This window comes from Osmerus eperlanus, chromosome 7, assembly GCF_963692335.1.
Source record: "Osmerus eperlanus chromosome 7, fOsmEpe2.1, whole genome shotgun sequence".
In the NCBI taxonomy this organism is placed as follows: domain Eukaryota; kingdom Metazoa; phylum Chordata; class Actinopteri; order Osmeriformes; family Osmeridae; genus Osmerus; species Osmerus eperlanus.
Window position 1 is genome coordinate 7,813,085 of NC_085024.1, and position 121,896 is coordinate 7,934,980.

At 41.2% G+C, this 121,896-nt stretch overlaps 1 protein-coding gene across 3 annotated transcripts; it reads left to right on the plus strand.

The window, feature by feature from the left end:
- Nucleotides 1-37,560: 37,560 nt before the first annotated feature.
- Nucleotides 37,561-116,322, plus strand: LOC134022947 (ankyrin repeat and IBR domain-containing protein 1-like). Of its 3 annotated transcripts, none has more exons than XM_062464698.1 (21): nt 37,561-37,874; nt 39,368-39,499; nt 39,860-40,146; nt 40,926-41,226; nt 43,019-43,201; nt 43,610-43,727; nt 53,514-53,722; nt 61,681-61,769; nt 61,863-62,007; nt 74,204-74,370; nt 74,973-75,061; nt 75,286-75,416; nt 86,145-86,279; nt 89,988-90,074; nt 90,180-90,246; nt 90,436-90,581; nt 90,659-90,837; nt 90,956-91,007; nt 111,788-111,899; nt 112,673-112,716; nt 112,948-116,322. In XM_062464698.1, exons 3-21 carry the CDS (start codon nt 39,959-39,961, stop codon nt 113,758-113,760), a joined length of 3,255 nt encoding a protein of 1,084 aa, XP_062320682.1. In that variant the 5' UTR covers nt 37,561-37,874; nt 39,368-39,499; nt 39,860-39,958; the 3' UTR covers nt 113,761-116,322. The 3 variants fall into 3 exon arrangements, with proteins under 3 accessions (XP_062320682.1, XP_062320681.1, XP_062320683.1); XM_062464697.1 differs by having other exon boundaries at nt 39,368-39,452; XM_062464699.1 differs by lacking the exon at nt 39,368-39,499.
- The last annotated feature ends 5,574 nt before the right edge of the window (nt 116,323-121,896 follow it).

Genomic DNA, 121,896 nt, shown 5'->3' on the forward strand with positions numbered 1-121,896 from the left:
TACTGAGTGTACTTCGTGACTGCCATCTGACTGTAAGTAACCAGAGTTTGTTTCATTCATTTGTGTTTAGCTAAAACTTTGTCTCAAGGACAGAGGGTAAGGGTATAGCAGCAAAATTGGTCAATAGGTAGCTAGCTCCGCTCCGTATCCCCCTCCCATTTCTCCTCTATTGTAACATCCTCCCTCCCCCCATTGACGAGTTCTCGTCCCACCCCACTAACACTGCCACCGACACCTTGTTAACCACTTTAACTGCATCACTTGACTCCATCTGTTCCCTGTCAACCAGGCCTGCACGATCTTCTCCCTCCTGCCTGTGGCTTACGGATGTTATTCGTGAAGAACGGTCCACCCTTCGGGCAGCTGAGAGGAGATGGCCCAAGTCCAAAGGCGGTCTGGACCTTGAAAGTATCACTCCCTCCTCAAATCCTTCTCTTCTCACATAACTGGTGCTAAAACCCTCTACTTTCTGGACAAAATTAACTCAGCTTCAAACCCCCACAAAAAATTTTCTACCTCCCCCACCCTTCTTAACCCACCTCCCCCTCCCCCTCCCTCCACCCTGACAGCAGACGACTTCTCCTCCTTCTTTGAGAAAAAAGTCGCAGACATTAGCAGTCGGTTCCCTAAACCCACCTTTCCTACCCTCTCACCCTCCATGACTGACCCAACTAAATGTCTAAACTCCCCTGTCTGAGGCAGAGATCTCTGACCTCATTCTCTCTCATCGCCCCACCTCCCGTCCCTTTGATCCTATCCCCTCCCCTCTCTTTCAAACCATCTCCCCCTCCATCATAACTTTTCTTCTCCATGTCCTAAACTCCTCTCTTACCTCCGGCACCTTCCCCTCTGCCTTCAAACAGGCTAGAGTTACCCCTCTACTCAAAAAACCCTCCCTTAACCCTGCCGTCCTCCAGAACTACAGACCGGTATCACTGTTACCCTTCTTTTCAAAAACAATTGAACGTGTTGTATCTAACCAACTGTCAAACTTTCTCTCTCAGAACAACCTGCTTGACCCCAACCAATCGGGCTTCAAGACTGGCCACTCCACAGAGACTGCCCTCCTTTCAGTCACCACTGCCCTCCAGTCTGCCAGAGCGGCTTCGAGGTCATCCGTCATCATTCTGCTGGACCTTTCTGCAGTGTTTGATACGGTTAACCACCAGATCCTGCTCTCCAGACTTTCTGAGATGGGCATCACTGGCACTGCACTCCAGTGGATCTCATCCTACCTGTCGGGAAGATCCTACCAGGTCTCCTGGGGAGGCAAACTGTCAGGCCCTCGCCACCTCTCCACTGGTGTCCCACAGGGCTCCGTCCTTGGACCCCTCCTCTTCTCTCTGTACACCACCTCACTTGGACCAATCATCACCTCCCATGGCTTCTTCTACCACTGCTACGCTGACGACACGCAGCTGTACCTGTCGTTCCCCCCGACCGATCCGGGATCTCTCTAGGATTGAGGCCTGCCTCACAGACATCTCCGCCTGGATGACCGAGCACCACCTCCAGCTGAACCTCGCCAAAATAGAACTTCTCATCATCCCAGCTAAACCCTCCATCTCCCACGATCTCTTAATCACCCTGGGATCTGCGACGGTGACCCCTTCATCCTCTGCCAGGAACCTTGGGGTTACCATGGACGACGAGCTCTCCCTCACGGCCCACATTGCTGCAGTCTCCCGGTCGTGTAGATTCACCCTCTACAACATCCGGAAGATCAGGAGATACCTGTCTGAGCACTCCACCCAGCTGCTAGTCCAAGCACTTGTCCTCTCCAAGTTGGACTATTGCAACTCGCTGCTCGCTGGTCTCCCAGCATGTGCAACCCGCCCTCTTCAGAGGATTCAGAACGCAGCGGCCCGCCTGGTCTACAATCTACCCAGACGCTCCCATGTTACCCCGCTCCTCATCTCTCTCCACTGGCTACCTATCATGGCCCGTATCAGATTCAAGACCCTGACACTGACTGTCTCTCCACCTTCAAGAAAAGGCTCAAGACGCACTTGTTCCGGGAGTACTTAGGAATGGTTCGCTTGACCCAATGTTAGTTTCCTCAAGGATCACAATGACTCTTGCTTAGAGACTTGTTGCTCTTGTGGTTAGTGGTAACTAATTAGAAATGTTTGTACTCGCTGTGATATATTGTTATTCTGCATACTTATTGGGTGTGCTTTGCCTTCGGCAAGGGCACAACCTTTGTTCTCTCACATATATATTATTATTATTATGCTTTTTGCCCCCCTAAAACTCAGTCAATATTTGGCCTACATAGACAACGTAGGTGTCCAAAGTTTCGTCTTGGTAGCGATTGAGTTGCTTCTATTGGGATTTACGTTCCGTTGCATGGTTTAGGCTCAAGTTAAGTTTTTGTGGCGAAAAGTGAAGCTAACGGTGGCTAATTTGCTAGCCACAGTCACTGACGTCACTACGTCACTAACGTAACGAAAACACGCGTGACTACCTGTAGCAGAACATTCGTTTCACATCTGTTAACTTGGGGGATAGCTAGGCTAACTATAGCTTTACTGCAAGGCAGCTGCAGAAACGCCACAAGCAAAGAGGCCAGGGTGATAACTATTTACTCATTTTACTTTGTGATGTGAAACACAATTGTGAAATGTTATGTACAATATTATCTGATTAAGTATTAGCATCATGACATTAGCCTCTGTTGCCCGGGCAACACATACTACAGTGGTCTATGATGCATCTGTTTTCAATCGTTAAAATAAACATTCCTCACAAATACATTTTCGTTGTAGGATTTATTATGACATTACATTACAAGTAAACGATTCGTGGGTGAAATTATCATTACCTGTGGTTTCAAACCAGTGTTGCTCACTGCAACGCTGTAGCCTATGCGAGACACTACAAAAACATCTACACAGCTGTAGGAAGTCAAACGGCGACAGAACATGTTCGGCACTCCCCTTACTTAAATCAAAAGTCTATCTAACTACTAACCTTAACTTCATTGCCACACAAATCCAATTCAACCAACGCAATCGCTACCAAGACGAACACAGCAGTAGTCTAGTACAGTACTGTACCGTAGTAGTACAATTTACCGGAGCAGCATCTCCACACAGGGCTATATCGCACTTGGCGTTGTTACTGACAATGATCGCTACCAGTGAGCTTTTTATGAAAGCGATTTTCCACTAAATAAATGTCAAGCTTATTTACGTTTTTGGGGGCATATTTTCAGTTAGCAGATGGTACTGTTTGAATCGCGATTCCATCTTCTACTGCCGGTAACGTCGTAGAATAATCTTCAAAGGGGGTTCTTTATTCATGAATGAATGCAATATGAGTAGGCTAAATGCCTTAAAATATCACGAGAAGGGAAAAACTTAAAAGGACGTTTAAGTCATAGAGATTAGGTCAATTTTTACACCGGTCTGCCAAATTTATTCGTTTTGATTCAACGATGAGGCTGCCTCTTGCAGGGGAAATGAGAAGACATTTCATTCTACACTTCACTCGTATTTTCAGTTGTAAATGAGCAGCAAAAAAAAAATGCTTTTAAATCTATGTAATCTTTATAAATAATAAGTATGCATTTTTATATAAAATATACAGAAATATCAGTTGTAAAAATGTCATTCAAAAACGGACCCCTGTGCAACCGACGCAAGCAAGCACACCCTACCCTCTCTAGTTGGGTGTGCTCAAGCCTTCTGCGAGAGCACAACCTTTGTTCTCTCAAATATATATTATTATTATTATTTTTATTTCTTTTTGCCCCCCTAAAACTCAGTCAATATGGCTAAACTCAGTCAATACGGCCAACTGACGTTGTGTCCTTGGGCAAGGCACTTCACCCTACTTGCCTCGGGGGAATGTCCCTGTACTTACTGTAAGTCGCTCTGGATAAGAGCGTCTGCTAAATGACTAAATGTAAATATTTGGCCTACCTAGACAACCTAGGTGTCAAAAGTTTCGTCTTGGTAGCAATTGAGTTGCTTCTATTGGGATTTACGTTCCGTTGCATGGTTTAGGCTGAAGTTAAGTTTTTGTGGCGAAAAGTGAAGCTAACGGTGGCTAATTTCCTAGCCACAGTCACTGACGTTACTAACGTCACTACGTCACGAAAACACGCGTGACTACCTTTGGCAGAACATTCGTTTCGTATCTGTTAACTTGGGGGATAGCTAGGCTAACTATAGCTTTACTGCAAGGCAGCTAATTTGCTAGCCACAGTCACTGACATTACTAACGTCACTACGTCACTAACGTCGCGAAAACACGCGTGACTACCTTTGGCAGAACATTCGTTTCGCATCTGTTAAGGGATAGCTAGGCTAACTATAGCTTTACTGCAAGGCAGCTGCAGAAACGCCACAAGCAAAGAGGCCAGGGTGATAACTATTTACTCATTTTACTTTGTGATATGACACACAATTGTGATGAGTAATGTAAGTACAATATAAGCTGATATTATTAAGGAAGTACATCTACTTTCGGAAACAGTAGTCTACTATTTCACTGAAGTATTAGCATCATGACATTATAGCCTGTGTTGCCCGGGCAACACATACTACAGTGGTCTATGATGTATCTGTTTTCAATCGTTAAAATACACATTCCTCACATATACATTTTCGTTGTAGGATTTATTCTGACATTAGTAAACGATTTGTTGGTGAAATTACCATTACCTGTGGTTTCAAACCAGTGTAGCTCACTGCAACGCTGTAGCTTACGCGAGACACACTACAAAAACATCTACACTACACAGCTGTTTAGGAAGACAAACGGCGACAGAACATGTTCGGCACTCCCCTTACTTAACCTTTGTGCTGCCTTCGGGTCACATGACCCAAAGGTTCATAACGAACCATCGTTGTGTTTACCCAATTTTACCCAAAACAAAAACAAATAATTTTCTTTTAACCTTCGCAATGTGGGGGGTCTGAGACAGCCCGACGGTTAAAAGAAAATGCTCACTTTGTTTTTGTATGCGGTAAAGTTGTCGCAATACGACGGTGGGTCACAACGACTGATGGGTCAGAATGACCCGAAGATAACACAAGGGTTAAATCAAAAGTCTATCTAACTACTAACCTGAACTTCATTGCCACAGCCTAAACATTGTCAATCTGTTCATGAAAATAATTAATTTCATCTTAAACCGTACAACGGAACGTTAAATCCAATTCAACCAACGCAATCGCTACCAAGACGAACACAGCAGTAGTCTAGTACTGTACCGTAGTAGTACAATTTACCGGGGCAGCTTCTCCACACAGGGCTATATCGCATTTTGCGTTGTTACTGACAATGATTGCTACCAGTGAGCTTTTTATGAATGAGCGATTTTCCACTAAATAAATGTCAAGCTTATTTACGTTTTGGGGGGCATATTTTCAGTTAGCAGATGGTACTGTTTGAATCGCGATTCCATCTTCTACTGCCGGGTAACGTCGTAGAATAATCTTCAAAGGGGTTTCTTTATTAATGAATGAATGCAATGAGTAGGCTAAATGCCTGAAAATATCATGAGAAGGGAAAAACTTAAAATTACGTTTAAGTCATAGAGATTAGGTCAATTTTTACACCGGTCTGCCAAATTTATTCGTTTTGATTCAACGATGAGGCTGCCTCTTGCAGGGGAAATGAGAAGACATATATTTCATTCTACACTTCACTCGTATTTTCAGTTGTAAATCAGCAGCAAAAAAAAATGCTTTTAAATCTATGTAATCTTTATAAATAATAATTATGCATTTTTATATAAAATATACAGAAATATCAGTTGTAAAAATGTCATTCAAAAACGGACACCTGTGCAACCGACGCAAGCAAGCACACCCTACAATTTCCCCAGAAATTGTACCCTCTCTAGTTGGGTGTGCTTTGCCTTCGGCAAGGGCACAACTTTTGTTCTCTCACATATATATTATTTATTGTTTATTTTCGCCCCCCTAAGGATCAGTCAATATTTGGACTACATACACAACGGCGGTGTCAAAAGGTTCGTCTTGTTAGCGATTGCGTTGGTTGTATTTTTATTTACGTTCCGTTGCATGGTTTAAGTAGAAATTGCGTTTTTGTGGTGAAAAGTGAAGCTAACGGTGGCTAATTTGCTAGCCACAGTCACTGACGTTACTACGTCACGAAAACACGCGTGACTACCTGTAGCAGAACATTCGTTTCGCATCTGTTAACTTGGGAGATAGCTAGGCTAACTATAGCTTTACTGCAAGGCAGCTGCAGAAACGCCTGTCGGAGAAATTTAGAATGGAACATTATATTCTGAAAATACTGGTGCTAGCATTCCTTGCCAGCAGAGAACCCTCTCCCCACATGACCTATAGATGACACTAGGCATACGTAAACAAACTGACCTAGGTTGACCATTATCATACTAGAGGTGCAATAAACCTTATCTGTGTTGAATGAATTATATGTTCAAGCCTAGGGTCAGAGAACTCTGTAAGTTCCCACGTGCACGCGCACTCTTTGGGAACGATCATATTGACAGCTGATATGCTGAGGAGGGGACTTCTCACCAATAAAAGGTCTTACCTGAAGACTGGGGAGCTAGACAAACTTTGTATTGCGATCAGACTTTGTCTCCTTGCTGGCAAGCATTAAACTATTGTACTTTCTTTGAATCCAACGACTCTGTGCATTACTTTATAAATAAATTATCCTAACATATTGGTCCTTCGAGCCGGATCTCAACAGCTTTTTCCGCCGTCCAGTGTCGGGACCGAATCCGTGCACGGCAGGGGTTTCTAAATTCCTGATATAAAGACCTTGCAGCTAATTGCTGTTTCATAAAAGGCCGGTCCCACTGGAAGTTGGAAAGAGTGACGAGATTAAAAGAATAGTCTGAGGCACAGCCTCGTTGGAATTCAAGGTAAGAAGATTTGTGTTTTATTTTTACTATGTTCTAAACCGAGAATAACTCGCGCAGTGAGGTCGTTAAAGACTAATCACTGGTTAATATATAGTCGGATGAAAAACTCCGCTGTGAAGTTGTGCACTAAAACTCACAATGGATCCTGACCTGTAAATGTATATTGGTTGAAATTGACACAATAACTGATTGTTATTGTTGATGAATTGGGAATTATAACTTACACATGTTAAAAGGGTTTGAATGCCATTAGAGGGTAGAGTTCTGCATGCATGCATCTGGGTCTGGTGGTAGACACGTGCCTTACAAACGTGTTATTAAATCCTAGCCAAACGAACAGGTTGACAAGGCCTGGGCGACCAGGACTCAGATGTGTGAACAGAAGATAGGACTTTTCAGTGTACAATGCAGAATTTGAACTCTCGATTTTTAAATTAAATTACACGTGCAGTTCTATCACCTACATTTGCTTAATTCAGATCCAGTTGTGAGATAGTGAAGACTAATCACAGAGTCATACCTGCTAAGATGTGGTGCCGGGAGACCGGGAAACAGCGTTAGTAACCTATTTTACTAAGTTCTGTAGAATACCAATGAAGCGGGTAGGCTGCCACAGCCTGTGAGTAGGCTACAGGTAATAAATTACTCCGTGCGCACGTAAAAGATAGTACTAAATTAGTCGATGAGGACTAATTATTAGTCGATGAGGACTAAGTGTATAATTGTGTAAACCGCGGTCTTGTTGTGAATTTAACCATGGGTAATTGTTGTACACGTTGTAAGTATGTTGAGAGCACTGAAGATGCTGAATTTATGCAATTTCGAGGACAGGAAAATGTGAAATATTTGAAAGTATGGAGAACCAAATTCGGATTTAATGGAAACTGAGTGTGGATAGCTGTTCCGCATTAGTTAGAGATATCCGAGCGAAAGGAAGAGGAAATCAGAAAATTGATAAAAAAAACATGGCTTAGAACAGGCGAGAAAATGGTTACAGGACGCACAAAACAGAAAGCCAAAGAAAGAAAGAAATACATTGGCTTTAGAGGATTCTGAGGATATAAATGCGGTACCGTCTAGACGAGATAGGGATCTCGGAGCAGAACTTGACATGCCTCCACAGCAACCCCTACTTCAACCCCCAGCTTATAACCATTGGGTTGATAACGTCACGACTGCCCCAGCACCCAACGAGTTATACCCAGAATTGCAACATACTAGTCCTTTCGGTCGTATGTTAATGCAAGCCTTGCCACTACGTCTCGTGACAGGTACCATTACTACTAGAAGTGGTCCAAAACATAGGTATGGGGTACCGCCAAAAATGTTGCCATTAGAAAAAGAAGCTGGGGAGAATTTAGACACCTTCCCTATGATCCAAGTCCCAAATCCAAATCCTGGGGATGACGGCGATGCAACTATGTATGTTTTTAGACCATGGACAGCCGACGATGTACGGAGAGCTACAGAAGGAATTCCCCATCCAAAAGTTAAAGTACTAGAATTTGTAGCCGGGGTGAACGGCTTAATTGAAAGCTATCGACTTAATGGACTGGAAGTAGAGAGAGCAGCTAGACAGATACTCGGCACAGATTGGTGTATGATATGTGGAGATTTTAAGGGGACTGGCAATGATGGACATGCTCTTGCCCCAGGGGATCCAGCTTTAGCCGTCCAAACGCAAGCGCTTTTAGATCGTATACAAGGACGTTTTCGGGCTAGGCCCGATTGGACGGAAGTTAATAGGTGTGTACAGAGAGACGACGAGGATGTAGATCAATACTATCATCGATTAAAAGAGGTATTTGATAATCATAGTGGCGTACCACCCCCTCAAAATATGCAAAATGACTCGCCTTATGAACAGCAGTTAAAGAATGTGTTCCTAAAGGGATGTCTGCCTCAAATCTCTGAGTTCGTTACTAAGCATATGGTAGATCATCGCACTTCTCGTTTAAATGCTACCCAGGAATATGCCCGTCATGCTGAAAAACATATTAAACAAAGGAAAAAAGCAAAACAGCAGTGTTTTCATTAGATGAAGACGGGACATGCATGTTTGTATTTGACAGTAATGTAGGTAGAGAAGGAGTCAGGGGCCGAGGAAGAGGCAGAGGCAGAGGGGGAAGAAGTATGGAAAATAGACCAGGCTGTTGCTTTGTATGTGGACAAATGGATCATTGGGCAAAAGATTGTAGACATAGAAAGCGGAACTCCTCGCCAGGAGAAAAAGAACAAGCATGACTAGAGAGTGAAGAAGATGAATTAATGGAGAGATTGGGGAAGTTAAAAAAATTTAAAAGCAAACGAACAATTGACTTGGGAAGACAGTGTTGAGGACGGAGAAGAGATGGTTTTAAATATTGAACATGTAAATATGATGTTACAAAAGGAAGAGAGACCAGAAATTGTGCTGATTGTAAAAGGGACAGAGGTGAAGTTTTTGTGTGATTCTGGAGCGGCTAGAAGTTTAATTCACCCAAGTGACGTCCCTGGAGTTTTGAAAACGAATTCCTGTGTTTATGTGCGATCGGCTAGCGGGCTGATACACAAAGAGGGCTTATCTGCATTAACATGGCTAGAGGACCCGGAGACAGGAAAAAGTGTGCAATGCCAATTTGTGCTGTCTAATGCCTGCCCATGTAATTTGTTAGGGAGAGATATGATGCAAGCATTGAACATTGCAGTGGTGCCGACCCAAAGAGGTGTCAAAGCATTAAGAATACATGACAGTAATGTGATCGAGGGAGAAGATGTTCCTCATTCTTGGTATAGCTTGGATTTAGTGAATACGGGTCCCGGGAGTGTGACGTCATCCCTCCTCAAAACAGTCAGAGAGAGAGTGCTGCCAGGAACTAAGATGATGAACTCAGACAAGCTACATTGTACATTATATTACAAAATGTCCAAAGGATCTGAATCACGTTATGAGGAACAACTATCTAAATTGTCACAGTCTCAGGTACACATTACAATGCTTTATTGGGACAATAAGGGAAACTCCGCAGCCCACTGTGTGTTGCCTTCTGATGCACGAAAATTGTTTCGTACAGGGGGAACACCGCATGTTTCGACTTCAAGAAACAGATTAACTAATTGGCAGGATTTAGGCAAATTAGTTGAACGGGGGATTGCGGCAACTGATTGGCAGTCTCAAGGAAATGGGGACAGTTATAGTCCCGATAAAGACATTTTCTCGAGAACTCTGAACTGGACAACCCATGCAATAGTGGCAACACATTTAGATGGGAAAGACAAACCTAGACGTGATTGACCTATGTTTACTTTAACAGAGGAACAAGAAGAGACGTTAAAGGAGGTTCCAGAATGTCTCTGGTCTAAAGGGAAAGCAGACGTGGGGCTAATAAAGGGTATTCAACCAATCGAGATAACAGCAAAATCCACCTTTAGACCACATCAGAGACAATACCCATTGAAACCAGAAGCAGAGGAAGGCATAGATCCAATCATTAATGATCTTATAAAAGCGGGTGTTATAATTCCTTGTTTAGATTCACCATGCAATACCCCGCTCTTTCCTGTTAAGAAGTCACCTCCCTCTTCTGGGTGGAAGATGGTACAAGATTTACAGGCTGTTAACAAAGCAGTGATACCGAGGGCCCCAACAGTACCAGACCCACACACTCTGTTAAACGATTTAAGACCGACAACTAAAATATTTTCTGTGGTTGACATTAGTAATGCATTCTTTTCAATACCAGTACATCCTAATAGTCAATTTTGGTTTGCGTTTACTTATAAACAGAAACGCTATACCTATACAAGAATTTCGCAGGGTTATTGTGAATCTCCTACTATTTTCTCTCAAGCTATGTCTGCTAACTTGGCCAAATTTACACCACCAAAGGATAGTCAGATCCTTCTTTATGTAGATGATATTTTAGTAGCATCGGATTCAGAAGAGAATTGTAAAATTGACACACTTGCATTGTTGAAGTTCTTAGCAGAACAAGGACACCGTGCAAGCAAGGACAAATTACAATTGTGGCAGAAAACCGTTAAGTACCTTGGTAATCTTACACAGGAGGGAAAATGTTTGGATGAAAACCGAAAAACAGCTATCTTACAAGCACCAAAACCACGAACAAAAAAGCAAATGATGTCGTTTTTAGGGGTAACTAATTTCTGTAGAAGTTGGATTTCGAATTACGCGGCTATTACTGCCCCCCTAACGGCGTTGATTTATGAGTCACCGATGGCAGCGTCGGACCTTTTAAAATGGACACCAGAAGCGGATAACGCTTTTGTGGAGATAAGACGGGTTTTAGTGGGCTCAGCTGTATTGGGGTTGCCAGACTATACAAAACCGTTTACCCAAACTGTTGATTGTAAAGACGGACACATGACTTCTGTCTTGACTCAGACACATGGGACAAAGGAGAGACCATTGGCCTACTATTCTACGAAATTAGATTCTGTAGCAAGAGCACTGCCCCCGTGTGTACAAGCAGTTGTGGCGGCCTCTATGGCGGTTCAAAGTAGTGCAACCATAGTACTATTTCATCCACTCACTCTGAGAGTGCCTCATGCTGTGTCAGTGATCCTGTTACAGAATAAGATTTCCTATCTATCGCCATCTAGACATTTATCTTGTATGACGGTATTATTGTCTCAACCACATTTGACAATTGAGAGATGTAACACACTTAATCCCTCCACTCTAGTGCCTGTGGCCACAGATGGAGATTCGCATGATTGCCTCGCAGATATTTCTGAGAAGGTGCTGCCAAGAGCTGACTTAAGAGACACGCCCTATGATGATAGTGAAATCACAATGTATGTTGATGGGTCAAGTAGGAAAAATCCTGATGGAACAAATGCTACTGGGTATGCTGTAGTCACTCAAACCAAAGTTTTGCAAGCTAAACCACTTCCGAGGAACTATTCAGCACAAGCTGCGGAATTGATCGCCCTCACAGAGGCATGCAAACTTGCAAAAGGAAAAGTTGTGACTATTTATACCGATAGCCAGTACGCCTTCTCAACTGTGCATGTATTTGCACAACAGTGGAAAAATAGAGGTATGGTTACATCAACAGGAAAAGACATAAACCACAAAGATCTAATACTTGAATTACTTAACGCTATCCAGTTACCTCTGAAAGTGGCCATATGCAAATGTGCGGCGCACACTGGAAAAACAGACCTAATTTCAATAGGCAATGCTAAAGCTGATGTTGCAGCAAAGGAAGCAGCAATGCAGGACATGCTAACACTATCAGATACGCCGAGTTATGTAGATGAGACAGTGTTGAAAGATATGCAAGATGTGTCCCCTAAATCTGAAAAGACTAAATGGTTAACAAACGGGGCAACCATTACAAACGGGTTATACAAATGACAAGACGGCAAGTTTATATTACCAAAGAATCTGTTTCGTTATGCGGCTGTATTGAGCCATGGATTGAATCATGTCTCAACAGGGGGGATGGTAGGTTTGATAACGAAAGTATTTACAGCCTATGGGTTCATAAACTACTCTAAAAAAAATTGTTTAGCCTGCCCTATTTGTGCAAGGCACAACACTCAAGGGAATGAGAGACCAAAGCGAGGACAATTTCCAAAACCTCAATATCCATTTCAATACATATGCATGGACTTTATTGAACTAAATAAGTGCGAAGGAAGGAAATATTGTTTAGTTATTATTGACTTGACATGTTTACTAAATGGATTGAAGTATTCCCGAGTTCAACACCAGATTCTTTAACAGTGACTAAAGCATTAGTAAAGGACATTATTCCAAGGTTTGGGATACCGGAAAGAATATATAGTGACAATGGAAGTCATTTTGTTAACAATACCATCACAATGATAGCACAACATCTAAGCATTAACCTAAAAAATCACTGTGCTTATCACCCACAATCAGCAGGTCTAGTGGAAAGACATAATGGTATTTTGAAGAGTAAATTAAGGAAGACCATGGAAGAGACAGGAAATAATTGGATTTACTGTTTACCATTGGTTGTGTTGAATATGCACATTACTAAAACATCAGCAGGACTGACACCATTTGAAATGATTTATGGGAGACCGTATATAATACCACAACTTAAATCATTTACAAGGAATGATGAGGAGGCAGATCAAACGGTGGCAGAATACATGAAGAAAATGCTAATAGGCAAAGAAGTTGCTTGTGCTAATTCTATTCCAGGTGATGCAGTGGATCAAACTTCTGGAGGAGTGGAACTAGGAGACTGGGTGCTGATTAAGGTCATTAAGAGAAAAAGTTGGTCAAGCCCCAGGTGGGAGGGACCGTATCAGGTACTACTCACCACACCCACTGCAGTCAAAATAGCAGAGAGGACGTCTTGGATACATTTGTCACATTGCAAGAAAGTAAGGGACATTGATATAGGGTCAGATTAGTTACTCACCACCGTCTCTTGAGGCACAAGTCTGACTACAAAGGGGAGTCTTCCTTCTATCGGAAGGCCCGTCTCAAACTCAGTGAAGTAAACAACGGCCAACAGAGACTTAGGGTGTGAACTAAAATAGGCTAAAAGGACAGGAGACAGTGAACAGGGAAATTTAGAATCAAAATGTGGTATCCAGGTCCTTGTCCACAAAACTGTGGTGTACTATATGTAGCCTATTGCTGCTGCTAACATTCATAATAGTTGTCCCTATATTATGGTTGGACAACGGGGATTGCTGCCAGAAAGACACCCCTAGTGAGAAAAATAGGAAAGAAAGAGCTAATCATACTGAAAACGGAATAAAGCAAAGAAGACACAGTCGCAATACAGGGCAGCGAACCTCAGGAATAAGAAAGCCAACAGGAATTACTGTATACTGTAACGAATCAAGTGACTGTTCTTTTACCATCGATCTCTGTAATATTATAGATTGTGGAGGAGGAGGTGAGCAACAGTGGCAAGATTATGAGAAATATATGTGTAGGCCAACGTGTTCTAGAGCAATTCCATATGAATGCAAATGTTTCCACTGGATTGACACAATATGTAACACTGGAACAACGGATTGGGGGTATGCTGCGAGTCCCCTTAATAATCCTACACTGGCACAAAGAACCACTATTATAAAAGGCAATCCAACTACCTCATGTAAAGCCAAAGACTGCAATCCTCTGATAATAACTATAAAACAGGCCAGGCAAGTTGATAAAGGTACTTATGTTGTGTTACCATATGTAAGTGGCATACAAGGTAGGAATCCAGCTGGATTCATACATGTTGAAGTACTTCCTGTGCAAGTGCTATATGCACGTGGTCAAGGAGCATCCAACCCTCCATTAGGAAATCCCTTCCATGTATGTATGACTTATGAAGACAAATTGGCACTAGAAACGGGGTTTACTGATAGACACGAATGGTTGGAGTGGATGATGTATACAGCCCATCAGAATGGTCAGTCTAATTGTCTTGCCTGTGCAAAAGCAAGACCACAACTTGGCACAGTGCCTTTTAAGATGACTGATGAGACGGATCCAGTAGGTTTACAATGTGTTTTGCAACTTTTTGGAGTACTTTATATACCACTACGATTACAATGTACAACTATATCCTTATTGTTTCCTCAAGTTAAGAAAATGGATGTCCCACCATCAGTGACAGTATATCAAGGAAATTACACCTGCTTCTTACGAACAGGAGAGGGTTATGGTGTTGGGACACTCCCACGTACTTATTGTAGCCACACCATGGATATTACTAAGAATAACGGTGACTACTTGGCAGTCTGGTTCACTGATCACACCACGATGAGAGCAGATTTGTGGTGGCTGTGCGGAGACATGAAATTGCGCCCTCAACTTCCAGCGAAGTGGCAGGGCAGCTGTGCACTGACTCAACTACTCATGCCGTTTCACCTCTTCCCCACATCTGATTTTAGGTCCTTATCTCACCAGTTCTCAGAGCAGGGTCTCACCAGGAGGAGGCGCTCTCAGGTGCCAGGAGGAGCATTTGATCCTCATATTTATATAGATGGTATAGGGGTACCACGTGGAGTTCCTGATGAATATAAGGCAAGAAATCAGGTGGCAGCAGGTTTTGAATCCCTACTGTTCTGGTGGTCAACCGTTAATAAGAATGTTGATTGGATTAACTATATTTATTACAACCAACAGAGATTTGTCAACTATACTAGAGATGCTGTTAAAGGTATTGCAGAGCAACTGGGCCCCACTTCTCTGATGGCATGGCAGAACCGAATGGCCCTGGACATGTTGTTAGCAGAGAAAGGAGGTGTCTGTAAGATGTTTGGTACACATTGTTGTACTTTAATCCCTAATAACACTGCTCCTGATGGGAGCATAACAAAAGCTTTGGAGGGTCTTACATCTCTTTCAGAGGAACTGGCAGAGAATTCTGGAATTGATGATCCATTTACTCGTATGATGGAGAGCTGGTTCGGCCGGTGGAGCACACTCATCTCTTCACTGCTGATTTCTTTGGCCGTAGCGGTGGCAATACTCATTACTTGTGGTTGTTGTTGTATACCGTGTATTAGAGGCTTAATAACACGTTTTATTGACACATCCCTTACCAAGACTATGTATCAGCAATTGCAGGACCGTGCTGATGATGATTATGACAAAATGAATGAACCTGCTCATGATATCTATGATGATGCCTATGTATGAAGATCAAAAATGTTGAGTGAATTCACCATGATTCGTTTAATGAAAATCTGACGAAGTGTTAAACGATGATATTGCCGACAGGCTTGAAGAAGTACAAACATTTTTTTTTTTATGATGGTGTGAGTTTATAGTTTCATACTCTTATTTTACATTCTTATATTCTGTTTTTTTTTTTATAGTCATTTCTTTGATTAAAGCTTGACTTCAGGCATAGTTGTGTTATTAAAGACATCTGAAATATGGCTGCTATAAGGTGCATAGACGTCGAATGACCACTGGATTAAGTGATATAGGGTTTTCCGGTTATGTCTGAATGTATTCTTGCCGTATAACTGGATGACTTTATTTCTTTTACTTATATTAACCATGGTTTGATGTTATCACCTGTATGTTTCAGTATATTCAGGGGGGAGCTGTCGGAGAAATTTAGAATGGAACATTATATTCTGAAAATACTGGTGCTAGCATTCCTTGCCAGCAGAGAACCCTCTCCCCACATGACCTATAGATGACACTAGGCATACGTAAACAAACTGACCTAGGTTGACCATTATCATACTAGAGGTGCAATAAACCTTATCTGTGTTGAATGAATTATATGGTCAAGCCTAGGGTCAGAGAACTCTGTAAGTTCCCACGTGCACGCGCACTCTCTGGGAACGATCATATTGACAGCTGATATGCTGAGGAGGGGACTTCTCACCAATAAAAGGTCTTACCTGAAGACTGGGGAGCTAGACAAACTTTGTATTGCGATCAGACTTTGTCTCCTTGCTGGCAAGCATTAAACTATTGTACTTTCTTTGAATCCAACGACTCTGTGCATTACTTGATAAAGAAATGATCCTAACACGCCACAAGCAAAGAGGCCAGGGTGATAACTATTTACTCATTTTACTTTGTGATGTGAAACACAATTATGAAATGTAATGTACAATATTAGCTGATATTATTAAGGAAGTAGGCCCACATCTACTTTCGGAAACGGTAGTCTACTATTTCACTGAAGCATTAGCATGACATTAGCCTCTGTTGCCCGGGCAACACATACCACAGTGGTCTATGATGCATCTGTTTTCAATCGTTAAAATAAACATTCCTCACAAATACATTTTCTTTGTAGGATTTATTATGACATTACATTACAAGTAAACGATTTGTTGGTGAAATTATCATTACCTGTGGTTTCAAACCAGTGTTGCTCATTGCAACGCTGTAGCCTACGCGAGACACACGACAAAAACATCTAACTTACACAGCTGTTTAGGAAGTCAAACGGCGACAGAACATGTTCGGCACTCCCCTTACTTAAATCAAAAGTCTTTCAATAGGTGAAACTATCTGACTACTAACCTGAACTTCATTGCCACAGCCTAAACTTTGTCAATCTGTTCATGAAAATAATTAATTTCAGCCTAAACCGTACAACGGAACGTTTAATCGAATTCAACCAACGCAATTGCTACCAAGACGAACACAGCAGTAGTCTGTACTGTAGTAGTAGAATTTACCGGGGCAGCTTCTCCACACAGGGCTATATCGCATTTTGCGTTGTTACTGACAATGATCGCTACCAGTGAGCTTTTTATGAATGAGCGATTTTCCACTAAATAAATGTCAAGCTTATTTACGTTTTTGGGGGCATTTTTTCAGTTAGCAGATGGTAATGTTTGAATCGCGATTCCATCTTCTACTGCTGGTAACGTCGTAGAATAATCTTCAAAGGGGGTTCTTTATTAATGAATGAATGCAATATGAGTAGGCTAAATGCCTGAAAATATCACGAGAAGGGAAAACTTAACCCTTGTGTTATCTTCGGGTCATTCTGACCCATCAGTCATTGTGACCCACCGTCGTATTGCGACAGATTTACCTCCTACAAAAACAAAGTGAAGCATTTTCTTTTAACTGTCGGGCTGTCTCAGACCCCCCACATTGCAATGGTTAAAAGAAAATAAATTTTATTTGTTTTTGTATTGGGTAAAATTGGGTAAACACAACGGTGGTTCGTTATGAACCTTTGGGTCATGTGACCCGAAGGCAGCACAAGGGTTAAAAGGACGTTTAAATCATAGAGATTAGGTGGATTTTTACACCGGTCTGCCAAATTTATTCGTTTTGATTCAGCTATGAGGCTGCCTCTTGCAGGGGAAATGAGAAGACATCATATTTCATTCTACACTTAACTCGTATTTTGAGTTGTAAATGAGCAGCAAAAAAAGATGCTTTTAAATCTATGTAATCTTTATAAATAATAAGTATGCATAGTATGAAATATCAGTTGTAAAAATGTCATTAAAAAACGGACCCCTGTGCAACCGACGCAAGCAAGCACACCCTACAATTTCCCCAGAAATTGTACCCTCTCTAGTTAGTTATGCGATTACTCAATAAACGCGTCTACATGATTCTTTTTTATTAATCGTTGTATGCTCCACGGACAAAACTTGCACCATCATCCTTCTGCAACAAAGTGTCGCCGTGTCTTCCTGTATCGGCCCTACTGCTGTATGTTTCATTCCATCAACACATTGAATCCTACTAAGAAAGCCGAGTAAACACACTCAATGATAGGCTACAGCTATTACTACCCCAACTATAATTTCAGCTGTTAAAACTATAATATTCTTGTTCCGACTAGCTAGCCTACTTCTTCTGTTTAACAGTTCAGCTTTCAGCTTCTCCCGCATTGTAGGCTATTTTAGCTCTTAGCTTTGTTAAGATGATGCAGATGATGCAGTTCAGCTTCCACACTGCCTCTTTTGTGTCACTCACACATTTTTGAAATTCATTTCAGCTTGCGGGTATTTTCTCATTTCTCAGTTTTATACTTTTTAAAATATAAAGGTTTTTGTGCAAATTATTCTCCCTTTAAAAGTAATGGTAAATCCTTTCAAATCATTGTTGGAATGCTGTTCCAGCCCCTTTCAAAAATACCTTTCGGTTGCTTTGAAGCTTCAGCTTATAACTTTCTACTAAATTTTCACTATTTTCAGCTTTTAGCATGGTCAGCTATCCCCATTCAGGTTTTCAGCATTCTCACTGCTGTTTCGCAGGAACAGCCTTTTCTAGTTTTTTATTTATTTTTTTCCCACTTTTTTCCGTCGCCTACTCCTTTCACACCGTTTAAGCTAGAAACACTGTTCAAACTTCATTTGATAAAGTCTGAACTGCTCTAGTGTGCTATTACTTTTCTCATTGATAACTTTTAAAGTTTTTAAGGTATTAAAGTTTAAAGTGCTAAAAAAAATGAATGGGTTTCAATGGTTCAGAATGTTCAAGTCAAATTCAATTGTGACGTCATGCACTGACAGAACTGTTTCTCAACGCGTCAATTTTTGACACTGTTTTAACACTTTCCTGCCTGAATATGCAGACTTTTTCAAATAATATACCTGAACTGTTTATACCATTTTGAAGACAAGATTTAGGGCTTTCTAATGATGTAAATATTTATATGATCATGTTAGGCAAATCATTCTTTATCAAGACGATTTCACGGAGCCATTCTGACAAGTCTTCTCCGTCTGCATTACTTTTTTAGAAAACCTCATTTTTAACCACTTTCACTACAAGATAGAGGATAAGTTAGACCGTATGAAATGTGCGTACTTTTGTCGTGAATTCAGAACAGCAGACAGATTTAAGATAGACTTTTGTTTAAAAGTTATGACCACTGAAGTGATGAGTGGGATAACGCAATTCCAAGCTAGCGCGATGGCTCTCCATAACTAAAAACGGTTCTACTTTTTTCCACAATCGACCAAATTGGCCAAACAAGGTATGTACATTGAATTTAAAGTGTACATAATCTAGCTAGATTATTTTTCTTTAATAAAGTTTCACAGAAATCTGCAAAAATCGAGGCTCAACACTGTCATATCCGACTGTCACGAACAGCCAAACCGGGGTCACGAAAGGTTTACTGCAGCTGGCGTTACTACGAACAAAAGTTTCGTAACTAGTTGACGATATTGAACACAGACATTAAGAAACTTGTCTTTACTCTAAATATATTCTCCGTTTTCAATTTGAAGCAGTAAATCTAACACAGTAGGAATTCTCCCACGACATCCGCTCGCTCCGCTTTGACAAATGTTTTCTCAGTCCACCATACATTAGACAAGCTACTTTTCGAGCACTTTCAATACAAGATACAGGCCATGTTAGAGTTGATATATATACATAATTGTGTGGGCAATGTAGAACAGCAGACAGATTTGAAATATGATCTTTTGTTTTAAAGTTATGGCCATTCTAGTGACGAGTGCTTACAACGCTAGCTATGACTGTCATCATACAGTACTGTAGCTGTCATAGAACGGCGAAACTAGCTACGTCTATCGTTCGTTACCTACAAACAAATGCTTCTTAACAGTATTTACTTTTTATTGGCGATATTGACAACAGAAGTTAAGGAACTTGTCTTTAATCAAAAGATCGTCGCCGTTTTCAATTTGAAGCAGTATCTAGCTTACTGTAGGAAATCTCCCATTGCATCCTCTCTCTAGCTTCTTCGGCTAAAGATGGACAACAATGACGATGCATGCATTATTCACGCCTACGGTGTTAATACAGTCTGTAAAAATACCACTTTGACACACTTGCAAGAAATGATCCGCTGGCTAGATGTAGCATGATCTTATTTACCACCCACAATAGTTCTGCTTTTTTTGCAGCAGCATTCTGAGTTAGAGTAGCTAGCTTTTCCAGTTGCACAACAAAGTCACATAATGTGACGAGATTGAATTTAAAAAACTCACCAGGGACAACGACAACATCGGCAACCCTGCACTATGGATTATTATTTTTATGTCATCTTTAAATTAAGTGTCTGAACAGGACTGGTTGTGCAGGCACACATGATTAGTTTCTCCTTCATCTTGAACCTAAAACCTAGATTCTAGGTTAGAAATGTTGACAATGACCAACAGTTGCTACGTTACAAGAAACAAGGAACCAATCCGATTGGCCAACGCTCTTCACTGTTCTACTGTTCAAACTTTTTTCTGTTTCTACATCTTTCAATTATTAATACTTTTCAGAATGGGTTTTATTCGCCAAGAAACATCACACAGACAAGGAATTTACTGTGGCAGGAAGGTGCACACATTAAACATATAAGAATCTTAAATAAGAAGTGTACAAGTCTAACTAATACTAAGGGTTTAAAAATGTAAAAGGCTTAGAATGAAATAAAATATAAAATGGCTCTAACATAACGCTTTAACATTTATGAAATAAAATAAGATACCCTTTTCATCACTCTAACTTTTTTCTGTTTCTCAATCTTTCATTCTTTAATACTTTTAACGCTTAAAAATGTATGAAAGTCAATAAGATACTCTTTTCATCACAGTTTTTTCTCCATTTTCAACAGTAAGAAAATATCGCAATGCATAACAATGACAGATATACTTTTAACACTTTCTCACCATTTTGTTTTTAAAGCACATACCTCTTTAAAAAAAATTGTAAAACCTTCTTCACTATTCAAGCCATCAAAACAATCGTTTCAACTGCTTTCAGCAAACACACATTTTCTTCAGGAAATGTACCTTTCTAGTTTTTTATTATTGTTGCTTGTTTTTTTTTCACAGGTACACTTGCACTTATAGCGGTTCATGTTGTTTAATTGTAACTTGTTTAACTACATGCTCTTATGGTTCTTCCCTTTGGCACTTACTTTGGTTGTTCACAATGTGTGCTTCATGTTTTGGCTACTCGCAATGTTTTTGTGGCTATCTTGTTGTTATGATCACTGACCTATGCACTTTGTAAAGCTCTCTCTTGGAAGTCGCTTTGGATAAAAGCGTCTGCTAAATGAATAAATGTAAATGTACCCTTAGAATGTGGCTGTAACATTAGCTCTGCAGCTAACAGCTGAGTTACTGTCGCTAATGGAAAGTTAGATAGCATCAAGTATGTGTGTGAATACATGCTGTAACGTGAGTGTTGTACACTTCTTTGTTATTTGGATAACCGTTCTGCTGTTGTTGTTATGGCGCGCGCGATATCCGCCTTTCCCCTCATTGAAATGACTGAGTGTGTACCTTTGCAAACCAGGGTTATCAGCTGAGAATGGGCAAATTCGAGGCATCTTACAGCAACGGGGCTACAGCCAGTGCGATACATCCATTGTAAACATTAGCGCATGGTGCCGCCCCTCAGCTCCTCATTAGCATTTAAAGCTACAGACACCAAAACAGCGCGTTCTGAAGAAAGCTCCTTGTGGGACTGTTAGTAGTGGCTGTAATTCTGCACCAAGGCTGAATTTCGGGAAAGAGACTTCTGATACAGTATTGGGGGACCAGTAAGACCTATATAAAAGCATCCAAAAACAGCATGTCATGTCACCTTTAAGGAACAGTGTGAAATACCCAAAAAACCCAGTCAATCACCCCTTTAAAAATCATGGTTTTAGAGGAGGGAGGGACAAGCGAGGGTTTTTTCAAGATGCCTGTCTGAGTTGAGTGAATAGCTCCGTCATGTGACTCCACTAATCAGCTAATACCAATCACCTGTGTGAGAGACTGAGTGGTGCGTGTCTGTGTGGTTGCCACGGTGATGGTGCAGCTGCGATCCTTAACGAGCTGATCAAAGGGCAGTGAGATTAACAGAAATGTACCTAGAATCCACACCTCAAACAAGTTAAGGGCGTAGGTTTGGTCTCAGCTTTGGTAGGGTCACTGCCCGGCGCCCTGCCTGGTTTTATGGAACAGCCTTGTTTTTTTATTCAACATCACATAATTCACAATCAAAAAGTGCTGACATAAGGTCAGATTCCCCCAACGTCCTTCAATTTCATTGCTAATGCATGGAAATTCTTAACGAAATGCCATGAGTAAGACCTCACCTGAAGCCCTGATGGTCCAGCTGCTGCTTCCTCAGCCTGCACTATATCTGCACTGGAGTTCTGAGTTTCCTGAATGCATTTTAAAATAATGCCTTAATTAACAAAATGACTTAATGAGCAGTACATGCAATGCATTTGTTTGTTCAGAATGTTTTTTTTTTTACATGTAGGTAATTGGTTCATGTTTTATGGAGCTGTACTAGGCCTACATCATCTGTACTGGACTTCTGAGCAATGAAATAATGTATTAATGAATTATATTATGCATACATTTGGGCATCCCAATTTATAGCACCTTTTTACTAACTACAAGTATAAGTATGAATGATAACATTCATGGGTAACATTATCTAAACATCCCTTAAAAACAGCAATTTAATGCAATCTTTACCAAAATGGACAATTCAACTTCTCACCTGAACCCCTGATGCTGATTCATCACCAACCTGTTCTACATCTGTTGCTTCAGGGTTCTGTTTTTCCTGCACAGTAATTCATAAATTTAATACACTAACCATGCTTAGTTGACTGCTGACATTGGTTGAGATTACAGGGATAGCCATATTACTATCCAAGGGACCATATAGGCCTACTTATTACCAGTTAATATCACTTTTGAGTTGCTAGCCTGCTGGTACTAGGCTAGCACCGTCCCATTATGTTGGTAGGTTAGCTTTATCCTTCTGGCTTTAACAAGACCAGCTGCTGCTAACACACTGGTCGAAAGATTGCAGACGCTAGGGATAGATTTAATACAAGCAAAAGTTACATGCTCTACTACACTAACAACTTTCAAAACATGTTTCCATTGTAGAATGGGTGGCGATGTAAGGCTTGCAGGTTTGCACTGTGTGGGTAGTTTTCCTACTAGCTTATGGGGGGTGTTAAGTGCCATGCAATGTTAACAAAGCTAGCAACCGTCGCTACGCCTGACAATCATGGCCGCCGCTACGCCAAGCGTCTGCAATCACGGCCGCCGCTACGCCAAGCGTCTGCAATGTCGGCCTCCGCTACGCCAAGCGTCTGCCATTATGTGGATAGTGTAAGGCTGGGTGTCAAACCTGCCCCCACCTCTCATATGCTAAAGTGTGGAGTTTCTGGACGGTCTCAACTTGATGGCTCTCACACCCCATTCAAGATTTGGTCTGATTGGTTGGTCTTGTGTATAATGCATTGTTCTTTGGATTCTCCAAAGAGAAGGTCTCAGCCTCAGTTCTGGCTTGTCCTACTGTCTTACTCCTTGCTCACCTCTTTCTCTCTCTGATTTACAATGATCACGGTAGAGTAGGTAAGATTTAAAACCTTCATTTTGTAACATGTTTGCCTTGTAATAGGGAGTCAGGTGGCTAAGCGGTTGGGCTAGTAATCTGAAGGTTGTCAGTTCGATTCCCGGCCGTGCCAAATGAAGTTGTGTCCTTGGGCAAGGCACTTCACCCTACTTGCCTCAGAGGAGAATGTCCCTGTACTTACTGTAAGTCGCAATGGATAAGAGCGTCTGCTAAATGACTAAATGTAAATGTAATGTTGTAATTGATTTCATTCATTTGCAATGTTATTAAATGCTTATTTCATTTAACCGTACTTTGACCATTCTTGCTCTGATTTAACCCATAGAGTCAAATAACTGTAATTCTATTTGTATTGGCATTATTTGCTTCATGCTAATGCACTGTTCAGTTTCCCATCTTCCTTTAAACCATAGGGGAATTCGTTTTGGTTGTTTGGCCAATATTTAACCCCCTACAATAGCTAGGTAGTTAAGCAGCTAGCTCACCATTATGCCATGCCGGTATTATCATCTAGTGAGACCGGAAGTGACCATGTGAGGCGATCCTTCGATTAAATAGGTTTTTTTAACATCTGTTGTCAATTTTGTCAATTAAAAGTTGTAACTAACCAACCAAGTAGTTTCACCCATTCGTTTTTACTTTGTAACTATAGTTTTAAAAACCTTCAGCAAACTGTGCCACTGGCTGGATAGGCAGGCTAGCTGTCATTGGTTTTTGCCTTTCCTCACAGCCCAATCGAAGTTGTCAGTTTGCCTGTGTTATCGATATGTTGAGTAAGAATATGATAGTTTGGAGAAAAGTACAAATGTGTATCGATATCCTTCTCAATTACACTAAATTGTTAGTTTACTTGCTGTGCCAACTAGCACTAAATCCCATATTTGTATGTCACTTTGTATAAAAGTGTCTGCTAATCTCAATGAATACAATGTGTAAGAGTCTTATTACTCATGAATTTTCCATTAAAATATGACCATTCTATGAATGTACATCTATACCTCCTGGGGACCCAGACCAGATCAAGACCCATCTAACACGGCACACAATACCCAAACCCAAATATTCTAATTCATGTAATTCTTCAATATTGAATCAAACCACTATAACCACTCCTGACTTGTTTCAGTTTTTTGTATTCAAATATGATGCCTACACATTTAAGTAATTGTAGGCCTATAAATGCTATTATTGTGTGTTCTAAAAGTAACAACAAATAAATCAACAATAACAATAATAGTCTGATTTTAACCTTTTTATATTTAGTTGAGACATCTGTAACCTCTCCCTCAGCCTGTCTGTACTCCCCACTTGCTTCAAGAGGACCACCATCGTCCCTGTGCCCAAAAACACCAAGGTCACCTGCATGAAGGACTATCGCCCGATAGCACTGACCTCTGTCATCATGAAGTGCTTCGAGCGGCTAGTCAAAACATTAATTTGCTCATCGCTGCTTCCCACCCTGGACCCTATGCAGTTTGCATACCGGTCCAACAGGTCTACAGACGATGCCTTCATCCTGACTATGCACACCGCTCTCTCCCACCTGGACAAAGGAATACGTATGTGAGGATGCCGTTCATTGACTACAGCTCAGCATTCAATACCATCATCCCCTCCAGACTCGTCTCCAAGTTTGTGGACCTGGGACTAAGCACCTCCCTATGCAAGTGGTTGATACCCTGACATCATGGTGCCAGGACAATAACCTCTCAATGTCAGCAAGACTAACGCCTGGGACACACTGGCTGCAAAGCGCCTGGACGCGCCACGCAGCGCCACGATCGGCTACGACTGAGCAAAAGCTGTTCACACCAGACGCGCAGTTCTCCGCGCCGGTCACCAAGCCTTTCTGCTACTCTGAGCTTTCCTTTACGCTGACATGGTACATATACATGGCATTGGCTATATCCCAGCATTAATCCTTATCTACGTTGTCCTTGTAAAAGTGTTGCTGACATACAACAACTCCCTGTGCTTTTCAACTTCGAGAATTCATTTGATGCTGATTTTAGAAATCGACTTGGGGGTTCTCTCTCGGTAGGCTATGTCTGCGTGTGTGTTGTGTGCAACGCGTGACAACTCGTTTCTCTCAAACAAACAAAACAACTACGGGCATGCTAGCTCAACGGATCAATCCGTTAATTTTCATTAGTTTTCATCAGGGTAACCACAAAGGACGTTCGTTACCAACATTGTGTAATTATAAAGTTTACAACTTTACAAATGTAAACCGTAGTCTACAATTAATGGAGTAAAATCTTAATAACATGTTTTTTTATTCAAATATATCAACTAATATGGTGTATTTCATCATCCTGCAGCCGATTTCGCAAGCGTCTCGCGAAAAAATTCGACCAGCTGCCGAAACGATCGCTGCAGATCGCAGGCGATCGCAGCGCTTCGCAGCCAGTGTGGTTGGTGCCATTTGATAACACCGGCGCCGAAAGAAAAAAGGAGGCGCTTCCAGGCGCGTCGCAGCAGATCGCAGCCGATCGCAAGCAGTGTGTCCCAGGCGTAAGGAGATTATTGTGGACTATAGGAGGCGGCAGGAGGAGGAGCATGGTGCTTCAGGTCAGCTGCAAGCAGGTCAGCTGCGTCAGGTTCCTTGGAGTGAACATCAGCAATGATCTCACCTGGTCTGCTCACACGGTAGTTAAAGCTGCCCGGAAATGCCTGTTCTTCCTGGGGAGACTGAAGAAGTTTGGCATGGACTCAGTCATCCTCACTAACTTTTACAGATGCACAATAGAGAGCATACTGACTGGTTGCATTACAGTATGGTATGAGAGCTGTACAGACGGGGACCGCAAGGCCCTACATAGTGTGGTCAGGTCTGCTGAGTTAATCATCGGCAGGAAGCTCCCAGCCCTACAGGACACCTACCACACATGATGCCTCAGGAAAGCTTACAGGATTCTATGAGACTGTTACCACCACCCATCCTTCAGTCTTTTTACCCCGTTGCCTTCTGGCTGGCAATACCGAAGCATTCGGTCTCGCACACGTAGACTGGAGAATACTTTCCAAGGGCCATCAGGCTTCTGAATGGACACTGATACACTCTCACCACTTTCTCACTTGGCACTTTACACACTGTCACTTTCAGCTACTGGTTGCATTACATCAGCAATATTGCACTAATTGTTCCCCACTTGTCTTTAGGTTAGTATAGGTTTATACGGTTAGTATAGGTTAATGTGTATTATTACAGTATACTGTATTGTATATTATTTTGTATATTTAGGAGTTGTTATTTAATTTTCTTATCATAGATGTAATCTATGTTCAGATGTTATGTTATGCCAGGTTGCTTTGCGTTGTCGTGTCCTAAGAATTTCAGCGCCCAGTCTGACCTTGTGTTGTTCTGTGCATCTGACAATAAAATAATTGAACTGGAACTCAGCTAACAATCAGACTAAATGGTAGAACAGTGGTGAAAACCAATCGTCCTGTGGACACAAAACAACTTAAAATACATGAAATGGTATTGCATTTTAAAACCAGCACATCCAACTCATATTCACCTCTTGTTGTCAGGGACACATAAAAAGGCTCTTTCTTGATAGTGACTTAGGACTCCAGCAAATTCTAACAAAGACAAGTAACTTTAAATGCAAAAACATTGTTTATTCTCAAAATAGTAAGATAATCAATACATTATGACAATGTAACAAAATCAACACAGAAACAAACGCTACCTTCAGAGCAAACAATAACAAAGGTATTTAATAAACCTAGTGCACCTAACCTGAGCAAGTATAGGAGGCTAATCAAACTCAGTGATCGGTTTAGCTTCTCCTTTTGTTAAACCATCCTGCATACTAAAATAGTGCCGCCGGCTATATGAAAGAACAATTGCCTGACTAATTAATATCAAACATAATATCAAACATGACATGAAAACTTGCTTAAAACTATATTTACACATAACACAATTTTCTATGGTTATTTTTTAGTCTAATTCAGGTCTGCCAATACAGCCCAACACTAGCTAGCTGAGACAGCCACACTGAAGATGTACTTTCATTATGTTCCCCATTGATAGCTAGCCAGCCACTTAGCCTACAGTTGCCAACTTGAGCGGCGGCAGACATTGCAGACGCTTGGCGTAGCGGCGGCCGTGATTTCAGACGCTTGGCGTAGCGGCGGCCGTGATTGCAGACGCTTGGCGTAGCGGTGGCAGACATTGCAGACGCTTGGCGTAGCGGCGGCAGTGATTGCAGACGCTTGGCGTAGCGGCGGCTGTGATTGCAGACGCTTGGCGTAGCGGCGGCAGTGATTGCAGACGCTTGGCATAGCGGCGGCAGTGATTGCAGACGCTTGGCGTAGCGGCGGCAGTGATTGCAGACGCTTGGCGTAGCGGCGGCCGTGATTGCAGACGGGCTACACGTCACACGCACTAATGCAATGTTTACAAAGGTAACGTCGCCGCTACGTCGCCGCTATCACCCCGATTGGGAACCAATGATAAAAAGGCTAAGACGACGCGCACATTGTGGGCAAAGCTAGTATACATTGTATGCTGTTCGGGTGTGCGAGGACACTTGTCACCAGTGGCGGGCCGTGCATTTCACGCCTAGGCCTTCAGTGACGTCATACTTAGTCCTACCAAAATTAATACACCGCATAAGAATCAGAATGGGTTTTTATTCGCCATGAAAGTTTGCACAGACAAGGAATTTACTTTGGCAGGAGAGCCTACCTAGGCAGCCATTTTCGGCGCCAACTAGAAAGTTACAGCATAACATGAGGAGAGAGGAGGAGAGAAAAAGGCAACACCCAGACAATGCTCCTAGAGGAGTACAGTGTGGGAACAGACAAAAACCTCAGCACATAAGCACAACAACATTTACAAAAACACGTGACTTGCAACGGGGAGTGGGGGGGGGGGTAGACAAGCAGCATCTGGACCTGCAGCCATGGTAGGCGCTGGACACAGACCCGCCAGCCACCCTGGGGAAACAAGCAGGCAAAGGCGTTGGATGGGGGTGAGGGGGTGGTGATATCTGTAGTAGGTGAAAGTTAATGTGTGAGTAGGTCTGGGTTGGCGCCCTCGACCTAGGCCACAATCAGTCCGATTCTCCCTATGCAGATTGTGTTGGCCAGGAGACATCCTTGGTCATGACCCGGGCAGAGACCAAACCACAGATGTCGGTGGGGGGGGGGGGGGGGGGGGAAGGGAGGAGCAAGATAGTCTCGCTTCAGCGCTCTCCAGGGGAGTTGTTTTCCAGCGACGGCCTTGGCCAAGGCCTGTGCTGGTTACGGGGCCGAAAGTGGATAAGATTGGGGTAGTTGTTTTGACGAGTAGCCGCAACTCAATTTTCACGTCCACCCTTCAGGAAGGTCTCCATGTCCTCCATCTTCCTTTGCAGAGCCGCAAACTTATCCCTGTTGTAATCAATGCTGCGTTGTAAGTTCACAGTCTAAGCTCCAACAACTCTGCCCACCGCATCAATCATATCGGGCAGCCTAACGGGGCTTTTGATGGCTGCAGCCGTTTCCTTCATTTTCCGATATACAAAGCCAGCGCCTATTCCAAACAGCAGAAAGCCTGTAATCATGGTTCCGAATATGAAGAAGATCGTGTAGCCAGCTGCGAACGTCCCGTCCGGACAGTTGGGTTCCCCCGAACCCGAGCTTCTCTTCGAGAAGATGGTGTCAATAGCATTGAGAGACCAGCTAATTAATTCCATGTTTCTAGTTTCGGAGAGTGATGATGAGAGAGTATCTTGAGACAAGACAAGACACAAGACACAGCCAAGCAGGGAAGGTCAGGGAGGGGAGGAGAGAAAAATGCGACCGCCTTCGTCGAGAGCCAAAGAAGATAATAACAGCATCAATATGACACCACGGCTCGAGAATCCATACAGAATCACACTTACATATTACATCACCTTAATATTGGCTAGTCGAGTAACACTTAATTTCCGGAGCATTGAAAATCAATAAGCTCGCATTCACAATTAAGAGTAGGAAACTAAGATCACGGATACTGTCAAAACTCAAAAATAAAAGGTGATTTCAAGAGATGAGTCAACAAAGTTTGTCATCAACAAAGTCCACCAAAAGTACGCTATGTGAGCTTAAACAAGTTTGTCCAATAAACTGCGCATTGTCGCCGTTTCATATAAGTCACCAACGAAACGATTTGCATTTGTTTTGGAGAATATGTCAAACAATTGAACATGTTGGCACAGCTGTGAGTGAAGTGCACTTACCAACACGGATCTCCTCCACAGCACCTATTTGAAAATAAAATCCATCCTTCTTTCTTTTTTTAAGAAGACTTCAATGGCTCTGCTGTACAGTTTATCTGTGCGTTTCAGTTCCATCAATAGGTCCTTTTCTATGGACATGGAGGCTAATGCTGAAAGTCATGTCTGTCCGGTCGTGATTCTGGCATACGTTTTAATACGCTTTAATGCCGAGAATGACCGCTCAACAGAAGCAGTGGACACAGGGATAGTCACAGCCAAACAGGCCAGTGCATAAAGTTGTCCCATACTCTCACTCAGATCTTTGCTCCGAAGAAAATAATGGAGATCATAATGGAGATCAGCGGGACTTTTCCCTTCAAAATCAGTCATGGCATACATCACAGTCACTTCTGTTTGAAGTCGGGGAAGGTCAAACAGTGTTCCATGGCCCTGTGTTAGGCTGGAGAAGGCTGTTTGCGGGAATTTTTTCCTGGATGTCTGAAAGTGTTGGGGGTCGAGAAGGGAGAGAAACATCAACATTTCATGGTCTTGAAATCGATTCCGTATCTGGGAAAGAATGTGGTCCAGAATTCTGATGTGAAGTTGTTGGTAGTGTGCACGCAGGTCGCCTTGGCCTCTGCGCAAGCTTGGACCACTCGAGATGCGCACTGTTTCTTCATATATCTCACTGAATTTGCCCCTCGCTCGCTCAATTGTGTCACAAAACTCGTTCACCCTTGCCGTGCAGAATTGTACATCCAATGATTTTGTCTGCAGTATTCCAAATAGCACATCATCATACTCAAAAATCCCATTGAATGTGTTAAGCAAAAAACAAAAATAAAAATCATCCAGACGTGCATTAAACCCATCTGCACAAAGCACAGTGTCCTCATCATACTCATCATGGTGTTCCAATATGTGATCAAACAACTCCTTCAACGCAACTATCTTCTCAAAGACTGCATTCACCAATCTTGATGTATATTGCCACGCAATGTGAGGAAGACGCCGTTTGCACAGGTCATCCAGTAGTCGAGTGCGTTTCTGGGATCTGGAGAAGAACGCAGCTAGGCCATTCAGGTTGGCAAAAAAAGACCTTGCACTGTTTGAGCTTTGAGGCCCTTTGAGTCAGAACTAAATTAAGACGATGTGCATAACAGTGAATGAATAAGGCCAAAGGTGCCTTCTCCTTAACTTTGGCCTGCACCCCATTTAGTCCAGATGCCATTACTGCTGCGCCATTGTAACACTGTGCCACAACTTTGTCCAGACAACATTCATATTCTTCGAAGAAATGGAAAATAAGAGCGGCAAGATCATCAGCCCGCTTTCCACTGGTTACGTCTACATATTTGACAAAACGCTCCTTGACACCTGTGGCCGTCACATAGCGCAGGACGAGTGCGAGCTGTGGTTTCGTCAACCATCACAGTGACAAAACGGGCCTCTTTTATCTCCATTTTGATCTCATCTCCCATCACTTCAGCAATAGCATAAATGAGGTTGTTTTGTATTTTGCCGGATGTCCCAGTAAACACCCTGTTAGTGGACAGGTGGTAATGCAAGTCTGGGTCATGTTCAGCAAGAAAAGAAAGAAGCTCCACATAGTTACCTCTATTTGAGGACTGGGGGCTTTCATCGTGTCCCCTAAATGAAAGTTCCTGTTTCCCCAGAAACATGACACAATCCATCAGCCTTTTCAGTATCTCCCTGTTTTTTTTCACCCTTTCGTTGTGGAGCTCCGTTTCCCTGCGCACCTGTTCGCTGAGTTGCAGATCCACTCGGGTGTCACCAAACATTTTTAAATGCTGCAATGGAAGAATTCTAGTGGCACTGTGTAGATTTGAATAGTCAAGAGATGGCGGTTTCAATATAATTTATTTAGCTTGTACAAATTAAGAATTAACAAAGTACTTTGTGATCAGTCATAACGAAGGAGGTGCTAGCCACAGATTGTTTGCAAGAGTGATGAAGAACAACCCTAAAACCCTGCCTTATATAAACTTTAGATCAAATGGCATTCTATAAGGTCAATCAATCAATGTAGCAAACTCTGTGATTGGCTAACTCAACTCAGTGACAGTTTGAAACAATACATCTCCATACCTTTTGTCCCACAGTTCTTTGATGTGGCATCTCTCCCCAAACCAGTAGATACTAAAGCCACAGGAGTTCACCAGTCAAATGGTCAACTGTCCTTTGTGTGGACATCTTCAAACAAGTATTTAATTAACACCACCCATGCAACAGGAAGGGTCAGAGCAGCTTGATCAGTTCATCTTCTCCCTTTAGGCCACGGGAACTCAAGAATCCCCCCAACCTCCAGACCTAACTAAGACCCTCTGGCTCTTAGTTAGGTATCATAAATACCTTAAGACAATCTGAGTGTCCATTCTACAGAGTAAACCACACCACAGAGCCTCACTTTCTTACATTCGTCTGTCTATAACAAAGGAACTTACTTTTTACCGCTTAAAGAAAGATATTGATATATATATATAGATATTGTAACTATGTCAAAAACTGCCATAACAATGCACCGTAGCTTGTAAGTGCCCAATCGTGCTTTGGTGTCTTGTTGTTGCTTTGGTCAAACAAGCTAAGTTGGCAAATCCAGTGTAGCTCCAAACACCAAATCAATCAGTTCCAAGCAACAAGAATTCCCAGCAGTATAATTTGTAGCGTTTCTCAGAAGCTGTGAGCCAAGGGTACCGTTTATAGTTGCTAGTTTGAAAATGGTGGAAAAACCCTTTTCCTTGCTGGGACAGGCTAGTTAGCATAGGGGTTGGCCGACCTCTTCTCACAAGCTCCAGCTTTTCCTCAAAGGTCCGTCTTGAAAATGGCGTGGCAAGTATATCTGCAACCAAATCTAATTCTTGTCCTTCAGCCATCATGGGTTTAAAAAAATGAACACTAACAGCAATTAGCGACAGCAGTTGATAGATATAACGGATCGATCTCTCTCGCTAACGGATTGTCCTCTTTCAGGTTCTCATGAGTGCTTATCCAATCACAGGACGCGTACATGTCAAGTTCAGCGTAAGGCCTTCTAGCTGGCCTTGGTGTTGAAGACTCGAGATCTGATTGGCTATTGCAATTGACCGTCTCCGTTCATTTACAGCACACGGGAGCCTGCTCTGTTGATTCTGAAGGCCTCAGGCAGATTTCATAGAACCTGACAACACAAGCTAGCTGAATTATGATTGGATAAAAACTCTACCATAATATACAACACTGTCAGCAGCTCAACAAAGCGGATATAATGCGACATGAAGAGAACAGACTACTGAGAATATTTTTTGTTAATTATGTCAGTGTATTTATGGAATGACATTAAGATGGGGGGGGAATTATGAAGAAAAAATATAGAACCGCAACATTTTTTACATATTTTTTGAGTATGTTTAGGCCAGCAGAGAAGGCCTTGCAGGCCCTGACTGCCCGCCACTGCTTGTCACCTCCCATACTAGCTAACTAAAGACCTTCTTGATAGCTACTTACTCTCTGGGTGGTGAAAAAACTTCTGATATGTCTCTTCTTTTTGGGTGACATTTTCCTATCTACAAAGCACAAAAGGGTAAAAAATATCAATGCTGAGACCAAACGAAATACTATGATAATATGAGGCTTATTATTTCCTGGTGTATTTAGTAGTTTACCATGTCAAGACTACTGCAAGCTCTCTTTCTGCAAGTCACGATTCACAAAGTGTTTCTGACTCTGCCACTTCAGCCAATTAAATGACAATCTTGTCTCGCAGGCTCGAGGGCGCATTGCAGGGCCGGGGTGGGTAATCGGGAGAATCGGGAGACTTCTCGGTGGGCCGCTTCACTTTTGGGCCGGTCGAGGATTTTTTTTTTGTTGGGACAATTGTCATGTTAGTCTATCTTCTCTTAAAGTAGGCTACACACGTTCCGCATTCTGACACCTCAACCTCTGGTTGTACCATGTGAGGGAGTTCTCCCCTCCCAAATAGAGTTGGTTGTGTCCATAGCGCGTCTTTTCCTAAAAGTTTTCTCAGATCGGCTACCGATAGCTGGGACGGGCGGCCCTACCGTAACGATACGCGTCATGGAGGATGGATGGGAGCAGGGCCGGAGTGATGGCATCACAAGACAAGGTTTTACCAATTGAAAAACGTCTATTTATTTTACATAAAGCTCAAAAAAGTATTTTGCGCTCAAATAATGGCCAAAAATGTTTGCTCGCGCGCAGTGCGCGCTCGCATTAAGTGTTCAAGAGCCTATCTTGCATTACATCAGACCCATACTTCCTAGGTTGGGGCAAAGATCCGAATGTTTACAACGTCTGGCTCCCTGCCTGATTAACACTCGGATCGTTAAGCAGTCTCAAAAATGGTATCAATATAAAAAATAATACAATCCCTTTCTGTAATCATGATACCCCCCAGAAAAGTTCACTGCACCCACATTCTAAGCAGGCTGCATCCGGCCCTGTTTGGTCTTCAAAAAAAAGGTCCGGTCTTGGGCCTGAAACTCCCGGGCTGAAAAGTGGCCCCACTCCGGCCCTGGCGCATTGGTTAACATGGAAATGTCTTTTTCACTTTTCTGGGCGACAAACATAGTATAGATAATAATATGAATGAGTTTTGTAAGTATATTGTGCAAAAGGGGAGTCAGGTGGCTGAGCGGTTAGGGAATTGGGCTAGTAATCTGAAGGTTGCCAGTTAGATTCCCGGCTGTGTCAAATTACGTTGTGTCCTTGGGCAAGGCACTTCACCCTACTTGCCTCGGGGGGACTGTCCCTGTACTATCTGTAAGTCACTCTGGATAAGAGCGTCTGCTAAATGACTAAATGTAAAATGTAAAATATTTTTTTCAAAAATTAACAAAATATTGGTGGGGACAATAGACCAATTATCACCCTACGTCACACGACTGTCAAGCATGCTCAACTGCGCATGTCGGTTGCAAAAGACGAACTTCTCCCGGGTATAATACACTTGGAGTGTCGATCAGGTCATCATATATCTCTGGCCACTGGATTTCAAGGCTTGACATTAACTTTTTGAGGCACTTGTCCTTTGGACAAGTACATTTACATTTCATTTGTCCATGTACAAAAGTCACTTGACCCGATACCTTTAAATAGCCTGACCAAGTGATCGGGCAAAACTAGCCTGGCTAACGGAGGTCACTTTCTCAGGCAAATGACGAATGAAAGCAGCCCTGCTTGACTTTTTAGGTGTAGAATTAATTGTAAAACTGTAAAATTATGAACTTTGTGACATGATGTGAAGACATGGTTTCCGCCTAAGACTATGCGGTCTACCGGGCGACATTCTCACTCAAATTTCAAGACTTTCGTAACCCAAATCAAAATTCTGATGTGACAGATCAATGGGGAATCACTTTCTCTCTTAAAGGCTGTCCTCCTCGACCTTTTTCGTGTTTTTAAATCGAACTATTTGTATAATCTGTGTACTTCTCTAGCCATTAGGCTATCCTTTCCCGGTTTTCTGCAACCACATTGCGCGCGCATCCCGAATGTTTACAAACAAATAATTGGTCTATTGTGTCTTTCCCAGACTTTGGTCGTGACTAGTCCTTATGGACCCTATGCAAACCTACGCCCTTGCGTCCAATCCAAAAAATAAGGATATTTTCCGAGCCCCCAAGACTGCCAAACCAGAGATATCCTGTGCGGTCAGAAATACGGCTCAGTTTGGATTGCATTGGGCGAGGGTTGGACTTTGTCTCGCTCTTGTGGGGTTCTGAACAAATGTGTAAGTCTGTTGGATTCCACAGACAACTGTCTATGACCAGCACAACATTTCCTATCTATTAATCCTAAAATGAAGCATGAAGAGTGAAAATTGTCGCAATGCTGGCAAACTAGAAATATTTTTTGAACCAGATTCTGAAGTTCCTCTCCACTCTAGCATTTCAGTCCGCACTATAGGCTCTCACATACACACCCATGTAAATCTCAAAAACAGTCTGAAAAACTCATGAAACATAATCAGTAATATTGAAAAAGGTTGAATAGATATTAAAAAAAACATTTTTTAAGATTGTTTCGGGTTTTGTCAACATTTTAAAGTTTAAATGGTGGCTGTAGCTGAAAGAGTGAGGAAATTCAAATTCACTCTGAAAGAGTGAGGAATAAGAAGGATTTAAAAGTTGAAGATGAGGATTTGAAAAAAAACTTTAACCATGTTAAAAATATTATGAATATTGATTTATATGAATTCAAGCATAGGAGGGAGAAAGCTAAGTATAAGATGGAAACCCCTGAAACTGCTGAATTGTTTGATAGCTGAACGGTTTTAATAGCTGAAAATGTGAAAGAGCTGAAAGGTGCGACAGAAGAAATAGAATAATATGAAGAAGTTGAATAAAGATTCGAAGAACAACAGTTGGAATGCTGAAGCAGCTTTCCAACAATAAGCCATTTTTAGTACTTTTATTCCCTTTTTCCCCATTTAGCACTGGTTCATTTGGGCTAGTTAACAAGCTCTCAATTAGGTTTTTATTCCCATGGCCACAGAATCTCATGTTTTGAACTAATAGTAGTTTTTAACTAATAGCACTAATAGTTCGCGAGCCACAGCTTTATCTGATAACACTTTCACAAATACCCGCAAACAAATGCCACCTAACTAACTATTTAAGTAATTTTAAGGGCAGCTAGCTGGCAAAAATGGGCAGAGCAAAATAAAGGGATAGCTAGTAATTGTCAAATAATGGACGGCTTGAATAATATGACACCTGTTAAACTGTCCTGGTATGTATGAACTAACTTGTTGGGGAATATTGTATCATGTCACAACATATTGTAGCATACCAACCAGTGGCTCAGCTGTACAGAAGAGGTTCATTTTAAGCATGCACTGTACCAAGGAGATCAGGTGTTATGCTTGATGCATGCACCGAGGGGCCTGGGGGACCCTAGTGCATGTCAACTCACACTTTAAGCACCCGGGACTCTAGTGGTCAGGTGATGTTTTAAGCACAGAGGGGCCTGGGGACCCTCATCATGCGTGTGTCGAGGAGCCCTTGTGGTCAGATCATGCTTAAAGCCCCAGGGGCCTAAGGACCCTAGTGGTTAGCTCACATTTTAAACCCAAAGGGCCCTGGGAGCCCTCACATTGTAAGCACTGAGGAGTATGTGGTGAGCTCACATTTTAAACACCAATGGGTCTGGGGGTCCTCACATTGTAAGCAATGAGGAGGTTGGGGGCCCTATAAACACCCATGGGCCTAGTAGTCAACTTGCTTTGTGCGCACTGAGGGCCCTCCTGTTCAATTTTTCTAGAAAAGTATTTGGCCACGTGCCGACTGCTCCTGAGGCTTGGAGGCCCCCTGGCAGTCTGAGGCCCGGGGCACTGGCCCCACTGGCTCAGTCCATAATCCAGCCTTGCGTAAAACAGTCCGAAATTACCATTACCTGGACATACAGCATGTATTCTACAGTAGGAATTCGTAACCTTCATGCATATGCACTGGCTTCTTGAACTTATTCAAACTTCTCCAACGACCAGCAGTTCATCACTAATTCAACTGACAAACTTTCATGGCGATTAAAACCCATTCTGATTCTGATTCCTAAAACATGATCTGTTGTTGTACTCGAGCTTGTCGTCACTAATGTTATACTCGATTTACCTACCCTATTACACCAGCTGGGCGGAGTTTATCACTCCAGAAACTCTACCCACTTCAACTAATACGAAATCACATCCGCCCGCTGTGCAAACCCGAATCAAGGATTTTGATCGAAGGTCTCCTCTACTAGACGCTACTAGAGCTAGAGGCTCTAGCAGTCAACACGTCTGTACAGAAACACACAAGAGGCATCTAAGGAAAACAACGCGCGTTTGGGAATACTCACTAATCAGCTAGATGGCCTGCCTCCAACCCATCAAAACTAAAGAAAATGAATAGTTAAATAGCTAAAGCGTGACATAAGGCAAACCTCTACAGTCAGAGTTGACAGCAGTTACGGGAGATTCTCAGTGCTAACGTTACAACTAACGCGTTAGCCTTTTGCTTGTAATGTAAGTCCAGCTTTTCAAGTTTTCTAGCACTTGGGCTATGTAGTAGCGTAGCAATCCACGTTAATATTATGTTGCACTACTACCTCCTAGACTACCTAACTCATGTCATAAATGTTTTAGATAGTTAAAGAGTAGCTAGTACTATTTCAGTAGGTTGCTAGAGACGTTAGCAAAACTGTCATGCCAACTCTAGCTTGCCAGCTCTAGGCCTTGATATGAAACATGTTAGCTAGCTAGCCAGCCAGTACATTTCAAAGCTGTGTTGATGTTGTTTTAAGGGACAGTTCTGTGCATGCAACTTTGAAATGTCTACCCAGATAGCTCTAGCATACTAGCTAACGTGTTGGTTGCTAGCTTGCTATAATTAACAACATTCGACAACCCTAACGACCGTCACATTAGCTGGCTAACTAGTCTGGATGACGATAAAATCCGAATTGAAATGTAAAACATATCTTAATGTTTTGAGACTATTTCTTTGTTGGCAAGGGTTTACATATACGTTGGTTGCCATCGTAAAATTAAAAGCAGTCTTACGACGGTTTCTGGTTGAAGTGTCAAAATGGTTTGTTTATGAACAGATATCCACTGCGACCTACAGTACTGACTTAGCTAGCTAAGTGGTAGGGTCAATCTATGACCACTCACATATCATAGTAGAGATCAACGTCATCTGAATTACAGTAAGTATGTAGTAACCAAACCTTTGGAGTTTAGTCAGGATGTATACTTTTACAGTTGCAGCACGAGGAAACAGTTAGGCTAAACTTTAAACACATAATCGTACAAAAAAGTAAGAACATAACGCACATCCAAGACTGCCTTTTAGAAAAAAAGAAAAAAAAAACGCAATTATAATTTCAATTTAACTGATGTCTTGCCGAGGGTATACAGTACAGACTCAATTAACTTAGCAATGAGCTACCCTTATCCTGCTGTTGCAAATCAGTGTTTAAGACATCAGAATTGTATCTCCATGGCATTGTTGACCACGGCACAGCAAGATACTACTTCGGTAGTAGTAGTTAGAGCTAACTACATGGGCTAGTTGACCTGTACTTGACCGTGTTATGCATTGCTGAACAAACTTTTACAAGCTGAAGAAGTAGCTGTAGAAGTTTTCACACTTAACTTAAGTAAATTCCTTGTCTGTGCAAACTTTCATGGCGATTAAAACCCTTTCTGATTCTGATTAAATTCACGAAGAATAAGACAGCTCAACACGCTTTCATTTGCATGCCTAACTGTTCTAGATTTCCTTTAAGTAGTAAAATATAGGTTTATTGTGTTATTTCTATATGAATATAAATACAATTGTTGAGAATTATAACCACAGAATTTATTTTGTATCTCTATTTTGAGTAATTTATTCTCCTGATGGCATAGGAGCATCCCAGTGCACATAGTAACATATGGCTGTTGTGGCAGCAATATGCTGAACTCTGCATGTTTTTCTTGACTGGAGCATGATATCTACCCTTCCACTGTTCCAGATCCTGTGGTGAAGTTCAGTTGGCAAGGAAGGGCGGAAGTCCCCATTGAGGCCAGCGGAAGCCTTGTTCCTTTCCCCACATGAATGTATGTTGGCATGTTGAGTTCAAAATACCAGAAAACAAGGAATCAAGGTGCATGACAACACAAGGACTGGCATAGAAGTTACTCTTCTCAGCTAGCCTACTCCTCATGCAGTGCATCAGTTCTTTAAAAGGAGATTTAAAGTGATTAATAATATCGTGGTAGTACAGTACAAAGCTAAATTCTGAAGTTTGTGAAGAAGTTTAAAAAAGAAGACTCTTGGAAGATATCCTTTAAATGGAAAGGTGTCTTCTGTTTTCAGATTTACAAAAATTCAGTGTTACCTTCATCTTTTTTTTTTTTTTTTTTTTTTTTTAACAAATAAAATAGACTATTATACTTACAGGGTCTAATTGACACGAAGTCATTAACATTTTGAATCTCTAACTCTTTATTTTTCCCTTTCCTAGGATACCGAGCAATGCTGTTGATGTGGACGTGGCGTGGTTAAGAAGCAGACAACTAGAAAGCGTCCGCTGCTAAAGCTTGGATTGGAGAAGAGCAGAGCAATGGGGAACACAGCCACTAAGTTCCGTAAGGCATTGATCAACGGGGACGAAGGTCTGGCCTGCCAGCTGTATGAGAGTAACCCCCAATTCAAGGAGTCACTGGACCCCAACACTTCATATGGAGAACCTTACCAACACAACACTCCTCTGCACTACGCTGCACGGCACGCCATGACTCGCTTGCTCAGGTGAGGTCACACACATCATTTAGTTGGGCTAAAACATATATGGATTTTTTTTATTGGTATCCCCATATAGTTATAGACCTAGAAATGTCATGTTACCTTTTTGTCGTACTTGTCATTGTTGATTTGTGATTGTTTTCCTGTGTCAAACAGGATCACTGGTTATAATGTGATTGTGGACAAAAAACGTTATGTAAAATAAATACTTGACTTGCCATACATTTAGTTTAGTTTCATATTCAAAATTAGATTTTGTTCTGTGGTCATCCATGGTTTAAGCTTTTCTGGGAAAGTCCTGTTTGTTTATGGGGCTTCTTTATTTGTTTTATGTGTTTTTCCGTGCACTTTTTTTTCGGTTATTGTGTAAAAATAAATAAAAAGATTGCGTGTGTTACAGTAGACCACTCACAGGGTTGTGCTCCTGTGTCCCGGGAATCTCTGTGGGCCTGTTTCGGCCCATCTGCCTCTTCATTGAACCATCTGTTAGACACAAACAAGAAGGCTTTACATTGTAATTGGAAAGCAAGAAGTCTCCGTCTAACATAATTTAACTAACTGGGCATTATAAATTGCGCACAACTGTAAAAAGTTCTTTGAGACTTTCTGGAAGCTTGTTATTGCATAAGTCTGAGGATGTTTTTTCTTGTAGTAACCAGCAAAAGGGATAATTCACTTTCAGACTTGGTTTTAATGTGAATGGTTGTGCGCTTTACCCTACTTGCCTAGTGTGTGTGTGTGGTGATGGTGACTCTAAACCCTGGTCCCTCCTGTCCCACCCCCAGGTCCTTTCTCTTCAGCAAAGATGGCAACCCCAATAAACGCAACATTCACAATGAGAATGTACTGCACCTGCTGTGTATGGGCCCTCAGATCCTCATGTCCGAGGGGGCTCTGCAGCCACGCCTGTACCGGCCCTACGAGGATGAGCAGAGGCGGGCAGAGTGCATTCAGATTGTCCTGAAGTGGACAGGTGCCAAGCTGGGCCAGGGGGAATATGAGAGCGCCAATGTGAACACCACAGACAACAATAAAAACACTTGTTTGCACTACGCCGCTGCCTCAGGAATGAAGACCTGTGTAGAGGTGAGATCTCAATACTCTAAGGTGGTATGGTAGGTACTGTATTTTATGGAAAATAAGCCGCATCGTGTATAAGCCTGACCCCCCCAGAAGGAGGACTTTGTGTTTGTAAATCGGAGTATAAGCCGCACTGGAATATAAGCTGCACTTTCACTTTAATTATGAATGATTCCTCTTTCAAGTAATAAGCCCCCGTTCAAGTGTTGAGAATTAAATTAGCTGCACGGTCTGTAGAGATCTTTAGACGAAGCCACTTTTTTGTTCTAAAATCTGACTATAAGCCGCTTCGAAATATAAGCCGCACAAGAAAACCGTAAAATCGGAGTACAAGCCGCGGCTTATTTTCCGTAAAATACGGTATGCCCTTACGGTATGCCCATACTAAGTTACGGATTGTTTTTTCTTTCAAACAAATGCTTTTGCCTCTTATGGCTGAGGGCAGTAAAAGCTTCTGACGTAGTAGGACTGCCTCTGATGACTTATACTTTTGGAATACATGTCCTCCATAGTTTGTGTATAGTTCAGGCCAGTTATCTATAGAACATATCCGAGAAAAAATAATTTAGAAACTTAACACTAGAACCTAACCTGCACTGTAGAAACCTAGTTATTAACTCATTGGAAACAAACAGGTTCTATCTCCCTTCTAAAGCATCCCAGAACAAAACACAGTTCGATTAAAATAAAAATCAGCTACATACCATTATCATGATAAATTCATAAAATATAAATAAATAAATTATCCATATATTGATATATCCATATCAATATATGGATAATTTTGGGACATACTGCAACTTTATCTGCTTGGTCCACCATCTTTAATGATTAAGCACTGGCACATACTTTTTCTTTTGACCACTGCAGAAGGTTAGGTTTGTTGGTTCTGTCTGACCTCAGTCTCTGTGAACAAGTCACACACTGCTGTGACACTAATATGAAGTGGACTATAGGGCTGTCCCTGACTAATATTTTCTTTGGTCGACCAAGACTAGACTAAAACGTCTGAAAATCGACTAATCGAAATTTGAAACGCTTTTTTTTTTCACAAAAACAAAACGTACAAACATTTTCCCGATCTGACTCAATGGCTGCTGGACATTGCAGATTCAACGCATTCAACGTTTTCGAGTCACCCGGTACTGCCATACCGCAGATTTCTTTGCCATTTTGACTAATAACACCGACAAAGTAGCCTATGGCAGAGTTTGTAGTTCGGCAGCCAATTGTGCTTGTGCCGTGTGCAAAATACCAAACCAAAACAAAGCGCAGATTAACGAAAGGGAAAACAGTAGCACCTTTTCTTTTAAATTATATATTTTTAGAGTTGCTTTATTTGTCTTAAATAATATAATCTACAATTTCTGTAGAACATTTTGTTAATTCAGCAATGATTTCACAAGCGGGAATCAGATCTCACACTGCCATACAGCAGCTTGACTAAAAACATCTTAGTCGACCAAGAGCATATCGACCAGAAAATTGACTAGTCGACTGAGTGGGGACAGCCCTAGTGGACTATATCCCATCTTTAAAATTATTTTTGCTGAACAATTTTAGCTCAATTTCAAGTTGACTTTGACTGCAACCATACATAGGATAGCGTTTTCTTGTAGCCTTGGTTTTCCTGGGGTGAAAGTTGTTACCATAGTTTCATATTTGCATTTAATGAGACATTTAAAGGCAGATGCATAAAATTGGGTAAAAGTTTTGTGGATTCATAGGGTTTATTATCAACAACAAGAGAGGACTAACAACACTCTAACCTGTTCTTTCATGTACGGACTGTGTGCAGCTTTTGGTCCAGAGGCAGGCAGACCTGTTTATGGAGAATGAGAACCGGGAGACACCGTGCGATTGTGCGGAGAAGCAGCACCACAAGGAGCTGGCCCTCAGCCTGGAGTCCCAGATGGTGTTCTCCCTTGCCCCGGAGGCAGAGGGCATAGAGGCAGAGTACGCAGCCTTGGACCACAGAGAGGTGTGTCTGCCTCAACCTACCACCCTGTCTTCCTGGTGCCATGCCTCGCCTTATAAGTATCACAATCTACTTGTCTCAGTATTGGAATTGCCTTTCATATTGTCTGCTAATGTCCTTTGGCTGCACATTTGTACAGCAGTCCTCATTGTTGTCATACTGGAATTTGATGTTGTAGGAGTCAGCTGACAACTTGTGCTGCAGCTGTGCTTCTGGCTAGATGCACACACACAAATTATAACTTTTTGTCTTCCCAGAATCAGAATGTGATTCCGGTAACCACAGTGCTCCACTATCTTAGTGTGCACCAGAACAGAGTCATGTATATTGGTCTGTGTTTAAATTTTGTTAATCTCTTCCTCTCCTTTCCTTCTATCTTCACTCTCCACTCTCTGCGGCTGTGTCTCCCAGATGTATGAGGGTCTGAGGCCTCAGGAGCTGCGTCGTCTAAAGGACATGTTGATCGTGGAAACCGCAGACATGTTGCAGGCCCCTCTTTTCACTGCAGAGGCTCTGCTCAGGGCCCATGGTATGCTACAGCACACACATACACTCACATATAATATCGGATGGAGACAGTCTGAACTTCAAGATTGATATAAGAAATGGAAGGCTTCAAGTAAAAGTTTTGAATCATGTCACTGATCGTGAAACTGATCACCATCTTTGATTCTATTAGCTGGCTGTTTCAAGGTGCTTTACATTATAAGGTAACCTGGGAAAACCAGGTCATTTTAACCCCTGGAAGCTTCGAGATTTGCTCTGCTTTAAGGGAGTGTTGATCACCATACCAGACTGCTCTCCCTTAATTTCACATTCTCCGGAGAACTTTTTTTTATACATTTAAAATAATTTGAATTATGAATGTATCCTTTTTTGATTAATTTCTTTCCAGTTCCCATTCACAGTCATTATTCTCTTGCACAGTGTCCAGTTCAAAACATAAGACTATAAAATACCATGGTTCTTAGTGAGGATAACACAATTATATTTGTGGACATAGGTAACACACTATCCCGTACGGAATCCAAAATAATAATAAAATAATTCTAGATTGTGTATTAGCTACAGGAGCTGTCAACACATCATGCAGCAATACACAAGCCTCGCTTTTGTTCCAACCCATCAACCTAGTCTAGTTGTTACTTTTGGTTAATAAAACCAAACAAGCTAGATCTAGTTGAGCTTTCCAAGCATATGTAACTTTCCTTTGTGTAACATGCAGGCTTTGACAAACAAGCATGCTTAACAAAAAGTGGGAGGACTGAGAAAAACGTAATATTGCATGTAAATTAAGGGTGCTCCGATCGATCGATCGGCCGCCAATCAGTATTGGCCGATAGAGGTTTAAAATTGATTTATTCGTGGACTATAAAGGGCGATCAGAAGATTAGATTAGAACAGATGATTCAAAACTCGCAAGACCCTTTTTCTACAACCAACTAAAATGGCTTCCCCATCAGCGGTTTGGCAGTTATATCAGGTGTCGGAAAAATACCAAAAAAGTAGCTATATGCAACGTGTGTGCCAAGAAAAGGTGGCCCTTCTACTACAAACTTGGAGAACTTGGGGTGAGTCTAGGGTGCTAGCTCCTCTGGCACCCTTCATGGGCCCTGTGCTAGACAGTATGAATGTCAAAAGCACAATTCAGCTAGACAGCATGAATGTCAAAAGCACTATATATATATATACACATACGTGTGTACGTCTTGCTCCGCCCCTGCCTACCGCCAGAAATATAATCACATTGTGTGGGAAACACTGTGAAATATTGAAATAAGAACTATGCCGAGGGCGTACCCAAAGAAAACTTCTTTAAGATCTTAAACATCTGTGTGTAACTCCTGTAGCTTCCTACCTCAAAACATGGACCTTCTATAGCAGGGCTCTTCAATTAGTTTGTTGCTGGGGCCGGTTCTTGAAACTGAGGCAAAGTCAGGGGCCGGAGGATATGAGTAATCACGGTAACAAATAAAGAAATTACAACAACATACTGAAGGAGTCAATATATTCTATTGTGTAAGTGCTTAACAACATATGCCCAAGAGGCCGCATAGGCCCAAGGATTCAAAAATCAAACCAGGTGAGCAATAACCAAGCCATATTAACAGACAATTGGAGAAAATGCAATTAACTAACAAAAACATTCATTGTATTGTACATAGCTGTACCAACTATTGAATTATAACATAACAATGCATGACAATTAATGAGATCAAAATGTTTCAAACTGCATTTAACTATAATCACTGACAGAACAATCACTGTAACAGTCCAATAGTTGACCTCTTTAACATCTAGTCATTTAGCAGACGCTCTTATCCAGAGCAATAATTAAGCAATAACAGGGTTAAGCAGTTAATCTGCTGTGGCCAAAAGTAGACAAACAATGCAGACACACTGCATTTTGCATATCTGTCTATAATTAAATAGCCTCAGATATCTCAATATTCAGTCCAGCTGAACCAAACCACATCAAGCAAAACATTAAGTGGATAATATGAGGTGAATAACATCATAATTACATCATACTGTTACAAAAATGAACCTTAATTGCTTGCTTGACTAACATGCCTATTAACTTGCATGTAATTTGCCTACATTTGCTATCTAATGAGAGAAATGGCATCTTTTTGACTTGGCAAGAGCAGTGAAGTCAGGTATATAAGTTGTCAGGGCAATGCGCATGCAGTCATGTAGATGCTGGTCAGTAAGGGATGTGCGATTGTGAGTTTTAATGGCATTCATGTGTGAGAGTGTATGTTGAACCAAACATTGTCAGAACAAAAAGTGCAAGATCCCTTGTGTGGAAATTTCTCTCGGCTGACTTCATGGGTCCAGAATTTTTATAAACCTGCCTGCTGCCATGACTGTCGCAAGTCACCTGATGACTGAATGTCAATGGTTTCCAGTTGTAAAGTATGGAAGCAAATCGTTACCAAAATTCAAATGCAAATGCATTTCCAGAAATGCATTTGCATTTTAAGAATGTGGCTGCATTATTTGACTCATAAATGAAATTAGTAATCAATCATCCTATTTGCATTTTAATTTTCTTCTTTAAGAGTGCTCAATCTTTCACTTAATTAAAATGAAAAAGAAATAGACATTTGAGATATAATTTTCAAAACATGCCCCAGCAAATAGATACCAAAATTCAATTTGAAATGTAACATTTGAAAATTAAAATGCATTTCCAGAAATGCATTTTCATTTTCAAGAACGTGGCTGCAAAATCGTGACCACAATTCAAATTCAAATGCATTTCCAGAAATGCATTTTCATTTTCAAGAACGTGGCTGCAAAATCGTGACCACAATTCAAATTCAAATGCATTTCCAGAAATGCATTTTCATTTTAAGAACGTGGCTGTAAAATCGTGACCACAATTCAAATGCATTTGCAGAAATGCAAAATGAACGAAAAAGCATTCTGAGCGGCGCAGCAGAGTGACGTCAGTAGCCGCTCTTCTTCAGCTCCCTGCTGACCGAGCTATCCATCTTGTTCGGTAGGGGGCGGTGTGCACATCTGCATTGCATTACATTGCAAATGTGCCGGGAAATTGATTGAATTGCCGGGTCTTTAGAGCAGCGTTCTCCAACCGGTGCCCAACCGGTCCGTGGGTCATTTCGTACCGTGCCGCACAAAAAAGAATTAATAACATTATTTCCTTTTAATTGATTATCAGAGTCTGAAAGACGTTTTATTCTGAAAAATGACCTGATTCTCTCCTTCTCCGCGGGCCTTTTCCCCTGAGCAAAAAAGCTCTGCAAAGACATGTGTTTACTCATTTTTTAGCAAGTTTGTGGGCTTTATTGAATGGTATCATGCGCGTCTCTTCCTCTTGACACATGACAAGTGATAGTTACCACTCAATGAAGCCTGTTTGAGACAACAACTCTATCGGTGTTTTGGATGAAGGCTATCCTGAGATCGCCACTAAAGCACTGAAAACCCTGCTTCCATTTCCAACATCAAGCGGGATTTTCTGCCGTGACAGCAATCAAACAAAATTATGGAATAGGCCTAAACTGGATATAAGGAACGCACTTCGGGTGTCACTGTCGTAGCTTATAGTCACACACAACAGTGGGACTGACACATCGAAAGCTAGCTAGTAACAATATAACGATGGAAAACCAGGCTAAGAAACTTAAAGATGGGTCAATTGAAAAAACGGCTGTTTATTTTACATAAAACTCCAAAAACGATTTTTCGCTCAAATCAGCGAAACTATTTTTCTCGCGTGCTCCGCGCGCTCGCATTAGGTGTGGAAGTCACTAACTAGGATCACATAAAACCCAGAATGTGCATGCATTAGCAGCGCAGCTGTCCAGGGCCTATCTTTCCTCCCAGTCCGTCCTGCCGGTCCGTGAAAATATGTCTTACATGAAAGCGGTCCGTGGCGCAAAAAAGGTTGGGGACCGCTGCTTTAGAGGACGCATCACAGACCATGGCGCTCCCTCAAATTGTGCAAACACTGTTAGAATTAGCTGAACAGGTAGAATCTAATAATACATCTGAGTCTGATGCCCGGGACCGAGTAGAACAAGTCATAGAGAGCTTGGCTGCATACTCTGCCGTCACAGATTTACACATTAATAGTAGCTCTGCCACTGTTTTAGTCATTGTTTGACATCAAGTTGCTCAGTCTGTGATGCATCCTCTAAAGACCCGGCAATTCAATCAATTTCCCGGCACATTTGCAATGTAATGCAATGCAGATGTGCACACCGCCCCCTACCGAACAAGATGGATAGCTCGGTCAGCAGGGAGCTGAAGAAGAGCGGCTACTGATGTCACTCTGCTGCGCCGCTCAGAATGCTTTTTCGTTCATTTTGCATTTCTGCAAATGCATTTGAATTTGAATTGTGGTCCCGATTTTACAGCCACGTTCTTGAAAATGAAAATGCATTTCTGGAAATGCATTTGAATTTGAATTGTGGTCACGATTTTGCAGCCACGTTCTTAAAATTAAAATGCATTTCTGGAAATGCATTTTAATTTTCAAATTTTACATTTCAAATTGAATTTTGGTATCTATTTGCTGGGGCATGTTTTGAAAATTATATCTCAAATGTCTATTTCTTTTTCATTTTAATTAAGTGAAAGATTGAGCACTCTTAAAGAAGAAAATTAAAATGCAAATAGGATGATTGATTACTAATTTCATATTCAAATAATGCAGCCACATTCTTAAAATGCGAATGCATTTCTGGAAATGCATTTGCATTTGAATTTTGGTAACGATTTGCTTCCATAGTAAAGACCCCTCATCCACAGAGGATAAAAGTTCCTTTCAAAGCAAAGTCAGATTGAACGTTCACAGAGAAAGGATCCTTTACAAATGTCATAACTCCACTGGGGATGCTAAAATCATGAAACCTTGTGGCAAAGTAGTTTTTCATCGAGTCAATGAAGCTTGACATCATTTCTGTAATTTGTAGGCCAGAACTCCTCAATATGGGTAAGTGGAGCATCCTCCCAGGACAAAGATCAACAGAGAAAAGTGAGAGCTTCCTTCTTTTGAAAAGCATGAAGCTTCTCTACAAGCTCCGCGGCTGTTTTATCCCTGCCCTGCAACTCCAAGTTGAGTTGGTTCGAATGGTGGAAAACGTCGCTCAAAAAGCAAACAGTGCCATTAAACTCATAATTTTCCACCGTTGCTCTCTCTTGATCCGTAGAGGCCCGAAATAAAGATTGACATCTTCGCTCATAACAGGATTTAAGGCTCGTTATCTTCTGCTTCCGAGCAGCAGAGCCCAGTGGGAAAGTTGCATCAAAATTAGCATGCGCCGTCTTCAAATGCCTTCTCAATTTGTATTCTTTACACACGGCAAGGTACTCATTGCTGATTAAACATACTGGGTTCTTTATATCCACAGTAATAAAAACGTATTTCTCTTTACATCCATTTTTGAACTGCCTATTTTCTGAGTCAACTTTCCTTTTTTTTTTAAGGTGGAGAGAGAAATTTTTCGTTAGCGCAGGTGGAAAGGTATGAGTCAGAATAGTCATAGTGATGCACTCTAGAGCGCGAAGGGGCCAAAACAGTGCCTGTTTACTTGGCTTAAACGGGTGCATACCGCCACCATACCACCACCCAGCGTCGGAAATACACGAGGGCAAAGGGCAAAAATGCCCCTAAGAAATATCATTTTGCCCCTGATATCACTAGGAGAGGGGCAAAAATTGCCCCCAAAACAAACGTTTTGTATTTTTTTTTAATCGATCCAGTATTTGCTTTAAAAACAACTTAAATGCGATGTTTGCTCCGGAAGCAGAAGCGCTCATTGCCACAGGCAGCAGCACTCACTGCTCGCTTTGTGACGCATTTGACGTCAAACGCGTCACAAAGCAAGGGACTCAACAGAGGAGAGCCCAGGGGTGCGTTTCCCGAAAGCGTCGTAAGCCTAAGTTGATCGTAGAATCCATCGTAGGACGAATCTTAGTTTTACTGGCCGTTCCTAAAGACATCGTAGCTAAAGTGTCTCTTGGAAATTCGTAACTCTTGAAAGTGCATAGATTAGCCTACTCCTTACGAGCATGTTTGGGAAACGCACGTAAGAAATATCGATGGTTTCGTTTTTTGCTTGATCGTTGCTACGATCCATCGTTATCGGGAAACGCAGCCCAGGCTGATAAGCCGAGTGCACCAGCTGGGCGTAAAAAAGTTGGTCTTAACTCCTACGTCGGTCTTAGCTACGTCCGACTTTGTGATTTGAATTTACACCAAGCTTGACAGACCACGGTCGTAGCTACGCCTGGTTTTAAGATGCACGTCCTTGTTGAAAATGCGAAAGCGTCGATCGTTGCCAAGCAACCCATTTAAGAGCCTATCCAAAGCGCACTCTATAGCTGGCCTATCTCCCTTCAAAACAAGCCATGGATTAAAAAAACAAAACAAAAGAAAATAAATTTCTGATGGAGAAATTAGAAAACTTCTAGAGTTGTTTACTCAGAATAGAAGCGTGCTCACGGGGAAATTTAATAATAGGCTATCAACACAAACAAACAGAAACAATCAGCTTGGAAATCGATCACCAATCAAATTAACAGTGGATTTGTGCGATGACGGACGAATCTTTCTCGCCTTAATGCCCTTTCCATATGTTGCCTATAAACAAGACGCGCTGCATGTGCGATCAAACTGTTGTACATTATAATTACCATGTAGCCTATATTAGTCCGATTTTCCAACTTACTTCATTACTTATTACTTCTAAATATAATAAGTTATAATTATTAAAAAAAAAAATATATATAACTTAATAGTTGTAAAAAAACAAAACAAATATGATTGTCAGATTTTTTCTTTGTAAAAAGAATCTAAGAAAACACTTTGAATCTGTAGACTACTGCTTAAGTCTTATTTTTGCCATTTGGTGACAATTGCTCATATACTGTTAGCCTAAATAAGCATATTTATTATCTTGAACAGAGGTTAAATGTTATTTTACAATTTTCAAAAAGTGCCCCCAATTTTTTTTAAATGCCCCTGGATTTCAGTCAGTGGGGGCAAGAATTGAAAAATATATGTAAATTTCCTACCCTGCCACCACCTACTGCACGTGAGAGTATACATAGTCACGAATGACTATTATTAGGATTCCTCCGTGAGGAGGAAACCTATTGTTATTGCTAGTTTTATTATTATTATTATTCTAGTCCCATGGGAGTCAATGGCAGCCCCTAGAACCATACGATAACTTTTTGTGAAATTTGCTACACTCATTAAGGACAGTCCCTTCTATACTTACACAAAGTTTCATGTCTCCCATTAGACCACTCTAGCGCCACCAATGGTTCAAAGTTGGACTTGTAACCGTATGACTGATTTTCAAAAATGAGGTACCATTGGATTCCCTGGATCAAGACGAGTTCAACACACCCTATGACGTCAATTTCTGGTTATATAGATTTCCCGCCATTTCCGGTTTTATCAAAAACCTTTGAAAGCCTACTCCTCCTACAATTTTTGTCCAATCTTCCCCAGAATTGGCACACATCATCGTCAGAGCAACCCTCACTCAATTCTAACCCTTGGCAACAAAGCAACCCAAACAGGAAGTTGGGTCAAATCTCAGCAAATCTTTGAGATATCAACACCAAACTTGGTGGAAGGAAGACACTACAACATGTTACCATGTGCAAAGGCAACTTCATATCTCCAAAAATGATTGATAAAAAGCAAATCGAATTTATCGCTAAAGCTAAAGTAATGCTTTACACATCCGCCAGTCAAAAACTGATACTCTGATTCAATCACAAGTTCATATGAAAACTATTGAGAATGTTTAGTACACAAATCTGAGAAAAAGTTGACTAAGATGAAAAATAGATTTTTTGTGAATATTTGAAAAATGCATGCTTGGTTAATTGCTAGGGATATTTCCAATGTAATGTCTCCGCTTGCTCCTCAGCGCGCGCTCCACATTCTCACACAGTCAGCCTTTCCCTTGACACACGCGCAAGCTTGGCAAGACGCACACACAACATTTCAAGAGATTGTGGGCTGACCAAGCCCCCACTCATTCCTTGGCTTGAAGCAAAGGCCCTTGTGGATCTTGATGGTATTGCATTTCAGATTTGGTATCCCATTGGGGGGGAAGTCTGCAACATGGATTTTTCTATACAGTGACAATTTGTGAAGAATATACATTTTTCAATGGTTCGCAATGTTAGGAGGAATCCGCCATTGCTGCTTGCAGCTATATATATATTTTTTTGTTGTTGTCATAGTCACAAACTGAATGAGGTTACCGGAGCACACTCCGGGGGCCAGTCCAAATTAGCTCGGGGGCCGGATTCGGCCCGCGGGCCACCTATTGAAGAGTCCTGTTCTATAGCATTTGAAATTGAAACGTGAAATTAAAATACAGTGCCAAGAAAAAGCATGTGAACCCCTTGGAGTTAACTGGTTTTCTGCAGTTATTTGACGAAATGTGATCCTCATCCAAGTCACACAATAGACAAACACTATATGCTTAATTTCTTGTGTTTTTATCAAACACACTCATTAAATATTCACAGTGCTGGAGGAAAAAGTAAGTGAACCCTTAAAGTTAATAGCTGGTTAAACATCCTTTGGCAGTAAGGACTTCAAACAAGAGCTTTTGGTAGCTCAGGATCAGGTCTATTGATGTCATTCAACAGCATCTCAAGTTCAAGTTTGTCTTTTATTGTCAGATGCACAGAACAACACAGGGTCAGACTGGGCACTGAAATTCTTAGGACAAGGCAAAGCAACCTGGCATAACATAACATAGAAGTACACAGAACATAGATTACATCTGTGATAAGCTAAAATATAGTAAACAATAATATACACACTGTGGACAGGTGTCTTTTATACAGGTAACCTGTACAGGTAACAAGTCCCTGTACTTACTGGCAGTCGCTCTGGATAAGAGCGTCTGCTAAATGACTAAATACACCCGTCCACAGAAGCAATCAATCAATCAGATTCCAAACCCTCCACCATGGAGGCTTTGTCACTGTTCAAATAAACCTACTGTTAAAATTATAGACTGATCATTTCTTTGTCAGTGGGCAAATGTACAAAATCAGCAGGGGATCAAATACATTTCTCTCACTGTGTGTGTATATATATATATATATATATATGTGTATGTATGCATACACGCACGCACACACACACACACACACACACACACACACACACACACACACACACACACACACACACTCTCTGGAGGCCATTGCTCATGACGAATGGGCTAAGATTGCTCAGGAATGCTGCCAGAAGATGGTGTCTGGCAATGCATCTTGTTTGCTGCAGGTCATAACAGCAAAAGGGTACTCCAAGTACTAAAGATGCATGCCATGAAGGCGTTGAAACATTTTTGGACTGGAGAAGTCACTACTGTATAAGTTGCATTTTCTGTTGAATTCGGGGAAACCACTTGACGCATCCATTGTGTTGAGCTATTTCAATAGCTTTTGTTAGATTTATTTCATTACAAACAGCTGTCAATCTGTACATTTTTACAATAAATCTGATTTGCAATGGGGGATTAATATTTTTGCAATGACAATACATTTTTTGGGGTTCCCTTTGTCAGACATGAACAGTTATACTTTTCTATAGTTTCATCTTCATAAACTACAGGGTTTCATTTTCAAACTGTATCAATTATTCGTATCTCCTTATTTCAAGTCCTGTGCTACAACCTTTTGGGGCTGTCAATTTTGGTTTGAGGTTAAATTGACCTGTCTACTCGTCACGTTAATTTCCTTTGTCAGTTACTATAATTATAACTGCCAAATATTTTCGTTCTTTCTTGGGGTACAGATTGGGACAGGGAAAAGCTGCTGGAGGCCTGGATGTCAAACGCAGAGGACTGCTGCCAGCGTTCAGGGGTGCAGATGCCCAATCCTCCCCCCAGTGGGTACAATGCTTGGGACACTCTGCCCTCACCAAGGACTCCACGTACCACCCGCTCCTCCATCACCTCACCGGACGAGATCAGCATCACTCCCGGGGATGAGGACTCCCCCCTAGTAAGCCCCCAAGTAGTAAACCACACTATGTTTACATTAGCTCAGAAATAAAAATAATAAGGGTCCATTATTTACTTTGCTTCCATATTAGTGATGGGACCAGGGCCAGTGGAGTTTGTATTTGGCACAACATGTTACAGAAACTCCTACCCTGCACATCAGGTTGTGGGCATCATGAATGAGGCAGGAGTATTTTTTTTTTCCATGTGAAGATGGACATGTCCATGTCTGAGATGGACATTTACCAACATAGACATAAGTTTATTTTATTTATGGAGGCATTCAACCCAAATACATGGATTTCTACGTCTTGAACCGTGTGCAAGGATTTAGTAGCGGCTGTCAGTGTATCTTTGTCTGGGGCCTCCAAAACACCTAATCAGTGGAAAACCAGGTTCAGTGATCTCAGAAGGAGTTAAGGAAGTACATCTACTTTCGTAAACAGTAGTCTACTATTTCACTGAAGCATTAGCATCATGACATTAGCCTCTGTTGCCCGGGCAACACATACTACAGCGGTCTATGATGCATCTGTTTTCAATCGTTAAAATAAACATTCCTCACAAATACATTTTCGTTGTAGGATTTATTATGACATTACATTACAAGTAAACGATTTGTTGGTGAAATTATCATTACCTGTGGTTTCAAACCAGTGTTGCTCACTGCAACGCTGTAGCCTACGCGAGACACACTACAAAAACATCTACACAGCTGTTTAGGAAGTCAAACGGCGACAGAACATGTTCGGCAATCAAGTCTATACTAACCTGAACTTCATTGCCACTGCCTAAACTTTGTCAATCTGTTCATGAAAATAATTAATTTCAGCCTAAACCGTACAATGGAACGTTAAATCGAATTCAACCAACGCAATCGTTACCAAGACGAACCCAGCAGTAGTCTAGTACTGTACTGTAGTAGTACAATTTACTGGGGCAGCTTCTCCACACAGGGCTATATCGCATTTTGCCTTGTTACTGACAATGATCGCTACCAGTGAGCTTTTTATGAACGAGCGATTTTCCACTAAATAAATGTCAAGCTTATTTACGTTTTTGGGGTCATATTTTCAATTAGCAGATGGTATTGTTTGAATCGCGATTCCATCTTCTACTGCCGGTAACGTCGTAGAATAATCTTAAAAGGGGGTTCTTTATTAATGAATGAATGCAATGAGTAGGCTAAATGCCTGAAAATATCACAAGGGAAAAACTTAAAAGGACGTTTAAGTCATAGAGATTAGGTCAATTTTTACACCGGTCTGCCAAATGTATTCATTTTGATTCAACTATGAGGCTGCTGATCACCATTCCCTCTTGCAGGGGAAATGAGAAGACAACTATTTCATTCTACTCTTCACTCTTAGTATTTTGAGTTGTAAATGAGCAAAAATTTCCGGTTTTATCAAAAAGCTTAGAAATGTTTCACAGGTCACAAATTGTGTTCAATCATCCCCAGATTTTTTCAGTTTTTCAGTTACAGCAAATCAAAGATGGCAACGAAGCCTCCAAAAAGGAAGTGAGGTCATATCTCAGGGAATCCTTGTTGCATTGACATCAAACTTGGTACAGTGACATGGGACCCTCTCCTGAGGATGTCCAAACAATTTGGTATCATGTTACCACTGGGAGGGGCCGCAGAAAGCAAAAATGCGTTTTGGACAATAACTGTTGATTTGTTTACCTTAAATAAGTGATTCCGGTGTCTTGTGATAACTTGGGAGATTCCATGTCTGACACATGTTAACTTGTGATACCAGCCAAATTTATGCAGCTGCCATTTTCAAGTAATTAAAAAACGTTTTTCCGCTACCCCTCCTTTCAAAGTTTGTCCAATCTTCACCGTCTTTGACACAGATTATCTTCAGGAAGTCACAGCACTGACAATAGCTCACTGGGATAAGATGGTCTCCTGTGAAGTGCAATGTCATAGGTTCAAATCCAGCCATAGCCTTCAAGTCTGTCATGATACTGATTATCTGTTTAGTGAAACAGGAATCCAGGTACATCACAGTAGTGGTCTAGCAGTATAATCATAATGGTAATGTTTCATTCTGAGGGGATTTCTACTCAAGAAGAGCCAGAACTCTTTTGCTTTGTAGATAAGATGCTGCTAGTCAGCGCATCGGATTTCTTGCATCTTGTGTTTAGGAAACCTGACATGATTGAGTGAAGTCAGTGGTGTAATGGATAAGACGCATGTATTCAAGTCAGAAGGTTGTAGGTTTGATCCCCTAGTCTGCCACATAATTTTGTATTCATAAATTTGTCATAAATACAATTTATACCTTTTAAACATGCATACACAAACAATTTACAACTTTTTTGACAACAAGATCATTGTTACGTTAACCATATGTACTTGGTATGTGCAACACTAAGAGAACCCTACAGCATTGTAGTGGAGACGCTATTGGTTCCCAACATGCCTTGCTGCAGGACAAAAAGCATACTGTCGGGGATTTATGTAGTTTGAAAAAGCATTATTTAATTGTGTATTGCTGAGGTAGTGTTTAGATTTGTGTGTTGGAGGTAGCTGTTGGCTTGGGCAGCTGTTGGCTTGGGTAGTTAAGTCGTCACTCTAAATGTGAAAGCTATCAAACTAAATGGCTTGGAAAATCTTTTTCTGCACTCATTTTCGACCGTAGGTAGTGCTACAGGTCACAGACACATTTTTAATTTTATTTATGATGGCTTTTTCTGAACACAGATATTTCAACCAAACTGGGTGTGTTGCATGAGTGCAATAGCTTGTTGTGACCTGCTTGTTGCACAAGTGTCATGTAGACATGTCCTGCTCTAGACTGCTTGCAGGGCTCAACATTAACATTTTTTGGCACTGGCCCCACCGGGCCAGTGGGTTTGAAACTTACTGGCCCCAAGACAATTTTTACTGCCCCCCCCCCTCCAAAAGTTGTAATTTATCATTGCTACAACAAAACCAAAGACTTCTAAGTTGTGTTATTCTGTTAACATGTTTAACCATTTATTAAACACATCCTGAATATAAAAAGAACAATTCTCACAGATCACATTTCTAGTGATAAAAAATAAAAAGGTAATAGTCAGCCAAACAATTGACTTTTAACCTCAAACATGACGTGCTCTCTTCCCTGCTGACAGCCATCTCTGCACAGCTCTGTCAGGCTGAAACTGAAACCTCTGGTCCCTCAATGCTAATATATAAAAGCTTCCATAGCATTTCATCAGTATGATACTAAGTACCCAAGTCGACACCATTCTTCTGCTGCAGTTCAATAGCCTGGGGGAATTAGGTGAACGGCTGGCCCGTCTTAATTACATGATATGCCGTTGTTATAAGTCGTGCAATAACACGATGGGCATCTACATTTAAATTCCTGACCAGCATGGTCAACGGCCTGGAAGATGGATTGTCAACCATCCGCTTAGCTGTCACGCAAACCAGGTGCTGTCTGCTAGCATGGCTGGTCAGGGATTGTTTTCGAAAGTAGTAAAAAAAAACGAAAAATAGTCGGTGCCTGTGTAAAAAGATCCACTTTTGTCTGCCTTAGACGGGAACATACGACACAGTGCATCTTCGTTCCATAAAAAATTGCTTCCGTTTGAGCTCGTAGCTCTACTTTGCTGCCATCTTAACTTTATTGTCTCGCGCCAGTTGTTAAAAAATGTATCGAGAATAGAGAATTACAGTTTGACAACCACTCGTCACTCAACTCTTGATTTCAAATCAAATTTATTTGTATAGCCCTTTTTACACGCAAGCATGTCACAGAGGGCTTCACATATGCCCATAGAACTGCCCCTCAATTGATTTGCCAACTGTGCGCCCCACAAGCTGAAATTATTTATGCATTTAGCAAAACATATGAAGGATGTTAACTTTTACAATGCAAATTTTGTTTTCAATCAATAATTTGCAGTGGCCCGATCGGGCCAGTGAGTTGCTAGTTTAACTGTCCCAACGTTACTTTTTACTGGCCCCGTGCCATCGGGCCATTGTTATTGTCGAGCCCTGGCTTGGCCCCTTCATTGCTGCTTGCAGCTATATTTAGTTTTTGTATTGGGTAAAATTGGGTAAACACGATTGGTTCGTTGTGAACCTTTGGGTCATGTGACCCGAAGGCAGCACAAGGGTTAAGGAACAGTGTGAAATACCCCAAAAACCCAGTCAATTATCCCTTCAAGGTAAGCATCAGTCATGAAATACACACCATTTAAAAAAAATCTGTTATTCAAGTCTTTATGTAGGGTTTTTCCTGCATAGAGAATTAAGAGGCAGTCGCCTCAGTCAAATTTTGTGCCGCCTCCAGCTCTTGACAAAACTATGATGGGTGTTTTCATGGAAAACACAATTTTCTAAAAAGCGATGCTATTGGTGCATTTCTGTTGTTTATAACTGAAATTGCGGCATTACGCCGATATGGTAGAGCTGTATAGTAATAAGAAAAGTGCATCGGGAAAAGCGCTGCCAAAACTGCCTTCCGAGAATGTTTCAAGTGGCGCCCTGATATTTCATGGTAGTTCATACAGGTGAATATTGTGTCTTTTACACATCAGTGTAATGTATTCAGCTTTTTGTTTAGTAAAGTTGGCTAGCTAGCGGCATAAAATGAAAATGTTGATTTAAAGACGCTAACTAGTTTCTTTAACATCTTCCAATCATAAATATTTCTGCACTCAAGATTGTACTAAATGATTGAGAACACTATCACAATTCATTTACAGTATGTATCAGACTACAACAGAGTTTCTTAAGACATGAATGTAAAAAAAAAAAACGTTAGCACACTTGTGTGCAACAGATAGGCTTAGTTGTTATAGAGATACTTGTTGCCCATCGATGGACCAGACAAGGAGGCCTTGGACTACAAGGAATTCATGAAGAAGTTTTTTTAAACGAATATAGGAGGCTAAAATGTTCTGCCTGTATACTAAAAATCAAAATGTATCTGTATAGCCCTTTTTACAAGCAATGTCACAGAGGGCTTCACATACGCCCACAGAACTGCCCCTCAACCAACCTAAACCCTCAAGGAAGACATGGAAAACCTCCAAGAAAAACTCACAAGAGGAGAAAAAATGGAAGAAACCTTGGGAGGAGCTATTCAAGGGATCCCCTCCTCCAGAGACTGTGTACCGTATTTTTCGGAAATAAAGCCGCGGCTTATACGCCGGTTGTAAATTTTTCTTGTGGTGATGCGGTTTATAGCACGTTTTTATAACAAAACAACAGTAGAAACACTTTTTTCATGAATGCTATTTAAATATTAGTTAATTCCCGGGCAATAGAAAACATACATTACATACTTACTTTACATTTACATTTAGTCATTTAGCAGACGCTCTTATCCAGAGCGACTTACAGTAAGTACAGGGACATTCCCCCGAGGCAAGTAGGGTGAAGTGCCTTGCCCAAGGACACAACGTCAGTTGGGAATCGAACTGGCAACCTTCGGATTACTAGCCCGATTCCCTCACCGCTCAGCCACCTGACTCCTGACTTTAGTTTTCGAAGTGTGTTACACAACGGCATGCTGTAAGATCTCCTATACTCGTGCATTGCTTGGTATCATTGTTCCCGTATCAAGTGCAGCTTATATTCCAGTGTGGCTTATACTCAGATTTACAAACACAAAGCTATTTTCCGCAAAATACGGTACTGTGTGGGGAAAAACAATGGCTTTAATGCCACTAGTGCACAGTGCCCGTGATGCAGTTGGTGATTACAGTTATTCTCAGTGGTTTCATGCAAATTATTATGTAGCCTTCATTTGTCTGCTGTTTCCTACGTTAATTATTGCTTATGTTTATCAAAATGTATTATATTGGTTCTCTGTTAATTTGTCTTACCACTTCAAACATCTAGATATTTAGTTCATAACATAAGTCATTACATGCACAATGGTTGAGCCAGTCATATTTGTTGGCCTAATTTGCCATACAGCTTGCATGTACATTTGCAATGTGCAGGCAGTTTTGACATCAGTAAACACATAAGTTTATGTAACAAAATTCACTGCTCTGTACTGAAAGTATATCCACTTTATATTGTCAGCAAACCCATTTGAAAGCAGCTGATCCAATGTCACGCCAACAGTCAGCACTATGGCCATATTGGTTGTGAAAGTGAATTTGCTTCTAAATAATAAAACAGAATATCCCTATTTTCCTTGCTATGAACTCCGGTGTGTTCAGAGCTTAGTTTCATTTAATTGCGAATGCCTTTGTTAAATGCATTATTTTATTAACAAAACAAAATTCACTGAAGTTATCATATAGCCTCCGATACCCTCCTAGCGCACATGCTAGTGAGCTGAACATGTCTGAAAAAAATCTGTTGCGAAATTTGCTGTGTCACGTGAGGGGAAAGGGATGACCAGAGGACTAATCAGAGTGAAGGGGCTGGAATGAGTTCCCATGAAGCCCATGGACGCACGTGAAAGACAAGAATTGCTTCAAAACAAATTATAAATGCTGATCCGAACAATCACGGCACTGCACTCTGTTGGATTATATAGAGGACACCTGCGACATTTTGAAATTTGCAGAGTGCCCGGTTCTCTAGATAATCATGAGTCTAAAGTAGGACACACACACACAGATTCCTGGAATTAATAGAGATATTATAAAGAGAATACCTGCGACATTTCGATCTTTGCAGAGTTTCCAGATAATCGTGAGAAACTAAAGTGGAACAAACACACCCAGATTCCTGGAATTAATAGAGAGATGTTCAACTACCCTGTAATAAAGCCACATTTTGCAGGTTATGTGTAAATCAAAGTTATTTATAATAAATACAATATGCCATAACACGATAATCATTTTCTTTAATAATAATTATTAGAACGAATAATTACTACTTGTAATTAGGTTACCACCTCTGCCTCATTTTGAGCCAAAAACCCTTCCTTATGTGAGTGTGTATTCATTCAGCTGATTATTATCAGATGATAAGGTTTTGATAAGTTCATCAAACCTTGGTTTCGGTAGTCCTTTTCTTTGCATGCATGTGGACCATGGCAGATATTGGTGGTTTATCAGTCTACGTTTTTTCCGTTCTTGTGTGATTGTGAACTCGTTTGATGTCATCTTTCATTGCCCAAGTACGGTTCCAATCCAAAGAACATAAGTCACCAACAACGCCTAAAATTCCCGGATGTGTTCTTGATCTGCCCCTTTTATCGAGATGCATCAGTTGGTGACTTAGCCAGCGAGAATGCATCTGATATCCCACAAGTCATTACGAGATGCTAGGAGAACTGGAAAAACTTCACAACTGTGTTTGAACTTTTCTTATTTCAGGTAAACTGTACCTGTAAATCAGCATCTGAATAAAAATGTGACGAGAAATGGGAAGTGTAGTAGGCTTATATTTTTTTTCAAGAAACTGCTCATTTGTAAAGTTGCTCCAACTTTTTCGATTAGCTAGATAACGTCATTCAGTTCAATGCAGTGGTATTTGGTTTGCTTGGAAACTGCATAGGTGAATATTCAGCATCTTTTGACATCCTATGAGGTCCCAGACCCGGTCCCACTCTGGTTTACAGTAGTATGCAATAGTTAATGTAGCCAGCAAAGACTAAGGCTAGCACAAAATGTAATTACTATTAGAGGGACAGTTTATTAGCTTTTGTAGTTGATTTTTACTTTTGAGAAGTCAAACCAAATATATCAATATGGCTATACATTGTCTTCATTAGTTTGCTGGCCGCAAGCGTTTCTCAAACTCAAGGCACTAAAATATGGACAGATGAGGGAAAGACTAGTTTTGAGTTTGTCTAACTTTATTGAAGTGTGAGCCTTAAACAGAGATATAATAATATTTAAGACTTGTATAAGCACCTTATACAAGTCTTGCACAGGTCTTGCCCCCAAAACATCTGTGGGAGAGGTATTTTAATGATCAACTACCATGTTATGCTTTGATTCTTAATAATCTCTCAATCTTTTTTTGTCTTGTATTTTTGATAGTGTGGTATCTGCATGAGCACCATCTCCATCTTTGAGGAACCCATTAATATGTCATGTGGTCACGAGTTCTGCCGGGGATGCTGGGAAGGGTGAGTTGCTTGTTTGTTTCTTAGTAATTCATTTGTGAGCAATAACTCAGGAGTGGTCACCAAAATGTGTGTCTGTATCTTGGTACGTGTAAGGTTCCTGAACCTAAAGATTCAGGAGGGGGAAGCCCACAACATCTTCTGCCCTGCTTACGACTGCTTCCAGCTAGTGCCTGTGGAGGTCATTGAAAGCGTGGTTTCCAGGGAGATGGATAAGCGTTACCTCCAGTTTGACATCAAGGTATTCACATTGTCAAACGTAACACCAATCTATTGCACAGGAAAATATACTTATTTCAGTACAAATAAGACATTTTCTTTCTGTCAATCAGAAAGACATGTGGTACTCAATGTGGATATTTACATAAATACACCCCTTTCAGCCATTTTGAATTGCATTTCGTATTCCATGTCACCCTATATAAAGACATCAATTCTACACATCTGTACAAAATTTCAAGTCAATTGGATCTTTGGTTTAAGAGGAGATGCATTTTAAAGATTTCCCCAAGTTTTCACTGTACAGGAAAATCCATCATGGCTGACCTTATGGGTCCTTGAGGATTTTTTGATCCCCATGAAAAATGAGGCATGTACACCAAGTTTCAGAAGAATTGGAGCAATGGGGTGGAAATGCCATCACTTTGATAATCTGACTTTAGGGCGTGGCCTGTGGGCCCCCTACTGTCGAAGGTGTCCCATATTTGGTGTGGGGGTACCCACTCGGATGTAGTATCAATGTGCCAAATTGGAAAATGTGTTACCAATAACATGTTGAGTTATTGTGGCGCAAGGAGAAGAAGATTAATAATAATAATACTAAATATAGCTGCAAGCAGCGATGCGGGTTCCTCCGCAAAATGGCAAAATATTATAAACATGTACACTGTTGAAGATGGAGAGTTGGACAACAAGAGAGCAAAACTACTTTTGCTCTCTTACTACTACTACTACTAGCCATCAACAATAGGCTGGATGGGGATTTGAACTTATGAGCATTAGGTTACAAGTCAGTCTTTCTATCCTCTCTGCTACACGCCAACAGTTGAGATTTTAAGAATAGAAAGGGCAGAGTATTAGCTTTGGTCAGCTTTGGGACAAAGGTTAAGAAACGGTTGACATTTCAATGTAAAATTGCATGAAATTGCGCATGGTACTTCAGAATTAAGTAATCTTGAAGCCAATAAGGTTTGAAAAACCATCAGTCAAAATTATATTTGATTTATTAACACAAAGATATTGAGGCAATGTGGACACTTACATAAATACACCCCTTTCAGCCATTTTGTATTGCATGTCTTATTAAATTTCACCCTATATAAAGACATGTATTCTACACATCTGTAACAAATTTCAAGTCGATTGGATCTATGGTTCATGAGGAGAAGGGTTTTGAAGGTTGTACCAAATTTGGACAGTACAGCAAAATCTGTCATGGCAGACCTTATGGGTCCTTGAGGCGTTTTTGTTCCCCATGAGAAATATGGCAAGTATACCAATTTTCAGGCATTTTGGAGTAATGGGGCGAAGTAGACTTTGGGCGTGGCTTATAGCGTCACCTATGGACGTACATGGGCCACTAGCCGTCTGGGAGTAGTGAGTGACCTGTTGTAAAATTGGGCCAAATTTGAAAAAAAAAAAATGGGTCAAGGACTTTTTGAGCTATTAAGCCATTTAGCGGAGAAGAGGAAAAATAATAATAATAGGAATACTAACAAAAACAATAGGTTCCCTCATACTGGAGGAACCCTAATAATAAAACTAACAAATACAATAGGTCCCCTCCTACCGGATGAACCCTAATAAATATGGCTATGAAATACACTGAAATTTAAAAAGATGGCAATAAATATATAAATATAGCATCATATAATTATATAGCTTAATCCATTTACCTACATCAATAAATAAATACATTTATTTATTTCAAAATGATGTTTTTGTAAAGACATTTTTTTTTTTTTCATGGGACTTTTATTTCCTAACGCCACATATATTTCTGAGCACCACATTTATTTCTGTGCTGGATTTATTTCCAGTCTCACATGCAAACGAGAGGGGCGTGGTTATCTTCAGACCAACGCAGCTGCACAGCTAAACTACACACCAGCTAGAACACTGCGATCATCAAATGCAGGCCTATTAGAGGTCACCAGAAGCAGTCATAAGAAGATTGGTGATTCGGCCTTTGTCAATTACGCCCCAAAACTATGGAACAAATTACCCATAAATATTAGGGAAGCAAACACTCTAGACATTTTTAAAAGACAGCTTAAAACCTACCTTTTTACCGAAGCATTTAAGTAATTTTATCTCAAAAGGGTTTTCCTACTTTTATTAATTATATTATTGTTACTTTTAAGATGCATGTTTAAAGTTGGTTTCTCTCTTGAACAGAGATCTTATTGGGATTTTTATTGTTGTTTGAATTGTTTATCACTTATTACGTATTATTGTTTTTATTGATTTTATGTAAAGCACCTTGAGCTGCAATTCTTGTATGAAATGTGCTATATAAATAAAGTCTTACTTACTTACTTACTTACTTACTTACAAGATCGAAGGCAGTTAGGGACACCTAGATTCGAGAGATGATGGAAAACATAGTCGTGTCGGTGTTGGCATGCTGGCCTTAGTAGATCAAATTGATCAGCATGGCTTGTCAGGGGATATCATTTTTGCACACATTGTAGATTTTGTAGAGGTACTTGGGTGGATAAGTGCTCTACAGAACATAGACATTGAAGTCTTAAATAGTTTGAGACTTATCGAGCACTGTGTTTGTGTGCAAGACGGCAAGTGTAGAAAGCCACCATGGGGCAAAAAATAATCTTCCTTTACGGTTAAGAGTTAAGCGTATTTTGATCGTAGCCTATTGTCTGGGTTCACAGTGACGATTTATGTATTAATTTGTAAGATGTTTTGTTTCATAAGGGGCTGTGGTATCGTTGGAAATTAGACTATTGCCTCAAGACAACCCCAAATACGTGATTAGCCTACACATTCGGGTATTTTCTGGTGTGCCCACGATAACCAGTTGTTTTCGATGAACCCATACAAAATGTTGCCTGAATGCCAATAAATTAACCCTAACCCATGACTGAAAGCTCCTTTCCTTCATGAGCCTGAAAAGCTCGCATTGTATAGCAACGGACCAACAATCATGTGTTTTTGCTCTAGTGCGATTGAATCCCACTTCATGCCAGCTTGCAACTGTTTTATTTTCTTATCGTACAACAGCAAATATGAGATGCGACTTGAAAATCGCCAATAATGTTGAATGTTGTGTGAATTTGTGACGAATCCAACGGGGCCAACGGCAGCTGCTGCTGTTAGGTGAACGCACAGCTCGCATGTTTACGGAAACCAGGTAGTCTGGAATCCAGGGCGATAACACCGGGTGTCCAGCACCTGTGTTAGGGGGATAGCTCTACTTGTATGGGGGGTGACAATTGCCAACGCACGGCCGAAAAGCATCAGAATCAGAATGGGTTTTATTCGCCATGAAAGTTTGCACAGACAAGGAATTTGCTTTGGCAGGAAGGTGCAAACATTAAACATATAGGAATCTAAAATTTAAATATGAGGACTAACTATACTAAGGGTATATAACTAGCTATACTAAGTGGAATTAGATTAAAATAAACTATACAATAAAATATAAGTTGCAGTAATTTACAATTATAAAAATACAAAAAATACAAATATTACAAAAAATACAAATGGTACAAGATTGTATTGTGCAGTGCAAAAATCAGTGTGTTTTAAGGGCATTGAGTCATGAAGTAAGTGTGAACCCTTGGCCTTGTTGAAGAGGCCAACAGCGGAAGGGAAGAAACTGTTTTTGTGGCGTGAGTTATTGGTCCTGATGGACCGCAGCCTTCTGCCGGAGGGGAGTGACTGAAACAGGGAGTGTCCAGGGTGGGAGGAGTCGGCCACAATCTTCCTCACTCGCCTCAGGTGTGCACGTCCTCGAGGGTAGGCAGATTGCAGCCAATCACCTTCTCAGCAGTGCGGATGATACGCTGCAGCCTGCTCTTGTCCTTGGCAGTGGCAGCAGCGTACCAGATGGTGATGGAGGAGGTGATGATGGACTCAATGATGGCTGAGTAGAAGTGCACCATCATTGTCTTTGGCAGGTTGAACTTCTTCAGCTGCCGAAGGAAGTACATCCTCTGTTATGCTTTCTTGATGAGGGAGCCGATGTTCAGTTCCCACTTGAGGTCCTGGGAGAGGATAGTGCCCAGGAAGCGGAAGGACTCCACAGTGTTGACTGGGGAGTCACACAGGGTGATGGGGGTGAGTGGGGCTGTGTTCTTCCTGAAGTCCACAACCATCTCCACTGTCTTAAGAGCATTGAGCTCTAAGTTGTTCTGGCTGCACCAGGTCACCAGGTTGGCCGCTTCCCACCTATAATCAGACTCGTCTCCACCAGAGATGAGCCCAATGAGGGTGGTGTCGTCCGCAAACTTCAGGAGTTTGACCGACGGATGACTTGAGGTGCAGCTGTTGGTGTACAGGGAGAAGAGCAGAGGAGAAAGGACGCAGCCCTGAGGTGATCCGGTGCTGATGGACCGGGAGTCAGAGACTTGTGTTCCCAGCTTAACGCACTGCTTCCTGTCAGACAGGAAGTCTGTGATCCACCTGCAGGTGGAATCAGGCACGTCCAGCTGGGAGAGCTTGTCCTGAAGCAGGGCGGGGATGATGGTATTGAAGGCAGAGCTGAAGTCCACAAACAGGATCCTGGCATAGGATGCTGGGGAGTCCAGGTGCTGTAGGGTTAAGTGGAGGGCCATGTTAACTGCATCGTCCACAGACCTGTTGGCTCTGTAGGCAAACTGCAGGGGGTCCAGTAGAGGGTCTGTGATGGATTTAAGGTGTGCCAGCACCAGGCGCTCGAAAGACTTCATTACCACAGAGGTCAGGGCGATGGGTCTGTAGTCATTATGTCCTGTTGGCCTTGGATTTTTGGGCACAGGGATGATGGTGGAGGACTTGAGACAGGCTGGCACATGGCATGTCTCAAGGGAGGTGTTAAAGATGTAGGTAAACACCAGAGACAGCTGGTCAGCTGTCACCCTGGTGCCTGTTGGTATACAGAAGTCCTCACAGAAGCTGATGTATGATGTCACAGCCTCTGTGAGCTCATCCAGACTATTGGTAGCAGTCGTGAACATGTCCCAGTCAGTGCAGTCCAAGCACGCCCGCAGATCCTCCATAGCTTCACTGGTCCACTGTTTCGATGTCCTCACAGCAGGCTTACAGCGCTTTAGCTTCTGCCTGTATGCAGGAATCAGGTGGACCATGGCGTGGTCAGAGTGACCCAGTGCTGCTCGGGGGACCGCATGGTATGCTTTGCTGATTGTAAAGTAGCATTGATCTAAGGTGTTTCCTTCTCTGGTAGGGCATTTGATGAATTGTCTGTATTTGGGGAGTTCCTGAGTGAGATTGCCTTTGTTGCCTAGCACAATAACCAAGGAATCCGGATTTTCATGCTCCACACTCAGTATCTGGCTGGCGAGCACACGTTGAGCCTCGTTGATGCTAGCCTGCGGAGGCATGTAGACGCCAACCAGAATGAATGATGCAAAGTCTTGTGGAGAGTAAAAAGATCTACAGTTAATAAAAAATGATTCCAGATCAGGAGAACAGTGCTGCAGAATCACTGTCACATCTTCACACCAGCCACTGTTAATGTAAAAACAAATACCACCGCCTTTCGTTTTGCCAGAGAGCACAGGGTCACAATCCGCTCTCAGCAGTTTGATACCTGCTAGCTGTAGCGCAGAGTCTGGGATCAGTTCACTCAGCCATGTCTCCGTAAAGCACAAAACGGAAGATGAATGAAAGTCTCTGTTTCCACACCAGTATCTGAAGTTCATCCAGTTTGTTGCTCAGTGAACGCATGTTGGAGAGAAATATCCCCAGTAACGCTGTGCGTGCCCCACACCGACGGAGTTGCACCAGTGCACCGGCTCGTTTGCCTCTCCTACAACACTTCGCTGCTATGACAAAGCCGAGGGTGGCTTTGACTATAATTCCCACTAATTCTGCCGCTGGAAGCAGAAAAGTGGGAAATAAATCCACAGGAGTTGTAGTTCTGATGTTTAGAAGTACTTCTCTTGTTAGAGAACCCTGGAAATCTTGGCAGAACACTGAATTAACAGACAAAACAAAACAAAAAAGAGCGCACCTAACGACCGAGGCAGCCTTCATCGGCGCCATCTTGGATCATACAATGTAGACAAGTTTTTCCCACAATGTCCGTGTCGTCTCTGCCTTTTTATCATTGGTTCCAAATGGGAGGGATGGCGGCGACCTAGTACGTGTGGGGACTTTGTCTTTGATAGCTGCGACGTAGCGCTGAAGTTACCTTTGTAAACATTGCTTTAGTTTGTGTTACGTGTAACTCGAATCAACTCCCCACTTCCATCAGAGACACTGACTGTCTCTCCACCTTCAAGAAAAGGCTCAAGACGCACTTGTTCCGGGAGTACAACGGTACTTAGGAATGGTTCGCTTGACCCGATGTTAGTTTCCTCAAGGATCACAATGACTCTTGCTTAGAGACTTGTTGCTCTTGTGGTTAGTGGTAACTGACTTAAATTTTTGTACTCGCTGTGATATATTGTTTTATTATTGTTGCTTGCTTTTTTTCCACAGGTACACTTGCACTTATAGCAGTTCATGTTGTTTAATTGTAACTTGTTTAACTACATGCTCTTATGGTTCTTCCCTTTGGCACTTATTTTGGTTGTTCACAATGTGTGCTTCATGTTTTGGCTACTCGCAATGTTTTGTGGCTATCTCGTTGTTATGATCAGTGACCTATGCACTTTGTAAAGCTCTCTCTTGGAAGTCGCTTTGGATAAAAGCGTCTGCTAAATGAATAAATGTAAATGTAAACTCGTCTGCAAAGCTAACATTCACTGCCACCACTACGTCTTCCAAGGTGGTATGTTGGCTATAACCGGTCTCAAGTCGGCAACTGTAGGCTAAGTGGCCGGCTAGCTATCAATGGGAAAAATATTAAAAAGACGACATCAGTGTGGCCATTTCAGCTAGCTAGTGTTGTGCTGTATTGGCACAGACCTGAACAGCCAAACCCGTTTTGTCACTGACTGGTCATTAAAACGAGACCAGTAGTAGTGGTTTGATTTAATATTGAAGAATTACATAAATTATAATATCTGGGTTTGGGCGTATTTAGTAGATTACCGTGTCAGACTACTGCCAGCTCTTTCTGCAAGTCACGATTCACAAAGTGTTTCTGACTCTGCCACTTCAACCAATTAAATGACATCATCATCATCAGCAGGCTCGAGGGCGCATTGTTTAACTTGGAAATTTATTTTTCACTTTTCTGGGCGACAAACAGAGTATAGATAATAATACGAGTGAGTTTTGCAAATATATTGTGCAAAATATTTTTTGGGAAAATTAACAAAATATTGGTGGGGACAATTGTGTCTTTCCCAAACTTTGGTCGTGACTAGTCCCTATGGACCCTATGCAAACCTACGCCCTTGGGTCTTGGTCTGGACACTAGGGATGTGCATCTCCATCACTGACAACGATGCGATACACATCTCGATGCACTTCCAACTATCCGATACATTAAAGATACATAAAAACAACTACTAATGTGATAAGATATGATTCACCCCTATTGCGATGCAGTGTGATTCGACACAATGCTATTCAATGAGATGCGATGCAAAATAATATGATGCTATGCAATTTAATATGGTACATAATGATTTATTTCTTTGTCAGACAGCAAATCATCAATTAACTTAACAAGTGAAAGGTTTACTTCACATATTAAACAAAGTCTCTGACAAAAGATAAAATAACATCAGGCCTGGACCTTGCCTTAAACCAGTCCTTTCCTGTTGTATGTGTTCTCTGAATGTAAAAAAGGGTAAACTATTACTGGCAGTCACAAGCTGCTGTAAACACTGTCATAACACCACACACTAAATTGAACTCGTACGTCCTACTTTAAGGTTTTTCTCAATGACTCAGCTATCTCTCGTCTTACTTTGTCGTACACAACAGGGATTTGTTTCTCGGAGAATAGCTTCCTATTCTTGCTAGGGGTACCGGAGGAGCTAGCCACTGACTGTACATTTACATTCATGCATTTAGCAGACGCTTTTATCAAAAGCGACTTCCAAGAGAGAGCTTCACAAAAGAGCATAGGTCACTGATCATAACGAGATAGCCCCAAACATTGCGAGCAGCCAAAACATGAAGCATAAATTGTGAAAAACCAAATAAGTGCCAAAGGGAAGAACCATAAGAGCATGCAGTTAAACAAGTTACAATCAAACAACATGAAACTCAAAAAGTGCAAGAGTGTACCTCTAGAAAAACAATCAGTAAAATAGTTCACAGCGAGTACAACAATTTAAAACCGTTACAACTAACCAACAAGAGCAACAAGTCTCTCAATAAGAGTCACTGTGATCCTGGAGGAAACTAACATCAGGTCCACTGTAGCCATAGCTGAATCCGAGGGGGAGGCAGCTGTCTCCACACAAAGAAATACCATGTAGCCTCTTCAGGTGACTACCTAAATTAGCCGTGCTCCCTGTGTACTTTATAGCAGCACGACATATCTTGCCAATTGCATGGGTCTTGTCAAATTGCCCATCTTTCTTGTAAAATCCGAAGTGTTGCCAAACCTTGGATTTATTGCAATTGGAACGTGTAATTCGCCATGATAACACTCGCCGGAACACGCCTCCAACTCGCGCGAAACTTGGCCGAGAGACTTGACGAGAATCGGCCACTGACAGCAGTGGAGATGAGAGCGCGCTTAAGAAACAGTTATAGAGGAGGATTCTATATAAATATAAAATGATTGGTCACAAATCATTGGTCACATTTCTAAATAGTAAATGGTGTTCTACACACGATTCTATATAAATACATCGGATTATACCGACGCAAAAATGTTAGAAACGATGCGTCGCGATTCATCCCACATTGTATCCGGTGCACACCTTTTTTGATCTGGGCCATCTCATCATGAGCTTTTATGCCGATGCATCGATGCGAACCGGTGAATCTTCCCATCCCTACTGGACACCTCTTGGTTAGTTGCAACTTTTCATTGCCAATATTGACAACACGTTAAGAAACTTGACTTCAATTTGAAGCAGTAAATCCAAAGGTATCCAAAAGTAATGTCTTGAATGGTCTGGCTTCACTTCAGGTCTCGTCTCACTAAATGGTAATACTGGCATGGCATAATGGTGAGGCTAGATAGTTATAGCTAGCTGCCTTCTTATCGACCTAGCTATCCACATAATGACAGAGCGACGTAGCGGTGGCAGTGATTGTCTTCTTCAACCCTCTACGGACACAATGAAGCTTGAGTCGCCATTGGCTAGTAATTTATTTTATTTTATTCGCCAGACTTTTAACATGAAATGCATGAACAATGCAACTGGAAAAAAATCACATTATCTGTCTGAATTAGTCTTTATGTTGCATATGGATTTAATCCACCATTTTTTAGCAAATGGCTTTCTCTTGTCACTTGACTTCAGCCACCTCTCCACAGCTGATGATGGATCATAGGCTACTGCTGAAGCTCTGGGGTCTCATTTATAAAACTGTGCGTAGGATTCTTACTAAAAGTGTACGTACGCCCAAAAGCCTAAAATGGCGTACGCACACAAAAATTCAGATTTATAAAACCGTGCGTACGCACACCTGTACGCAATGTTCCCTTTATAAATCACAGATTACCCACAAGTGTGCGTACGTGAATCAGCATTGTACCCCGCCCTGAACACGCCCATTTTTAACCATAAATAGTCAATGAAAAGCACCTCATGAATGCTAATCTAGTATCTCATCATGACCCTGGCATGCGATTGTTCTTTACGGTGAATCATAGCGCATGACAACTTCTCAGACACTGTTAGCCTATTGGTGGAGCTCGAAAACTCCGAAAATGTGGTGGCCGGTAGATCACCAATTACAAAAACTGTGCCAGTGATACCGCGAGTCGAGATACAATTTGAAAACAAAAGCGTTTTGTTATGAACAGTAATCTATTAAAGTCTGGACTGATGACGTGGAGTGTAGCGATTGCACGGGAGCTTAACGACTGTATTTCCAGTTTTTGACATAAGATTATATATGCATAGTATTAAATAAATATATTTAGTTATACACTGTATTCTGCAGTTATTTAAAGGTAGGATATGTGATGTTATCTGCATTCCATGCAGTCGGGCATTTCCCCCTCCTGCACTCCGGTAGTGGACAATATGATGGTGAGACAGCGCTGAATTTTGATTTAAAATTTGAGTTGATTGTACAAGGTGTTTATGGAACAATTATCACTCAGTACAAGCTAAAATAATAGTGCTGGATTAAATCTACATGATAATGATGAAATCGAGTGAAAAAAGTGTGTGAGGAAAACAAAATATATAAATATTACGAGTAATCGTTATTCCCACATTTACTTTCTGCAGTCTGACTACAGTACGGTCATCTGTGTCGCCAATTCCAACTGTTTCCAAAATGTGCGTAGGCCTACGGGAGGGTCAGAGTTTGCGTGTAGGACCGCACATTCTCCCGTCAAGTTTGTTTTTTATAAATCACAACCTTTGCGTGGAAAGTGGCGTACGCACATTTTCAGCCCCGTTTTGTGCGTACGCAAGCTTTATAAATGAGACCCCTGGCTTTTTGTTTAAATGAAGATCAGGTCTGAAAGGCGTGAGGATGTGAGACTGCTGCGGACATCTGATTTTATTCTCTTTTGGTCACTGAAGGCTCTTTCGCAGTTGGCAGTGCTGATTAGCAGAGCAAGAATAATCTGAACAAGCAACAGTAATCTTAAATTGTCTTGATAACAAAAAGAACTATTAAGCGTTTTCTGCTCAGACTGGAATTGTAGATTTTTTTACGTCCATCTCTGTGCGTGACGAGTGCCGTAAAAAGAAAGTCAATCTTTTTGTGAGAGAACGCGACTGAGGCAGTGTAGCGTTTTACCTTCCCATATTTACTTGCCTAGTGTGAAATTTGGTCGCATATGCGAGTGATTTACTCGCATTGGAGTTGGAGTTAGAGGGTTGGTCTTCTTTGTTAGGCGTAGCAATGGTTGCTAACTTTGTTAGCTAACATTACCTGGCACTAATCACCCCCCATACTACCTGTACATCTTGCACACGGAAAACAGTGCTCGATAAGTTTCAAACTATTTAAGACTTCAATGTCTATGTTCTGTAGAGCACTTATCCGCTCAAGTACCTCTACAAAATCTACAATGTGTGCCAAAATGACAAGCCATGCTGATCAATTTGATCTACTAAGGCCTTCCATCATCTCTAGAATCTAGGTGTCCCTAGCTGCCTTCGATCTTGTGCAGCTGCGTTGGTCTGAAGATAACCACGCCCCTCTCGTTTGCATGTGAGACTGGAAATAAATACAGCACAGAAATAAATGTGGTGCTCGGAAATATATGTGGCGTTAGGAAATAAGTCTCAAAAAGTTAATAAATGTGGCATTAGGAAATAAAATGTTGTCTTTACAAAAACATTTTTACAAAGTCATTTTGAAATAAATAAATGTATTTATTTATCGATGTAGGTAAATGGATTCAGCTATATAATTATATGATGCTATATTTATTGCCATCTTTTTTAATTTCATGGTTTATTTCACAGCCTTATTTATTTATGTATTTATCTATTTATTTACCTATCTATTTATTTAATTGTGACTAACACGGCGTTCCATATACGATGGCCTCAGGCTCGACAGGTGTTGTGCAAAACCTGCCTGGCTAACGTTGCTACCTCACGGGCAACACCACCACCGATCATTTATCATTCTGATTACTATAAAAGGGGGGACTCTTTGTATGAAATGTTTTTGCCAATGAAAGCCTTTAAAACTTATGAAATGCCTACTGTTTTCCAGTATACCATAGAAATGTGAAAAAATAATCTACAAATACAAAATAATCTACAAACCAGCAAATTTGCAAAACCCAAAATTTGTCCCTGGCAATACTTTTGGCCACAACTGTACTGTCAGTATACAGAATTTCTGGTGGGTGTATCCTGGTTGACAGTTACAGTGGTACTCCGTTATCTCAACATGTCTGTGAGTGACAGGTATTAAAGTCATGTACCAACCTCTCCTCAGGTTTCCATAGCAATATCAGCCCTCTGTCAGTGACTTGGCATATGTCATCCATCCTTGCACCGTATGTGTGCAGCCTGGTTAAATGTTATTTTGCCTTGATCTTCTAAATAAGACCCTATGTATGGTTTTTGGTTGTCAGGAACATGTCTGGACATTCTGAACAGTTCAAAATCCAGAGCTAATTTGGTGGAAGAGAGCTATCCATCATTGATTAAACAATCGACAGACACAAAGCTGACATTAACTTTGCTGTTATTTAGGCTTTTGTGGATAACAACCCTGCCATCCGCTGGTGCCCCAGGGCAGGCTGTGAGCGGGCAGTACGTCTTTCCATCCAGGATCCTGGCAACAGCTCATCTGACCCTCTAAGTTTCCCTCTGCTAAGGGCCCCTGCGGTCGATTGTGGCAAGGGACATCTTTTCTGTTGGTCAGTAGCCAGTCAATTCCAAACACTTTATCGCAGAGAGGAAATTCCTTATTACACATTGTGTTTTTGATATGGCGAGCAGTATATGAGGCAGTGCCTGTCATTGTTCATATGGTACAACAGTTTTTGCATCAGATGGGATACCCCGAAGGATTATGAATGAAATTTGAAATGTTTTAATTGGTGTGTCTCCATGGCACTATGCTTGTGTGTTTCTATGTAACTGGTCCTGCATGTGCGTGTGTGTGCGCGCACGCAATTGCGTGCACGCATGCTTGCACGTCTGCAAATTTACCCTCTCTGCGTGTTGGCATGCTAACAGGATGAAAGGGACCAGGTGCCTGTAGCGTTTTACCTTCTGTCAGGTCTTTAACAAGCCACTCTCGTCGCTCGTTCAGTTCTCCTTCAATGCTATGAAATCCACTTATACTCTACACAAGTGACTTTCTCCTGCTTTGTCAAGTAATATAACTGTAGGTACAAACGAGGTAGTCCAAGGTAGTGGAAATGTACCTAATGGCATGTGGGAAATATGTGCGGGTAAGAATAATGACTGCTTTGTAACTTTGGGCCAAACTAAGTGCTCATCTCTGTGTTTCAAGGGAGTGCCAGGGTGAGGCCCATGAACCATGTGACTGTGAGATATGGAGGATGTGGCTGCATAAAGTTACTGAAATGAAGCCAGAGGAATGTGAGTAGATTTACATTTATTTATATAGCTGAGTTACTAGCTCTAGGTTGTAATGACAATGATGAAGTGCAATATTTTGTACTGAACTTTTTGTTTTAAGTCTTCTTTTAAAATTGTATTATTCTCACAGAACAACCTCCAAAAATGCTCAGACAAATTGTGAAATTATGCCATGTTATTTGTATTTTAATTGTAAGAATAATTTGTGTGTTTTCCCTGTTAAGTGGCTGGTGTGAGTGAGGCGTATGAAGATGCGGCCAACTGCTTATGGCTACTCTCTAACTCCAAGCCATGTGCCAACTGCAAGTCTCCCATTCAGAAGAATGAGGGCTGTAACCACATGCAGTGCGCTAAGGTAGGGTTGTAACTAGGGATGCTCATTTTGGAGAGAAAATTCACAGATAACCAACGCTCGGTGATGACAATTAACCGTTAACCTACAAGATAAAATGTTTTGAACGGATGTGTCTGTGACCCATTAAAAAAAAAAAAAAAACAATACAACAAATGTTTTTTTCAAGTGGTTGATTTTTTAAATAGCGGCTTAAACAACAACAGAACAAAAACAGATTTACAAAATGAAAACACATTGAATCCGAGAGAGCAGAGAGCGCTGGCTGGTCGGCGATGACAACGGGAAAGTACAATTACAGTTATCTTGCTGCTGCTTAACAACGAATACAGAGATTTGTCACTAGCCCTAGATGTGACTTTTTGTCACTAGGGAAGGTGAAAGGTTGCTAAATCTAGCAACATTATCGCTAAATTGGCAACACAGTTTAAACAATAGTATTACCCACTAAACATTCGTATTGTCGGTTACCGGTTACACGGTTAAATATGGCTGCAAGCAGCAATGGTTAACTAGAGAGGGTACAATTTCTGGGGAAATTGTAGAGTGTGCTTGCTTGCGTCGGTTGCACAGGGGGGTCCGTTTTTTAATGACATTTTTACAACTGATATTTCTGTATATTTTATATAAAAATGCATACTTATTATTTATAAAGATTACATAGATTTAAAAGCATATTTTTTTTGCTGCTAATTTACAACTCAAAATACGAGTGAAGTGTAGAATTAAATAGATGTCTTCTCATTTCCCCTGCAAGAGGCAGCCTCATAGTTGAATCAAAACGAATACATTTGGCAGACCGGTGTAAAAATTGGCCTAATCTCTATGACTTAAACGTCCTTTTAAGTTTTTCCCTTCTTGTGATATTTTCAGGCATTTAGCCTACTCATATTGCATTCATTCATGAATAAAGAACCCCCTTTGAAGATTATTCTACGACGTTACCGGCAGTAGAAGATGTAAACGCGATTCAAACAGTAACATCTGCTAACTGAAAACGTAAATAAGCTTGACATTTATTTAGTGGAAAATCGCTTTCATAAAAAGCTCACTGGTAGCAATCATTGTCAGTAACAACGCAAAGTGCGATATAGCCCTGTGTGGAGAAGCTGCCCTGGTAAATTGTACTACTACAGTACAGTAGACTACTGCTGTGTTCGTCTAGGTAGCGGTTGCGTTGGTTGAATTGGATTTAACGTTCCGTTGTACGGTTTAGGCTGAAATTAATTATTTTCATGAACAGATTGACAAAGTTTAGGCTGTGGCAATGAAGTTAAGGTTAGTAGTTAGATAGACTTTTGATTTAAGTAAGGGGAGTGCCTAAAGGCCGATTTATACTTATCCATTTTTACGGAAACGGACACAGGGAACGCCCTCTCCGACGAGGAATTCCCTCTCCGTGCCCTCTCCGAGCCCCTCGGAGAGCTCTAAGTGCACCTCCTGATTTTCCTGACTATCCGTCTGTCCGTCCGTCATTTTACGGATACCCCTTGGCTGTGATTGGACTGTGCCGTGATAAACAGGACGAACGGAATCCTTTGACCGCCATTGCTGTAAGTTTTTACAATTCATATTTCAGCTAAACAGTACATGTAAATCAGCATCTGACTTAAAATGTGACGAGAAATGGGCAGTGTAGTTGCTGAAAATTTGCGTATTTTATTGATGAAACGGTTTTGTACATTTGCTCCGACTTCTCGATAAACTAGGTAAATAAACACTCGACGACGACTTACAAAAAACCGTTGCGCCACCCACTCTTCTGGCGGTGAATTGTTTTCAGCACCCACAGCCTTCGGAGTACTATAAATTAAACCAATCCGTCCAACTCCGTCCGTCCGTCTGTCCGTAACGGAGTCGGAGAAGTATAATTTGGCCTTAACATGTTCTGTCGCCGTTTGACTTCCTACAGCTATGTAGATGTTTTTGTAGTGTCTCGCGTAGGCTAGCGTTGCAGTGAGCAACACTGGTTTGAAACCACAGGTAATGATAATTTCACCCACAAATCGTTTACTTGTAATGTAATGTCATAATAAATCCTAAAACGAACATGTATTTGTGAGGAATGTTTATTTTAACGATTGAAAACAGATGCATCATAGACCACTGTAGTATGTGTTGCCCGGGCAACAGAGGCTAATGTCATGATGCTAATGCTTCAGTGAAATAGTAGACTACCGTTTCCGAAAGTAGATGTGGGCCTACTTCCTTAATAATATCAGCTAATATTGTACATTACATTTCACAATTGTGTTTCACATCACAAAGTAAAATAAGTAAATAGTTATCACCCTGGCCTCTTTGCTTGTGGCGTTTCTGCAGCTGCCTTGCAGTAAAGCTATAGTTAGCCTAGCTATCCCCCAACTTAACAGATGCGAAACGAATGTTCTGCTACAGGTAATCACGCGTGGTTTCGTGATGTTAGTGACGTAGTGACGTTAGTAACGTCAGTGCCTGTGGCTAGCAAATTAGCACTTTTCACCACAAAAACGCAATTTCTACTGAAACCATGCAACGGAACGTAAATAAAAGTACAAACAACGCAATTGCTACCAATACGAAACTTTTGACACCTAGGTTGTCTATGTAGTCCAAATATTGACTGATCCTTAGGGGGGCGAAAATAAACAATAACTAGAAATGGCTGTTCCTGCGAAACAGCAGTGAGAATGCTGAAAACCTGAATGGGGATAGCTGACCATGCTAAAAAAGCGGAAGATTGTGAAAATTTTGTAGAAAGTTATAAGCTGAAGCGCCTGAAAGGTATTTTTGAAAGGGGCTGGATGAAGGTATAAAACTACAGAAAAGAGAAGAAAAATGCAAAAAGAGAAATAATTCTGAAGAATTTGAAAATTTAACAGAAAATTATTTGCTGGAGTTTCAAAAGGGCTGAAATGTATGTTAGAGAGGACCTGCAGCAAGATGAAGGCAGAAAAGTACAGAAAAGATAAGAAAAATGCAAAAGTACTGGCAGTTGGAAGGTACTGCTGTGAAAGGTATTTTTTAAAGGACCTGGAGCAAAATGAAGGCAGAAAACAGAAGAAAAGAGAAGCAAAGAAGAAGAAAAATGCAAAACAATGAGGGGAAAAATTCAGAAAGATGAGCTTCAGGAAAATGTGAAAATTTAGCAGAAAACCAGTTGCTGAAGTCTGGGTTGAACGAATTTGAAGGCTGGAAAAATTTAGCAACCGTTGGTCATTGGCAACAGACTGGCAACATTTCTAACCTAGAATCTAGGTTTCAGGTTCAAGACGGAGGAGAAACTAATCATGTGTGCCTGGACACCCAGTCCTGTTCAGACACTTAATTTAAGATGACATCAAAATAATAATTCATAGTGCAGGGTTGCCAATGTTGTCGTTGTCCCTGGTGAGTTTTTTATACTTAAATAATAAGATCATGCTACATCTAACCAGGATCATTTCTTGCAAGTGTGTCAAAGTGGTATTTTTACAGACTGTATTAACACCGTAGGCTTGAATAATAACCGAAGGCGTGAAGCTAGAGAGAGGATGCAATGGAAAATGTCCTACATAAGCTAGATCTACTGCTTCAAATTGAAAACAGAGACCATCTTTTGATTAAAGACAAGTTCCTTAACCTCTATTGTCAATATCGCCAATAAAAAGTAAATACTCTTCAGTTACGAAGCATTTGTTTGTAGCTAGGTAATGAATGATAGTTATTAGACCGTATGTGACCTGGTTTCGCCGTTCTATTAGCAGCCATGAGGACAGTAGCGTCACTAGAATGGCCATAACTAACAAAAGATCAAATATCGAATTTGTCCGCTGTTCTACATTGCCCACATAATTACGTATATTTCATTCCAAGACTCTGCCGAAACCATAGATATCCTTTGTGTCTGTGCGGTCAGAAATACAACTCCTTTGGCAGTTTCAAAAAGGTTCATGGTGTGTGTCTGTTTGGTTGCCACGGCGATGGCGCAGCTGTGATAGCTAGTAGTTACATTGGCTGAAAGAGGATACCTTTTCCTACATTTTAAGGTATAACTTGTTTCTGTAAGTTAAACTATATGAAAATTAGAGGAATTTGTTTGACAATTTAGTTGAATATCAGAAAAAGAACAGCCAGCTGCTCATTCATAAAAATGAAGAAGGAGCAAACATTTTAATGTATTTCAAATGGTCATAATTCAAAATTGGCTGAATATTTGAAAAAGCTGAATCATTTGGGAATAGCTGAATGTCTTGTGAACATTTTAAAGGTTGAATGGTGTCTCTAGCTGAAAGTATGCTGAAGTAGTTACGTTTGAAAGAGGAAGCTTTTTAATCATTTGAAAGGATTTACCATTACTTTTAATGGGAGAATAATTTGCACAAAAACCTTAATATCTTAAAAAGTATAAAAGTGAGAAATACGAATCGGTGAGAATCGGTGAAAGTATGCAGGACTAGTTAAAGGACAAAAAACGGCGGAAGAACTAAGAAGTTGGAAAAACATATAGTGAGAATGCTGAACAGCATTCTCACAATAAAAAAAACTAGAAAGTGGAATGCTGAAAGATGAATTATTTGTTTTTAAATTACTGAAAATAGGCTACAGAATTAGAAAATACCCGCAAGCTGAAAGCTGAAATGAATTTCAAAAATGTGTGAGTCACACAAAAGAGGCAGTGTGGAAACTAAACTGCATCATCTAACAAAGCTAAGTGCTTAAATACAATGCGGGAGAATAAGTTTGAACGTTGTGAAGCAATCGAAGAAATTGTAGAATTTCAAGAGGCAGTGTGGAAGCTGAACTGCATCATCTAACAAAGCTAAGAGCTTAAATAGCCTACAATGCGGGAGAAGCTGAACTGTTAAACTGTAGAAGTAGTAGACGTAGTATATTCGTTTTAGTAGCTGAAATTATAGTGCTCTTAGTCTTTTAATGAGACGAGTTGACTGAATAGCTCTGTCTTGTGACTCCACTAATCAGCTAATACAAATAACCTGTGTGAGAGACTGAGCGGTGCGTGTCTGTCGTTGCCACGGTGATGGTGCAGCTATGATTGCTAACGCGCTGAGGGCAGAGAATAACAGAAATGTTGCTAGAATCCACACCTCAAACAAGTTAACCTAGACGCAAAACTATACGTCCAATCCAAAAAATAAGGATATTTTCCGAGACCCAAGACTGCCGAAACCAGAGATGTATTTTATATGTATGTGCGGTCAGAAATACGACTCTACCGGCAGTTTCAAAATCTTGTTCTTTTTGCTTTCTCTGACGAATTTGTCCCAACATTTGCATTAGTCTCTATGGGGCTTGAGACAGACTTTGTCTCACTCTCGGGCTCCTCACGCAAAAAGTAAATAACTGTGGGTTTCCCTACCCATATGAGTCCGACCAGCACAAGCACGGCATCGTTTTGTTCCAAAATTAAGCTTGAAAAGTTAATATTGTGGCCGTGAGGGCAAAAGTGCCATTTAAAAAAAAAAAGCTGAATTATTTAAAAATAGTTTAGGGTTTTGTCAACATTTTAAAGTTTAAATGGTGGCTCTAGCTGAAAGATTGAGGAAGAAGAAGGATTTGGAAGTTGAAGAAGTTTAAAGAAGTTTGAGAGGATTTGAAAGAAAACTCCATTGGAAACCCATGTTAAATATATTATGAATATTGATTTATATTAATTCAAGCATAAGAGGTACAAAGCTGAAAAGTCATAGCAGGAATGGCCTGAAACTGCTGAATTTCTTGATAGCTGAACGGTTTTAATAGCTGAAGATTTGAAGGAGCTAAAACAAAAAAACATTTAGCAGACGCTCTTATCCAGAGCGACTTACAGTAAGTACAGGGACATTCCCCCCGAAGCAAGTAGGGTGAAGTGCCTTGCCCAAGGACACAACGTCCTTTGGCACGGCCGGGAATCGAACTGGCAACCTTCAGATTACTGGCCCGACTCCCTCACCGCTCAGCCGTCTGACTCCCTACTGTGATACTATCTAGCATCACATCAAACCCAAAATACGTCCTAAATTTGGGCTAATCCCCGAATGTTTACAACATCTGGCTCCGCGCCTGATTTACACTCGGATCGATAAGCTGTCTCGAAAATGGTATCAATAAAAAAAAAATACGATCCCTTTCCGTAATCATGATACCCCCTAAAAATGTTCACTGAACCCCCAGTCAAAGAAGGCTGCATTTGTCCCTGGATGGAAGGCAGTTTCAAGAAAGATGGGAAAGCGAATACATGTTTTCAAGGATAAAAAACGGTATGTACTTTGTGTTATGAGGCAATGTCGGGCGTTAAAGAGTAGTCACAATCACCGTTTGCATTTTGACACCAAACACAAGAGATAAATATGCCAAATTTAGCCTCCAAGAAAAACAGCAAATTGTCGAAGAATTAAAAGGAGGACTGCAATCGCAGCAGACTATGTTCACAAAAGCTACAGCTAAAAATGATGTTTTTACATCGTTACGTCATAGTTACAACTGGCCCTTTGAGGCCAACCATAATGCTGATGTGGCCCTCTGTGAAAATGGGTTTGACACCCTGTCAGTAATATTAATCTATCAAGCATTGCACAGTCAGTTGGTGAACAAGTTTAAGAAAGCTTTATTGCTTGCGGCCGGCCCACAAGGAGACAAAAACATCACACGCCATTGTGCTACAAAGTTTGTCTGCTAGCATGTTGCGCTAGCTACCTATTTAAGCAGCCCCGCTCTTTACAGTCATTGGTTAAGACAAAGGCATGCAAATGTCCCATGGCTCTTCTTCATTGCTATCTAGCAACTTGCTTATTTAAGTACTTGCGCATATGCGACCTACAAATTTAGATTTTATTGGGTGTGCACAACGTTAGCACACGTTAGCAACGACGCATAGATACAACGTTCTAGTAAGACAGCGATATCAGCGAGCCCTCAGCATTAGTACCGTAGCTAAAAATCTAGGAAAGTTGAGGCTACTTTTCACTTGGTACCTATAAACCTTGCTAAAACTCTTGGAAAGTTTAGGCAATTTTTTGCTAGGTACCTACGAACATGTCTTAATCTGCAAAACAAGTGGGTTCCTCTTCGTTCTTTTGGTGAGCAGTCTTGCGTACGGTGGCCCTGAAGTGCAAATCACACCCACTAACATGAGTGCATCCCCCAAATGAAAACACTCCCCCCAAATATGAGTCAACTCCCCCCAAATAGGATGACTTGCTCTCCTCCCCCCAATACAAAGACACGCTCCCCCAAATGGGAAACGACATTACATTAACTCAAAAACACATTACATTAACTCATAACGGAAAGGGTAGGTACAACACTTCGTCGCTGAATGGATGCAGTAACTAACAAGAAATTGATCGACAGAAGTACAAAATGCAATAGCTTTACAGAGTTACGTGCACCATGACATTTGTTTGGCTATCGAAGCATGTAGCAAGTAGTAGGCTACTTGTGCAAAAGTATAAATTGCATGTTAAACGTCAAAATCGATAGCGAAACAACCATCCTGGTCCACGTAACTCTGTCATTACCATGAAATTGATCGTTTTGGTTGGAAGAAAAGAAGAAACATTTGTGTTAACAATTCAGAGTCATGACTTGCACTACTCTTTATTTTAATCAGGGACATTCCTATGAAATAATCTTAGATATGCTGTTAATGTTTCACAACATAAAAATAAGTAGCCTATGCGCACGCTAAAAACACAGTTGAAGGAAGCAGGACTTTTCAGAAGAAAAAACTAATAGTCCACAACAGAAGAACGAAATGCCACAATGACAGTTACGTGGACCAGGATAATTGTTTGGCTATCGATTTTTACGTTTAACACGCAATATATACTTTTGCATAAGTAGCGTACTATTTGCTACATGCTTCGATAGCCAAACAAATGTCCTGGTGCACGTAACTCTGTCAGGCTATTGCATTTTGTACTTCTGTCGATCAATTTCTTGTTAGTTACTGCATCCATTCAGCAACAAAGTGTAGTACCAACCCTTTCCGTTTTGAGTTAATGTAATGTGTTTTTGAGTTAATGTAATGTCGTTTCCCATTTGGGGGAGCGTGTCCTTGTATTGGGGGGAGGTGAGCAAGTCATCCTATTTGGGGGGAGTTGACTCGTATTTGGGGGTAGTGTTTTCATTTGGGGGATGCACTCATGTTAGTGGGTGTGATTTGCACTTCAGGGACACCGTACTTACGAGCCCTTCTTACCCCGCGTCATGGAGCCGAGCAGCTAAATACTTATTTAGCAGTAACGTTGCTACGGTATCCCTGCTTGTGTTTGCACTGTTGCTCAGCAAGTATCGTGTCGTGGTGTAGGAGGACTGATCGACAAGCGCATCATACATTTAAGTCATTTAGCTAAGACTTGCATGTACAGTACGTAATGTCACATTTAATAATGTATTTAAACTCAAGCTCAAAAACGGACGCAAGCACACCCCAAAATTTCCCCGGAAAATGGTACCCTCTCTAGTTACATTAATAATTGCATTGCAAGTCGATTTAAAGTGTGCCCCTAAATGTTCTGCTTGTGCTCCTAAAATGTTCAATCAGGGGCTACTGTGCTCATAGTAAAAAAAAGTTAATCTGGAGCCCTGCTTTGGTATATTGACCCCAAAATGTGTGTGTGTCATTGTGACCCCACACTGACCAGACCACATCAGTTTGGTCACAGTGCCAGCTATTGGTCAAATATAAGTAATTAAATCATATAACAATGGATTGTATTTATAACTTTTCAACCAAAAAGTTTGCCCAAAAACATTTACAACTGTCTAAAATTGCTATTTTTTACAGTTTGTCCTGCTATGCTTGTTTAGCTCCTTATTTAGTGTATTATGTGCTTGGCCCCTTAATTGCTGCTTGCAGATATATTTGACTTGCTTATTTAAGTACAAAACATTTCACGGCAGACAACGGTGTTGTACATTGTTTCATTTCCATTATACATGACACGTACTCCAAGATAGTCTATTAGATTTCCGTTGTCTTATCAGCAGCAATATGTTTGTTAATAGCATTGGCTATTAATAATTAGTTTAATTAACTAAACATATGCGTCTTTGTTTATCGGTGGTGACTTGATTGAAATTAGTATAGCTAAAGACACCAAAAGTGCTTATCAATCAACTCCCATCACGCCCCGTCAGTAATCCTAAAACAAGTTTTTTTATATTGAGTGACTTCTGCAACATTAACTTTCATAATATGAAAAAAAGAAAGAAAACAAGTCTTTGAATGTCTATCATTCAAATGTCCAATCACATATGCACATGTCACCCGTTGCCATTGGTGAGTTACCATCGGTGAATGTCATCTTATGTAGAGTCCCAATGTTTTGTCTGTCTAGTTATCTCAGAGGCGACAAGGCTAGAAGAAGTGTCAATATGTTTGCCCTCTAATAAAATATGTGCATATTCAGTAATATATTCTCTTGTCCATTTTAAGCGCAGCAAATTGAATGTGACAGGCTGTCTGTCCAGGCAGTACGGTTAAGAGACTCGGAGGAGTGACTGTCTCATAGCTAGGAAATACACTTTCATGACTCATAGAAAGTAGGCCGGCTCTGAGACCGTTTTCCAGGCTAAGAGCAAGGTTCTAATAACACTGTGAATCTGAAACTTTAATTTAGGCCTACATTCTTCAAGCTGCTAGGGAGAAAGGTTCAAAATCTGGCTTTAATATTTGCATTGTACTTTCTTCCAAAATAATTGTGTGTAATGTTTCAGACTTAAATGTATTTTTGTGCTCTGTCGTAGTCATCCTGTGTTGTGGTCGTTGCAGCCAATCACCTCTTAGTTGCCTGGATATAATTTACCAAAGACACCGACAGTGGTGGAAGTTGTCACTGTATCCTGTATCTATCTCTCAGAGCTCTCAGGACGATAAAGATGAATGTCTACTGTGTGTGTGTGTGTGTCGGGCAAGGAGTAGTAAAGCGTGTGGTTTATAGGCTTCTGTACTGGGCTGTTGATTCCCTCAGACAGTAGGGCCCATTCTTTGCATCAGTAAAGAGACAGGCGTCCCCTAAGGAGAGGAAGCTTGGGACAGCAGCAGAGGGAGCGCAGGAAAGGGCAGCACCTGACCTCATCATTACCTGTGGAGAAATGGCTTTTTCCCTCCCGTTGCTTAGAAACACAAGACTCACTGTTGCCAAGAGATATCTCCTTTTGTCTCTCTGCCTGTCTTTTTGAGCGTCTGCAACCTTATGTTGGCAAAGTACTGGCCTCATTTCTTTCTGTAATGTGCAGTGGATTTTTTTGTGGGGTTGACGTGGGTAACTGATCTGTTCACATTCACCATCATCGGCGAGACAAAGTGTAAAGTGGCCCTATTTTACACATGCACTCTTTCTCGTTTCCCTTTCTCTGTATTGGTTTTCTAAGAAGTCCTCAGTGTGTCACAGCAGTTTGTATTTGTCACTTCCCAGCAGTGTTATTTGTAGAAACCACTTAAGCTTTAACTGGGACTTATAGTTTTCCCTTCATGCCGTTGGCAAAAATGTATTTTGTTGTTCTGCAGTGCAAGGTCAGACTGATCCTAATTAGATTTGGGGTTTTGGAGAGTGGCGACTCGTGGAAAGTCACAGAAACACTGCTGAGTGTAATTCATTCCAGAAACTGTAAACATTGTAAATTGTCACGTCAATTGACGTGAAAATAAATAAAAATAAATAAATAAAAGAAAGACAAATCTATTAGTTATTCTTCGTGTTCTTCTAGTTGAACTCTGTTCCTCAAGTGGAACCACACTTTGCTGACTACCCTCTGTGTGTGCAGTGCAAGTACGACTTCTGTTGGATCTGCCTGGAGGAGTGGAAGAAGCACAGCTCATCCACTGGAGGCTACTACCGGTGCACACGTTACGAGGTCATCCAGCAGGTGGAGGAGCAGGCCAAAGACATGACTGTGGAGGTAAGACAGCTGTACATTCTACATTCACATGCTATTAGGGTCATATTCACACAGATATCAAAACACTCCTTCTTTACTGGCGTGGCTATTTGGGAGACTTAACGCTATAAGTGCCGAGAGGGGTCATTTGGGCTCAGGCATTTTTTTTCTTCTTCGAACTCAATCAAATTCCAGGAACCTGTTTTCTTGAATTTCCTAGATATGTGTTTTTTCACCTACTATTTGTACATTTTCAAAATCACACAGGGAAAAGCTAATTTAAGGCTATTTTGCTTGTGTTTTGGTTTCATTGCGCATTCAGCCATTTTTTCCCTGCCTTTCAAGGCTGCAATTCGCCTTTCTATCAGCAGATGGCTGTCATTCAGACAAAGGTTAGGCCTTTATAGCCTAAATAAGATATGTCTAACAAAATATGTATAGTTTACAGGCCTATATAGTCTATAATTATGTGCATAATTTTTTTGGGTGAATTCTATGAAGTGCATTCACTTCACATGGGCGTTTGTGTGTTGACTGGTAAGTGCAATTCTTATGTTATGACATAGCGAGAACAATCAAAAAGTTTTGTAAAGTGTATAAACATGACTAATAAATACATTTTGCATGTTCACATATGAGCAAACAAATATGACTTTGAGACAGAGCATATGAGCGGTAGGGCTGTCACGATAACTACTTTTTGTTGTGCGATATATTGCACCAAAATCTATGGCGATAAACAATATTATTGTAATTTTCAGACCATTTGAAGCCACTGATTACATAATGACAGGCTACATACCTCAGCCCTATCTGTTCTCTAAGCACTTGGACTGCAAAGTCCAGTCAGCAGTTATTAAGTGTATGGCCAAGCTCATATAAGGCGTCATATTTGAGCTTGACCACATATCTGTAGTGGCAGAGTAAAAGGAGATGTCTTTTATCTCCTTCAGAATGTCGTCTTTTACTTAATTGTACAAGGCTGGAATGGCAGTTTGAGAGATGTACGTTTTCTTTGGCAATTCGTAGTACTGTTTGTCAAAGGTTTGCAGCATATTTGTAAATGCTGGTTTTTCAACCATGTTTAATGGTTGCATCTCTTTGGCTATATAGCGAGTTACGCTATCCGTGAGTGTGCGCCATTTCGCGTTGTCACGTTAATATTTGCACTGTCGTGAAAACGCATCTGTAACAGATAACTGTATGGAAGACCCCTTTCCAGCTCCAGCTGCAGTTGTTGTTCCCAGGTTGTGAGATTTTAGGTTAGTTGTGTTGCCACTGTTTTTAAACAAAGTCGACATACCGGCTCGTTCACGTTAGCCTAATTGGGTGATTCTCACGAAATTCTAATTTCAGAGTGATCTACTTTGAGTTTTTTTTTTTAAGATATTGAACAACAATTCTTTTTCAGAGTATGCTTAGTAGGGTTTAAAGTCATTATACATGTTGATTTCAAAGAGACTATTTAATTATTATTTTGCATTTTAATGCTTTTTTCATACCAATTGAATGACATTTCTCATTACCGCAATAACATTTCACAAGCACAAGACTGGAAGATGTGATTATTTTTCACGTTTTTTAAATTGCTATGATAATAAGTAGCTCTAAGGTAGCTATTAGTAATGGACAAACAGAATTCTTTACTTTATTAATATATTTTATTTTCAAGATTTTCTCATTACTGAAATATACCTCAAGAATGCGATCAGAACATTTGGGATAATTCATGTTTAATTACTTATTTTATTATTTTTTTTTGTGTTCCTACAACAGCGTAACTCATAGTGTTGGCCTATATTATATATTATTCAAGTTAATCAGGGCTGGCTCCAGGCATAGGCTATAGGCGGTCCGAGACCAAGACCGGTTTATGTGCAAGACAGAATATGTGTATATCTATTGGATTAAGGTTTTACCATGTAATTTCATAATGATTTTTATATTCAAATCATCAACACCATGGTTCAAGGTTAGTTTCATGAGAATCACCCAATTGTCTCTCATCTCATTCGGCTTCAGCTCCACACCGTAGCTGAAGATTGCGGCTTTGAAAGCAAGTGCATTTGGACTTGTTCTTCCTAACTAGCTGTAGATGTCACGAAACAGAACACTTTATAACACAGTGGGTTCCAAGGCCGTAGCCATGGAGTCAACATTGGGGGGGCCGAATTAAAAATGTTATGATAATTTCGGACAGCGTGCGTGGTTGCCTGTCGTAGCGTAGCACATTTATATTTATATTTTTATATCAATATATTGACCAGATTTGAATATTGGGGGATGTGTGTCCCCCCCCCCCCCCCCCGAATATATATTAAAATTACGACCTTGGTGGGTTCACGCCTTCTCTTCACCTGTCGGTGTCCGCTCTGTGTGTTTGTGTGTGTGTGTGTGGAGACGCAAGCCCCCCCTACGCTTTCGACACAGAAAGCAGACAAGATGACAGAGGCAGCGGGATCGACAAAAATGTTGGTGACATTCGTTTTTATGTAAAAATGAATATAATCATAATTTATTATAAAAATGATCAGTTGAAATATATCACGGCACCAAAAATGATTGCGCTCATTTCCATATATCCTGCGATAAGTCAATATATTGACTATCGCGACAGGCCTAATGAGCGGAGTGGAGTGGTGAGAATCTCTGCTCCTTGCTCACAGAGTTGTTGAACCCCTTCGCTCCCCCGCTCAAAGCCGCACCAAGCCGCTCTGCTCATTATCTCTCAATGCAGATTGCATCCCGCTCCACTCAAATCACCCTCCCGCTCGCTCCAAAAAATGGAAAAATCTGCATTTATTTTACTTTTAGCTTAAACCACAGCCCAAAGAACTAAAGAGCAACGACTACATTTTTTAAATAGAACTGATTTATTTCAAATTACAAATTAGGCCTGCGAAAAAAGGAATATAACACAAAAAATCCAGTAAAATTAAACAAAGCAAGTTCCCAGCGTGTTCACATAGCACACTTTCGTGTTTTCGAGGTGTCTTTTTAGATTCCAAAATGAATCTTTACTGACTGAAACGATGTTACCAGATTATTTTTCTTGTACCACATTATCGTTGTTATTTAGTTTTATATTAATAGTACACCTGTATGACTTCTCAGTTTCTTTTTTGAAGTACTTGGTGAACTCCATTGCGGCAATTTTTTGACTGAAAATAGTCTACTGTTGATGTCTGTGCATGACACAGATGGATTCTGGGTCGGGCTTGGGCATGCTTCAGACTCGTGGCGTGAGCATTCCTGGAGCGAAATTGGAGCGGGACATAGGGCAACGCTACTATAAATCCCGCTCTGATCTCACAGAGGGCTTCACATATGCCCATAGAACTGCCCCTCAACCAACCTAAACCCTCAAGGAAAACAAGGAAAAACTCCCCAAAAACTCTCAACAGGAGAAAAAAAATGGAAGAAACCTTGGGAGGAGCAATGACTCCTCCCAAAAACATCACTCCCTCCTTCACAATCAAAGTCCCCCTTTTCTTTTTCAGTCTAGCCTAACCCGCATCGTGTTTGACATCCTTTAGCCAATAAAAAAAAAACATTCTGAATGATTAAAGGGCTAGGGTTACATGTCAATAACAACGTCCCTGTCTGTAGACTCACAGGTCAATTTGATCCCTAACGGCGCAATAAGTACGGAATAATGGCTTGGCGCTTCTTGTGTTGAGAGGGTACATCCTCAGTGTAGTAACGCATACTACTGACTTGACTTTACAGGCGGAAAGGAAGCATCAGAGCTTTCAGGAACTGGACCGTTTCATGCACTACTACACACGCTTCAAAAACCATGAACACAGCTACCAGGTGAGCAGGGCTCTATCTGCAGCAATGCACCAGGTAAATGCCCTGATAGGGCCTGATGACAGGGTTTAGTCCTGAAGCTAAAGCCCTGTCTGTTCTCCCATGTAGCTGGAGCAGCGCCTGTTAAAAACAGCCAAAGAAAAGATGGAACAGCTGAGCAGAGCTCTAAGCAGACGTCAGTGAATACTGCCCAATCCATGCTCCACACACACGCTCAGTGCTTGCAACACAAGCTTGCAACTAGCAGCACTTCTAAAACATCACAGAAACTATTGGGACACGCTTCTACATATGTCTACATGAGTTGGCTAACTTGCTGTGTAAAAGAATGTAAAGAGTGAAAATCTGGTATCTATAAACCCAGGAGATGGAGGGCCTCCAGACACAACCTTTATTGAGGATGCTGTGCTGGAACTCCTCCAAACTCGCCGCATCCTCAAGTGCTCTTACCCCTACGGCTTCTTCCTGGGACCCAAAAGCACCAAGAAGGAGATCTTCGAGCTCATGCAGGTGTGTACCATGCAGCGTTGACAGATAACCAATGCTTGACATCGGTCTTTTGAACATCGGTCATCTCTCCTCCTCAGACTGACCTGGAGATGGTGACGGAGGATCTCGCGCAGAAAGTCAACCGGCCTTACCTCCGCACACCCCGCCATAAGATCATCCGTGCCGCCTGCCTGGTGCAGCAGAAGAGGCAGGAGTTCCTGGCCTCGGTGGCCCGTGGGGTGGCTCCCAATGACTCGCCAGAGGCCCCACGGCGCAGGTGAGACTTGCACACCCATGTACATATGTGCATGTGTTTATACACACGCACACACACACAAGCTCACTTTTCAATTGTTTATGTTTCTATGAATACTAATTGATTTTTTTTTCTTCAGTTTTGCTGGTGGAACGTGGGACTGGGAGTATTTAGGTTTTGCATCTCCTGAGGTAATTATTTAAATAACGAAGCAACTAATTCCCTGACTTGCTAACATACTGTAGATAAGCTGTAACCATAGTTATAGTTATAGGTCAGACAAGCCTGCAAATACACTACTTTAATCTGTACCAGCACAGACTACATAGAGCAGTGGTTCCCAAAGTGGGACACAATTGATCTCGGGGGTCGCAAGATCATTTCCAGAAATCAAGGAACATTTTAAAGCGATTAGAAATGGCACATTTTAGCCAAAATTTTAACGTTAAAGTTAAAAATAGTACTTAAATTAATGCATGCAAATAAAAAAGCCATCAGCCTTTTGATTGTCCATTCTCTGTAAGTACGGCAAACCATCTGACATCCGACCAGGAGGGCGCATTAGTTGAACTGTCAAGCGACCGAACGTTAAAGGCAGCGTTCTCAGCCAAGACACTGGCTGAGTTTGGGATTTCAGTGGAGAGGGAATACCCATGGCCGCGGGAACTATGGGTGCTGAGAGTGCTGCAGCACCCCCTGACAGCACGAGAATTAAAAATAATATGACTTGAAAATCCACCACCGCGGACACAGCCCCGCAGTAGCGGACTGGCCATTGGGAGCACCGGGAGAAGAATAACGATGGAAAACCAGGCTAAGAAACGTTAGCCTGGCTCTGCCCTCCTACGTACTTCCGCTCAATTTTGATTTTGCTTCTGTACTAGCCATTAGTCTGTCTGGCCATTAGTACGTAAATTAGTACATGAAGCCACTTGTGTTTCTACCTTTTCTTATTATTTGGTGTGCTCACGCCTTTGGCAAGCACAACCATTGTTCTCTCACATATATATTATTATTGGGTGTGCTTTGCCTTCGGCAAGGGCACAACCTTTGTTCTCTCACATATATATTAGTATTATTCTTTTTGCCCCCCTAAAACTCAGTCAATATTTGGCCTACATAGACAAGCTAGGTGTCAAAAGTTTTGTCTTGGTAGCGATTGAGTTGCTTCTATTGGGATTTACGTTCCGTTGCATGGGATTTACATTCCGTTGCAAGTACTAATCTGATTTACGGTACGTAAGTCAGATTTTCCAGGTTGATTTTCAACCGGCCAATCAGCGAACAGAGGGAGTGGCTGAGAACGATGAAGTTGATCTTGTGTGCTAGTTTGTGTTGTAGTTCCGTAATGGCGGCGGAGAAAGATGCGAGCGAAGCCATTCGGTCCGTTGTGGCATCGCTGCCGAATATCCAACAGCTTAAGCCGGAGCAAGAACAAGTTTTGCTGAGTTTTGTTGGTGGCCATGATGTTGTGGCCCTCCTCCCCACGGGGTTCGGGTTTGATTTTCCAGCTACGGCAGCTAGCTCTGTTACAGTAGTGGTGAAGGAATTGGCTAAGGCGAACGCTAGCGATTGGTTATGGCAGATCAGAGTGGCTCTGGGCAGATCCAATAGTTTTAAACTTCAACAGAGTACCCGTCTACAAGGAAGTCAACGCTTGTCAATGGAGCGAGGCCAGACTCTCTGTACAAATGAAATGTACGAGAGTCTGGTTAGGAGCAGGCTAAAGAAACGTAAGGGTGGGGCTGAAAAAATAAGAGACAAAAAGACCTTCACTAGACAAGGTTTTACCAATTGAAAAACGGTAATGTTTATTTTGCACAAAGCTCAAAAACAATTTTGCGCTCAAATAAAGGACAAAAAATTAGCCCAGCGCGCTCGCATTAACTATCGAGCTCCCGAACTAGCATCACATCAAACACAGAATGTGCATGCATTAACAGGTTAGCTGTGGTGGCGTATATGGGGTCCGGTTCTGGTGGGCCGGTCTGGACCAAAGTCCAGGGCCTATTTTTACTCCCACGTATACGTAAACCACCTCCGTGGATGCGGGGGTCGGGAGTCGCTGGCACCATTATTTTATGGGTCGTGGGCTGAAAAGTTTGGGAACCCCTGACATAGAGTACCAACAGTGCATCCGGAAAGTATTCACAGCGCTTCACTTTTTCCACATGTTATGTTACAGCCGTATTCGAAAATGGATTAAAAAATTAATCTCAAAATTCTACACACAATACCCCATAATGATAACGTGCAAAACGTTTTTGTGAAATTTTAGCATATCTATTAAAAAGGAAAAATCACATGTACATAAGTATTTTAGTAGTAGCCTTTGCCATGAGTGTCATGGCTAAGGCTGTGAGTGTCACAACACAAGTGTTGCTCAGGTGCATCCTGTTTCCACTGATCATCCTTGAGATGTCTCTACAACTTGATTGGAGTCCACCTGTGGTAATTTCAGTTGATTGGACATGATTTGGAAAGGCACACACCTGTCTATAATGTCCCACAGTTGACAGTGCATGTCAGAAAACAAACCAAGCCTGTAGACCTCAGAGAAAGGATTGTATCGAGGCACAGATCTGGGGAAGGGTACAGAAACATTTCTGCTGCATTGAAGATCCCAATGAGCACAGTGGCCTTCATCATCCGTAAATGGAAAGAGTTTGGAACCACAAGGATTCTTCCTAACGTCGGTTGCCTGGCCAAACTGAGCGATCGGGGCAGAAGGGCCTTAGTCAAGGAGCTGATCAAGAACCCAATGGTCACTCCGACAGAGCTCCAGGTTGCTCTGTGAAGAGAGGAGAACCTTCCAGAAGGACAACCATCTCTGCAGCACTCCACCGATCAGGCCTGTGTGGTAGAGTGGCCAGGCAGAAGCCACTCCTCAGTAAAAGCCACATGACAGCCTGTCTGGAGTTTGCCACCTGGAGGACTCTCAGACCATGAGAAACAAAGTTCTCTGGACTGAATGCTAAACCTAACCAGGTACCATCACCTACCTCATCACCTGGCCAATACCATCCCCTAACCTTAACCCAATACCATCCCTACAGTGAAGCATGGTGGTGGCTGCATCATGCTGTGGGGATGTTTTTCAGCGGAGGAACTGAGAAACTTGTCAGGATCAAGGGAAAGATGAATGCAGCAATGTACAGAGACACCCTTGGTGAAAACCTGCTCCAGAGCGCTCTGAACCTCAGACTGGGGCGAAGGACACAACGACCCTAAGCACACAGCGAAGATAAGAAAGGAGTGGCCTCGGGACAACTCTGTGAATGTCCTTGAGTGGCCCAGCCAGAGCCCAGACTTGAACCCGATTGAACGTCTCTGGAGAGATGGCTGTGCACCGACGCTGCCCATCTAACCTGATGGACCTTGACAGGTCCTGCAAAGAAGAATGGGAGCTTCAACAAAGTATTGAGCAAAGGCTGTGAATACATGTTATATTTTCTTTCTTAATTTTTGCAAATCTATAAAAAATATTAAATGTTTTTCACTTTGTCGTAATGGGGTATTGTGTGTATTGTTGAGGGGGAAAATGAATCGAATCCATTTTGGAAGAAGGCTGTAACAACAAAATGTGGAAAAAGTGAAGCACTGTGAATACTTTGTGTGCACTGTATTATCCAGAAATGTCTAATTAATTTGTTTACTCAATTCCGAGTTATAGAACTGCCCAGCTCACAAGCTTGAATCTGGAGTCTGCAGACATTCTGGGACTGTTGAATCATGTCTACTGTATTGTCAGGTCGAGCATTTGGCAGTTCGGGGTAGTCAGTGATGGATTAACAGAAAAGCAGGAAGTTTACATTTAGTCATTTTAGCAGACGCTCTTATCCAGAGCGACTTACAGTAAGTACAGGGACATTCCCCCCGAGGCAAGTAGGGTGAAGTGCCTTTCCCAAGGACACAACGTCATTTTGCATGGCCGGGAATCGAACTGGCAACCTTCAGATTACTAGCCCGACTCCCTCACCGCTCAACCACCTGACTCCCAAGTTGGATGATTGGTTTAATTGGTGGCCAAGCAGCGAAGCTGCGAAGCCACTTGTGTTTCTACCTTTTCTTATTATTTGGTGTGCTCACGCCTTTGGCAAGCACAACCATTGTTCTCTCACATATATATTATTATTGGGTGTGCTTTGCCTTCGGCAAGGGCACAACCTTTGTTCTCTCACATATATATTATTATTATTCTTTTTGCCCCCCTAAAACTCAGTCAATATTTGGCCTACATAGAGAAGCTAGGTGTCAAAAGTTTTGTCTTGGTAGCGATTGAGTTGCTTATATTGGGATTTACGTTCCGTTGCATGGTTTAGGCTCAAGTTAAGTTTTTGTGGCGAAAAGTGAAGCTAACGGTGGCTAATTTGCTAGCCACAGTCACTGACGTTACTAACGTCACTACAACACGCGTGACTACCTGTAGCAGAACATTTGTTTCGCATCTGTTAACTTGGGGGATAGCTAGGCTAACTATAGCTTTACTGCAAGGCAGCTGCAGAAACGCCACAAGCAAAGAGGCCAGGGTGATAACTATTTACTCATTTTACTTTGTGATGTGAAACACAATTGTGAAATGTAATGTACAATATAAGCTGATTTTATTAAGGAAGTACATCTACTTTCGGAAACAGTAGCTAGTCTACTATTTCACTGAAGTATTAGCATCATGACATTAGCCTCTGTTGCCCGGGCAACACATACTACAGTGGTCTATGATGCATCTGTCGTAGAATAATCTTCAAAGGGGGTTCTTTATTAATGAATGAATGCAATGAGTAGGCTAAATGCCTGAAAATATCACGAGAAGGGAAAAACTTAAAAGGACGTTTAAGTCATAGAGATTAGGTCAATTTTTACACCGGTCTGCCAAATTTATTCGTTTTGATTTAACGATGAGGCTGCCTCTTGCAGGGGAAATGAGAAGACATCTATTTCATTCTACACTTCACTCGTATTTTGAGTTGTAAATGAGCAGCAAAAAACTGCTTTTAAATCTATGTAATCTTTATAAATAATAAGTGATAAGATGTAAATTCTGGAGAAGGCAGGCCAGAAGGAGTCACGACAATTATAAAAAGGGTTGACTCGGTTTTATTAGCTTGACGTCGGATCATGCCACCAATCCACAACAGAGTGGCTAGCTAAAGAGTGGCTAAATATCACCAACGAGAATCGTGGAGCCACTCTACTCTACTCCTCTAATGCACACTTCATAAATTGAGGACGAATTAATGTTAGCTGAAACTTTAGTAGGAACAATAGCTAAATCATTAGACAAAGAAATGTTTTTTGTAGAATATTGTACATCCTACTAATGATGGCAACTCTCTAGGGACAGAGAATATAGTAGCATGAGAATTCTGTAAATCTGGTTTGCTTCCCTGACTTATGGAAATATTGGAATAGATAATATATTGTGACATGATGTTTAATAATCCTTTGGCTTTGACTACCATGTTGCTAGCTTTGGCCACATAGATGTTATTCAGCAAAATAATCGGTCGCAATGGAATCTTTGAATTAGGTTGTTCACCTAACAAAGGATGTCTTTGCAATACGTACTGATAAGCGAGAAGGCACATGGATGGTAATCCTTCAGGACCTTGAAGTGGAACTGTCCAATAAGGAAACAATTCTTCAGTTGATTGCGGTAACATGGAACACGCATAGCAAGAATTAGGAGTCAGTTTTCGAACTCTACTTTTGAGAGCGCTGTACCATAGATTAGATGCAAAAGGATGGTCTTTATTGACTGGCATATCCTCATCTGTGTATTTTACTTCATTATTTTCTTTGAAGGTTCCAGATAGATCATTAGGTGAACTTTCTGGCCATGATGTGGGAATTGGAACTCTCCCAAATACAGTACTAGGTGGTATCCAATAGGGAGCACATCTACCTTTCCAATAAAGTGGAAGATAAGTGTAAATGTTGTTATCACAAAGCCAAATCATAAGATCAGTAGCAGGCCACGGATGAAGTGTTCCCAGGAAGATCCTCTTATCTGGACAACCCTGAGTAAAACCCATCTCATGCCCTGTTTTAACGCCTTGTGTATAACTTAGACAAGTTACAGGTGCCTTCATTCGTGTAGCTTTAATAACTATTGGTTGAATATTGTCATAAGCATCCAAATCTCTCTGAACTAGAAACTTAGGAGTGAGCTTCTTCCAGAATGTATTACAGTACTCAACAGTAACTGTGCTGGGCACGGTAAACATAAGTGATTGACTTAGTATTAACACTTCTTCACCGTCAAGTGATTCGTACTCTGCCTTAATTGCTAGCGTTGTTTCCGTCATGTTAAGGTTTTCCACTTTCTGAACATAGAATGGTTTTCTTCCTGTTGTCATCAACGGATAAATTAAACAAATCATGTCTGTCGTACATGTGTACTAACATGCTGATCATAAGAGTTAGAATGTTCACTTAATTCTTTTTTAACCACTATCCCTGCCTTGGTATCATCCCATGAATCATCATCCGAATTAGTAGGGTGTTCGAGCATGACCGCATAATTGACCGTAATCAACGCTAGAAGAGAGATGATGCTCCGCACGACCACACGGTTCAGTGTCACTGCCAATGTCCTCACTTCTATACATCATGAAACAAAGAGAGAAGAACAACACCATATCCACACTCATGATGATGAAATATTAATATGGAGGCGAGAAATATTACCCATCCTTCGATGTGCCATTCACTGTATCCTATACGTCCTATACTGCATTCGCTATAGGAGGTGCTTTTCGAAGTTGAGATGCATGAATCCATTGGGGTTGACCTGTAACCTTAACAGCTGTCCTGGTTGCCAAAGGAACCTGAGTTGGAGGTCCAAATCTTGGCTGGTCCTGCTGAGCCAATGTTTTTAAACTGCGTACCAAAACATAATCACCTGGCTGAAAATTATGAATACTCTGATCACCTGGAGTAGGAAGAGATTCTGTTACTTGTCCATCAGCACTCTTAGAGGAAAAGGTCTAGCCATCAAAACTTCATGGGGAGCAAGTCCTGTGCCTGAATTTGCCATCGCTCTGATTGATAGAATCACCTGTAGAAGGGCGTCTATCCAAGTTGTCTGTTTTGTCTGATGTATTTTCACCAATTTATTTTTAATGGTCCTTTTCACTTATACTGAGCTTTGAGGGTTATAAGGAATGTGAAATGTCCAATTAATCCCTAATGCTGCTGCTAATTGTTTGGTTACTCTAGAAGTAAAAGGAGTTCCATTGTCAGAGTCTATCGCATTTGGTATCCCAAAACGAGGAATAACATGTTCCATTAAACACTTAACTACTGTTTGAGCGTTTTCCTTTCTTGTCGCAAAAGGCTTCTGGCCCTTTTGAAAATCGATCCACGATCACTAAAAGATACGAAAATCCTCGACACTTGGGCATGTGAGTAAAATCTATCTGTAATTGTTGGAATTGACCTTCAGGTTTCGGCAAATGATCTCTTTTAGCCGGATTGACGTGTGGATTACAACGAGCGCAGATTAAGCATCTCTTAACAAAATCTCTAACTTGTTGTTCTAGTCCAATTGTAAAGAACAATTGTGAAATATAGTGCATAATGCTTTTATACCCCACATGGGTAACGCCATGTACATAGGATATTAAGGATTCATACGCTATTTTTGGTAATGCTATTCTATCATCTACAGTTTTCCATAAACCATCGTTGTGCTTTGCGCATCCCTTCTTCTCCTAAAGTAGAACTTCGGATGGCATTGCCTGATTCTGAAACGATATCAAGTCATCAATAGTAAACGGAGGATTTAACATTTGAATATTCATGAAAGAATGATTCATCCACGGTGGGAAGGAAGCATTTAACGCTGCATCTTTTGCATGCTTGTCGGCTAAATTATTACCTTTGGCAATCTCATAATCTGCCTTTGAATGACCCGCACATTGTACTATGGCAAGGTTAGTTGGCAACATCATAGCATCTAATAGTCCTCTTACTAAATCTGCATGTTGTATGGGTCTTCTTGCAGTAGTTACAAAACCTCTGTTTTCCCAAATCTTACTGAAGTCATGTGCCACTGAAAATGCATATTTGGAGTCTGTTTATATGGTAACCAATTTATCTTTGGCATATATACAAGATCTAGTTAACGCTATTATGTCTGCCGCTTGAGCCGAAGAAACAGGTAATCTATGGGCTTCAATACAATTTCCTAAATCATCCACTATGGAATATCCGGAAAGAATAGTTTTATCATTTGGGCGCAGTGCTGAACCATCACAAAATAGGACAAAATCACTATATTCCAAAGCTGTTTGTTACAAATCCGTCCTTACTCTGGATGTAGAATCAATAATATCCATGCAATCATGAGAATCGACATAATCTGAGTCAGTTTCTATAAATCTTTAAGTGCACAGCTGGATTTGTGTGTGTGTGTGTGTGGAAGTAGTCAAAACATTTTTTGTTGAGTTCCTGTCAAACTGTGTTCGTGATTACTACGTCTCTGGCTTGTCATGTGTTGCGTCGTAATATGTACTAAGATAATGTTCACAGTATGTGAAGTGTGTAATATCATTGGATGTCAATAACTATTATTTGTGCCTTTTCCACCATTAAAGCAGCGGATGCAACAGCTCTTAAACAGGGAACCATGCCCTTGACGATTAGTGGCAACATTTTACCGTAATAGGCTACTGGCCTAACTCCATTTCCATGTTCCTGTCCCAGAACTGCGGATACTATTTCACCATTGTCTGCAACGTACAGATGAAAAGTTAGTTTGTAGTCAGGTAATCCCGGTGCAGGAGCAGTACACAAGAGATATTTTATATGACGGAAGGCATGTTTCATTTCCTCATTCCATTGAATGACTTCAGGAGAGTCTTTGAGTGTGGCCTTGCGCACTTCTGCATAGTGAATCGTGTATTCAGAAATCCCATTTCTGCAATAGTTCACCAGTCCTAGGAAAGACAACATCTCAGTTTTGTTCCTTGGTCGTACAATGTCCTTAAGGCTGTTCACTCTTTCTTGTGACAAAATCGACAGCCATATCCCCGCTAGTTCATTTAGCAAGTGAGGCCCAGTGTCCACCTGTTGCCAGTGTTTGAGTAGGGCTCTCGATTCTGAGACACATTCTGTCTCATTTCTGTCCGCCACCAGAATATAGTCCACATTTTGCAATAAGGTCGAGTTACATGGGAGTGATAATTGTGCCAGATGCCTATTAACTATTGCACTATAGACAGCTGCTGAATCAATATAGCTCTTTGGAAGGCGTGTCCAAATATACTATTGTTGTAATATACTGTCAATAACAGGGTTCATCCCCTCTTCTTTATCTTTGAATAAAGGATACTGTTTAATAATTATATTTTAACATTACCATACCGAATCCGTGGTTCAACGTCAGTCTGTATTGTTCAATAAAGAAATGCCTAGGTTCCAATCCATATGTCCAGATGATACAACTATTAAGATTCCTCCTACTCTGTGGGCATTAATAAATATTGATTAAAAGCATCTATCAAATGAGGGACATCAGAAAAATCCTTCCTGACTGCACACACAACGGTTTCAACGTTACCAGAAATAGTCTTCCCCAATAACAGAATCCCATGTGGTGAGATAAATATGTTCCTTGAAATGTCTTGTAAGACCTCAGGATCTATGAGTTTCTCTGAAAAAGGAAATTCAACTGATTTCAAATTAACAATCCTAGCAGCTGCAGCAACAATTCCTTAATATCACTAATGGAAGACAAAGTTTTCACAAATTCAACATCCCCTAAAATAGACTTAGCTCTGTGGTATGCCTTTACACTACTGGAAAAAAAACTGAGGTATGTGGATCTCTATCCCATCCTGAAAACGTAAGATGGTTACATTCAATTTACTCACCAAGCCCAATAATGCCATCGGAGAAGTTGCGCTAGCAATAAAATAATGTTGTAATGTGTAATCATCAAAATCTATTTCCTGTTTTCCTCAAACAGGAAATTCCCATAAAGGGAATTCTTTTTCCTGCAATACTCAAACTTAATTGCGGTATTTCATATGGTATATCTGAAACTTGAAATTGTGGAACATTAATGATACATTTAACATTGTCCAAGTCCATGGCAGTATACAGCGTCACTTCTCCCACATCAAGTCGACAAGTGTGTCAGTCTGGTGTGTGGCCTGTGGTGCCATGTTTGGTCTTGGAGGGGTCGTGTGAGGAGGGGCGAGTCTCTCCTTGAGCTCCCTTCTCTCATCTTTCCTCCTAACGGGACACCTTCGGAACGAATGACTTGCGAATAAAATTTATAGTTGGAACTTGTTTTAAATGTAGATCCATTTTTAGTGACTCTGACATGGTATTTTTCTCCTTGCGTGGTCTCTGTCCTGAATTTAATTACCATAGGCACATTCGGTTTACTAGATTGGCTCCCCATTTTTTCATGCACGTTTAGTAAAAGAAAAACGTTAGTAACTAATATCCTAAGTCAAACCTTTTATTTCTTTACATTCATTTGTGTATTTATCTTTTAAGTTTTGATTATATTTTAAGAATATATCTCTTTACATATGAATTTTTACTAATCACGTGCGTATCTACAACCATTAACCTAAGTTTTTATATCGTTCGAACCAGCAACGAGACTTGTTAACGGACTTTACAGTACCGGGAATCCTGCCCTTAAATTACTGACCTTCTAACCAAGTTTTGTTAGAGGTTTTTACGGTCCATACGTCTTACCATGACACATCATTTCATATGTCCTACGCAGATACAAAACTTTTTAACCAATTACAAGCTAAGCGGACCAGCCCTTGCTCACGGTCTCTGTCTGTATCTGTACCGTAGCCTATCGCTTCCCAAGAAACTGTTAGGCCTTCTCGTATTACCATTAATTAACAGTCATCGAGTGAAATAAGATACATTTTTCCAATTCCCTATTAATCTACTAGACTACTTCAAAGTCGTGTCTCCTGCCTTCTCTTCATACAGAAATCATCCATTCCCCTTTTTATAAATATATTTTGAACAGGTTTGTTCTCTTAACAGCTATGGGACCACAGGTAAGCAGAAGTTAATATAACCATTCAAAAATGAAAGTCTGCTCACCTGCTGGCACCCTTTTTCTGAAGATCACTGTTCGGTGACGCCACTTGATAAGATGTAAATTCTGGAGAAGGCAGGCCGGAAGGAGTCACAACAATTATAAAAAGGGTTGACTCGGTTTTATTAGCTCAACGTCGGATCATGCCACAAATCCACAACAGAGTGGCTAGCATGAGTGAAGACTCTCTCTTACAAGAGTGCTTAAATACAGCATCTGGACATGTTCAAACATAGAATGCACAGAATCGCTTGGCAGACAGTAGGTAAGAAAGTAACAGCTAGCTGGCGCAGTTACTTGTAAAATGCATAGATAATGTTTAACAGTAAAATCTCAATCTAGCTTGCACCTAACTAAATTAACATATTTGAGTCCGCTAACATTAGCAATAACGTCAGCAAGTTTGAGGTGTATGCATAGGCTAACCATTAAATTAGCAGCACATTTCCCGTATTTAACAATGATTAAACATGGACTTACCTGAAAGTGATGCACGGGCACCATCTCGCAGTCTCTTTCTTTCTTTTTTCCTTCTCCTGACTCCTGTTATCGTTTTAAGCCCATCTTAGAAAAGTTGACCTTGCCTACTGTCAAAGTTCGTCAGCCCACTGAGGGAAGGGCACCCACAGCGAGCTTGGGAAGTTGAGTGTGTAGCCTATTTGTTTTGTTTTGTTTTGGGGGGCATTTAAATAGGCTACATCTCTTGTTCTGCCTGTTTTGTAATATACGTCTCTAATATTTCTATACTAAAATAATATCGGTATTATAAGTATTATAACTATGATGATTTTTCAGTTGGCTATTTTTTGGTGCCCCCTCAGGAGTTGGTGCCCTATGCACAGCGCGTAGTGAGCGTTATGGGAGCGGCGGCACTGGCTACTACTAGACTACACAAACACTGTTTTTGACGTGATTTTAACATAACATTTTGATCGAATGAGTTGTAATAAAGTACTCACATTAAGGAAAGTTAGGACTGCGTTCATAACGTGATGTAACATTTTAGTTGACATTGTCCAGGGCCCCTTAGATGTCATGTGCCGCTGGGCAAGTGCCCAGTTGCCCTAATGGTTAATCCGGCCCTGGCATGACCTCTTGACCTTATAGAGACACAAGCTGTACATATATCCAGAAACTCTGCCTTAAAATAAGTATGCATTTTTATATAAAATATACAGAAATATCAATCGTAAAAATGTCATTAAAAAACGGACCCCTGTGCAACCGACGCAAGCAAGCACACCCTACAATTTCCCCAGAAATTGTACCCTCTCTAGTTCTCGCACACTGCTGCCTGCTCTTTTTCTGATATTCAACTAAATTGTCAAACACATTCCTCTAACTTTCATATAGTTTAACTTACAGAAACAAGTTATACCTTAAAATGTAGGAAAAAATGTCTTCTTTCAGCCAATGTAACTACTAAAGAGCTCACATTTACAGATTTTCAGCTATGAGCCTTGAAGCGAGAGCAGCCTTTCAAATTCTCTCACTAACTTCAATGGAGAGGTGGGTAAAATCCGTCAGAGAAAGCAAGAAGGAAGACGATTTCGAAACTGCCGGTAGAGACATATTTCTGACCGCACAGACATAAATTACATCTCCAGTTTCGTCAGAGTCTTGGGTCTCGGAAAATATCCTCATTTTATTGATTGGACGTGTAGTTTTGCGTCTAGGTCAACTTGTTTGAGGTGTGGATGCTAGGTAAATGTTCGTTTTTCTATCTGCCTAGCTCGTTAGCTATCACAGCTGCGCCATCACCGTGGCAACCAAACAGACACGCACCATGAACGTTTTTGAAACTGACAAAGGAGTTGTATTTCTGACCGTACAGACACATAAAGGATATCTATGGTTTCGGCAGTCTTGGAATGAAATATACGTAATTATGTGGGCAATGTAGAACAGCGGACAGATTCGATATTTGATATTTTGTTAGTTATGGCCATTCTAGTGACGCTACTGTCATCATGGCTGCTAATAGAACGGCGAAACCAGGTCACATACGGTCTAATAACTATCATTCATTACCTAGCTACAAACAAATGCTTCGTAACTGAAGTGTATTTACAGTCTTTAAAAATACCACTTTGACACACTTGCAAGAAATGATCCACTGGTTAGATGTAGCATGATCTTATTATTTAAGTATAAAAAACTCACCAGGGACAACGACAACATTGGCAACCCTGCACTATGAATTATTATTTTGATGTCATCTTAAATTAAGTGTCTGAACAGGACTGGGTGTGCAGGCACACATGATTAGTTTCTCCTCCGTCTTGAACCTGAAACCTAGATTCTAGGTTAGAAATGTTGCCAGTCAGTTGCCAATGACCAACGGTTGCTACGTTTTCCAGCAAGTTCAAGTCATTCCAGTGTTGTCCTTTTACCTTCAAATTCGTTCAACCCAGACTTCAGCAAATGGTTTTCTGCTAAATTTTCACATTTTCCTGCAGCTCATCTTTCTGAATTTTTCCTTATTGTTTTGCATTTTCTTCTCTTTTGTTTTGTTTTCTGCCTTCATCTTGCTCCAGGTCCTTTCAAAAATACCTTTCACAGCAGTACCTTCCAACTGCCAGTACTTTTGCATTTTTCTTCTCTTTTCTGTACTTTTCTGCCTTCATCTTGCTGCAGGTCCTTTCTAACATACATTTCAGGCCTTTTGAAACTCCAGCAAATAATTTTCTGCAAAATTTTCAAATTCTTCAGAATGATTTCTCTTCTTGCATTTTTATTCTCTTTTCTGTAGTTTTATACCTTCGTCCAGTTCCATCCCCTTTCAAAAAATACCTTTCAGGCGCTTCAGCTTATAACTTTCTACAAAATTTTCACAATTTTCCGCTTTTTTAGCATGGTCAGCTATCCCCATTCAGGTTTTCAGCATTCTCACTGCTGTTTCGCAGGAACAGCCGTTTCTAGTTATTATTATTTTTATCATTATTTATTTTTGCCCCCCTAAGCCTCAGTCAATATTTGGACTACATAGACAACCTAGATGTCAAAAGTTTCGTCTTGGTAGCGATTGAGTTGCTTGTATTTTTATTTACACTCCGTTGCACAGTTTAGGAGGTTACAACGTTTTTGTGGCAAAAAGTGTCTTCTGTCAACAAAGGGTACCAGTGATAGCCTACGTCACCACGTCAGCACACGTTAGCAACGACGCATGGATTGATGTGCTGTTGCACAGCGAGTATTGTATCGTGCCGTGGTGTACTACTACTAGCAGCATCATACATGTACATTTAAGCAAATCAAGACTTGCATGTACAGTAAGTAATGTCACATTAAAGAATGTATGTAAAGTTTAAATTCAAGCTTGTGTGGTGCGTCGCTGGCTTCAGTGCCACAGCCTAAACTTTATGTCAAAACTAACTTTCTCATTTCTGGCGCTTTCAAACAATCCCCTCACTCAGTGAAGTTTGGCTAGCCACCGCAACTAGCTTGCTCGTAGCAAACTTCTTTTGAATGATCCATTTCTCCCTAAATAGATGTCAAGCTTATTTACGTTTTGGGGGGCATATTTTCAGTTAGCAGATGGTACTGTTTGAATCGCGATTCCATCTGAAATACTGCCGGTGACAACGTTGTTACAGTAACTTGTTTCAAAGGGGGTTCGTTTGTTTCAAAGGGGGTTCTTGAGTAGGCTAAATGCTTGAAAATATCACTAGATGGGAAAAAACTTAAGGGGACGGACCCACCTGCAACCGACGCAAGCGAGCACACCCTTCAATTTCCCCAGAAATTGTACCCTCTCTAGTTATTATTGGTGGCCAAGCAGCGAAGCTGCGAGGCACCTATTGTAATTAGGATTCCTCCATGAGGAGGAAACATTATTATTGTAGGTTTTATTATTATTCTAGTACCATGGGAGTCAATGGCAGCCCCTAGAACCATACGGTAACTTTTTGTGAAATTTGGGACACTCATTAAGGACAGACCCTTCTTTATTCACACCAAGTTTCATGTCTCCCATTAGACCACTCTAGCGCCACCAATGGGTCAAAGTTGGACTTGTTTTTACACACGCAACTTTTGAACCGTATGTCTGATTTTTAAAAAAATGAGGTACAATTGGATTCCCTGGATCAAGACGAGTTCAACACACCCTATGACGTCAATTTCCGGTTATATAGATTTTCCGCCATTTCCGGTTTTATCAAAAACCTTAGAAAGCCTATTCCTCCTACAATTTTTTTCCAATCTTCCCCAGAAGTGGCACACATCATCGTCAGAGCAACCCTCACTCGGGCATTATTTATATATTTGATTTTCAAAACCGTTTGTCCGGTACAGCCAATCAAAATTGGCAACAAAGCAACCAAACAAGAATTTGGGTAAAATCTCAGCAAATCTTTGAGATATCAGCACCAACCTTGGTATATCGGTGGAAGACACTACAACATGTTACCATATGCAAAGGCAACTTCATATCTGAAAAAATGATTGATATAAAGCAAATCGAATTTATCGCTAACGCTAAAATAATGCTTTACACATCCGCCAGTCAAAAACTGATACTCTGATCACAATAACAAGTTCATATGAAGACATTTGAGAATGTTTATTACACAAATCTGAGAAAAAGTTGACTGTAAGATGAAAAGTAGATTTTTAGTGAATATTTGAAACATGCATGCTTGGCTAATTGCTAGGGAGGTTTCAAATGTCACAGCGCCTGTGTCACACCAAGTTTCATGTCTCCCATTAGACCACTCTAGCGCCACCAATGGGTCAAAGTTGGACTTGTTTTTACACACGCAACTTTTGAACCGTATGTCCGATTGTCAAAAATGAGGTACCGTTGGATTCCTTGGATCAGCCGAGTTCAACGCCACACCATGGCGTCAATTTCCGGTTGTATAGATTTTCCGGTTTTAGCAAAAACCTTTGAAAGCCTGCTCCTCCTACAATTTTTGTCACATCTTCTTCAAAATTACCAGATATGCTCTTCAGACCAAGCCTCACAAAAGATATGGTAAAGCATTTTGATCCCCACAACCGTTTGTCCGTGACAGCCAATCAAATTCAGCAGAAAAGCCACCAAACAGGAAGTGAAGTCATATCTCAGTAGTTCTTTGAGGCAGTGTCACCAAATTCGTTATGCCTACTCGGAACCTTATTCTGAGGATGTCCACCAAAAATGTTGTCATGTGACTAAAAGGGGGCGTGGCCGGAAGCATAAACTTGTTTTGGCTAATAACTGTTGAAGTTTTTACCTTAATAAAGTCGTTTCTTTGTCTCTTGATCCCAAGCCTGACCATCGATATTATTTCATAACAACCGAATTGACGCGGCCGCCATTTTGGATTTTATGGAAAAGTGTAAAAACCTTTTGCACGCCCCAAAAAGGCCAATTTTTTACCTGTTCTGAAGATTCTGGCATCAGACTGCTTTTATTTTTGCTGCAGATGGAAAAAGTCATGTTAGTGTTTATTTTAGTTTTCAAGATTATCATTTCAATCTTGTATCACATCCAGTGCTTATCCAGATCCAACGTCCGGCACCTCCGACGTTGGATCCGGAACCTTTTTTATTGGATCTGGCACCTCCTGTGTCACTAAGAAAAATTATTTGCCTAAATGAAAAAAATAAATTACTGTGTAGTGTTCAATGTTGTTATCTGTCTTGTTAGTCTTTATTCCCCATTGAAGTTCCACAAAAATCTTGTGTTTGCATTTTCGATGCATTTTGAGGTGAATCTTCAGGGTAAGACAGAGGGGGAGGCACTTCAAGTGACACTTGCGCTTGTTCTGGTTGAGAGGGCTAGCTGTTAGCCTCGTTTCGTTTGGATAATTGCAGGGGTAGAGTGGGGAGAAGTTTTATACATTGATCTAGCCTCTTAATTTTGCTCTCAAAGTGCACTAGATTGATGCGTTTAAAATTTGAGAAATTTTCCTGCGGGGGAGCATGCCCCCGGACCCCCCTAGAGCAGTGGTTCCCAAAGTGGGGGTCGCGAGATGATTTCCAGAAATCAAGGAACATTTTAAAACAATTAGAAATAGCATATTTTAGCCAAAATGTTAACAAGTTAAAAAATGTAGTTCAATTAATGCATGCAAATAAAAAAGCCATCAGCCTTTTGATTTTCTATTCACTGTAAGTACGGCAAACCATCTGACATCCGACAAGGAGGACGTACTAGTTGAACTGTCAAGCGACCGAACGTTAAAGGCAGCGTTCTCAGCCAAGACACTGGCTGAGTTTTGGATTTCAGTGGAGAGGGAATACCTTGGCCGCGGGAACTAGGCGGGCTTAGAGTGCTACAGCACCCCGACAGCAAGAGAATTTAAAATAAAATGACTTGAAAATCCACCACCGCGGCACAGCCCGCAGTAGCGGACTGGCCATCGGGAGCACCGGGAGAAGAATAACGATGGAAAACCAGGCTAAGAAACGTAAGGTTGGGGCTGAAAAACTGAGACAAAAATACATCACCTTCAGTAGACAAGGTTTTACCAATTGAAAAAGGCTATGTTTATTTTACACAAAGCTCAAAACCGATTTTGCGTTCAAATAAAGGCCCAAACATTTGTCTCGCTCGCATTGACTATCAAACTCCCGAACTAGCATCACATCAGACACAAAATGTGCATGTATTTTAGCATGCGGCGGTCGCGAGTCACTGGCACCATTATTGTAGGGGTCGTGGGTTGAAATGTTTGGGAACCCCTGCCCTAGAGGGTTGCGGATTCGCCGCATCGTTCTCACCTTACCCCTGACCTGTTTGCATGCCTGCGCAGTGCAATTTTGGGGGAGTTCCATTACCTCCAACCCCATTTTGAGTCGCCGGATCCACCCCCCCTCTACGTTCCGGGACCTCCCACTTTACAAATTAAGCACTGATCACATCCAATCATGTTTTTTCTTGCTAAATGCTATTTTCTTGCTGTCAACCACGTTGGGACATAATATTCATAAGTCATTTATTCTGACCTTGTTTATAAGGATTTCCGCAGTTGTTGTTTCACAATATTGCGCACAGCTCACCAAAACCTCATACAAATTCTGCTTTTCAAAGGATGTACTAAGCTATATGAAGCTATATGAAATTGTTTTGTAATGTATTTGAGATTTGATAGACTGCTGTAACATTTCTAACTAAAACGTCTATCATCACATAGTCCCAAAACACCTCCTGTCCCCCAGAATACCCACCAGGCATCAATATTCTGTCTAAAGTTGGAATGTGGCACATAACATGTGGAGGAAACATTCCTCTTATCCCTCAGCAGACTTTCTCTGCCCTTGGTGTTGCTAATGAACCTGACCTTTGGAATTGAATTAATGTCATCTCTACATTTCCATATGACACAAGACTAGAATTGTCTTCTCTTTACATATGCATTAAACAGTGATGCTTGCAATGTGTGAGATCAATGTTTGAATTCTAGAATTGATCCACACCAAAACAGCTGTGGTCTAACTCCCTAAAGTGAAATGTTTTATAAATGCCAGTAGGGCTGTCAATCATCATAATTAAGTTTTTATTTCAAACATAACTTTCAGTGGTAGTTGTGAATGTCAAGACATATAAAAGCATTCTGCTGACAGTTGTCAAGCCCAAGAAGTTCTATGTATGCCCCCCACAGCCTCATGGCTACCACAAGGGTCCCAGGCACTGATATAGTTCCAGCTAGATCACCATCATTCTGAGAATAAAATCACTGACTGACCTTCGATCACATGAACAACTTACATTTACATTACATTTATGCATTTAGCAGACGCTTTTATCCAAAACGACTTCCAAGAGAGAGCTTTACAAAAGAGCATAGGTCACTGATCATAACAACGAGATAGCCCCAAACATTGCGAACGGCCAAAACATGAAGCATACATTGTGGAAAACCAAATAAGTGCCAAAGGGAAGAACCATAAGAGCATGCAGTTAAACAAGTTACAATTCAACAACATGAAACTCCCCACAAGAGTGCCAGAGTGTACCTGTAGAAAAAACTATCAACAGTAAAATATTTCACAGCGAGTACAATAATTTGAAACCGTTACAACTAACCAACGAGAGCAACAATTCTCTAAATACGAGTCATTGTGATCCTGGAGGAAACTAACATCAGGTCCAGCCAGCATTCCTAAGTGCCGTTGTAGTCCCGGAACAAGTGCGTCTTGAGCCTTTTCTTGAAGGTGGGGAGACAGTCAGTGTCCCTGATGGAGGTGGGGAGTTGATTCCACCATTGGGGGGTCAGACAGGAGAAGAGCTTGGGTTGGGACCGGGCGCTCTTGAGCGGTGGGACCAGACTTGATGTAGTCGGGTGCAGTCCCGTTCACCGCTCGGAAGGTCAGTACCAGAGTTTTGAATCTGATACAGGCCGTGATGGGAAGCCAGTGGAGGGAGATGAGGAGCGGGGTAACATGGGAGCGTCTGGGTAGATTGAAGACCAGACGGGCCGCCGCGTTCTGAATCCTCTGGAGAGGGCGGGTTGCGCATGCTGGGAGACCGGCGAGCAGCGAGTTGCAGTAGTCCAACTTTGAGAGGACAAGTGCTTGGACTAGCAACTGGGTAGAATGCTCAGACAGGTATCTCCTGATCTTCCGGATGTTATAGAGGGTGAATCTACACAACCGGGAGACCGCAGCAATGTGGTCTGTGAGGGAGAGCTCGTCATCCATGGTCACCCTGAGGTTCCTGGCAGAGGATGAAGGGGTCACCGTCCCCAGGGTGATTGAAAGCTTGTGGGAGATGGAGGGTTTGGCCGGGATGATGAGGAGTTCTGTTTTGGCGAGGTTCAGCTGGAGGTGGTGCTCGGTCATCCAGGCGGAGATGTCTGTGAGGCAGACCTCGATCCTAGCTGAGATCCCCGGATCAGTCGGGGGAACGACAGGTACAACTGCGTGTCGTCAGCATAGCAGTGGTAGGAGAAGCCATGGGAGGTGATGATTGGTCCAAGCGAGGTGGTGTAGAGGGAGAAGAGGAGGGGTCCAAGGACGGAGCCCTGTGGGACACCAGTGGAGAGCTGGCAGGGGCCTGACACTTTGCCTCCCCAGGAGACCTGGTAGGATCTTCCCGACAGGTAGGATGAGATCCACTGAAGTGCAGAGCCAGTGATGCCCATCTCAGAAAGTCTGGCCAGCAGGATTTGATGGTTAACCGTATCAAGCGCTACAGAAAGGTCCAGCAGAATGAAGACGGATGACCTTGAAGCCGCTCTGGCAGACTGGAGGGCAGTTTCTGTGCAGTGGCCAGTCTTGAAGCCCGATTGGTTGGGGTCAAGCAGGTTGTTTTGAGAGAGGAAGTTTGACAGTTAGACGGTTAGATACAGCGCGTTCAATTGTTTTAGAAAAGAAGGGTAGTAGTGATACCAGTCTGTAGTTCCGGAGGACGGCTGGGTTAAGGGAGGGTTTTTTGAGTAGAGGGCTAACTCTGGCCTGTTTGAAGGCAGAGGGGAAAGTGCCAGAAGTAAGAGATGAGTTAAGGACATGGAGAAGAAAAGTTCTGATGGAGGGAGAGATAGTTTGAAAGAGAGGGGAGGGGACTGGATCAAGGGGACAGGAGGTGGGGCGATGAGAGAAAATGAGGTCAGAGATCTCTGCCACGGACAGGGGAGAGAAAGAGTTTAGAAATTTAGTTGGGTCAGTCATAGAGGGTGAGTGGGTAGGAAAGGTGGGTTCAGGTAACCGACTGCTAATGTCAGCAACTTTTTTCTCAAAGAAGGAGGAGAAGTTGTCTGCTGTCAGGGTGGTGGGGGAGGTGGGTTAAGAAGGGTGGAGAAGTGGAAAACTTAACCCTGAAGCACTAGTTAATTATGTCCTGATAGCTGTTTGGGGATTTGAGAATACATGAAAGGAAGTGTCTGTAAATACGGATATTGTGCTTGTTAGAACTTAAGTTTGTTAATGTTTTGATGCTTATTAATGTTGTTGTTTCAGGAGTATGCAGAGTTCCAGTACAGACGGAGACACCGGCAAAGGCGACGTGGCGACATGTCCAGCTTGCGCAGTAACACTCCTGAACCAGAAGACCCCAGTGATAGCACTTTAGGTACAAAACATCTGTGTGCTTTCTGCCTTTTGAAAATGATAGAAAAGGGGCAATTTTACTCACATTTCTATTTTATTTTGTAGTTGTCTGTTAATAGTTTATCAAATAAAAATCTGATCAAGAACTATCAAGTTCTTTCTTTTGCCATGGATGAAGTTCCTGCACCTAACTTTTTGCAGTTTGGCCCACTCTTCCGGTTTAAGCTACTTTATTCGTAGTTTTAAAGGGTGTCTTCTCCTCGCTGTTGGTTTCAGCAATGGGGTCCTTTTGTGTCTTCTAACAAATAACCCGCCTTTATTGAGTTGGTGTGAGTTGAATCTCCTGTTACTTGTTTTTTTTCTCCACCATAAGTCGTTTGTGTCAATCTTCAATGACGTTTTCTTTTGAGGCCAATTCTGAGGTGATTGGCTACAGTGCCATGGACCTCAACTCAAGTTTGACATATTGTATGGTAGAAAAGGAACCTAAAACTTTGAGCCTTGAGATTGTCCATGCTTGGCTACAATATTGTGTCAGGCAGTTCTCTGGTTGACTTCAGTGCATAGTAGTACACACAATAGAATAATTATGACCAATGCAAATGTCATCACCAAAGTTTAATTTTTGTATTGATTATAACCATTTTCTGGAAGATTCTTTAAAAAGGTGCAGTAATAAAAAACAGTAATTTTTTGGCCATTAATATGACCTAAAAATAATAGATGTTTGGGTAATTGTGAGGCAAAGTTTCATTCAGTGTGGTTAAGAGCTTTTGACATTCTTTTATCCCCTAGATGGCCAGGACATCGGAGGCAGTAGGAGACAAGGTACCTCCATGGTGAGTTCTCAGATATCTGTTCATATCTTGTCAAGATTTCCTGCTTATGTAACCCCAAGACAGTTTATTTGCTGTCAAACAAAATACATTTTGAGTTTCAACAGTAGTACATGTAAATTGTGAGCCTTGCATTTCTTAAAAAATGTAGAATGGTATATTTGACTGTTCAACTTTCTCTTGGCAGTATTAACTTCCCTCAAAGTTATTCTTCTTTTGTACTTCCTGTACCAGGGTCTGAGCTCATTAGATGAGGATGATCCTAATATCCTATTGGCTATACAGCTGTCACTCCAAGAGTCAGGATTTGCAATGGGAGAGGAGAATCAGGAGTTTTTAGTCAATGAGGCATCACTGGGGGCCATAGGTACATCACTGCCCTCCAGACTGGACTCAACTCCCACCAGTCTGGAGGTGCCTCGGGCGTCACTGAGCAGCTCTGAGCTATTGGAGCTGGGGGACAGTCTGGCGAGGTTGGGCACACTCAGCAGTCACTACGCTGTCACGTCCAGCACCACTGCTGCGAACGCCCAGCAACACTGTGACAATCTCCACAACCTGTTCACCTTTGAGCCTCCGGGCATGATCCTTTCGTCGTCGAGTAACACAGACTCCGCAGGTCATGATCCTGCAGCCAACGCCAACCTGCTTGGCAACATCATGGCTTGGTTCCATGACATGAACCCCCAAAGCATCACACTGGTGCCCTCCTCAGACACAGACCTGGTCCAGACGGCCTGCAGCTCAGACCAAGGCCCTCTCCTCCAGATTCTTAACAGCAAGCCACAAGAGGAACTGGAGGAGCAGGCTAACCAATTTGGCCACTGCCCTCACCAAGTCCCCTCAGAGGAAAAGGAGGCGGAGAGGCCTACCCAGCTAGACCTTGTGGATGTCGAAGCCCTGCCCCTTGCTCTCCCCTACATAGAAGCAGAGCTTGGGGATGACCTCAACATCTCTCACACTGACACCCCAAAATGTGACTCTGCCTCGGACCTCCAGCCCAGCACCAGCTCATCTGAGTGGGAGGAGCAAGTGCACCTAGTCTAATTTGTTTGGCTGGCCGAGATTTCACAGGAAAAACAACTCTCCGAAGGCAAAACCACTGAAAACAATGTAGGCTCATGACAAAGGCTCATGGATTAGGAAAGAGGACTTGCTAGTTGGAAAAACATTCACTGATGTGAACAGTTTTAGCTACAGGTGTGTTTACTCAGTACACCAGACATTTGGAAGCCGATGCTAGGTATATGATGCCACCTCAGTCGAGTTAAGGTTGTCTTTAATGGGAAGGGTGTTACATAAAATGGATGGCCTGAAACGGTTATGAACATGTTGCTTCTTTAAAATGAGTTTTAGATTAGATAAAGACGTGAAACTATATAAAGTACAGGGTCATCGTTTTGTTGACTCAAACATTTTGAAATTGGTTTTATTTTCATTTCAGTTGAAATTAAACTACAGATTGGGATTGCAGACTTTTAGATGTAATTTGACGGTAATTACATCCCTGAACTGAGAACAGTGTAGAAATTACAGCTCTTTTAATACATGGTTCTGCCATTTCAGCAATTGGACAAATTGGCAGGAACCCAAATTAAGTTATATAAAGTACATATTTCTGGTTTCTTAGGCCTATCTTTTATATGCAATGACTGCCTGAAGTCTGGGATACTTCACGATTATCCACCTCCTGTTAGTTTAAAACTGTCATTACTTTACAAGCTATTTATTAAAAAGACCGTGATTTCATCTTGGTTTGCAGTTTATAGGACGTAAATAAAGTTGACAGTTTACACTTTACAATGTGCTGGAGTAGAGAAAAGGCTAAAATATGTCACTGTCCAAAGACTTATGGACTGCACTGAAGTGCATTTAGTACATTTGCAAGTCTGTAATTATTGTTGATGTTTTCCACTGGAGTTAAAGCCTACTGTAAGTGTAGATCCAATCTGAGGGTTTCTCTCCTGTGAAGGATGGCTGCACAGCTGGTTTGTAGATTTACCCCAGTATAAACAAACTTAGTTGGAGTAACACCCACTTCTAAGATCCTTATATGCCTGTGCTTAGTGGCCAAACATTGATTAGCAAAAGCACAGTTAGTTGTTAGCTATCACCAAGTGATTTTTAAAGCAAATTTTGTCCACTTGCCGAGGTGGTTGTCCCTGACCATTATTGTATAACGTATGACCTGATGTTGACAGACAGCCTTGGATGGAGATCCGACTATCTGCTGTCTGGCTGCAAAGCAGGAGAGTGCAGCAGGTAGAATTGCAATCAGATATTTTCTGTGAATGAATCGTTAAACCTAATCACTGTAACCTGTCACTGGTCATTGAAAAATGTACGTTGAGCCTCAATAGGGCTTTCCAACTCCAGGGCTACAGTACATGGACATGACATGTATCGTACCTCAGAAACATGTCAACTTGTCTTGAAACAGTTATTTCTAAGCAATTCATTACAGTGCCTTTATGTCAAACTATTATTATTTATTGCCACATTTTTGAGCGCTTATAGTAGGTTAACAGTGTGGATAAAGACACCTTTAACATCTGTTTGATCAATTTCACTTTAAATTTCACACAAAACAAGTGTCCTAACCTGTCATTTTTGATGATTTTTTAATACACATTTGTAGCCTCCCTGTGTTTCCAGTCTGTTTGTCTAATGCCTTGAAATATAACCCTTTGATTTTACATGATTTAAAGTTTGTATTATGGAACATGTTGGTTTTGAACCACATCTCATCTCCAAATACATATTTTTATTAAAAGTTTTTGTTGTTGAAGTTTTGTTGTTGTAGATACAGCTTTATCTATAGCCAAGCAACTGAAGTACAGAGTTAAGTCTTTATTTGACGAAAGATTGTGTATTGTATTTTCTACTGCAGGAAAACACTATTGCAGTATACATTTTGTCTGGCTACAAAAATTATTTACCCTCCTAACTTTGTAAAGCAGTCCTGCATAAAAGCTTGTATTGAGGAAGGTTAGTTAAGCAAAGCATAATCTGTGTGTTAAAGACTAGTTATTTGAAATCAGAAGTCTGTCACATTAGAAATTAATATTTTTATCAAGATATATTGGAGATTTGATACAAAATATGTTGATTAAATGTCTATAAAGTACAATGTTCAGTATAAAAAATATATGACAGAAAATGTACTTCTTGAGTTGGTCTTTCTCCAACCTCATGTCTGACTGTATTAAAGTAATAGTAATTTTAACTGAAATCACAAAAAGATGATTAAAATGTGTCTGAGAAGCAGTAAGTGCCATATACTGATCTAGTGAACTATGTTGGACTTAAGTAATGTCGAATTGATAAGCTGTGGAGTAATAAATACTATTGTCTCTTTATATAACAGTATGCTCTGCATGAAATAGGGCGTAAAAATACTTGGAATTTGTATTTTCCTTGATATCTAATTTCAAATGCCAAGGCAAAGGACTTCAGAAATAGCAAACATTTTCTAACCCATTACGATTTTGTATTGTACAGCAACTAATCCTTGAATCCTGTTTGCACTTTCATAGTCTATACTTGATACATTCCCTCTTTATATGAAATAATGTTTGATGTGTGGTCAATAAACTGAGTTGAGTTTCACTTTTGTGTTGAATCTCATTTGTGGCAATCAGTAGATGTTTAGATGTTTCTTAGTTAAGAGTGAACAACAAAGTGAAGACATGGTTGTTTCAAGTTGCATGGTTAAAGAGTTGGCTGTTACCATTTCATAGTTTTAGTAAAATTCCACCATACTGAGTATGTCAGAGACAAGACCGATATTTAAGAATTTATTAACATGATTTCTCTCTTTTGTGAAGTTGATTTGTGAAAGGTGCCATATAAATAAAAATACTATCGGGGTATAGCCTACTACTTTTATGAAATAATTTCTTCATAGAACATTGTTGACGTGTTATGAAGAACAATGGCAACGTTGTACTTCTTGACAAGACAAGTCAATACTACATACACTTTGTTAACGAGTCTCAAAAATAAATCATAGTACACAGATATCATAGTTGTGTGTTCACCAACACACAATGACACATCACTGTGAGGTTTTCTTACGGTCTCGACAGAGGATTCTCATCTTGACAGTATTAATCTCTCAAGATTGGGTATGGTATAATCATCAAGCATAACACCAAGATTAATCAGAGTCCTAAACCTAAACTGTCTGGTGCCAGGGGGTCAAATCATATGTCATGAGTGTGATACTGCATTACTCAGAACATATTAATAAAACCTTCATGAGTCATACTGGATCATTTATGTCATATCTACAGACTGTGAATATAGTAAATTGTTAAGCATTTTGACAAACATTGTCGTAATCAGTTTTGAGGAAAGATGCTCTGTCCTCTGTATGGTGGTAGTGTTTTAGTTGAATCTGGTGAGAGAATTCAATGACTCATAAATTGCAGCAACAGGAGGAAGAGTGAGATGATGTCCAGATAGAGGTTGAGGGCAGCAAAGATTACTCCTCTGGAGAGATGCTATATGCATGTTTCCCACCCAGAATAAGCTGAGTATCAATCCCCAAGTAGTAGACCGAGTGAGATGGAAAGAGTAAAAAAGTAAAATGTTAGATGAAACTGACAAAATGACAATGTTACACTGTTTGTCAAAGACTGAGATGACAGGACAATTGACCCTTCAGATATTTTGTGTTACAACCCTAATTTGTGGCAGGTAAGAACATTTTGTAGGTGCTAATGGCTTGGGTGATAAGCTTACTCTAGAAAGTCCCTTTTAATTGATAGTCTCTACTGAATACATTTAAAATGTTCTGCTCTTTTGTCCAGAGTGTGCACCTATTCAGTCTCTTATAACTCAAGTCCTAATCCAAACTAATCCTATTCTTATTTCTCAGAGAAAAAAAACATAACAAAAGACAATAAAGCACTGAGCCCTTTTCTGTGCAGGACTAGTTTAGCATGTTTTCTTGTAAAACTGTTCCTGGAAGCTTCTGTATTGTACTTACAACAGAGAAGACCAAGGTTCCAAGGCAAGCATAGACTATGTAGACATACTGTTAATGAGAAACATAAAGGGATTTAAGACACAACAAATTGATTTCTTAATACAGGTATCTTTTCCAAAGAACAATGTAACCCAGGTTAAAAGCTGATACCTATGCACTTGATTTACACACAATATTTGTATTTGATGTTGGTCTAAAATGGAGTGATGTTTTGACTTAGTTTTGAAAGAAAATAAATAAAAATAATTGTTTTTTATCAATTATTTTTCCAATTGGTTAGCATAGTTTGTAGAACTAATCAGAAACCTTCAATTAAACAAGCAATCAGAAACAGGTCCCTAATAAAACTTGCGTCTTCCTTTTCATACCAAAACGAGGATGAGAGCTAGCCTGGTTCTCCTACGTACTTCTGCTCAATTTTCATTTTGCTTCTGTACTAGGTCTGGGATTTCGTCATATTAGTCGGATTTTTCTAATCAACTTTTTACTGGTCCAATCAGCGAACAGAGCGAGAACGATGACGTTGATGTCGTGCACTAGTTTAAGTTGTAGTTCAGTAATGGCGGCGGAGAAATATGCGAGCAAAGCCATTCGGCCAGTTGTGGCAACGCTGCCGAATATCCAAAAGTTAAAGCCGGAGCAAGTACAATCTTTGCTGAGTTTTGTTGGTGGCCATGATGTTGTGGCTCTCCTCCCCACGGGGTTCGGGAAATGTTTGATTTTCCAGCCAGCTCCGTTAGTGGTGAAGGAGTTGGCTAAGGTGAACGCTAGTGATTGGTTATGGCAGATCCAGAGTGGCTCTGGGCAGATCCAATAGTTTTACACTTCAACAGAGTACCCGCATTCAAGGAAGTTAAAGATCCTGTAAAGCAAATTCCATGATTTGCTTCTCAGTACATTACATGTGAAATGAGATCCTGAAAGCATGTGCGTCAGTAGTCTGAAGGTTGCCAGTTCGATTCCCGGCCGTGCAAAAGGACGTTGTGTCCTTGGGCAAGGCACTTCACCCTACTTGCCTCGGGGGGAATGTCCCTGTACCTACTGTAAGTCGCTCTGGATAAGAGCGTCTGCTAAATGACCAAAAAAAAACTTTGTTTCACTGAAATGTGCAGTTAGACCGTTGAACAGTTTCTCTTCCGTTTTCAGCTCAGGTTTTATATAGGCGTAGCCAAAACCCGACCGATCTACGTCACAGCAACCTATCTACGTCAGATCACAGACGGTTGCATTCTGTTACTCAGCTGGTACGATGCAAAGACAAAGTAATTAATACATAAAACACTCAGAGACTGCAGGCTAGGTTGCCATAGCTATGCTATGCTACATAGCTACTGTCACACGTGGCAGAGCACAAGATCATATACTTAGTATTGATGTGACCAGTTAGTACTGAGTATATGTCAAACTTATAATATATTCTTGCTTTTGTTTTATAATTATTCATTGTAAATAGGAGCTTGAACACAAGTTCTGACCTTTCCCACGTAGGTCAGTTTTTTTTGTCGAGTTCGAGTTGATCCTGGATTGGATGTTCGATGGCAAGCTACAACCCAATGGAAAAGACCTAAACAGCTAATTGAATGCAGAAAGATTGAAACCTCGGATCTTAAAGACCTTGTTGCTATACAACTAGTCCATTCTGCGGTGTGGTAGGATGTGCATACCAGTCCAAGGTGTTCTTCAGGATCATCAAGTAGTTCTGAGATTTGTGTGTTAGCTACATTGGGCCTCATTCACCAAATGTTCTTACGAACAAATCTGTTCTTAAACCCCACTTACGCAGTTTTCCCGATGATTCTGGCATTCACCAATGTTTTCTTATTTGGGATTTGTTCTTAAGTAATGTAGCAACCCAGGGGACTTGAAGGCCCGATTCACAATGAAAATAGGACTCAGAGCGGGCTCACCTCCCCTAATTTAAGTCTATGGACCCGCCTTCGGTGCCGGATTGGCTGGTCTGATTCCCCTGGTTTGCTACAGTAAGAACAGAATTTACGCACACTCAAGAGCACTCTTACACACAATTGAGAGCTGACATGTTTGCACAAAATAAGTAGGAGTTGTTATACCGTTTTCATCCGTTCTAATTTAAAATTGAATATTTCTCTCCTTTATCATTTTGCAACTCATTATTTTACACGTAATTATATGTTTGTCTTAATAAATACACACTACACTTACACTTTTGCTCATTTGTAAAGCACTTTGAAATGCCATTGTGTATGAATTGTGCTAGGCCTACATAAATAAACCTTCAATTCAGGGCACTACATTGCAACCGAAATGGTTGCATTTGCGACCTTTTGAAATGCCATTGCGACCATCATTTTTAATGGGTCGCAAATGTATCAGTGATTATTTTTGTGCTTACCTTAGGTGTTAGGCAATATGCTATGATTTGTTATGAGCATTTATTAAAACAGTAATGTGTATTTTAAGAATCCGTTTTATAACGTACTCTGAGCATTCAACACATCAAGTTGGCCTCAGCCCGGCGACCCCCCCCCCCCCCCGCCCCCTCCCGGAATGGTGTAGCCTAACGTTGATCTTTTTTTTTTTTTTTACTCTCGTCAAGACGCACGCAGCAATCGCATATATATTCAAAGCTGACGTGTTAAAATTAAGCAGACAATTGATTCCTTTTTAAGAAGGGACGTTCAAGTGTAACCGAACCATCACTTGATGTCAATTCGCCATGTCAAACGGAGCCTGTGACTGAGAATGATGAAGCTGAGAAGGATTCATCAGGGAAAACACGTGGGAAAAACGTTTCATAAGTAGGCCTAGTATTGCCATGACAATACTGACGGCGGCGGCAATGCCTGTGGTTAAGGTACCAAGATGGAGCAATGAGGACTAAACTGGTCCAAGTTTAGTCCTTTTCGCTCCCATGAGAGCACGAGGTGCTGATGAGTGTTTTGTTGTTTGCTATAATAATGTCAAGAAATAAATGGAGTCACTCACAGGTTTAAGTGCAGGCATTAATTTTTTTTAAGTGTTCTTTCATTTCTATAAGTGTCTGGGAGATGGTGGTCAGTGTTGAGGCTATCTGTGCAAGTGCTTGGCCTATTCTCTCTTGGTTGTCCAGGACCGCATCGGTGATCAAACGTGGAGAAGTTGAAACGGATCTGGGGGATGTGGATGTGCTGGTGGAAGCTTCAGGTTCAGCTACAGAGGGTGGTTGCTGTTGCCTTAGCAGGAATTCATCTGTACATAAATGAAATAACTGACTGTGTTTGAAGATGTTGAGGAGAACACTTCACATACAAAAATACACATTAGTGTTTTGAATGAATCTTCCAACTTGTATCAATTCTGGAAAAACAAACAGCTTACCTTCCAATTCTGAGATAGGAGATGGTCTCACAGGGGTAGGCAACCCTGGTCCTCGAGAGCCTCTGTCCTGCATGTTTTAGATGTTTCCCTGCTCCAACACACCTGTTTCAAATGAATGGGTCGTTATCAAGCTCTGTAGAAGCCGGGTAATGACCATTCATTAGAATCAGGTGTGTTGGAGCAGGGAAACATCTAAAGAATGCAGGACAGCGGCTCTCGAGGACCAGGGTTGCCTACCCCCGGTAGGAGATGAAACCGCCGACACAGGGCCCAGGTCTGTATCTAAATCCTTGGCCGATGGCACATACGTGAGGGCTGTCTGTCCAACTAAGGCCCCAATGCGCTGGTCCAGCTCAGATAGCTCTGGCCCAGCCTTCCCCCCTCCAGTGGCCAGCATCTGTCTTGTATGTTTTTAGATCAAACCATTTCTTTTTCACTTGTGAAAAACTTTTCATATTGGGATTCATCATTCCAAGACCGCAAATGTAACAAATGTAAGAAATAACTTAGGAAAGATATTGGTGAATAAGGCCCATTGTTCTTTGGATCATTGAAACTGTAATTAATTTATTTTTTAATTTGCTTTGGTTACCCCGGTAACATTTAATAATGGAAACAAGAGTGACTAAGTTAAAGCAAGTTACGAGTTAATAGTTTTACAGCCTAAGGCCTTGCAGTTTGTGTTGTCTCCCCTGTTGTGTTTGCCCCTCCCTCTCGTTCTCCTCCCTGTTGCTCTCCGCAGGTGTCTGTCCGCGACTGGCCGGGATCGGCGTGCTCGCTCCGGTTTCCGCCCAATCATGTAGCCCTCCGTCTGCCCCGCTGCCTTTTAAAAGCTGGAACTGGTGCATTTTGAA

What these genes read in the sequence shown, in the direction of transcription:
- LOC134022947 (XM_062464698.1), top strand. Translation starts at nt 39,959, where the DNA reads ATGGGGAACACAGCCACTAAGTTCCGTAAGGCATTGATCAACGGGGAC. An exon ending in ACCATGAACACAGCTACCAG is followed by an intron (nt 90,075 to 90,179) that starts GTGAGCAGGGCT and finishes TCTCCCATGTAG; the next exon opens with CTGGAGCAGCGCCTGTTAAA. An exon ending in GAGCAGAGCTCTAAGCAGAC is followed by an intron (nt 90,247 to 90,435) that starts GTCAGTGAATAC and finishes CTATAAACCCAG; the next exon opens with GAGATGGAGGGCCTCCAGAC.